Source organism: Spea bombifrons, chromosome 4 (assembly GCF_027358695.1).
Source record: "Spea bombifrons isolate aSpeBom1 chromosome 4, aSpeBom1.2.pri, whole genome shotgun sequence".
Taxonomy (NCBI): Eukaryota; Metazoa; Chordata; class Amphibia; order Anura; family Pelobatidae; genus Spea; species Spea bombifrons.
In genome coordinates, this window is record NC_071090.1 from 43728750 (window position 1) to 43872928 (window position 144179).

The window sequence follows — 144179 nt, forward strand, 5'->3', positions numbered from 1 at the left end:
AGAAACAGAATAAGGAAGTCTGTTAATGCTGTTTTGGATACTAAACGCAAAAACAGATGTTTCGCATCTGATAGGAGCTTCCAAAAAATTTTCCTTTTACCATAAATCTGATCAATGTTCAAGATTAAAAAACTGTACAAAAGTCAGTAGTGAACACATTTTTTTCATAAACTGTCCTTGGTTATCAAAAATAACCGAGCAGCCACGGGGCATTTTGGTAGAGAATAGTGCTACAATTAAAGTTTTTTTCCCCCCAATAGTTTTGTGGTTAAAACATTGACCAGAAACAGCATTGGAAGTGATAATAATTCAGTATATCCATTCTCCCAATAATAACAATAACACCCTACCCGAGGTGAATGTATAAACGCCGATCCCGGCACAATGTTTAGAAGTGGTCCTGTCTGCTGATTGGACCATTTCAATGGTTGCTATGTTGATAAACCACTTTTCAAACTTTAAAGCACATTTTATACATATCTCCATAAATGTAAAGTCCAATCTGTGCCTCTGTTGGCCTCGTATCCAGGTATAAAAGCTCAGGTATTGATGCTCTCGTCTTTATTACTGCAGGGTCTCCAAGGCTGCTAAGGCTTTCTTTATTCCTTATAATATAATCCACTCTAATATTTTATTTGTAAATTTGCTATAGCTTACAAGAAGAATCGATACGCAGTGCAGATGAAAGTGCACTCAGACGCAGGATTAGTAATTCAGAAAGCTTAAATCTGCAACTTCACTTTCTTACATGGTCTCATTCAACAAGCAAAACTTGTCCCACCAGCTAGCACTGCTATCTTCATCTAATGACATTTTATGTTAACCTCAGGTTTTAACCATTGTGACACTTCTTCAAGAATAAGCACAACATTACACAAGACCTCTAACACAATAAAAACAATGTTTACAGGCATTTCTATGGAATTTCTTTTAAAAAAAGTATTTAATTAACAACAAGAATCAAAGAAGTTCCTGAGCCCAAATCCCTGGCTGGACATGATGGGAGTCGTAGTTGAACAACTGGCCTCTTGCAGTTGACTGTGTTCTGAAATAACGTCCCTCTCCTTTTTAATTATACTGAAAACTAAAGCAATAAAAGTATGATAGTTTAAAATAAGAATTATTTTATTAATGAAACCTGGAAACATTTGTACTTCAAAACGTCTCTACAAATGTAAATTACAAAAAAGGAAAGAACATGTAAAAATGTATACATCCAAATTAAAGCTTCACTCTGCTCTCGAAATCTGCAATGCAATTTTCTGTTGATTTTCCAGACATTCTTTGAGTTTATCTTCTGTTAATGTCAGCCGGTGTTCCAGAATTGAAACAGTCTGCAAATGCAAAACAGTAATCATGATTTGTATTTAATCAAGATTCTTAAAATCTAGTTCAAATGTAACTGGTAAATAAATCTGTCCCATTTTGAGACTACTTAAAACGGACACTACAGTCATCATATGCATATGATACACAAAATAAAGCAAGAAATAATTAAAAACAAACAAAAAAAAAAACATAAGGCATAACCATTGGGGATCCCATCACACTATATGACCATATATTGCTTAGCCTGCCACTATGTCAAAGCTATATATATTACCGAAGTGCTGAATCCGTGGGACTGCTTTACATTTTAACCCAAAAAAAGACTCTCAAGCTATTTAAAGTCGTGTCTGGATCCCCAATGGTTATGCCTTATGTTTTTTTTTTTGTGTGTGGCAGGAGGGACTGTTCCCCGTCAGAGCCTGCAAATATGCATAATATACAAAAACAGGAGAGCGCAGAAGCTAAAGCATAAAATGCTAAACATTCAGATTCCCAGGTTGCTGCTAGAATAATAAAGACCAACAAGTACACAAAACAAGTACTCTATATGACCATATTTTGCATTGGCCGCCACTATGTCAAAGTACCCCATATTTGGAAAGACCTATCTAATTTTCTATGGCATTATTGCTTACCCAAAACCTGGATAAGTGGGACCGCACTGCCTTTTAACCCACTGAAATTCTCAAGCGATTTCAATTGACGGTGTGGCAGGCTAAGCAATATATGGCCATATAATAAGACGGAATCCACAATTTTTATGCCTTAGGTGTTTTATGAATGGTATTTGCTGGGTATGCCCTGATTTCTTGTTTTGTGTTGTCAACATATTGGCTATTACTTTAGCAGCAACCCCCGAAATCTGAATGTGCCTTTTATTGTCTTTTGGTTGTGCTCCTGTTTCTATATATTTTTTTCTTTAATGCATATGATAGCTGAGAGTTCACCTTAAGAGTCAAAGTTATGGTGACTAAATATAAAGTTGGTGGCACTGCATGAAGGCAAATTGTGAATAATGGCTGCCTGGGTATGAAATATAAGAAGTGGTACAATACAAATTGCCCTGCAATAATATATATCTAATACAGCAGAACCTTATGCCAAGTATCATACAATTAGAATAAGATGTATACATTATATCTACACCTGTATCCTAATGTGGGCTGTATTGCATATGGGAGCTTATTGGCGACCGTACCATACCCTAAATAACTCAATAAAACTCATAATAAAAAAAAATGAGTGTCACTCAGAAAGCAAGGACTACACCTTCTTTGAAAATAAGCCCTGTGGCACTCTTTAATGATGTGAGTTTGCTATGCTAAGAGTAGCCTGCACCCCTACTTTCACTGTCCAGATTACATGCTATTCACAAGTTTTTCATCTCAACATTACTAAAATATACTACCTTTTCAGTAACTTTTATTTATTTTTTTACTAAAAACTAAACTAAAAAAAACCTTCAGCTACAAATGCAACAACATTGCCATTTGGCATTGCAAAAAGTTCCTACCAAATCCCATCAAGGTGTTCATATATCAACTTTACACCCACCGTTCCCCTGCCATATCTGTCATCTGCTTCTCCTCCCTCATCACATTTTCTCTCTCTGAATAAAAGACATAGGATCCGAGGAATTCCAAACTTCTCCCCATCACATAACAGCTCCTGATTGCACTTAGCGGCAACGCAGCTTAAATACATAAATCTCCGGCTCAGTGCTCGTGAACACACGTGTGTGTTGTGTAGGGTTTGGATTTTCCTTCAATTCTGAATATTCTTTTTGCTCACTAAAAGTGTTTGGTATTGTTCTATGTAACACAGCACAGAACCGTTCCATAAGTTCCATGATACTAGGGTGACCGTGTTTGATACTAACCAGCAGAAGTGAAGTATGTGGGATGTATATCTGATGGGTTTACACATCCCACATGGAAGCGTGTTCTACAAAGAATCCTTGATCAGGTCAACCTACATGCTGCCCAACAGCGGTTTAATGTTATACCACATAATCCATAGCCCAGCAGAATAAACTTTGCCAGAAACCCAAACCACCTGTTAATAATATGTTTAAAAAAATAAAATCCTTTAAGATTAAAGAAGATATGAGTGCCAGTTATGTGTGCCTATAGCCACAAAAACAAAATGTTCCATTTAGCAGTGTAAATATTTTTATAAATACATTTAAATAACAGATGGTAGCAAAATAAAAAAAATACATCTATTTTCAAATAAAACCCCAGAAATATATTTTAAACTCAAATGAAACATTATGAAGGTGGTAGTTGCATGTAGGAATATCTGTATGCATTACAATTACACCTTATTTTGTGAAGTTATAAAAACCTAAATATTTGCCTGTTTATTTTCTAGACTAAAGGGAGTATGGGAACTACAAGGATGCTTTCTAAGGAAAAAGAAACAATTCTCACCTGTGTCAACACACTTAGCTGATCCACAATGTGTTCCAAGGTACTGCTCACTAAGGGGGGGAGGTGTGCTTCACCATTTCCCAAAGGATTTTCTTCCTGCCCTTTTCTCTTTGTGCTGGCGGGCAGGGGAGGTGAAGAGTAATAAGGCACTTTATCATATTCTCGTACATCCTCGCACCAGTTGTGTGATGGCTTTAGCTATAGGAAGGAACAGAATATAACATAAACAAGTAATACAAGTCACACACAGCATAGAAAGGTGAATGTAAACCAACTACTCGAGTAGTTCACATTACTAATTGGAATATGTCGAATCAGCTAGAGAAGCTGCTTCAGATCCTTCTTGGTTTAGGGCAGACATGGGAACTTGCTAGGTTTCACCCAGAGTCTCAGGACAAGGTAGCAGTGTTTGGCTTGGCCCAGGCTTTGCCCACTTGCATCTATTACTTTGCCCACTCCCCACCACTTTTCATTGTAATTGGTGCTACCCTGTCCCCTATTACAGCCACATGCCTGGGAGATTGCAACCATCTGGCAGCCAACCCTGGGAGGCTACCAGATATGCCTACCCATACCCGCCTTCGTGACGGATGATAAATGTTCCCAGCAAAAATGATGCATGCTTCTTACATGATTAAATCGTTAATTCTAGGAAGGGTTGGGCATTCAACAATAAAATTCAGCTGAAGTATTCTGACAGAAGGTAGAACAGCACCTTGAAACAATATGTGAACAATGTGAAAAAAAGCTGTGACTTCAGCTCCCTGACTTACTATCCATTATGAAGGGCTGACCCTATTGAGCTTCTGCTGCAGGAAGAGCTTGGCTGGCCCTCTATCATATTTTTGCAGGGCCAGCTCAGTCCTTCCTGCATGGTAAGGTGAGGGAGTTGAAATCACAAATATCCTGTAACTTCTCCTTTTAAGGGATAAACCCGACTCTTCATAATCGACACTCAAACTTTTATTTTCCGTGTAGTGTGTACATAGCCAAACACCTGGAATTTACATTTGTCACGTTTTGGGTCAGTAATTACAAAACTTAAGGGAACCCAAGGTGATAATTCTGCAGGATATAGTTTGGAAACAGATGAAAGAGGGACATTCCCCTACTGACTACAGGGAACTTAGGCTGAGGGTTCCTTAAAGCCAATTAAATAACATAGGGATGTATTGGAACCACATGTATTTATAGAACAAGGAAACATGATGTGATACCATTGCTTTAAATATATTTATGAACATGCATATTTAACACTCACATAGCTTACACTGGAGGACTGAGAAGATGTGACACTTCATTTATTAACATGCTCACAGTAGAAGATGCTTTTTCCCCCACCAAAATTGGAAACGTTGTTAATTCAGTAAAACGCAAAAATAAAAACAACAAAAACTCAAAATAAAATATAAATAATCTCAATCACTATGGAGCCTTAACCGAGACAACAGACCTTTCCAATTTACACTGAACAGAGACAACAGACCAGCCGATACTTGCAAACACGTTGAGGGTCAGTTTACAGAGATCTCAGACGGCCTCAGGGCTAATGTTTTCTTCATGGTATTAAATTGGTATAGCTGCTGATTAAAGAACCTGGTAGCCATTAAACAGGATACGCAATTAACATATCGTTTTTGTGGCCATAAGGCAAACATTTAATGTAAATACCTCTAAGGTAATCTGTGTCTCCGCACTAACTAGGGAGAGACAGATAAAGTAACTATGGAGGCACCATAGTCTTGGCTTTATTTAAAAAGTACCAAAACACACTTTGATTAGATTGTTTATCACGTCTTTATGATTGCTGACAGAGGCCACATTTGGTACATGATGCTATCCTACTCAACAACCATCTTTTGTATGTAAAAGAATACTTGCCGCTTAATCCAACACTAACTGCACTATGAACCTATATGATCGCCCCTTCCGAAAAATGCATAATAAAACTAAAAAAAAATTGGTCATTCGTACACTTAATGATATTCCCCAAAACAGTTATAATAATAACCTTGAATATTGGTAAATGGTGCATCTTTTGTACGCAACTGAGAAATGCAGCCCTGATACCATTTGCCAACCAAACGGTTGGCAAATGTATAGGTGAAAAGTCATTAAACAGATTCGATTAACTTCATTTTTTTCTATGCGGTCAAGTTCCAATTACTCTGTATGCTTAGATTACAAAACTTTAACCTAAATAATAAAAAAAAAAACACTATTGCCAACATAGACGTGTGTGTTCCTGAAGTGCACGGTATGCCAAGTTTGACTCCTACATGTGGATTACACATGTAAAAATGTACTCCGTAGGGCCCAGAGTATAAAACAGAACCTGGACAAGGTCGAGTCTGTAATTATAAAATGTGAGTTGTACAGCATACCAAATAGATACAAGTCATTTAAGGATATTTTCATTAGTTATTTTCCGACCGCAATACATTGTGTTGTTGAACAGGAAACGCATCAATAACATTGCAAAAAACGGATGAAAACATCTCAGATCAGCACGAGACAAGAGATCTCATTAAAGACGGCATTCGCAAGAACTTTCAAGAGCGCCACATGTACGAAACAGAATTACCACACTATTTGTGGTGTCATCTTCATCCTTTTTACTGTCATTTTGACATAAACGATATAGATAAAAAAGCAAAACAAGTTAAAGCTACCTCCTTTGTGGCCGCTTTGTCTACTATAAAGAACAGTTCAGAGAGTACAAAGCGAGCAGTTCATGAGTGTCTGTCGCAGCAGCAACTCCTACACCAGAGAACGACAAGTTGCATATTTGAAAGCCAGCCACAAACGTGGGGGCATGGAATTACCCCACTACTACTGCGATGTTTCATCACACAACCTAGATGAGCAGCCACCTCCGGGCGGTACACAGAAATCAGCTCGCTCTGTATAGAGACAACCAGTGGACCAATGAACCGACGCTGTGAAGAGCCAATTAGCAACCAGCCGATGAACCCAAAAGGGAATCGAATAAATTCTAGTCACCGTAGTAAGAGTTTGTCAAAGCCTATCCTGCGCTAACATCAGTCCATCACAAATACGCATAGCATTTTAAATGTAGCAAATGTCTGCTTTGAAGATAAAAGGTATTACCACTGAACAAAATACAATACTGTGTAGTGTATTTCGGATATGGTGGCAACAAAGAAGCTATTTGTAAGTTCACATGGGAACAGCATTACACAACACCACATCCTGGATGTGGAGCAGTGTCATCCCCAACCACATCCTCATAGTTTAACCGCAGCGATAACACCATGCTTCCTCTGTGCAGAATGGAAACCCTGCACTACCGTTATTTAAAATGAATGATAAAATAAAATAACCCAATCACTATAAACCGATTCAAAAGAAAGGTTTCTGACGGACAAAGCAATGAAAGCCGCTGCTCTCGCAGGTATCCAACGATAAGGTGAACAGAAAAAACAGCCTAGAAACATTTACAGAGTTTTTATGGAATGACAGAATAAAAGACCTTCAGAATAACACCTGTGTATGACATGACCATGGGCCCCAATCTGGCCCCGAAGAAAAGCAGGGCAAAATCGGACATGCTTATAGATATGTATAAGTAAATATTTAACAAGGTATGCGCATAACAACACATGACAGTGGGGGTGATTAAATGCAAAGGACCATGAGACAGCATTGCTTTTTTCAGTTGACGAAAATAACTAATAACAGGAGGGCAAGAGCGTATGAAGGACCAACCCCACTGAGATTTTGAGGAGTATTATGCCGTAAAATAACTAGTGAAAAGATCACTTTTGTTTCTTAACCTGTTTGTTGCAAACTTTTCCCCCCCAATAACACAATCTGTAAGCAATTGCTACCCTAACCAACATCCTGCCCGTCTGTCTCACACCGAAAGGTAAATGACTTGTATGCTTTACATGCTGTATAACTCACATTTTAGAACTGGAACTTGACCTTGTCCAGGTTCTATGTTATACTCTGGGCCCTACGCACCACAGTTTATGAATGAATAAAAGGAAAGATTTCTGTCACAGATGACAGTGGCAGGAACGCGCTCTCATTGAAATCACAGGAGTCTAAAAACACGCAGCGTTCAGCAGCAGCACTGGATCCGCTGGAGGTGAATACATCACGTGCAGGGAGATGCATTCGGCCGAATGCATCTCCGGCAGGGCATTTAGCGGGGGGTGGGGAAAAAGCAAATACATTCGGGGGATTCCCCTATGATTTTGCAAAACGGACCACGCATCTACCATATGATGACTGGAGTGTCCTTTTAAGTTACTGTTGTGCGTCTTTATGCTTGAAAATATTTATCCACTGCATTAAAACAAAGTCTCATTTCACTACTCACATCCTAAACACATTTCTGTCTAGGACTCTAAAGCGGAAATCACAGTGGCCTTCAGGATATCAGACAGTAGGACTGCTTCATGATTCACAAACCTGTCTGAACACATTAATAACAACCTATTAAAAAGTACAGACAAACCTTAATGTGTACTACGCAACACAGCATATCTGTGGGACTGGTTTGCTTTTAATTGTTCTGCTGTAACCATTATGAATTAGTTTATTATACCACATCATATTTTATAGAGCTGTACTATGGATAGACATAAACACACGATAATTTTCAAGTACATAAAATACACAATAAATAAAATTAAAGGGCCATCACAGAGCACATGCACAGGCTGCAAACTGAAATGTTTATAACATGTACAGGCACGTGATGGTGATCGTCTCTGGTTTAGTGTGGACTCAAGAAAAGGGCTCTGTTTCTTTCAATCTATCCACATACACAGCACATCCTTTAATGCTCATTTATTAAAGATCCGTCGAGCTAAGATGATCCCTTTACTTAATGCACGTTTGGGAACATTGTAGGGCATAACAAAGGGGGGTGTTTGTGTGTACTTTTTCTCTTATGTTCAGACTCACAGTTAAAATAATAAAGGGTCAGATGGATATATGAGCCACAGAGGGGAATTTAAGCAAATACTTAAAGATGAGGTAAAGTGCATAGTTACGCATAGTAATGCTGAAAAAAGCTACAAGTGCATTAAGCTTATCCATTGAAAGTTCAATTCCATGTCTCCATTAATCCTTTCAGTGTCAACCATGTGCATGATAAGTGGTTAGCAAAGTACGTGTCCCTATCATGTAATCAGGGTTGCGAACAGAAATCTTGAGGCCCAGTACATGCCTTATGCCTGGGCCCCCATGCCCATCCCATCAACCTCTTATATCCATCCCATCCATTGCTCTACACATCACTCTGCCTTAAGACCCTCCTATAAGGACACCTTATGAGAACAGATGCAAGCCTGTGTTAGCGGCGCCAGGGCGTAATATTTCTTCTAGGTCACCTTAAAACTAACACTAATACAGGTTAACACTTAAACTCGCTTTAACACTCACTCTACCACCATACACAATGTTTTCCCCTGCCCTTCTTCTTCTCATCCCAGGCACCATTAACATAAAGGCTCACCCCTGACAATCATACACTGACAACCACACACACATGCTTACACCAAATACTAAACACACAATTGGGGGGAGAATTTAGCAGGACATGTGACTGTGGATCTAGGTGAGGTTTGGGGTGGGTGGGGCTTTAGCAAGACATGTGGTTGTGGATATAGGTGAGCCTTGCGGTGGGGCTTTAGCAAGACATGTGACTTCTTGGAGCTCTTCGGAGGAAGTGGCTTAGGGGCGAGGCTAGCTGTCCTTAGGGCTATCCTCAGACAGCCTTTAGTTGGTGGTGAATGGGAGGGTATAGGCAGGTAGTGAATGTGGCAAAACACCATCCACCTGAAGAAACTGGCCTGGGGAAGTGTGGCTTCATCTGGAGAATACCGGTCTTTCAGGTACACTTGTGTGTTTTACAGGGTAGTAAACTAATTTGTGACATAGTTGCAAAATAATGTTCCAAATAGTCAGCTAAAACTGTAATTTTGTAGACATTAAACTAAAGAAAATCAGATATGTTCCTAAAGAAGATGCAAACATTGTCTTTCTCACTGGTACATTTCCTGAAAGGGACACCCCAGTGTCCCGGGCAGCCCCCCCCTCCGATGATATATTAAATCACTGATGATATATTAAATCACTGTGTACTTTAATATAGGGCAAATAGCTGGGGAAAGGGATTAAATGGACATCAGGGGATTATGAGAGGGGGGCCACATGAATTTTTAAAGAGAAAATTCTGGTGTTTCTTTCCAATCTTTTTTTCTTTCCTTTGCCAGCTGATGCTGTGCACCTCCCAGGTCAAGAGCACCGCCAGGTGCACCATATGCATTTAGGGGCACTGAGAATACAGGTTTAGAATTGGACCCTTCAATCACCTATAGTGGGACTTAATATTTTAAATTAACTGCTTCTTTAGACCATGGAAAATATGCCTATGAAACCAATGATTTTAGGACAGTGACAATTTTTGAACAACAAAAAAGGGTGCTTGGAAATACACAGCATTCCAAAAAGAAGACATGAAAAACACAGACATTCATTCATGAAAGATAATCTTTTACTAATGCCACACAATGTGTTAGATTTTTATATCCAGATTTTCTTTCATCCGTGTATTACTATGAAGTAAATCCATCTCAACTGGAAGAGGCAGCTGAATTCAGCTCTCTAAAAGGTGAGAAATTCCCTAACAGGCCGCCAAGTCTAAAATTAACAAGCTCAGGAAGGATAACATATATTACAGAAACACTGAAGCACAGACTGGGTGCTAAAAATAACAATGTGAGGTGTGTGTGGAAAAAAAAGTAGCACTGGAACGCAATGTAGACTAGTCTTTGAATTATCTGCAAATAGAGGGATCAGAAAGCTCTTAAAGAGGGCAAATAACACAGGGAATATGTGTTTAATGGGATTTGTCCTTCTATCCTGCACCCACAGATGACTGTATAGTGATATACAGTATACTTGCCTTACTAGGCCAGCAGTTCCAAGTAGGTAGTAGCCCCTCTGCTACACAACCTGGGGACAGATCAGGTGGATCTGGCTCCCCAGCACACCACCGCCTTGTAACCTAGTAAGGCTTATATACACTATTGGGCACCATGAACAGGCTCCATGATGATCTTACTGCGCGCTTTAGATGTTTAAAATGCAGCACATCAGGATCTGGCACCACAGAGGTAAGAGGTCAGCGATGGCTAGGACTCTACCATGGATCAGGCCTAGGGCAGCATCCTGCCAAGATACGTCACTGCTTGGAAGTCATTCTGATGACTTAGGAGGCAGTTCATGGATTTAACCCCTTTGCTTCTCTAGCATTCCAAAAGGCTCAGGATAGTCTTTTTAAGTAGGTACATGTACTCATCTTACTTTGTCTAGCCTTTGGTATTAATTATTTTTTAATAATGTACACAATCCTTCAGTTTGTCTTTGGAATTAATAACCTCCTTGGAGTATAATTTTATATTCTAGGATCCTGACAAAAGTACTATGTCGGTACAGAAAAAAAAAAGAAGAACTGGACCACGGAGCAATGGAAGAAGGTGGCTTGGTCCGATGAATCACATTTTCTTTTACATCACATGGAGACCTCACCTCACAATTTATAGGACCTAAAGTATCTACTGCTAACGACGCCAGATAACAAGATATTGCCCTCTTGGTGCCAGAGACACATTTCAGGCAGGTGGTCATAATGTTCAGTGTACATTATTATGAAGCTTCTTTGGAAAATGTATCTGCATGAATGAAATATAATTCCTAATAATCTTAAAAATGACCATTAAAGATAAGTTAAAAAGAGGTTTTAGTGTTGGTTCAAATTACATGACCATCATATGCACTTTAACGCCCCCTACTTTACCACTCCTTAGGTCCTTGGCTTGCAGGACATGCGTTCAGAATGCATGCTATACATACTGCCAGCCAGCTCCAGCTCCTGTGAGAGTTCCAAGGTGGTCTGAGACCCCCATGCACATGCACAGAAGGAGCACCCAGTGATTTTGGTAGGAGCATTTTGCAGATAGCGATTGACTACTTTGAGCCGCAAGAACCGACACAAAAATGTTTCAAGCAAAAATGCATATTAAATCACTTAGAAATTACTATGCACTCTTTATTGGTGAGACTACATGGGGTACTGGAATGTCCCTTTGAACATAGTATTGTACACTTACTGGTTTTGCAAGATTCTGAAACACTTGTGTACACCAAGTGTTTTAGCAAACAGATAAACTGTTTATTTTCCTGTTAAAAAAATATATATAAAAAAATCTGTAAAATAGATCACAGAATCGCCACCATGACAAAAGTATCATAAGGTTCAAAAGAAGATCCCTGAGGTCTGTAAAAACAACAAGAGGTTGAAATATAAAAAAAAAAATGTGGACTAAATATATAAAATTTTTATAAAGGGAAAGCTGCATCACTAAAAAAAAATATATAGCTTGTGTTGGTACTTTAAACATAAAATGAGAATTGTGACTGAACAAACTTATAGTAACAATGTCAAAAAGTTCCAGTCATTAGGTCACAAATTGGTTAAAGCAAATGGGATTGTGGTAGTCAGTGTATAAAACAAGTACCACAAATATTGACATGCATATCTTGTTAAGAGATGTTTAATATAATTCCAAACCTACCATGTATCTTTCATCTTCAAATAGTCTCTGGAAGTTAAAAAGCATCTGTTAAAAAAAGGTGGCAATAAAAAGAGAACCCTTTCTCCAATTACCACAACCATAGGCGTTAACGTGTTAAAAACAACCAGATCTCTTTTAGTCCTTGTAGAAAGCAGTTCACAATGAGAGTCTGGCAAGTATCACCGGAGTGATTTTCATATAACTAAGGAGATGGAACATTGCTTTTTGATCTCTGTAAATGGGCTGGATAACACCTAACCACAATCAATAGGTAGCAAAAGGAGTCTTTTCACATCGCAACTATTGACTGCATATAGCACAAGTGTTTCAGAGTATGATTATTGATTTACAGCGAACAAAACACCTCCCCACCTTGCTTTGGCTTCCAAGATGGAAGCCGCCTGTTAGATTTTAGGTTGCAGGCTGTAGTCACCGATGCTCCCAGTCAATAGCAGATAATAATAAAATAAAAATAAAAAATGTAAAAAAAAAACAAAAAAATCACAGCATATCACTCCACGCCAACAATAAAACAATGGGTAACGAGAAGCTTGTGCAAAAAAATACATTTATTTTCAACACTTACAGGTGCTCTTGTCCTGGTGGAATAAAAACAATGACTTAAATGTTTCACGCTCTCATAGGTCAGCCTATGAAGGCCTTGAAGAAGCTGGTACAGTGAAACGTGTAGTGTGCATGCGCTTCCTGAATATTGCTCCCTGTAGCTGGCAGAAGTTCGGGGAAGTTTTAGTCCATATGAACGAACTTTCATGGACATATACCTATATACCGTATGTAGATATTGCATATTTTCAAGCTCTATTATTAAAATTAATTTTATATCATTTGTATCATTTATTTCTTCTGTGTACCACCCTCTCATGTGTTTTCCTCCCACACCTGTGGACCAACTGAAGGAAAAAGACAAACTAAGGAAGGCACAGAGAGCTACAATACATAGAGGCAGTTTATTGCTCCCCCAAAAGAGTTCATCTAATGTACTGTAAAGTTACTGTGCTTTATAAACAGTCACACTGTTTCTTTCCTATATTTTTTTATATGTTTAAGCTGGTTGAAGATAATAATTCAGTTGAAGATTTCCCTATTATGCTTAAGAATTGAGCATAAGGGAAGTATAATTTGTCTGAGTGATTTTACTTACCAATTTATATATCATTTTTCCTAATCACCCTGCGTGTATTTTTCAAACACCACTGTGTTTGGAGACTTCTGCCTTCTCAGTAGAATGCTTCACATGCCTGCTCCAGAACAGATATAACTCAAGCAAGTGTTACATTTTCCTATCGACGTTATGGTGTCAAAAGGCATTGGAAGCATTCTGGAGTCAGAAGAGAAATACGAGTCTCATCTATGAAACTGACACCAGCAAACTAGAGCATCATCCAAAGCAAGGTCCAGTTGGCACGGCGCCTCGGTTTACTACCCATACACAATTATCCTCCCACAGGTTTTAAAATATAAAAGCTATAACAGTAAATTTGTTCTGTACTTCACAGGCAGAACTATGAATCATCATATATTAAAAACTTAACAGAATTATTTCCCAGCCTGGTACAAGACCCCCCCCCCATGCCATAGCATTGTGAAAATACCACACTGAAATTTGGGGTTAAGGATGGACATGGTTGACAGGAAGTTTTAAGATGATACAGAATGTCCAGAATATGCACAGTACACAATTAAGGACATGTATGCTGGTCAGACCCCGGCACTAATCAGAAGTCAAAGTGACTGGAAGCACAGGCCTTTGGGAAAGCTGGTCATACTGCTCTACATTCTTGGCACATCCAGAAGACTCAAAACCTACATATCTATCAGCATCTAAAGGTAACTTGATGTTACTCGCACCTGTATTCCCCTCTCCAAGTCAGCCCCCCCCCCCCGGAAAAGGTACTCCAATATGGAGCTGGAGGGAGATCACTCTAGGTGAACCCGGTTGGAAAGTTTCCAGAGATGGCCCCACATTGCTAACAATAAAGCTGAAACTAGCTGCGAAGCCTATGTGGCCATTCTTCAAGGTTATGGCCCACTGAAACACTTTGCCTTGCTGCAACAGGCAAATACATAATTATAAATACAATTATGTATACTTATTACACATATAGATTCTCTCAAGCAAATTTAGCCAATTGGCAATAAAAGGCTTTCTAAAAATTTAAGGATTCATAAACAAAAAAGCTGGAAACACTACATACAAAACTATGGGTTTAGTTTAGACAAAATAGGAGCGCCCAGTTAAAGTTATTACCAGGGGTTATATTATCTCAACACACGTCTGCCGTATGCCATACATGTGTAATCTTGCACAATTACTCATACACCTGTGCAGGGTAATAGTTCTACTCACTAATCTTTCCGGATTTGTAAAAACATATCAGTTTCCATTTCAAGGCCAGAATAAACAAAAGAAGAAGCAGCATACCATGCAATGTCTGCAGGGCCCCTATAGACTATTATATTGGGTTGCCTGTCAATATGCAAGAACAGGGCAATATGTGATAAAAACAAAAATATCTTCTACACTGAATGACAACTCATTGCAGACAGAAGTCAACAGAAGGTATCTTGCATTTCCAACTTTGAACGGTATACATTTGGGTGTAAGAGTCAGGAATATTATCTAATACTTTTTATCCAGACATCAGATTGGCTCATTGGCCAAGTACTAACTCATGGAATAGCTAGTGAGGAGGTGATGATGACATAAGTAGTGTCAACAGGAATAGCAATGGTATAACCAATGCCACAACACTGGGAGTGATGAAAACCAGTGTAAAAGGGTGTCTAGGGAATAAAAATATGTATGTGTATATATATATATATATATATATATATATATATATATATATATATATATATACACATACACACACACACACACTTTCCTTTTTACCGGATACTCAGCTGCTGCCCGTAACAACACTCTCCTGGTGTTTTAGAAATATAGATATGATCCACTAGGGGGCGCTCGTGTAAACCGGTTTCAATAAACAAAAATAAAAATAAAAGAGAAAAAGAACTATGATGGTGTAGTAGTCAAAAACAGGTGGTCTTGTTATGGGTATATTTATGCACTCACAATATCTAAGAGTCGGTCAAGGTCCATGTAAGTAAACACCTCAGGGTCCGTGTGTAGGGAACAGCTAGTGAGGAGGTGATGATGACATAAGTAGTGTCAACAGGAATACCAATGGTATAACCAATGATACAACTGGGGTTTTCGTAAACAAACCAGAGCAGAAATACTGCCATTCACAAATCTAAGCCAAACCAAATCTAAGCCATATTAAGTAATAAGTAGAAGGGAAAGGAATAATAAAGCCAAATCAGGTGACACGAATCATTTACTTTTACCAGCACAATTAAGTAAAGTTGCACAACACTGGTTACATATTTATAAAAGTGCTGAAAACAAACTCTGGCATTGTCTATGGGACCTTCGCTGCCACAAGGCGGATGCCTCTGTTTTCTAGGTCAGCAGGATGCTCATTAGGAGCTGACAGTTCAAGCTACAGAAGCACTTTTCTCCAAGTGACACATGAATAATTTCCGGTGTGAAAGCCCTCCAGTTAGAGACGCATTCCTCAGGGTATATTTCTTTCTAAGAGGATGTTACTCTTCCACAGGAAGAGAGGAAGGAACCAGTTGTTGCTGAATGTGTGGGTTGATAGCTGTCGGGCATATTTTGCATGCCTCGGTATCAGCTGTGAGAAAGATGGCTTGGGCTCAAGTTCCCAGCTTAGTGAAGGGGGAAAAAAAATAAAATAAAACGTAGGGCTTGTAAAACCAGGGTCATGCTTTACAAGTACAGTGATCCCAGGAAGCTAGCAGACAGAAATAACACCTGGAACATCTAAACCTTCCCACTGCCAGGAAATTGCTCATTTAATCCAAGACTTAGCAAAGTCAGATAAATCATGCTGACACAAACATTACTTAATCCTTTTTACCTACGTGTAACGCTTTGTTGCACTCCTGACCATGTTCAGTAAGAAAAATAACGGCTTTTTAATCGGAGTGGAGGGAGGCCGTATAAGTAGCTAGCAATTTACACATCCCTAACCTGTTGCCAAGATTATATAATACTTAATGGTTATGTCCCTTGACGTTTATTTGCTGAAAGATGTTAATTCCTTGGGTGCCGAAATGCGACTTTAATGAGCAGCTGTTAGTCAAGAATAATTATGGCTGCATGTTGAAGATTGATAATTCATTTCGGCGCACTACCTGAGCCAAAATGAGACTAAACGGATGTTGTTTTTTTTTTAAACAAACTTTTGTCATAAACACGATGTATAGAGCGCAACAGTCCTACAATCTGGGCTACATATACAGCTCAACACTGGAGTAATGCGTACGCTTGTGCACCCACCCAGACACCCTTTTGCCAGAATCCCAGAATGCTATATGAGCAACGGGCATGAGCATTGGGTGTGCACAGCCCATCCTATAGCCATGTGTGTATTTGTGGCTAGCAGAATGTATAGGACAAGAAGTTGCCCTCTTTAAAGTGGCAGATGCACTTCAAACATGAATAAGGGCCGGAATTTGGCATGGTTAGTATTTTAGCATGTAAATAATCTTAGGACGGCATAGTTAGTCCAATTTAATTTACCGTCAAAAGGGAGTATATGTTCTCCTATGAATTGTAGTATGTAGCTTTAATTAAGCAATAGCGATTATTCCAATAATGGAGTAATGCTCAATTACCACATTTGCAAGCCGAGACTTATTTGTAATTGAAATTATCATCACTGCACTTACTGGCCTAAGGTTAATCATTCTCCATAGTTGCGCGATGAAAACCGCTTCTGTAAAAATAAACTTCATTTTTTTTGCACAGCTTGCTCCAGCTTCTTTATAATATAGCATGTCATTGGACCTGTGCAGATTTAACACTTGCAATGCAATGAATATGCGATGATGGCCTCTACTATTTAAATAAAGGTTTTCTTAAATATGAACTATTAGCAAAACCAGTTGCTTTGGATATATTTGACCCAAAACAAAGGGAATTTTACTTTAGGAAGCGAAGACCTATGGCAAAAGTTGGCAAAAGCATCAAGTGTATTCAATTTTCTGTCAGTCTTCCTTCTCATCCCCACCCCTACAATAGCAGATCATAGAAATTCTGAGACTAGGAAGCTAAAGTCATATTGTTGCCTTCATATCTACTTTAATACATCATAACAGTGTTATCTGAGAACTGCATTCTTTGTTGTAAATGCATAGACTGGTTCATTGGAATCCTCTCTATTCACTGTGAATGAGTCTCCCCAGCCCTTGGCTCTTGCGGGAGGTGCAATCAGCCATAAACACTTTCTGCTAGGACCATGCACATGCTGGGAACTTACCTCCAGCCAGCTCCTATGTTTCCAAGTCAAACCAAAATCTGTGTGCACTTGTGTGTTTTCAAGATGGTAAGTTAGTTATTTCATATTCTTATATTATGTTTTTTTGTCCACAAAGTAAAGAACGCATATTAAAGTACGTACTAAATACTTTTATATCCAGTCATATTTGGAGAGGCTGTTACACCTTGCTCTTTGAGTTTAGCAAGAAGGCCACTAATAGAAAGATTGTCTACTCTCCCAAACCTTCAGCGTGGCTCTGACAGTGGTTTGGTGTCACTTCAGAGCCTGAAGAATGGTTGTGTAACCATTTCCAGACTGATATAAACATATTTTTCTCCCCAGAGGTGTTCAGGAATCTCTTAGGAATATTATATGCTGTGGCTTTGTAACCATGTGTGCTGACATTGGCGCTTCAATTTCCCACTGACAGATCCAGTGCAACAGCGCTCAGAGCAAGTGCTGGTGCACTGTTAATGTTTCAATGCCTATTCATGTGATCAGGCATTCCCTTGCAGAAGGAGTCTGTAGGAAAGAAGATCCTTCTGGGATCTGATTACTCCACATCCTGGCTGATCACATACGTTGTGACTAGCAATTTAGGATTATATAGATTCCTAAATCAGAAATAGAAGGAAAATTTCTCCTTCCAAGAAATGAAGACAAAAGCATGTATTTAGGGTATAAAAAGCCCCATAGTATTAAAGGGGTTACGTTCGCATGAGGGGGCAAATATGTATTCACACAATTAAGTGCGTGTGTGTGTGTATATAGTTAAACAAACAATAATGGACTGTGGTATAAATGTAAGAAAAAGTATGTTATTGTTCTGTAATAACATTCCATCCACCAGACACAAATTCTGATTATTTTATATAGCACCATTATATTATGTATCGCTGTAGAATGGGAATGTAAGCAGAGGGAATTTGTCTGGTATTTTGAATCTGGGCAGCCTATTATTCTTAGGTCAGTCTAATATTAACTCTGATATGCACAAAAGCCCCTTGGGCTTTAATAATGTTGATTTGCTTGTGTCCTCAGCTTACTCTGGCATGTAGCCAGAACACCATAAAAGCCAATAACTCATAGGTTAAATAATACATCCCCATTCAATGAAGATAAATCATTAGCCCAAGAAGAATCAAAATGACGATACTTCGATATGACACTATTTTGTAAGGGAGGGGATACCAGAACAGGATAGAATCTGAGGTACAATAGTTCCTTACTTTTAAACTAAATATTTGCATACAAATTACTCTTACAATAAAAGGCACGTTACAGATAGTTTTAATAAAGGTACATTTTCTGGAAGCTATGGATTTAACATCATGAAAACTAAAAATAATCATTTTGTGATAATTGATGCATAACCTCCATAATGTCTGAACACAAAGTAATGTAAGAGCTTACGATGGAGTTATTGGTGTTTAGTAGAACAAAATTAAAAAACAAACTAGCATTTCAATGCTTTTCATAGAGTTATATGCTCGCAGAGCTGATCATTCGCTTTGTGTTTGTTGACCTTACATGGAGCCATTTCTGCGTAAGATATGTTTACACAAGGCAGGTCAGCAGATGGCGTGTTGCCGACGCTTGTAGTGATTCTATGTTGCTGTCACAAAGCAGCTAACAAGATTTAACATCCACTGCCCTAGATCCCACATAGCCTAGCAAGCGGATAGAACAGTAAAAGAGAGACACTCTGTTAAAAAGCACAGGGGAAGCCGAGCCTGCAAATTAAGCTACAACAATTTTACAGTACCTGGGAAAACAGATACCATACTTGTACAGTTCAGGTTGTAAGGTCTTTCTTTGGCTTGGCAGGTAGAGACTGTGGTACATTTCCAGGACTAAAAGATTCCTGGAATGAAAATGTCTGAAAGAGCCCATCCACACACACTAAAAGGAGAAACATACTGAGGAAAAACACACAAGAGTTCTGGTAATTTTTCTTTAAACACAACTGTATAAACATACTGCAAATGTATAAATAGGTGGTGAACAAGACACTCCAAGACGGGTTTGGCAGTACTACATCCCTGCTTTATGCAGTAGTATAGTAGGAGTTCATGCAGTATTGCGCTTACCAGCATTCATGCGACTAGTCTCCTGCATTGCTGCAGCTTTCCTCTTGCATACTATTAAGGTTTTCTGTTAGAAACCAATAAGATGCTCTGCTGTACTAATGAGCTTCTTGGTGATTGATGCTTTAGTCCAATGATATAGATGCCTATAGGGTATATAGGCTCCTCAAGCATCTATTTTAACCTGTTTGTGACATTGGGTCACACTATTTCATCCTCCAAAAAAGTAGGAAAAAGAAAATAAGTAAGAAAAGAAAATATATAGTAAAAATAATTACATGGACCCCAGGGTGTCAACATGACATAAGTACCAACCTATTAGAAGGAGAGAGAGTATAAAGAGGGGGTGTTTATGTCCTTAAGCATTGGGTAGGTGCCTAGGTATGTGCATCCAAGCAAAATACATATTCTCGGCTGTTCAGATTGTGTTGGTTTGAGATGAAGGTATTTATTGCATTAACTATTTGAGTGTCAGGAGATTGAACCCCCCTCCCGAAGGCCAGGCCAATTTTTGCAGTTCTGCAAGTTACATTTACTTACACGTTATCTAGGGAAACCCATGCAGCATTACATAGTATCATTAAACACTTGTGATCCATTCACACTTACTCATACTGACACCCTATGCAAGGGTCAAAGAGAGGCTGGGGGGGATCATGTTGTAGAGTAGCTGCATTTTGAGATGGAGATAGAAGCATGCTGCTGATGCGCCTCTCTTCCTTCAGCCATGATGTAAAATGTCGAAGGAACAGAAGCTTTAAATCAACCATGTAAAAGCAAATCTAATATGACTCTTTATAACATGTATGTAGATACAAATAAGATGAAGTTAAATATTATAATTATACAAAAGAAACCATCTGGATAAAATATACACTTCCACAATTATGACACCCTTTTCCCCAACGGTTATGTCAATGGGTGATCCCTGCATGCCAGCAGGCATCACACGATTGGTTGTGTGCCAACAAGCTGACCATATGATAGCCCAGCTGCCAGCATGTTTCTTACTAAAACTGTCACCATGTTAGTAGGCAGCTTTTCAATGTAAGATAAGCCACATTTTGGTCACTGACAAGTTATTCCTCCCAATTTGCTGGAAGTCCCCAACTGGAGGACAGCACACTTAAAAAAAATATGGGAACTTTTAAGAAGTTACAAAGTTACAACCTCAAGGCTCACCTTTTTTCCAATCATGTCATATCAAAGCAGCTATTACTGTGGCAAATGCCTTAACATACAGAGTACTATACATAATATTACAGGAAAGAATCAGTCTGATATTTTTCATTAAAAGTCCCTGCTTGTTTTACGTTTTTTTCCCTTATATGAACTACATTATTATGTAACATTCAATTTGCAAAGAGAGTACAGACAAGGATTATTGTATCACTACAACAGGTTGTTATACGCATTTGGGATTTGATGGTCGTACTGTGTTGTAGAAATGCACTCTCTAAATTAATCTGTAAAAGACAAGTCTTTACTTTGACAGATCCCCTTAAGAGAAGTATCTTGTTTCTGATGACAGTAGCGATATCACTTTGAACAGTGCTATTTTAAGCTGGAGATAACTAGTGGGGAATAACTGTAAGAAAACCAATACTATCGTTGCTGCTATTAATATCAGTACCTCGGAAGTGGAAGGTTTCGTGCCTCGCTTGTTCATGCCAGAGTGATAGCCACACAGGCACATATCAAGTCTCTCCATCATGTCCAGTGTTTGGTGGGTACACAAAAACTTGCCAAAAATCAGTATATTTAAAATAAAAATGGATTGTGTGGATTAGAGCAGATAATGTGTTTTGAGGTTGGTAGCGAAGTACTTTTAAGTCGGTCCTTCCTGATATGAGATTTTCTAAACAGCAGGGATTGTTCACAGATGTCCTGGGGATGTCAAACAGACCCTCTGCTACTGCTGTCTGCATCGTATAAACATATTAACACAGAAAAACCGTCAAGCACCGCTCCTGTAACAACATTAAATTGTCAGGCCAGACTCCAGCGAGACTTGTGCAAATTGTGAAGGTGCACTTGGACCCTGCAATTATCACCCAAAATTTGAGATCAAATTTAAACAGGGGGAATCAAATGGAACCACGATTTATATCAGTAAATTAGGCCATGAAAAATCATCTGTTTACGGTTGGATAGATCCAGGTGGCTCTTCGGATATTACGCTAGACTGTATAGACATAAAATCGCTCATGGACTGCATAATATCTATATGCATTTCAGCTTTTGCATGTTTGTTTTATCTTGACATGAAAGTGTTTTTAAATGACTTGGACAGAGGCTCAATTAAGTAATGTCTTGACATCCGTCTCTCTTTTCATAGTCTTTCATACCGCTGTTGTTTATATAATGGGCTCGATTCAATGACCCTGTACAAAATTCTGATTAACGAAGAAAGCAATTGAACTCCACGTGCATACGTTTAGCGCGTGCAACTCTGAAGCTCCTTGCAATGAACACTATTACATTTTAAAAAATCACTGCTTGTCCAAGCTGATCAAAGACATCCAAACAAATGAAATCAAAGTAATTGGACAATTGGGTTCAAGTAACCTAAACTAGCCTTAAAAAGCCCAGATAGCCTCAATCCAAATGCAGCCTTTACATGTACATTTCAAATCCTACACATCATATTCATGTTACATCATATAACATGTATAAATGATATAAAAAATCTGATGCAATTATATAAAATATAAATTAATAAGAACTGCAAAAAGGGACCTCTGGATAATTTAAAAAGGGACATTAAGTCAAATAGCGAATAGATTCGTTTAATATCATCATCTACAATACAGGTACAGGTACAGTACAGGTGACAATTCAGATCAGTGTTATCTCTTCATAAACCTTTATTTCGTTAGAATGATTTGGTTGCAATTGGTAAATCACTACATACAGTCGGTGTGATGGACTATTAAAAGGTTAAATGGCTCAGGGCTAGTTCGTTTGAGGTGAAAGGCAAGTCATTGACTGACTAGTAGGAAACGTGGTACATTCTACCAACACAAATCCTTGATTGAGTCAAACAGAAAGTGCCAAACCAATAAGATCATGTATCGATATTGGCACGGAGCAGAATCGCAATCAGTTTGTGACCTGCACAGTCCCGCTTCGCAAACACCAATTAAACAGAATGCCACATCAATCCGCACTCCGATCTGTTCAATCGCACCCGCAGATTACTCCACAAACCAGCCTGACTCACGCATCAAGCTAAATGATTGCACAATATGTCACACTATCTGACTTTTATACATTGTGGCCCAGTTATGTCAATCCTTTTAGACTTATTAATTTTTTAAATAGGGGGCTTTTCATAAGAGCGTTAGAAGTTTCCCCATTTTCAAAACCTCCAGTTCACATTCTAGATGTTCCTATTGTTTACATGACATTTATCACTGGCAGGTAGAGCGGCAATTTAGTGAATAATTTACACAAGCGATCAATGCTATTGATGACTTGGGAATTTGCTGCACATAAAACAGTAGTAGTTAACGGTGCACGTGCGAGGACAGAGGTTAAAACCAGGAGACGGGCAATATCCATTGGCATACACCACTTCTGAAGGGCAGGTTTAAGGTGCTGTTCCATCAAAGATTGTATATTAGCGATAATTTTACTTTAAGTGGATGTGGACAGTCATTAAAAACAACGACCTTGTTTTTTCCAATTGCAAATCTAACATTAAGTAAAATGATTGAGACATATGCGACGATCGTAAGATATTTTATGACATATACACACCGATCAGCCATAAGATTATGACCACTGACAGGTGAAGTGTATAACACTGATAATCTTGTTATCATGGCATCTGTCAGTGATATGTTAGGCAGAAAGCAAGCATTTTGTCTTCAAAATTGATGTTAGAAGCAGGAGAAATTGGCAAGTGTAAGGATCTGGGCCAAATCGCGGTGGCTAGACGAATGGGTTAGAGCATCTCCAAAACTGCAGCTCTTGTGGGGTGTCCACGGCCTGCAGCGGTCAGTACCTATCAAAAGTGGTCCAAGGAAGGGAAAACAGTGAACTGGTGACAGGGTCATGGGCGGTCAAGGCTCACTGATACACGTGGGGGGTGAAGGCTGGCCCCTGTGGTCAAAACCAACAGACGAGCTACTGTAGCTCAAATTGCTGAAAAAACTAATGCTGGTTCTGATAGAAAGGTTTCAGAACATCACAATCTGTTGTGCATGGTGCTGCGTAGCCGCAGACCGGTCAGGGTGCCCATGCTGACCCTTGTCCGCTGTCGAAAGCGCCTACAATGGGCACGTGAGCATAAGAACTGGACCATGGAGCAATGGCCTGGTCTGATGAATCACGTTTTCTTTTACATCATGTGGATGACCAGTTGCGTGTGCGTTGCTTCCCTGCAGAACACATGGCACCAGGATGCATCCATGGAGGCCCCACCTCACAACTTACAGGACTCAAAGGATCTACTGCCAACGTCTTCGAGGTCTAGTGGAGTCCATGCCTGGACAGGTCAGGGCTGTTTTGGTGGCAGAAGAGGGACCTATGTAATTTTAGGCAGGTGGTCATAATGTTATGGCCGATCAGTGTATACATACACAAAAGAGTGTGCATTTATTCAAGCGATTTAAACAGATATCAGTATGTATAGACATGAAAACAGCCCATTTAGAAAAGCTGAAACACATAAAACATTATTGAAATATTATCCATTTCTGCAACATTCCTCATATGCATTTGCCCCTTTTCCCACCCACCAGCTAAACACCGCGCCGAACATATCTGCCTGCACGTGACATTCTCACCTCCAGTGAGCGACAAGAATAGATGGAGGAGGGCAGCTGCTGTAACAGCACTGTCTTTTCTGTGTGCTTTCACCCCAGTTTTGGAAGAATGGACGTTAAAGTATTCACAGAGTATTTATTTGGATTCATCTTTAGTGGAGGTTCCAGGGTCAATACACTGTCCCTTTAAAGGCTCGATAATGCCATTGCATTATTTAATGCAAAGTCATTATGGAGCCTTTAGCACAGGTAGGGGTTGAGCTGTAATACCTAGGTAAAGCAAACATAAAAGTGACTAAAGCAGAATGTTTAGCAACTATTAATGAGATTTCACTACAATCCCAATTGCATTCGGATAGCCGGAGGCAACGAGCTTTCCAGTCTAATAACAAATGCAAGAAAACGGAACGGCAGTACCAACTAAAGAAGGAAATAGATATAGCTGTATTAGTCCATGAGAAGCTTTATTTAAAGTGGATAGCTTTTATTGAGCCAATACTGAAAATATTAAATGTATAAAACATAAATAGAAAGACAATTGAGAGGATTAGTGATAATCCATAGGAGGAGTATTTATTTCTATTCATGCTGTATTTATTTAATACTCCCTGCTCCTTATTCTGCCATTCCATATGAAGAAAGGACATCTGAGGTGCTAAAGGTTTGTTTTTTTTCTTTTCTCCTATGAATGTCAGTTACAGTAATCCAAATGCATTTGAAAAATAGTTTTAGCAATGTTTATGTATTAATGGAAATTAAGCAATTATCTGGTTTGGCAAAATCAATAATTACAACATGAATCGTAATCAGAAAATGTTTTATTTACCGGTTTGCTGGAAGGGAAGTTGGCTCCGACTTCTATAACAGGTGGATCAAAGGTTTGTGTGTCTGCTAATTCAAACATAGGATTAATCTGCAGGACAGAAGATAACAGTCGCTGTAACACTAATGGACAAACGCATTCAACAGAAAGCACTGTGTCCCTCCATCTGTTCACTTAATAATTAAAAACACTTTAAGTACTAAGTAATTAATTGTTTACATTATAGTTAAGAATTGCTGTTTTTATTACTAACCACGTAGCATACAAATGTCTCTAAAATCGTTGAGGATTTAGCTTTCGGGGTAATTTCTCTCTCTTTCACAATTTCTTCAGATCATTTTGATTCTGTACTGTACTGCCCCTTTTTATTCCTCTGTGTCAGGGAATCACCAGAAGCTTATCTTGTTTTTTCACACAGCCTTTTTATGTAAAAAGAGAGCTGATCTACAGATAAAGTATCTTAATTAAATATGACATACAAGAACCATTATATGTCTCTGTCACGAGCATCAGTTTCTTTTTTAGTGGGGCACGTGGTAGCAAATGTGTGTTGAAAGTATAAACTCCTACTGGTTTAATAACCATTTCCTGTTTTTTTTAACCCATAACCCACAATACCTGGCAAGATCTGTAAGTGAAGCATTATGTTTTACTATTCACTAATATTCACATTTTAAAATGGTATGTGTAGAATATCGTTTCGGCTTCTACTCCTTGTCTTTATTGTATTTTGATTTCTTGGCAGCTGAATTCAGAAACGTAGACAACGCAGCTGTCTTTAGTTGCACCAGCAAACTATAAAAGGTCATTCACTACCTAGAGATATGGGGCAGGTTGGTGTCTGTTAGGGATCAGCATTTAGCCAGTATATCTTACAGATTGGTTATTACTTACGTTATTATTATGCTTTTATATTAGACCCCATCATACTTTTTTTCTAATAAAATTATGCATTATTTAACACTGCCACACTTACATTGAGCAGTGATAGCATCTCAACTCTGAGATTGCTGTCTCTGAAAATTTCCTACATATGCACTTAATGCTATGACAAGCAGTAGAGTTGTTGGCATTTTAATTTAGTGGTTTTTTTTAATAATTGTGACACATGGTGTTTATGCCTTATTACTTTAGCACCTTACCAAAAGCATATGCCTTTTATTAAGAGTTATATTTCAATTTTTTTTCTTTTTAAATCTTGTTTCCTAACATAGGAGTTGTCCCCGAACCATGTTATCATTGAAGTGTGTTTTGAATTAATTTATTTTGTTTTCAATAAAATGATGTATGTCAGATGCTGAAGTAACAAAGCGTGAGCATTTTAGAAATTCCAACTACAGAAAAGATGTTAATTACTGTTTTCAACCTCGTATATCCCAAAATATTTTAAGCTGATAATTATATATTGCATGGCAAAGGTCAGCCAGCAGCAGAAGCGAAACATTGCCATCTAGTGTTCAATTATTAACATTACCAGTGGAGGATAAAGTTCAGTTACCAGATACATTTTAATGTGAATTTACAAAATGGTTAGTCAAGAGACTTCCTAAACACCTAACACAGAAGGATTCATTCACTAAAGTGGGAATCTGTAGGCAAGCTAGCAGCAAATTGCATTTTCAGGGCACCAATGTTACTTCCTTCTATAATTGTAAGCTTGCGAGCAGGGCTCTCTCCACATAATGTATCGGTTTGTCTCAGTCTGTCAATTCTCGTCTTGTCATACCCCATGAATTTATGTATTGTATTAAGCGCTACGTAGATTGTTGGCGCTATATAAATAAAAGATAATAATAACAGTGTGAGCTTGTTCCAGCAGGGCCCTCCTAATCTTTTGTTTCTGTAAGTGGAAATCGTGTTATGTACCATTTGGTATGGTTTGTTTACCTACACAACACAGCGCTGAATTGTTTTCTGCTCGAAAGTTCTGACTTTTAGGCACTGTCCTGGGATATTACGTCATCCATTTCACTACCTTTCGCAACAAGGAGTCCCTAAACAAGCATTACCCTGGACCACTCTTCAAAAATATAGTTTTCTTCCCCTTTACGTTATGCTGAAATTACATGCTTTTTGAAAAGAACTTAACGTAAACGACTGCAAATTCCTGCACTTAACTATACCTATACAGGGATCAAACTATTGTTAAAGTGAGAAAATAATTGATTATTGATGAAATGCATTTGGTAGTTTAGCTTTAGATTTCTATGCTGCCAACACTATGTAGAGATCACTAGTAAAAATAAAATAAATAAAAACACATGTAAAAAGTATTCACATAAAACATGTTTTGTGCTTGCAGTTGAACAGTACCTCTATGGAATGGCCCGTGCTTGTGTGGAGGTGAGGAGACCGGGGATAGATGTCGTTTAAATGAGGTGGCATGTCAGGATGCGTCCTCTTTAGCTGCAACTTCACAATTTCTGTGCTAGTAAACCTGTCAAAATTTGTCTTCCATACTAAAACCTAAAAGTGGGAGAGAAAAATGAGTCACAAAACATGCATAATACGCTGTTAAAGGACATGAGACAAATGTGTATTACTGTGGGTTTTAAATTCCTATATTCTGTAAACAAGAGACAAAGGAATGGAGACAAATTTGTGAATATGGTATATGTCTTGTCTCCTTTACTGCATTTAGTCCATTCAGATTAACACCTAGTTCAGGGATAATGTACAGGCTGCACTTCAGTTAAATATCAACTCTCATGATGTCGCACAACTCTTACCAGTCTTTACTTTTAATTATTGGCTGGCCGCCATAGGAGATATAGTTCAACAACATTTGGGAGCCACATGTATGCCAAACATAAGCTAGTTATCAACATGTAAATAAACCAAGCTAATTTGGATTGTGTTGAGAGTCGTGCAGAATCTTTGAAGCTTATTTGGGGTTTTATTTGGCTCTTCTTGGTTTTCAGTGAGAATAATGATCTGTCAAACTTTATGCAAGTGCTTCCAGTAAAAACATTACCTATTTACTTGCTAACACGGAACAAACCTGAGCATCTGCTCCCCCTGTTGCAAACTTTTCGCCGCCTCTTGAAAAAGCCACCGAAAGAACCGGACCCTGCGGTGAGACAAACCCCTGCCATGAATGTCTGCTGGTTGTGGCAAACAGGAATATTAAGGTCTGAAATTTACCAAGTTAAAAAAGAGCCGACCTAGCTATACACGTGTTTATTCACCAGATACAAATGATTGTATGTAAGAAGCAGCGGAGCTGGCCTGTGATGATCCGTTTCATCACTGGGTATAAATTAAGATAACTCAGATGCTGTGTTACACCCTGGGAAGTGTTAGGGGAGTTCAATGACCACCTTCAATGAGTCGTCCAGTTGGAAGTATTCCCCAGAGTTCAATTCCTACACTAAGCCACCATCAATGTAAAAAAAAACACCAGTTTAGGGATTCTCATTCTAATTAGGGCATGTGAAATATATAGCTAAAGAATCAAACATACACATAAATAGTTATCTTTTGTTCTATATAAGAGCTATCTGTAGGAAGACTGCTACTTTAAAGTGGTCTCAATGTCAACTCTTAAGTTGAATCTTTCAGTCCCAATGGCAAGGCTGTAATTTTTCTAATTAAACAAAGGTCGGACGATCCTTATTAAAGTGCAAGTAACCTTTGCAAATAACATTGGCTTCTCTGATAGCGGCTGTTTTTTTAGGGCACTGAAAAACATTTCTAAGGTGTGCTTGCATTTTAAGGTCACATGGCTTAACTTTAGAGACAAGCTTGTACCTGGTGGCCATGAAGAGTATAGAGAAGTCTTCCCTCCAGAAGATCCAGAACCTTCACTGTACCATCACTCGATGCAGTAGTAAGATAGTTACCAGATGGGTGGAATGACAAACAGTTGACCTCTGCACTGTGAACTAGTGTGAAAATAAGTAAATGTGTAAATTTACAGTATATGAACCTTCTGTGTTAAAAACAAAACCAAAGAACAGGAACAAAAGTGAAAAATTGAAAAAGCATGGAATAATTAGATTTGCGAGGTAGCTTTTCTTTTGACTTAATGTCCATGCTCAGTTGAGTTATATACGGAGGAATGATATTTAGGATAAAACGTTGACAATAAAAAAAAAAATATATCTTTTATTTATATAGCGCCAACAGTTTACGCAGCGCTTAATACAATACATATATTCAAGGGGTATGACACGACAAAAAAATCGGGTAAAAAGAACCATAGGGTAACAGCTAAAGGCTAAAAGAAATCATTGGAGCTGGTTAACATCTCTGTTCACGAGTCTAATATATGCAAAGCAGTGAACAAGCATGGAGTCCATGGCAGGACAAACGAAGCCGCTGCTCTCCAAAAAAAAAAAAAAAAAACCATTGCTGCATGCCTGACGTTTGTCAGAGAGCACCTTGACACTACACAATGCTGCTGGGAAAATGTTTTGTGGACTGATGAAACTAAGGTTGAATTGTTTGGGAAGAACCCACACCAACATCATCCAGATAGCGAAGTACTAGGAGGGGCATCAAGATTTGGAGCTGCCGTGCTACCGCGGGGCTTGGACAGCTTGCGATTATCAAAGGGTCAATAAATTCCCAAGTTTACCATGGTATTATACAGGAGAATGTCAAGATAATGCCTACTGAAGCTCAGTAGAAGTTGGGAGATACAGCAAGACAATCTGACTTTTGGAATGGCCCAGTCAGAGCTCAGACCTTAACCCATTAGAAATGCTGTGGAAAAACCTAGCGAGCAGTTCACATCCTAGGAATATGGCTGAGCTTAAGCAGTTCTATAAGGAAGAGTGATCTACAATTCCTCCTAAATGTTGTGCAGGCCTGATCCGTAGCTACTGGAAGCGCTTGTTTGAGGTTATTGCTGCCAAAGGAGGTTCGACCAGTTATTAAATCCAAGGGTTCACATACTTTTTCCCCCAGCACTGTGAATGCTTAATGGGTGTGTTCAATAAAGACATGAAAGATTATCATTTTGTGTGTTATTAGCTTAAGCACACTGTTTGTCTATACTTATGACTTAGATGTAGATCAGAATTAATGCAAAAAACCATAGGGTTTATTTACTTTTCCTTGCCACTGTATAGTCTGCATAAGCACATAATACCTATCCGGTAAGTTATAAGGCCTATAGTAGGAGCACGAATGCATTACATGTAATGGGCATAAAATGCTGCTTTTAGACGTTTGCATTAATCATCTTCATTGTGCTGGAAAGCTCCTTCGCCGATGCAAGAAGTCTCATTTCCACTGATAAACAGGCTCCCATGACTAACAAATAAACACCACTGAAATTCCTAAGTGGGGCAGCAACTCCCAGATTTCTTTAAGGCATCAATGTTTTCCTCATTCAGACAAATGAGAAAAGGTTTCATTCAGAATCACCCCTTGCTCATGCAGGCAGTTCCGCCAGTTGTACTGTATGTGTGCACAATGTTGTCTGCACATGCATTTGCGCATGTCCAATGCTTATAGTAGCAGAATTCATGACTGAAGCTCAATAGCACCCATCTAATAAGATGGCACTCTAGCCTACTATAAAGCACACCAGACCATGAACATAAATGGGATGGAGAGTTGGCTCTTTCTAAAATCTTTCATAGAGATACTCTGCAGTAAAGGGGAATAAATGTTGACTGTTCAACATGTATTTAATACATATTGATTAAATAAAGCTAAAACCTTTATATGTAACACTGGCACAAGCCGACGGTTTTACCTTGATAGTGTTGAAGTAATTTATTCATGCGAATATCCCAGACTTTCACTGTACTGTCAGAGCCAGCAGATGCCACACATGTCCCTGTAGGATTAAAGTCTACATAACTGGAATGCCTGAAAGATAAGTACATTTTGATTTTTTAGCTACAATATATTATGAATATTTGCAAATACAATTATAGGCTATTTGGAAATAAACTGGTAATATTAAACTATTGGCAATGTATAAATTGCAAGAATAGTATCAGGTAACATGTTTTATCACTTTATACACATATATAATGGTATATAGAACGGTAAATATAATGGTACTGTCATGGTGCGTTAACAGTAATGAGTGCAAAAATGTGACATTTTAATCCAGCATCGATGATATTTGCCTTAATTTATGCCAACAAAAAAGGGACTGTGTTCTCCTTGGATGCAATGAAAAATTACCCCTTGTAATCCATGAATGTGTTAATGCAAAGTCTGTTGGTTGTGTCCCAGATTCGAACTGTCTTATCATCGCTGCATGAGGTAATTAATCGTCCATCTGGGGAAAATCTGTAAATGACAAAAGATTGGACTGTGGAGGAGAAAGAGGTAAAACTAATTACATTAAGCACATGGGAAACAAGAAAAAGGGGAATCGCATGCGCGTCACAGAGCCAAAAGGAGGCCAGTAGTGAAAAGCTGGAATGAAAATACAATTTTTAATCTATGGAGAAAACCCAGCAACTCGTAAGTAAAGCTCCACAGATAAACCAAAATTAGAGACCTCCTTTGTTTATCTGTAATCTGGGAATTATGCATTGAAGAAAAGAAAATAGCAGCTACAGAAAGTGTTGGACTTTCATGTTCAAAGTCAAGAGAATTTTAAAAATGTATTCAAGGTAAACAGTAAAACATCTCTCTCACAGTTTACTGCTCAGAAGAATATAAAGTAGGTATTTGGCACACACTGTGCTTTTTTAGATTCTGCATGAAGGGCATACACATCAAACCTTGGAGTGAAGGACTACAGTTGACTACATGACTTGTTGCACAGCGCAGGTTATGTCAGCGTGTGTTCCGATTCCTGCAGGGCTTTGTGCAACATTGAAGGCAGGCACAAGGACCGCTGAGTGGGGAACAGAGTCAATGGAAACAAGGGTATTGCGTAAGAGAAGGGTATCTTGAAAGCCCTCAACTCGATGTAAAGGAACACAGAAAATGTAAATATTTTAATTATTTTATTTAAATATATTATCACTTTTGCTTTCCTAATTATTTTCTATATAAACTGATGCATCCTACGTTGTTGGCAACCCGATGAAATACAAAGTCATTACTTTGGTGCTCTGTTCTCTTGATACATGAAGTGTAGATCTAGTGGGCCGAAAATGCAAGTTTCGTGTTTATTTAAAATCATTAAATGAACAAACTGGGTGCTAAAAACAAACTACCACCGCCTTCTTATTTTACCACATAATAATGTTATATTTTAAAAGGTACAAACCCCCAAACACAATATTTCTCAAACAAGGTTTTAATGCCTAAAAATGTTTTACTAGTAAATATTAAACAATTTTTTCATATTAAATAAAATATTTATTTCCTCTTATTTGCCAACCTGCCCCACCCCAGTTATGCACATCTGACCCTAAGCTTGCCACTCTGCCCCAGATATTCCTGTTGCCCCCCCCTGCAGATATGCCCCCATGCTCCAGACTCCCTGGTGTCTAATGAACGTCTGCGGGATGCACATAGACAACCTCTTCTATCACGAAGCACCTGAAGGTCACGTCACGCCTGGCGGAAGTCGCGGGCAGCAGCGGAGGTTGTTTGTGCGCATCGCACAGACGCCCACCCAGCTGCCAGAGAGGAGGATCCAGGTCCCCTGCAGCGCTGCGGGGATCTGGATCTTAGTCTTATAATCCGACATTTATTTATCTTCAAACAAATTGATTCAACTAATCAATAATCAAAATCATTGACGATTTTCATTATAGATTTTTATCGATTAGTTACAGCCCTATGTAGATCTACCCAAATTAAACCATATTGTGTTCTTTCTGATTCACTTTTCATCCAGATTTCCCTTACACGGAGAGGACATCTGCCACTTTAAGCAATTAAAAAACAGGGAAGGTAGTAAATTACTAGGTAACGATTGTACTTGCGTGTGTGATATTGAGGTGCCCAAGCTCTTATTTGATTTGAATACAGCCCAGTCGTGTTTGAAGCGTCCACTCACTTGGCACATCTTACCCAGTTTGTATGCTGGGTAAGGGAGAAGAGGAAACGCTGGCGGTGCACACTCCAGGCTTTGATTGATTTATCATCAGATGCAGTAAGAAGGCACTGACCATCACTTGAGAAGTCAACACTACGCACTGCAGCAGTGTGGGCTTTAAATACCGTGGATTCTCCTTTACTAAAGAGAAAGAAAAAAGTAGTTAAATATACAGTTTATCCAGAACAGGATAAAGAACTAAACTATGAGATTTTTTACATACATTTATATATTATATATAGTTAGTATTAAAGTCCTGTGTGTACAGACTGGTGTAAAAGCTTGTGATTCAAGTAGGGCTGCAACTAACGATTATTTTAATAATCGATTAGTTGGCCGATTATTTTTTCGATTAATCGATTAATCGGATAAAAAAAATGAATGTAAATTTTTCATTTATTTAAAATAATTTAATAAACAAATGATGTTAAATACAAACAGCAGAATAACTTTGATAATACATTTCTTGTCTTTATTTCCCAACCAGCCCCCCAATATATGCACATTTGAGCCCAGGCTTGCTACGCTGCCTCCCAGACATGCCATGCTGCCCCCCCACATATGCCACGCTGCCTACCACAGCACTCCACGCTGCCTCCCACATATACCACACCACGCTGCCTCCCACATCTGCCACTCCACGCTGCCTCCCACATCTGCCACTCCACGCTGCCTCCCACATATACCACTCCACGCTGCCTCCCACATCTGCCACGCCACGCTGCCTCCCACATCTGCCACTCCACTCTACCCCCCACATGCCACTGTGCCTGATACGCCTTATACCCCCTGAAACACCACTCCATCCTCCCCAGACATGCCACCCTGCCTCCCACATCTGCCACTCCACAATGCCTCCCACATATGCCACGCTGCCTCCCACATCTGCCACTCCACGCTGCCTCCCACATCTGCCACTCCACGCTGCCTCCCACATCTGCCTGATGCGCCTTATATCCCCTGATACCCCACTCCATCCTCCCCAGACATGCCACCCTGCCTCCCAGACATGCCACTTCTCTACCCCCAGATATGCCACTCTACCCCCAGATATGCCTTATACACCCTGATACACCACTCCGTCCTCCCCAGACATGCCACACTGCCCTCCCCACATATGCCTTATATACTGTATATGCCTTATACCCCCAGATATGTCACTTCACTGCCCCCAGGATTTAGATTCCCCTAAATTAACCCTAAACTCCCCATTAACCATAACTGCCCCTAAATTAACCCTTAACACCCCCTTAACCACAGCATCCCCTAAATTAACCCTAAAGACCCCATCAACCACAGCATCCCCTAAATTAACCCTAAACACACCATTAACCACAACTGCCTCAAATTAACCCCAAACACCCCATTAACCACAGCTGCTCCTAAACTAACCCTAAACACCCTATTAACATAACTGCCCCTAAATTAACCCTTAACACCCAATTAACCATAACTGCCCCTAAATTAACCCTAAACACCCCACTAACCATAACTGCCCCTAAATTAACCCCCACCTCCCCTAACTTTCAGTAGCCCAAATATATATATATATATATATATATATATATATATATATATATATATATATATATATATATATATATATATATATATATACACATATACTTACAGTTAGATGAGTGTCACAGCCATGTGGTTCTGGCCTGGAGAAGGAAGGGGCGGGGCCAGTTGTCACAGTGATTACAGGGAGGGGGAGTAAGTAGGAGCTGCTGCTGTGAGACGGTGAGTCAGACTAAACGGATTATATAATGAGGGGGATTTTTCAGAGCGTTTGCTCTGAAAAAACCCTCATTTTATAATCGATAATAATCGATTCAACTAATCGATAATGAAATTCGTTGCCAACGAATTTCATTATCGATTATTATCGATTAGTTGTTGCAGCCCTAGATTCAAGTAGTTGAAGTGAAATATATAGAAGTACTCACATACTGGGCGCCCAGAGTCTAACGGTCCTGTCTCTAGAAGATGATGCCACCAACTGTCCATTAGAGGAAAACTGCACACTAGTCACAGCCTCCTTGAGTCCCAGAAACTTGTAGGCGCGGGACTGAGGTTTGAAGTTCCATATCATGACAAATCCATCTGCAGACGATGAGGCTACAAGCCAAAAATATACAAAAAAAAAAGTACTGAATTTATCATACAAATGTTTATCTAATGCATTAATGAGCTGCACAAACAGCTAGTGAAAGATATTGGGCATGCAGCAAAATAAACAGAAATGATACTTATTTGCAGTTATTTTTTTCTCAAATTAATTGAATAAACATTTGATATCACATGCCAAGTGGAGGAAATTACATTTCTGAAACATTAAGCTGGTGTTGCTTAAGCAAGGAAACTACAAAAGCCCCAAAACAGCCTTTTCAGTTACCACGGACAAAGCAAACAAGGAACGTTGGGATGACAAAGCACCAAAACGTACTTTGATTACCCAAGGTTGTATTAAGTGAAATAGTCCTTAAGCGGTTGCTTCAAGGGACACTACAGCCATTGCATGCACTTTAACGCACATGATTGCCAAACGGTACCTTTGAATTTACATAGTGTCCATTTGGAAAAGGCTTTGGGATTCTGCAAAATCCCCTCGTGTACATTTACATCTTTGCCCACTCCGTCCCAGCTATATTCCATACACGAAATGTTTTCAGGCATCTCCTTGCACAATATACTTAATGCCAGTCGGCTCCAGTGCTAGCTAGATGAAAGCTGCGGGTGGGTGTCTCTTTAGACCCCTGTGTGCTTATACATGGAAATTGGTCCCATTGATTTCAATATCAAGAATTGTCAGATCATGGAGGTGGAGGACAGCTGCAGCTTCTACCTCATACCTTATTTGCTAAAGAAATTTAGGTAACTTTGTAAAAAGTTTTCGCCCTCAGACTGAGAATACGATTTAGGCTGTAATTATTAATCCGTGTTTAGAAGGGTGAAATCTCTTTCACCTCCATCTTTTCAAGAACACAATGCCTACAGCACTCAAGCTCCACTGTATGTATGCTATTTTGGTCTAACAAATAAACCTTTATAAAATACATAGAAGCTGTGATTTCATCTTAACTTCACAGAGACATTTAGATATTTTCATCTGACTCCTCCATGAAGAACAGCTTTAACTAAGTGACATATGTAGATTTTATTATATTTTTAAATCACAAACTGCATGTTTCAGGTCCTGTCACAGCTCAATGGAATGAAGGTGGAAGGGCGGATTGCAGAAAACCCTCCTACAGAAGTCCGTGACATAAAGCAGAATTCATGGTTCCCTAACATTCACAAACAAAAAACAAATCCATGACACTTCCACCACGACGCTAACCTAAGCGGAGGTGAGATTCCTGGATATTGTTCTAAAGTCATTTAGAGATTTCATGCATGGTTCTTTGAGAGATTTTGGCAGGAAAACCATTCCTGGGCAGATTCAGTAAGTCTCCATAGGCTGAGGCTGAGGGGGGGGGGGGTTAGGTCTTTTGAACGTGGCACGATCTGGTTTTGGAACCTTGAGTGGTGATACCTTTAATCTCATCGCAAAAGCCAGCGTCAGTCATATTTATATTGGACAGGGCCGATTCAAATAAGGCTTGGTTGTATACAAAGGTTTTCCCACCTTAACATGATTACCCCTTCAGGTAATAATGAGCAGGAAGGGGGGCAAAAACATTTTCGCACCTGAAGATTGCATGTATAATCGCATCAAACAAATGTAACGAGTGCCTAACTTCAGTGTCACACGTTCTCTCAGATCTGACCAAAATCAGTGGGAAAAACATGCACCAATACATAAAACCAGACATGAGGTTGATCCGTTCTGAGAACATAAACCGGAAATTGCTTAATTCCAGTCTGGGTGTATAGCTTATACAACAGTAAATAGTAATAATAATAATTAGTTTGACGTAAGGCATGGCCCCTCCATCCCAGCTTGGGTAAGAATCTGCTATGCGTACGATGGACGTGTTGACTGCGTTTTTCCTGTGCTCATATCTCTCCTTAGACTCATTCTCATTTCAAGCATTCAGCTACTTTTAAAGTGTTTAAAATCCACATTGAAGCTGTCAAGCTGGATGAGAAGATTTGTGCATTATGTCACTTTATTTTTCTTTATTGCATTTTATAAAATAAAAAGATGTCTTAGTAAACTGTGTCATTAAAATAAGACAGATCTTCTCTCAAAAAACGCCAGCCAAATCATTATCTGCTATGACGGCAATGGAATATACCGCATTGCGTAAATGCAGAAATTACAGTAACGCACATTTTAATGGGGTACCTTCATGAAATGTGTGTCATGGGCTTAGTAAACGGGACAATTTCACAGGTATCAAAGTATCAGGTGAAACGTCACGAGGAGACTCGAGAGTCTATTGGGGAGGATTTTAAACAGATACATGAAATATACGAATAAGAAAACTAATGATTATAGAGAGATACGATGTTTGAATGCCAATGGTTGGTAAACTTCCAAGAGGACGGCACACAGCTAACAGGCTTCTAGTTCAAAACGCTGGTCTAGATCAGTAGCCCTCGAGGAGGATATGAAAGCCTCTCTTCTCCAGAGTGACGGCTGCTTGAGGGAAGTATGGTCATGTTGGAAAGCATCAAAATTAGTTTATCTAAGGTTTCAAAAACCCCTGGAACCTTTCATCTCATCATATGAACAAAGGTACTTACTTTTTGTGCTCATGGGGAGATCTTTACAAAACTGCACTGCATAAGTGAACAAACCATTAGGTGGAAAACAACAATGACACCTGATGTTTGGTTCTCTTATGTTACATATAACTTTTGGAGTACTTAAGGGGCTGGGACACCTAATTAACTTTACTAAAAGTTACACATTAGCAAAAATGTTACTTATGTTAACTTACGTCTAATAACACTATTTGAGGTACCCTTATCGCATTGCATATCTAAAACCCTCACCAAATCACGTATGGTAAATTTGTATATAAGCAATACAACAGATTATTTATAGATAAATGTTCAAATATACCAAGCTGTTTGCTGTCTGGGCTGAAATCAACAGAAGAAACAGCATCTTTATGTCCTTTAAAGTGGCGCTGCAAAGCTGGATCTTCCTGTCAAAAAAAAATAACAATAAGGCATTAATTCATATACCAACAGCCTTAGAAACAATAACACAATAATACACACGTGCGCTGTTCCAGATTAGATCAAAGTTGGTACTTTCCTTGTCCCCAGTGGTTATAGTGTTCTGCTTTTTTCTGCTTGCAAGGTGTGGGTTATTCTAATATTGTGCTGATCTCTATTACCAAATGGAGAGTTTGCAGAAGAGTCATATTTCAACTCTTTTGACTTCACCTTATATTATAAAAGCCCTACCCCAATGACCTTCTGCAGCAGGAAGAACTCCTGTTCTTGAGGGCCACCATTATTGGGTATCCCAGCTTCAGCTCAGGCATCTCAATTAAGCATTTTATTTGCTTACATTATTTTACTCAAATACACAAATCCACACAATTCTATTTCACTACACATGGTGGAAATGTGAATCTACACACGGAAAACCTGTTTTCTTTTGCTTATTTTACACACACGTATTTGTTATTATATTTTGTTTATAGAGCACCCATAATTCACACAGCATTTCTTACGGTACAAGCATTCAAGGGGTATTGACAAAACTAGAATTAACATACTAAGACATATTATTTCATTAAAGAGGGCCCTGCTGGTGAGCATTGTACCCATACAACCATTCTCGTATACGCACACACATATCACATGCATATACATGTAATATATGTAATTCTGACTCAGGAGGGGGTCTCGTTGCCGGTGATCCAGCAATCAATAACAGGTCAGTTCTGGTGCTTCCTTGTGGTGCTCATGAGCAGTCTTAGCAAATGATCCTGGCGCTGACACAAAGCCAGCATGCCGGGACTGAGTGAGCGCTGATGGAGGAGGGCTTTGATAGCAGCCATGCTCATCTTTCAGTCAGTCCCTCCATGCACTTACTGTGCGCCAAGGGAGTAATCAATGGAGTGTGGCAGCGGCCCACTAGCCTAGCAATATGCGCAGGCCGGTCCACCCCTGGGAGTTATGCAGCTCTGATATAGTTTGCTTTCCCAAACAATATGTCTAAGATTAACTCTTTGTAAAGTGCTCCCTTGCTGTATCCACAGAAAATAATTCATAAAACTAAGCGAGTGAGCAATTTAAGCAGGGGGGGTTATTCACTAAAAGAGAGAGATAACATTAGGCCTTGCAGGAGGGTCTTGGTTTCAGCTCCCTCACCTTACTACTCTTTATGAATGGCCAACACTGGCAAGTTTCTCCTGCAGGAAGGACTCATTAGGTTGTGAAAAAATATACAACTCAGTGGGTGAAAATACCTTGGAAAAAAAATAATTAATTTACAATACATGACACATGTCCAGCAAAGCTCTTCCTGCTGCAGAAGGTCAAAAGAGTTGAAATATGACTCTTCTGCAAACTCTCCCTTTGGTGAATAGAGATCAGCACAATGTTTGAATAACCAACCTTGCAAGCAGGAAAAAAAAAAAAAAGAAAAAAAAGGAACACCATAACCACTGTGGACAAGGAAAGTACCAACCTTGATCTAACCCGGAAAAGCGCACGTGTGAATGTATGAATCAAACCAGGCCTCGGTTTCATAGCTCTCTAGGTGGACAAAGGCTTCGGTGCCCCTTCCTCAGCATCTCCCCATCTTAGCTCATGGATAGACAGATATACTGTCACAAGGTAAGAGGATTGCCTAGTGGCTAAGTTTACCTCCTGGCAATTATCTTATCAACAGGATGGCTCAATTTGTTTTACTTGTATGCCAAATAGGTGGGCTGGCAATATTCAGGCCAGGAGCCAGCCAAGAGGCCAAGTAATAACTAAACTACCTGGCAGACAACGCACCCAATGTACCCCGTCTATTCATAAGAAACCTATCAATAAAGCACAGACAGGATCCAGCCATCAAGTAACAGCCGCCAAAAGACCTTGTTTAACCAAACACCCTGAACACTATATGCGGAACTACTGGCCCAAAGCCTACAAATCATTGCCCCCCCCCCTTGTGAGGATGGACATAGCAAGGAGATAGGAGAATGCTGGGGATCTTTATACCTGCAATGTAAACCCAGGCCTTCCCAAAAGCAGTAGATTATAGCGAAACCTTCTGGAAGCCATAACTTGCCACCTATGCAATCACACTGGCTGCTACAACGAGGTGTATTTACTAAAGCAGCAGTTGTCAAGAGACTTATGGTTTCAACACACAATCATCACTACACATTATGAAGGTCCAGTCCAACCACACTTCTCCTGCAAGACAAGCTTGTCATTGATGTATAATCCATCGATAAAGGTGCTGTTCCACCTACTCTGCAAAACAAAGTACTATTCTAACTAAATGCAGCATCTGCGACAACACCCCTCGTCCGGTTCAGTGCCCAAACCCTTACCAGAAACGATTCTTTACTTCATTCCTCATGCCTGTTTTTGATGGGCACTCTTGTCATGTGACACAAAAAGGCAGGTTTGATTGGCCGTTGACAAAAGCTTTTATGTTAATAAACTTTCAGTTCTGCTCGGTTTAATTGTGTAAAATAACAGAGAGCACAATAGTTTTATCCAAGTGGAACAGCGAGATTGACAGAAAGTCATCTGACATATTGAAACGCACCGGTCACTGAGAACGACAACGTGTCACTTTGTAGACTTTTATTCACCAAAGCATTGCGATAGCCAAACGGGCTAGCAAATGTACGGGTGAAATGTTATGTTCGACTTAAATTTCCCTTTCCTATAAACGTGGCACACAGTGCACCCACAATCACCATTTTGCTATCACAGCGTGAGATTTACCTACAGATGACCCCACGCGCTTTAAACTACGCATTATGCAGGGCAATATAAACCGTCCTTTCCTTTTAAATGTCGGATGCAGATTAAATGTTGTCCTCCTGCTGCGGCAATCCTAACCTCCCATGACTACAGGGAGCAGGCAGGAGAGTTGCAGTTTCATCTCAATGACATGGATTGACATTATGAAGAGGACACCTCAACTTCCTTCAAAATGACCTCTGCGGTTGAGCTGTGAATTATTGGGGGCCAGCTCAGCCCTTCTTGCAGAGGAATTTAACAGAGAATGGCCCTTCATAACGCATTATGAAGCCTAGGAGGTGAAACCACAACTCTCCCGCCAATTGCGGCTTTGTGAATTCACAGGCCAGGAGAACAAAATGACTGAAGGCAATAAGGAGAGACCCGTGAATGCCATGTTATAGTTAATGTTTACTGACTAAGGTGGAACCGCCAAATAACAAAGGTAAATAATACGGTTCCCCTCATACTCTCCATTGGCGCGGAGGTGTAGTAGATTTACCACAGAATACGCGGCCCATGTAACTACTAGAGATTCCAACCAATTCCACAGCAAATCAATCAGAATAATTGCAGCGAGTCAGCTCTATGGAAACACGGTCTCACCAACACAGACGCCATGAACCGGCTGACGTCACCGAGATTACTGACAAGGAAGGAATGCCCGCAGCTGGTACGATATGTACTTCCTTATCGCGGCCGCACGGGGCGGAGCGGGAATTTAAAACATTGCAACCAATCCGCATTCAACTCCAACAGAGTTCTAAAAACGAGATGTAATGACGAGCTTTCTTCCGTGTCTCTAATGCGTGCGGCATTTTGACAGTGACCTTCTATTCGAAATAAATAGCAACTAACTATGTAACCGGAGACCGTTTGCATGAGTTTCGGTACCCGTCTTCTTGTGGCGTGTTTAGAACTCGAAAATCGTCATCACATTGCGCGCAAATAACATACTAATGTCGCGAGTTAAATCTGTTCGCTATATGTTTTACAGTTGTTGGGAAGTTTTTCGTGTCGCCCACTTTCTCTTTATACCTTCTCTTCTTTACCCCTTTTCTATATTCCTACTCTTTTTGCTCTCTTTATCTCTGCACCATTTATCTTACTCTCGTATTTACCTCACCATCTATCCCTATCCTCTCTGTTTATCTCCCCTCCTGTTTCTTTATATCTCTCACTTTGATCCTTCCCTTTCTTTTTTATCTATCCTCTTCCTTATCTCACCCCTTTCTCATTATCATCCCCTACTCTCTCCCCCTTTTCTCCATATCCTTTTTTCTTATTATCTGCCCTGTATCTTTCCACCTTATCTCTGCCCTATATCTCGTTATGTGTCAATTTCTTACTATCTGTTCTATCACGTATCTCCTTCTGACTGGCCCAAAATAAAGGGAACACACCTCATGATTCATGTCTCCCTTCTGATGCTTCAAATTACCCAACAGCAAACTAATTTAGAACTTTACTTTTCAAATGAATCCCTAAAAATGTTGTGATGCAACTGCAGTCGCATGAAAAAGAAAATACACCCTCCTTGAATTCTTTGATTTCACATAGGACATATAACCTCAGATGAACAAAGCATAACATATTAAACTATGTCATAATTTTTTCAACAAAAATAAAGCCAAAATGGAGAAGCTATGTGTGAAAAACTCAGTACACCTTATGATTCAATAGCACGTAGAACCACCTTTAGCAGCAATAACTTAGAAGTTATCATTTTCTGTTTGAATTTATCACTCTCACACACGGTTCTTTACAATGTTGCTTCGGTTCAGTGAGGTTTCTGGGCATTTGTTTATGCACCATGTTTATGAATTCTATAGTACCATCCGATTCACTTACCATTTGGTTTACCCGCAGATTTAAGTTTGAAGGCATAATCTTCCATAGTTTTCAACACCAAAGGATTGTGCACATCATTAATAATAAAGGTTTGCCACTTCTATTAATATCAGCGTGAAGTGCAACATGAAAAATCCTTTACAAACCCAGGGGACAAGGTTGTCTATAAATTGAAGCACAAAGGTTTATTGATTAACATAGCAATACGACCATACACCTCTTTGTCGACCATTGTTTTGTTGAAATAGATTCTACGAGACACACACACACTCCATTCATTCATTCACTCCCCCACCTTACCTGAACTGCAGATCTTCTGGTGCCGCTCGCAGACTTCCGTGGGGGGCGCTGTTTCCCCTCTGCCTTGCTCGAGCAGGAACTGAGCGGAGTCATGTGATGTGATGTGCATTCACGTGACTCCACTGGGTTCCTGTGTCGCTGCAACGGATCAAGAGACACTGTTGAGCAAAACAGGTAAGCAGCAGGTCCCCTTTCCGGTCCCCTTTTTAGTAAATTAAAATGTTTTAAAAAAATCTACCACCACTGTATAAGACACACCCAATTTTTAGACCCCAATTATTTCTAAAAAAGATACGTCTTATACACGGGGAAATACGGTACATACAATTTTCCTTTTCCACCTGTTGCTAAAACCAAGCATTGGTATATAAACTTCTTGCACATGCTCCGTGTCGAAGTCACTGAAACAGCAGGCAATCATATGCTATCTAAAAATAGAGTAATCAACCTAGATAAGGTTATATCATATGCAAGTTATCATAAATCTGCACACTAATTAAATTATTAACCATACATGTGTGTGAACCAGCAAATAATTACAAATCCACAGTTGCAATTTGCGTCTTGTTTACAGATGTACTAATAATTAGTGTGCACATTTATGATTACAGTAATTAAAGAATGCCTATGATAATATACATGCTGTAAAAGTCATGCGTTGAAAATAGACTTACAATATGCATTTAACACAAAATAAAGGTTGTCATGCTTCTAAGTAAATCATAGACATTAAAATGCATTTACATAAAAGTATATAATTGCTTTATCAGCACCAGTAAAATGTATTGAACCTCATCCTGTGGGACACCATTGATTTTTTATTCTCTCACCCGATAATATACACCTGATGCTATGTTTTCTGAGCATCCTGTTCTCTGTGAAAAGTTACAAAAATGTCACCCATTGTCTGTGAGACAAGATCAAGTGCCATTCGATGAAAAGTTGCTGAGAATTATGAATGTAAGATCTGTTATCACCGTAATGGCAATCACCAATTGTGTCCCCTCTCCGAAACCACCCCTTAAGTTGACCCCTAATTTGGATATTTTTACAAGGAACTGAGATATTTAAAAATGGTGTCAATGTTGAAAAGCATAGGTAGCAAAAACATACTGTGTTTATGGTCACTTACTAAAACAACAATGTCTCAGTTTAAGTTCAGCTGATATGGGAAGGCAATAGACAGATATTTACACATTTAAGGATGAAGAAATTATAGACTCATTTAACAGAGGATTAGAAGGAACAAGGAGTCAGAAAAAAAATCCAAATGTTGTTCACTCTGGAATTCACTAAATGCAACCTTAACTACAACTCTGGGGCAGGATCCCTCGGCTTCACAAACAGTTGTCGTAATATGAAGAAGAAAACAGGAAGATTCCTCGTGTGTACTATGTAGAAAATCATTTAGTCTGCTATATTTGATGACCAGTTTTGCATTTTGGAGAAATGTGAGCAGAGCTTGATTCCTATAGTTCAATTACACTGAGTAGTGCTGCACAATAGGTAAATATACAAATTCAGACTTACTGATACAAAAGGTGGGGTGCTTACAATGAAAAACCAATCGTGCAATTGTTTGAAGTAACCATCCACCAAGTATATCTCAGTATAAACATTGATTAAATAAATATCATGGAACATATGTACAGACTGACAGCAGGAATAAGCCAGAGGTAGGTGGCAAATGTTGACTTCCGGTTGAGAAGCTTCCTTGATGAAGGGGGGTGTTTTGTAGTACCAGTCTGCAGCTATCTGTACTGGATTGGAATTATGTAGGAATCAGAGGTTTACAATACAAGCTTTAATACCCCTTGTCTAATAGTGTTTTAGTAATTTATGGAGATTTCACTTTAAGAAAATAAAAGGAAATATCAAGGAAACAGACTGTACATTAATCACAGTGGTAAGGGCTTTAGAAGGCTCAAGAAGCTATTATGCCGAATTAGGTGAGCATGCCTTTAAATAACTTCTTTCAGGTTTGCAGGTCTCCAGGGCGTTGAGGCCCCTGGCAGCAGAAGGAAAATACCCAGACAAGGTTACTGAATCTCAAGAGGGAGAGTAGTAGGTGGCATCTTAAACAGTGAGGAATCCAAGAGTCAGCAATGATACATGCAGAATTGGTAACACAGGTCCACTACGGCCAGGTTCAGACAGAACAGCCTGTAACTGTAATTTGTGATTTTTAAACAAGAGCTTTAGTGAAAGTGAAGCTTGGTTGTAGCTTCTACAGTACAGTAATGAGTAAGGAAGATACGTTTGACAGCAACATTAAAGATGGATAGCCAGGGAGACCAGCTAAGATTAAGTTGCAGTACTCAAGATGGGATATAGTGAGTGAATGAACAAGAACTTTAAATGCATGTTAGGTTTGAAAGGCACAAATGCAGGCATTTTCTTTTAAGATGTAGGCAGCAGTTTTTGGAAATAGAACGTACGGGGTAAATGAGAGATCAGAGTCAATGGCATTGGAAGGAGTAGGGGCAGAATGTGAGCAGGAGAAAAGGTGGAGGGCAGAGAGGGGGAGAGGGGGTTTTGTAAAGTTAGAAACCGAGCAGAGAAGTTAAGGTCTAGGTTATCACAATCATTCTGAGTAGGGGAGCTAGTATACTGTGTGAAGATAATAGAAAGAAATATAAAGGTCACAGAGCTCAAATGGGCGTCAACGGGGATGTTCAAGTCATTAAGGATGACAGCAGGAACATCAGAGGAGAGCCAGTGCAGAAGGTTATGTTGAGAAATTATCAGACATCTGCAGAACAGGCAGGTATGTAAAACAGTGAGTGCATAATGATAAAGGATTGTATATCTGGATAGCATGAACCTCATAGGAGGGGAAGAGAGAACAATGGGGCACAAGGAATAGGTTGAACATTGCACCCTAAACCACCCTTTGTATAATCAGATCTGGGAGTTTGAGATGAATGCCACCGCAGGAGTGAGCAGTGTCAAAGGAGGAGGGCTTGGTTAGAGCAAGGAAATACTAATATGGCTTTTAGTTTAGCACACATAAAGGCATTGCAACGGGCAACGTTTAACGTCGAGCAGGAAGAGTGGCAGGGTTTTGAGATATGATTATCAAGGTGTCTGAAAGGATGAATGGCAGAAGGAAAAGGGAAGCCAAGGATCGGAAGAGATATCACCAGTTGTTAAGAAAAGAAGGAGAGACAACAAAAGAAAGTGGGAATGGGATATTTAGGGGCAGAGAGATTCATGCAAGCAGGAGGAGTTGAAGGAGATAAATCTGGTGAAAGTGTCTGTGGTAATGCTGGTGGGTGGGGAGAGAAATTATTCTCATAATAATGAAGGAGACAGAGCATCAAAACAGATGAACAAGCATGGTAGTATGAAATATGTCATAATAGAATGGAATATAGGAATAGAGGTTCATAAACATGACAAACTGCTATAGCAACAGTGGGTTCACAATGAGTAGAGCTGTGATTGAAGGAGTCCCTTCAATCTCTTTCCTTGTTGAACTTGCTGATGAACTTTTGGCAAATAGTTTTTATTTTGTGCCAGTGTTACTCCATATGCCATAATAATCAGGCGAGTTATTTTAAACCATATGGTGTTAATTGGATTTCAATCTACAACCAGTCTAACTGGTTATTCAATTAAGCAACCAATTAGACTTAAAATATTGCTTCCTGTGGGGCTTCAATCATTTGGAAGCCCTACCCTCCCAGTGACCTGCATTGTATGTGAAACGGTGTGCAGGGATTCTACGAAATTCTAAGAATTTCCCACTGGCCAACATTGAGAGTGCATGTGAAGGATGGCTAGTGAAAGCCTACTGCTTATGGACAGTATTTAAAATCATGACGACTATGACACCACCATCATCTCTTCCTTGTGTCATAACCCTAAAGTTATCAATTCTCTTCCACTAACCATACTGCCTCTGACTTTGCCACAAACTTCAATAAAACAAACTATAAGTTGAAGATGTGAAATATCTGCTTTCCTTGCCCTCCCTCAACTCTGCACCCTCCCATACAATGAACTCTCCTTACTCTTCTACATTAAATTAGTTTGTGCTCTTTTTCTTTCCTTTTGTCCAACCATGTCCCCTCAAACCCGTCATTTAAATGACTTGGAATGGCCCAGTCAATCCAATTGAGAACCTGCAGTATAACAAAGATTGCTGTACACCAGCGGAGCCCATCCAACTTGAAGGAGCTAGAGGAGTTTTGCCTTGAAGAGTGGGCAAAAATCATAGTGGCTAGATGTGTCTACCTTACAGAGACATACCCCAAGAGACTTGCAGCTGTAATTGCTGCGAAAGGTGCAGGCTCAAGTTCCCTGTCTTATTTCTTGTTTGTTTCACCACCAAAAATATTTTGCATCTTCAAAGTGGTAGGCATGTTGCGTAAATCAAATAGTACAATCCCCCAACAAATTCATTACAAATGCCAAGGGGGTGAATACTTCTGCAAGGCACTGTAGAGCATCAAGGCCATTTTTGGCACCTATGGTTGAGAGGACATTAAGTAAACCCATATAGCAGTGGGGTATTATACAAGAACAATGGAATTTTAGCTTCTCTTCTAGGGTCTCACAACAGGAATCCTTTTTACACAAGTATCATTGCTATGGTGAAAGGTAAATCAGGCTATATAAGACACTGGCCACTAAACAGTTAAGCTGCAATTACTAAATTCTGAAAATGAAATGCTTCTTAATTCAAACTGGTAGGACTCAAATTGGCTTCATAAATCCCAATTGTATAAGAATTCCAATGACACAAGTTGAGGAAGCTTGGTGATTAGTTAGAAAAGACCAATATTTCCATGTGCAATAAATGTTGTATTGCGTGGCTCACCATAAATCGGGTTTAGTTAAGGCTGGTTAACAATAGTTGCTGGAATATTCTCTATTGTTTTTTCCTGTTTTTGAAAAGAAGCAGCAGAAAAAAATAAATACAGGATGACTACTTAACCCCTTCAATCCCAGGGGTTTTTGGTACCTCAAAGCCCAGAGCAATTTTGCCATTTTTGGGGTATGTCGGTTTAACGATTATTCTCTGTTCCTGTGAATAGTGTACGCATGTAAACTATATATTGTTTTTTCAAGGAGAGATAGAGCTTTCGTTTGATACCATAGTTGGATGATTAGCAGAAAATTTAGAATGAGAAATTTAGTAAAAACTAGCGAAGATTAGAAAAATAAGCTAATTTTTTTTTACATTTTCCCTCTGAATCCTCACAAAATTAGGTAAAGTGATGGAAAATCCCCTCCAAGTTTATCAATTCAGGTTTCCTGATTTCAGAAATACCTAATTTATATAGATTTTCCAGACTTTCCCAGCACCAGGGAGCATACTATAAGGTGTACAATTTTGTATAATTTTTATGCCTATGGCTTAACGGGTTTGGGGGATGTGAACGGGGGCAGGAGGGTTATAATGGCTAGATGTTATGCTAGGGCAATGGGATGTAAGGTTTTTTTAAGAATTTTTTTATTATCTTTTTTTATATATTTTTTTTAATTTTTTTTTTAATTTAATTGTTTTAAATTTTTTTTTTTTACACAGTAATGGTAGGAGGTCCTCCTAGGGACCTCCTTAACATGCCAGTGATGTCACAGTGACATCACAGCTCACATTATATTTTTTTTGTATTATTTATATTATTTTAATGATTTTTTTAATATTATTTTTTAAATGAATTAACTTTTTTTTTTTTTTTTCCAGCTTTTCTCTTACAGGACGGGAGGGGGAGTGAGAGAGATGGTTTCTCACTCCCCTCCCCGCGATCCCCCTGCACCGATCACAGACCTGCATAGAGATCGTAGCGTCTCTGTGCCTCATCGGAGGGCAGGATATCCTGTCCTCCGATGACCTTCCGGGTTACGTCAGCAGTGACGCAACCTGGAAGGGAATGCCCGATCGCGCGTTTGCAACTGCGCGATCGGGCAGTTTACCGGTAACAGCTTACCGGCTTTCATGCCGGAAGCTGTTACAGGCGATCGGACAGCAGATGGCCAGCAAAGCCGGCTTCTGCTGTCAGTGGGGAGTCCAGGCTGTCAAACGACAGCCTGGTCTACCGTGCAGCGGCAGGGATGTGTCCCTGACGCTGCACGAAGGGCTGGACGTACCGGGACGTCCATAGGGGTTTCTTTGTGGGCGTTTTTTGGACGTCCCGGTACGTCTATAGGGGAACGAAGGGGTTAATTATTTAAAACTAGTGATCTTTCTACTCATTTCCACTGATTAAAAAACAGATAAGCATTTGTGTATGTACCGTTACTACTTTAAAAAAAAATTTTTTTACATTTAATGTATGGTAGGAGGCTCCCACCCGCCTTCCCTAAGCTTTAGTTTTGCAACGTTGATATAGACGTGGCATATGTGACCTCCACTTCCTGCACCAGTCTGCCTCATCTACATCAACATTGAGAATCAAGAACTAACGTTTTTGTCCGTGTTGCCGGGGGGCCACATTTTCGCCGGACTGCACTACAGAAGACGCTCTGCAGTCTTCTGATCCGGTCTTCCAGACACCCTGGAGAAGCTAAAAATGCTAAACCCCAATTATAGGCCGCACCCCCACTTTAAAGATTTAAATTATGGGAAAAAAGTGAGGCCTATAATTGGGCCAATACTGTATATCAAAAACTATAATTAATGTCGTAAAAAGGCTACACTGATGAGCAGTAAATAGTATATTATTCAAGGAGACTGTAGCCGACAAGTGACTGTACAGAAAACTTATTATTTTCTCCCATCCAAATTTCCTGTGATGTTCTACATGCTGGTATCCTCATGGAAGAAAGAAGCTTTGTATTTCTATAGAGCAAGCATTCCTCAGTAGCGAGGCAATGGAAAGAGAAGCCATTTTTGTGAAGTTCATATTGTGTTCATCAATTCAATGCTAAACTGCACACACTCTATACCTTTGCACAAAAGAAATATATTCCAATAAAGAAATATATAACATGTGTTGTAAGCTTCCAAGCTTAACTCCATCAGCCATTTTTATCGGTCTTCCCACATCATATTGACATTTAATAAAGCTGAAGCGCATGTCTCCATGACTTGGATAGTTCAGGGATTCAACCACACTAGACACCCCTCCCCACAATGGTACCACAATTAAGTCAATATAGGAGGACATAAATGGACACCATTGGCCTATCCGGTTTCACAAATAAGTAATACTATAAGAATTCACACATTAGGTATAGACATAGCAGTTTAATACAGCTATAAGATGGTATGACTAACCCTTTCCAATGATAAATTTCAGGGAGGGTTAGAGGTACACTTGATATAGTAAAATGTGGCCGCCATACTTCAACATGTAGATTTCACCGGGCTGTTACCATCTTGAAATACATACCATATGCATGCAGTTAGATATTAAGAGTGGATCATTGTCTGGCAAAGAAACATTGCTGCGCTTGGTTTTTAATAAAAGGGCATGTTTATTGTGTTTACAAACAAGTTTCAAAAACAAAAAAGGAAAACATGTAGTAGTACTACTTCCTAGTAGTAACCTTTTTCAAAATGCCAACAGCCCTCGTGCTGTATGAAGGTCATCTAAAGATTTATTTGAAAAATCAACACTGTTCCACTCACAGTTCACCAAGACAATTCTAAAACTAACATGTTTAGACAAACAAAAAAAAGGAAAGACTAATTTTTTGATGTATTTTGATTTTATATATTTCGACGGAGATAGCAAAAGAATTTCAAGCAAGATCCGTCACACATTGATGTCCTGCATTACACAATATTCCTTCGAGCTTTGGAACAAAGTTCTTTAACATCTCTTTAAATATGAGAACGAATAAAATGGAAAGCCATTTCTTTTGAGAAACTAAGGAGATCGGCCATCATAATTCAGAACACTGCTGCTTGGGTTTTTACAAAGCATTAGTGTTTTCTATTTGGCTATTAGTCTTAGCAATTTATCTACAATATTAAACAAGTAAATTGCAGGCAAAATTTAGAACAGGTTCAACAGAAACACTCCTTGTTATGAAAATACAGCAGTGTTCAAAGGACTTTTCTTCATATATAAGGAAGCTTCCCTTCTATTAACAGGAACAAAAATATCTATAAACCTTGTAAACAGATCTGTTTCATTTATAACATAAATAATCAAAATCAAGACCCAGGGCACAAAAAAAAAAAATGGAGGATCAATATAATCTAGAGCATTGCTAACACGCTGTCCAGGCCAATTATTTAGTATAACAGATGTTCTGCAGGTCACTTTTTGACGAGTTACTGTTCTGTCAGGAGTTCATTTCACAAAGCCCATCCCTTTTCCTCCCCAAGAAAAGCACCCTCAGGCTGGCAGAAAGCTTTTGTTTTTTTAAAAAAATAAATCTACATTCATACAAGTGTGTCTTCATTTGAAGTCCAAAAGGCAGGGAAATTTCTCCTGCTCGCCACAATGTGTGAAAGGACCCAGTTTCATTTTGTTTCATTGCAAATCAGCTAGTGCGGTAACATTCATCTTACAATCAGAGAGATGTCTCCAGACTATGTAGTGGACTGCCTGGGGATGAAGAGGTAGCTGACTTCGCTTCTATTGTAAGATGGATTCCGCTGTCAACGGCATTGTTATTTTTGTTGGGAGAGGGTGGTGGAGTAGAATGACGTTTTGTTGGAGCATCATCTTCAGCATCTGTGTCATCGATAAGAGGAATATGAGGTTCAGAGTCTTCTATTCTAAAATCTGGGTGCGTCATGAAATTGTGTATTGAACTTCTGGACTCTGGCTTTTCAAGACCTTCGTATAGCGAGCTACGAAATGCATTCACCACTCGGATCTGTGTAGGTCAAAAATCAAGAGGCAAGGTGGGGGGGGGGGGAGACAACAGAAAAAGTTTGAGTAAGCAGAAAAACAAAATACATGAAAAAATGGTTTATGATTCTGAAGTTGACAGATACTATAACAATGAGTTAAAATTGTGCAATATGCAGTGGAATTGCAATACAACTGTAAATAAAGAAAAAACAAAACATTTTAGTCACACCATTGACAGATAAGTGTTGCTATTTTAATAGAGTAACATCTACGATCGCATTTTGGGCTACAGTTAGTTACTGCGTAATGCTAAGAGAAACACGATACTGCAATTGGTTGGTAACAAAATATTGACACTAGCCACTTTTAGGATAAAATAAGTCCAATTAAACAAAATGGGTAAACCAATTCACATGCCAGGAATTAGGAATCCCATTTACTATGAAGCCAAGCATATTTAAGCTGAATGACACAATGGAACTGGTAGCTGCAGAAGCCATGCACAAAACAAAAAACACCCCATCGTGAAATTAAAGAACTCACAACTGTAACTATTCGAGTATATGCCAAAATAAAGACGGGGTACCATTCTGCATTTTATACAGCGAGAGCTCGTATATAACGTTACTTTCTAAAGAAAATGACTGACACACGAGTCATTAACCAATATAGGATTGGTTAATTTTGTTGTACGTGCCTGTAAGCAAGCCTTAACCACATGCTTAAGAGTATGTACTGAAATGTTACCGTGCCGCAAAGTAACGGGATGCATCAGCTGCCTTGACAAGACTAAGTTTACTTTTCCATTCAGCAACTAATGCACCCAACACAAATCAATGTTATTACACATTTGACAGAGAATTCATTTTTGGGGCAATCAGAGGAAAAAAAAGAAGGCGACGGTATTTAGAAAACACATTATGCGGCAGCCCAAGGCACTGTGGCTGACACTTATTAGCAATTGTATTAGAATTTAAAGTAATAAATGAAAATAAACAAAATGTGGCAAGCGTCTGGAAGAGAGAGTTCTCTTTTGATACTATATTTAAACATTTAGTACAAGTAATTTATTAGAAATTTGAGAAAAATATAAAAAAAATCCACATATTTTCTTATGCAAATCCTCACTAAATTGGTCAAATAGACAGAACTACCCCTAAAATTCAACAATTCAGGTGTCCTGGTTTCTGAAATACCTCAGTTGTATAATTTCCATACAGAGTTATAGGGCACATATGTCTGCATTGCTCATTGAAAACAGTTGCTTTCTTACATTTAGTATGCTGGGTATATAACAGGAGTTTTGAACAAAGAAACAAAAGAAATAAATACCCACAAATGTACACATTTCTGTAGAGCAGACAGCCCAGGGTATGTGGCTAGGGCTTCTGGACACCTATTATGCAGCCAGCTCGCCATCAATCATTGCCAAATTTAGCTGTTTTATGGCAGAATAATCCAGCCAAAATTGTTCAGCTGCATCTCCAGAGGAAATACCAACCATGCATAGGTGGGGGCACAAACTAATTGACCGTTTTAGGATTTTAATGCATCTTTTGAGCATGTAGTTAGACACTAGTGAGGAGATTGTGCAAGAATGCGAGTAAGACATCGGACATTTCCATCTTGCGAAAGAGGATGTCTCAACTGGAAGAATGTGTAGTTTTTCCAGTTTTGTTTTTTTTTGGTACAGCACATACATGTCGAGCATGTGAATCTGTTTTAATATAAAAATTTTAATAATTCTGGGCTGGTATAACAATTTACCCAAACGTGGTAAGCTTTATTTTACGACTTGTGCCAACTGAGTCTGGGCAGCCAGGGGGATCTAGGCGACTGTCCTTCTGCTCATATATCCTGAAGAATGCAGTATATCCCACACTGCTTTCACAAAGTTTGTATAACTTTACTCCATACCTTAACGGCTTTCATTGGAAATAATGCCTGAAATGCAGACTGCCATTGAAAAACGAACAAGGGACTCCTCAAAGCAGACATTCAGCTAGGGTGTACATTTCTGAAAATTAATTAGATAATGGGCCTTAATTTATATAATCCATCAAATTGTGGGTCACCTCTAGGGGGGCACTGGGCATTGCCGCTGAAATGCAGGAATCTGAGCAAGTACAAATATCTGGCCCTGGACATAATTAATCATAATATGGGAGAAGAGGGGGGGTTATAAAATCAGTTCTGGTTCTCCAATTGGAGCGTATAGTGTGTTTTTTTTTCTTGCAATACCCATCAGGGCCAAGGATCAGTTTTTTTTTTTATTCCATACGGGTCAGTGGGGTGACAGGTGTGACATCTACTCCCTCCAGCTCGGTTTGAGCCATTAACAGCTTAAAGATTGGTGGGGGAGAAAACAAAACCCTACACAACCCCCACCCCACCAAGCTACCCAAAACACAAAAAAAACCCACACACATATGGATTGGGGTGATAGAGCAGTTAATTAAAACTTGGTCAACAGGGAACTGATAAGGTAAGGTTATTATAAATCACATATGTGTTTTTACAATGCAGTTATGCGATTGGTCATCATGATTGATGACGATACCGGCCCTGAAGGGTCAATTGGACAGCATTTGAGTGTGCTGCTGTATTTTCTATTGGAATGTCCAACAGGGGCATCTTGCCATTACCTTTCATGGATGAATCAGTACATCCATATGGTTGCGAAGGGGTTAACATGCGATATGATTTGCAGTTATCATTAACACAAGCAGACATTAAGCTCCCAGCCGTTTCAATAAAAAGTAAATTGCCAATTTGTGCACGCTGTCTGCTCCAGTAAAAGCCAGGAGGGCAGGGGGAAAATGAGACGGAAGTTTCCATTCAAAATGAAGACATGAAATTACATGCATTAAAATCGACATTAGATCATGACTTTAAAAATGCAAAAGCAAGAGGCTGCAGAGCTACTTACAAGTTAACAATACATTTGAAAGTATTTGTTTTTGGTGCACCAAGAATATCATATGAACATCAGATCTACAAAAGTCTTTGAGCCACCAATCTGACAGTGCAGCTAATGGGATTACTGTCACCTGCTATAAGAATATAAACCATGGGGTTAATGTAGAAAGAGCTATACTATTGTAAAGGGAATTCTAAATGCACCCAAGGCACAGTTATTTCCAATTCATTGTAAAGCCATGAGAAACACCAGTACTGGTCAAATCTAGAAAAACAGTACAGCCTGTAAACCTTAAACAAGTGTAAGGTATTTATGAAATATCATTCAAAGCCAAAGTAGAATGTTTCTTTTAACATGTAAACATGAGGAACAAAGAATTTGTCCACAAAATGATTTTAGTGTACTCATGTGAACCCTTATGTGGTAATGAATACCATTCAGAGTCACTTCCAGTGAAGCAGGACTTTAAATTTAAACTAATAAATAAAAAAATCCTTGCCATTCTTATATCATTGATCTGAAAATGCTACAAAGAAGATCATCCATAAAACATGAGGTGTACACCTTTGCCTGCAGCTACTTTCCATTTAAATTAGCATTAGGAGACAGGTTAAAATGAATGAAATTGGTCTATTATTGCACGTGTGCAAAGCTGCATTTTCCACGGCAGAGTTCAGGACTAGGTATACAAGTCTAACAAGCAGGAAAACAAAAACGAGGAGGGACGTGGCCGAGCAGGTCTGGCGAGTTTCACATATAAGGCTTGGACACACTAAGTGGTATCTCCCGTAAATCAAGCTTAGGTCTTAATGAAATCTAAAAGCAATGGCAGTTTTAAGGACGCTGATCACAAACACTAAGTAAAATTCTTAACTACTGAAGCCGTAGTTTATATGAAAACTTAACTCACTGTAAACGCTTATATAGAACACTACAAAGCTTCCATAGCACATCCAGTGCATGTGATAACAGGCATATACTCGAAAATTTACAATTTTCAGTTTCAATGATACAGGACTACACTTAATACGTCAACAAAACGTGCAGGGCTGCAGCCTGTGATTTTTCTTTAAACTTGCAATAGCCATCATTCCAACAAGTTCAACAGACCTCTAAAAAAAATATTAAAACTGACACACGGGTGTATTATCCTTGTGAAGGGAAAGCTTTATGAACAGCCTGAACAATGAGACTGATTACTGAGGAGAAAATGAGAAACGTTAGGTGTGTGAATTAGGATGTGTTAATTCATGCACTTAGGAACACACACTCACACCCCACAGTAGTAGAAGCAGTAGAGGAGGAAAACACTACATGTGTAGGGGTAGAAATATTTGTTACATCATGATGCTGGCTGGCGATGGAGGGTTGCCGCCTTAAAGCCCCCTGAATGGAACTTCCACTTTGGAAAGCATTCACTACATCCATCTGCAAGGAATCAGAGATTGTGACAGCTTGCTCAGCAAGAGAGAGAGAGAACAAGAGAAAGGACCATCCCATCTACAACAAATAAAAAAAAAAGCAAAGAGAAAAGGCACTTTTATAGAGCAGCTAACAAAAGTGAATTGAAGAAAGCTAAGGAAAATTGTGTGGAACTAAAAAAAAAATCTTTCAAGCTTCTTCTGGATAATACAAACAAGGTAGAATCTTCACACACACCAGTCACATCTTCCCCTAAGTAGAGCTAAAAGCCTTAAATTGCACCCGTGCCCTCTCATAGGTCAAGTGCCACTCAAGACCATACCTGAGTCTGTATTCGGTTGAGGCCCCTAAACCATAAGATCTGACCACGACGCAACTCCCTTTCGGCATGATCTATCTCCTCTGCATCTTCAGCAAGTTCTTCCTCTGGAATCTCATCTTTGTGTGTCCCATGACCTGCTTCTTTCAGGAACTTTAAACGACTGGTTGGTATTGTGGTTACCAGCTAGAAACAAAGAACGTATATAAAATATATGTAAATGTAAATAAAATAAATACGTTTATATAAAATATGTATATAAAATAAATGCCCCCTGAAGCTGTCACGGTTCTGTCATTTGCAATCAATTTAAATTGGGGGAAAACGCATACTTAATTACTAGTTTTTTGTTAAAACATTACATGAATGTATTGATAGTAAGCATTCCAAAGTGTGGGTGTATACCTTTGTGGCATGGCAACAATAAATTTAGGATATTAAATCTATATGCATTACAAATTGTCATACCAGACACATTGTTAGAAATTATATATATTTTTTTTTTATACATACCACAATTTGGTATTTCCCTTTTAGGAAGCAAGTAGTTCATGTGAAGGCCTTAATGTTTCTAAAAGTACAGTACTAATTATACATGGGTAGATAAACTCCAAATGCAACCACCTCTCAACCTAATAGTTTGTGTACAATATTACATACATACACACACAGATAATGGCAGAAGAATAATAAATTACCTGCCCCCATAGTAATGTTCCCATACCAAGGAAAACAGACCACAGCCACTGATCTATAGTTAGTTCAGTACAACTAAATGGCTTTCCGCCAAACTGCACAATAACAATCTAGGGAAGAAAATAAAAAAGGACAAGATTTAGAATTCAGCAATAGATACTTCTATGAAACAACAACATAGGCATTTTTAGCATCCAGCTAGAGCTTCCAAGAAATGGAACATCCATAAACTTTGCTTTGCAAAAGGAACACCCTCTTATTTAATAAAAATTATGGAGAGAGATTACACACCATAAAACAATCATTAAGTACATCATGTATATAACGAAAGCGTGAACTGGAAAAGGAAACAGAGGTGGAGATGAGAAAACTTGGATAGGATCACAAGTACAGGAGAGACAAGTACACTTGCAGAACATAAGGGAAGCTTAGATATAAAGGGTAGACAGACAGAATATTTCAGACTAGTTTCATAAACCAGGTCACAATTACCGTTTCAGCAATGCAAAGCTTCATCATAACATGAAATGTATTCTACTGCCAAGATCTGAGTTCTGCCTCGATAGAGTGACTTTAAATGTATAAAATTGATTTAGAAAAGACTAAAATAGAAATAGTCTCTCAATAACGGCACTGACAAACGTTGATTTTATCCAGAAGACTGCATAATGCAACCTAAGTGTTATGGATATCGGCACTGCATAAAATTCCAAGTTGTTGAAAGCTCGTCTTAAAAGTAAGCGTTAAAAACGGGGTTTAGCTGGCTAGCCAAGACTGGTATAGGAATAGGAAAGAGTTAAGTCTATCAAGTTCATACAAAATGTGGTCTCAGCCTTATTTCAGAACACAATGCACTGCGGGCTCAGAACACAATAGGGAAGACCGACAGACCTAATCCATGTATTATGTTTTGTTGTCAACAGTATGGATAAGAGAGGTTGGAAAAAGACATTAAGTTTACGAGTGAGCAGCATTATAGTATTCTTTCCATTATATAATTCTTAGGGTTTAAAGGATTCATTGTTGGTACAGAACTTGTTATTCAAAGGTTTTCACTGGATAATTAAAGCATGAAACCCAAGTATCTACTTTCCCTTTCCAAGAAACTTAAAAAATGTTAAAAAAAAGTGCTTACCTGTATAACAAAAGTACCCAAGACAATGCTACAGAAGATCATATTATTAAATATCCCTTCAAAAACATTCCTTTCACCATGAATCTTCCTTGCATTTATTTCATTAAAAAGCTGCATCATGACAAATGTATTAAACACAATAGTGTAATGCTGCGACGGAGGGGCATGAAGAGGCGCGTTCCGTCCACTGTCGATATTAAAAAGTTCTTCACCTGTGGGGGGAAAATGTGTAGATTATATTTAGCTACAGAAAAAAATGAAGGGGGGGATACTTAGATCTTGTGAAATTCATAACCTAAGCTGCTACATAAAACTAGTACTCTCCTTCTATCCATTAGGGGATTACAAGGCATATTAAGATTAATGAGTCCAGTTGTATGACTCCCTTCGAGGATTTGATGAATTTATTAGATTATATGAGGGAATATAAGAATGCCTAAAAGCACACACTCACACTCATCAATACTTGGGTTCCTCAAGAGAAGAAGAGGGGGACACACACAAAAAGTACATATGTCTACTTGAATTACAAATGAATTTGATCTTTTGGAATCAATAACCCTAACTGGTTTAAACTTTTCTAGGGTGGGGGTTTGGGATAACCAACATTACCGTTTGGAGTAAGAGTGGGCCCCACAAGCCTTTATCAGCTACAATTTAGTGCGTACAGCGCCATAAAGCAAGGCTGATAATATTTGGTGTCCAAGTGTTAAGTCAACATCCAACCCACGTTTAATGTTAAACCCATATGAAATTCCATTTAACCGTCCCCTCTCGCTACCTAATAAAGGCAGCATACTGCAGGAGTAGCAGCAGCCAATCACACGTACGCACATGATCATTGTTTTGATAGCATACATGTGATTGGCTCTTGCTGCTTTAGCGACTTCTATGGGAGTACCAATGAACATGTGTAGAGGTTTGACTTCTTAATGCTTCCTGGTTTCAGTAGACACAAAGGGGAGGACTACAGTAGTTATTTTCTAAATCCAACAACTAAAGAAAGCATGCAAAATAGAGACATGCATTAAAAAAAAAAAATCCAGTTAACATTAGGACTAATTATTACATCAGTGAGAGTGATGGTTATGCTGGAAAAAACATGGAGGTTGCCCAAACATCTGTTAATGCTGAATATATAAAAAAAAAAAAAAGTTCCCAAGGCCAGGCAACCAGCACTTTCTGCGCATGCACATAGGGTTCTGAATAGACCTCCACTAGCCACGTTCAGTGAGCTGGAGCAGACTGGAGGCAAGTATATCATGTACATGAAGATGTGACCGGCGAAAACATCTCCCGCACAGGAGAGGAGCAAATGCGTATGAGAGACTGTACAGAATCCCAGATGAATTTGCAGGTAGTGTTTTTACCCCACATGGTCCATTTTTAAACATATTGTGTACTTCTAGGTTGGGTAGACATGCAGCAGTTAACTGGCTTTAGAGATATAGTACATCATCATCATATAACCAGAGCACTGCAAAAAAACAAAGCCATGAATAAAATGTATATAAAATTACTTACCAGCAAACAAAAGAGTGAAAACTACAACGAGCTGGTAGACTGCGTGACCTAAAATATTCTTCATCATTGTGCGCGATATGAGGGGTTTATTTCTACCATATGGTTTCCTTAATAAAAGCGACTCCGTTGGTGGCTCGGTTGCCAGAGCAAGTGATGCAAATGTGTCCATAATAAGGTTTACCCACAACATCTGAACAGCTTTAAGTGGAGAGTCCTGTTAAATTGGACAATAAAGAAAAACAAAACACCTATTTAGTTTTTATTCAAAAGTTTGCTTATATATCATGAACAAAGATAACTGAAGGCCCCATAGATACAAGAGCTCCTCAAAGCGTTCCTATGTGTCCTATATTAGAGATGCAGTTTAAGAGGTCAACCGAGTCTGCTTTCAAGTCCAGGCTGTTAAACAGTGGTGGATATGTTCTCATGTTATACGTACAAGTACGTGCAGAGGAGCCTGACTGTATAGGTATAGCTTGGGGGAAAGGAGAGAGGGTGGAGATGTCATAAAAAAGTATCTGAAGAAATTATAGAACAGGAAGACAGTCTAAAACCAGAGGGTCAGAAGTTCTACTTGATAGAGAGGGTGGTAGATAAATGAAACCGTCTCCCTGCAGAAGTTGTGGAGGGATAGACAAAGTTATGCTGAAGTTCTTATATGCCATCAAGTTCTAGGTCTATGTTTCTAAGTTAAAATTTTCAAATTCAAAATGGCATTTAACACAAGCAAAAACAACATCAAGGGCATAATATATTTTTAATGCATTTAGAACATTTATATTGAACTTATCTTATGGCTACAGCAGTCATTTCTAAAGCACAGGGACTTAACTAACATGCACCCTGCCTCACCATGACTGTCTCATCAAAATATATATTTGCAGAATCATACTAACACATGATGTATAAAGCTATGTAAAAACGGCAAGATTATCTTTTATATAGCGCCAACAATCTACGCAGCGCTTAATACAATACATATGTTCAAGGGGTATGACAAGACGAGAATTCACAGACTAAGACAAACCGATACATTAGGTGGGGAGAGCCCTGCTCACAAGCTTACAATCTACATCAAGGCATAACGGTGAAGAGCCGACAACCCTTCACAGAAGACAAGAGCATGGGGGCAATAATAGTTATGTAAAAGGGAAAAAAAAATGTGGCACAACTAGAGTTTACATTTTTCTCCCCTTTTAAACCCAACTTTTCATACAAGCTGCTTAGACGACATGCTCTCTAGAAAACAATGTAGTGTCAGGACACGCAGGTATTCTAATTAGGATATTTGGTGGTAAAATTAAAACTTTTTTCTTACATGGAAAGGTGCATTTGTCCCATTTAGAGACAGCTCTATTTCCACAGCAAAATGCCAGTGCCACACAGAGCAAAGTTTCCAGCGTTCATCTTTCGACCATTAAGAGACTTTAAGAGTATTAAATATATTTACACTGAAAATTAGGACCAACAAATGCATGTCAAATAAAACCAATACATCAGGAAAACTATGCAAAGCGGATAGCATGTATTTTAGCGTCTGTGGGCACCTGTAGCATATAATAGCGTGGTAAACAGAAGCGATACATTCAGAAAACTAAGAACGGGCAGAAAGTAACTCATCACTTGCTTTGCGAAATATATAACGCGTGACAACTTACTTGCGTGATACATGCTCCTGTAAAGGCTACGATGACAGCGACGACATTGACAGTAAGCTGAAACTGCAGAAACTTGGAGATGCTGTCATACACGTTTCTTCCCCACATCACTGCTTTAACAATGCTAGAGAAGTTGTCATCAGTCAGGATAATATCGGAAGCTTCTTTTGCTACATCAGTACCAGCGATTCCCTGTGGGGAAATAACCAGGAAGAAAGTGAACAAAACCCAAGTGACACGGCTGATAAAATGTTCATTATCATTAAACAAAGGACATCCATTTGGGTTACCTGGAAGAGCCTGCTCTAAACCGTATTCTCACTTCTATTCTTTTAGTGAGATGCGTACAAAAAAAGGCTGTTGTTATTTTCAGAGGGATAAATGCTCTTTCCGCAGAATTAAGGACCCTATTAAACTGGGATTTCCTCGGGTGCGTGGAGGGGGCAATAAATTGCCATTGTGGCCTCAGACCTCTTAATTAATAATAGGCGCGATTTGGAATAGAGTATGAATAAATAGTTTAGCTAGACCACAATCAATGCATTAAAACCGATTTCAATGGAAGCACTTTCCTGCTATTGATTTAAAAAAATAAAAAACACTAGGAGTATAATATGTAATTTATAGCGTGAAGGAGCTACCATCTTACTCCCTTGATTATTTACATTTTGTTACATTTTAGAAGTTACATTTTTATAACATCCAATGAAAAGGGCTACAGCTTGATAAACCAACACTAGGTGGCAGACTTTCCTATCTTTAGATAATATACAGTGCTTACCTATGACAGAAGGTTAACTATGCATGATAACGATTTGAGGAAGCTAATAAAAATCCAACTATTTATTTAATAAAAACATTTAACCCCCATGGATACGAATCCATTCCCTTGTGATAGGCTGTCTTAATTATTTGAGTTCCCTACTAAGCGGTCACCTCTTTCATCATCCTGAACACTGCTGCCAGCTCCTACTGCGTCAGTCACTCCACTAGCCCCCTATATCCTCCAGAATGCAATTTAAATTCCTGATCCTTAAGTGTGCACAGCCTATACCTCTGCTCATATCCAAATACGATAACCATCCGCGGAAATCTTTGCAGCTGCCACAAATTATGCAAAAACTGGAATTGTCAGAAAACATATATATATATATATATATATATATATATATATATATATAGATATAGATAAAACGTTTGGATGTTCTTTAATGATGTATGCCCTTTATTGTTCTTTTAAACCACGTAACAAGGGTAAAGCAGCGGTGTGTATCGGGGAGTGAGGCGCTCTGGAAATTGATTCAAAATCATTTCTGCTAAACCAGCTCCACAATAGCCACCTACTACGATATATACAATAAATTACAAGCTCAAGTATGTGCCACTAAGACATATTACAGACAGGACAAGAGAAAACAAACCTGCGTAAGAGAAGGGTTAAAGTCAGGATACCCATGACACAATTACTTTGGTACACAGATGACTTTGAAAGTGATACCGTGCAACACAATTCTGAGGCTGAAATGACATCTCTTGTGTGATAACGGCACACTGGGAAGGCCAACGCGAAATGCATGTAAGTTTAAAGTGCCTGACTACTGTATACACTGCATATAAAGGAACGTAAACCTTGTACTTTTCCAATTCAAGAAATAAAAAAATAAGGACAGAATTGGAAGAAAAAAAATCAAAGGAGTTGAAAATAAATATTGGTATAGATATGTAAGCTGTGTTTAGCTTTAACAGCTTCCTTGCATCTCCTGGAAAAGATTACTGCCTTGCAAAAGCTGTAAATGCAGAACAGGTGATAACACAGGGCTGGACAAACCCCAGGTCCCATGCCAACTAGAAACTACTTCATGGCAAACAGGGTTTTGCAGGGCTGCCATCATGAATCTTGTGTGGCTAATGCATGCCACGTGACCCGTTGGGTGCTTCACGGCACCTAGTTCACTGTACGCCCGTATAAAAGCATAGTGTGCCAGATTCAAAATGACAGAGGACAGGCAGCAGCGTGGAGTAGTGTATATGAGTGTATGTATAGGTATAGTGCCGGAGTCAGTCTGAGTGTGCACATGTATACTGCAGTCTCAGAGTCAGAGTGTCTGTGCACAAGTATAGTGCTGGAGTCAGTATGAGTGTGTGTACTGTGGTATCAGTGTGTATATGTATAGTGCTGTGTGTGTGCGCGCAAATGTACAGTACCAGAGGTATTATGTCTACTGTATTGTAGTGCCAGATTCAGTGTGTGTCTCCATAGTGTTAGAGTGTGCATGTTTATGTTACAGTATGGCATTAGCATGAGTGTCCTAGATCCAAACCAAATTTGTCAACCCCTGATACAATATAATACAAAGAACTACAATAGGCAGCTCAGAGTACCAGACAGTTTACATTAGAGCAAAGGCAAAGATAAAACTTACCTACCCCACAAACAGACAGAAAAAGAAGCATCACTGATGTATGCAAAACGTGTATTGAATTACTTACCATAGCAAAGCCCACATCTGCTTTCTTCAGAGCAGGTCCGTCATTTGTCCCATCACCTGTCACGGCAACAACTTGCCTCTGCTCACACACTGTGCTGTCAATTATACCTGAAGTTGGAAATAACTCACATTAGCCTGGTAGATATTTTAAGATAGGAAGGCGTTTCTCCAACAAATTATCCACTTTCGCTCTAAGCACTCGAAGAAAACGGCATCATTTAGATACAAATGCCACACAGCTGCTTTATGCCCTTTTGTGACAGAACTATAGGGCTGAATGTGCAACACTTGAAATTATTACAGATCTACAAGCTGTAGCCTGTAGACCAGCAATGTAAATATCACACTGTGGGTCGGTGTTACCAATTACACTTACCTTTAACTAATGTATGTTTGTCAGTTGGCGACGATCTTGCAAGTACACGTAGTTTAGGCCAAAGTTTGTCTATCCTTTCCTGTTCAATCTGTAACCAACGAATCAGCAGGTAAGAGGTGTGATTTCATACATAAAAGCAGCACCTAAGTAAGAGTACATACCTCTCCTTTCTCGTTTCGTATGCGCCTGTTAAACTCTTTGCCTTCTACACAAAGGAAGTCTTCCCCGGGGTGAAGGATACCACACTTTGTGGCGATAGCACGTGCTGTGTTTATGTTATCACCAGTCACCATCCGTACAGTAATACCTGCACGCTGACATTTCCTAATTGCATCTGGGACCTTGGAACGGTGCGAGAAAGGAGAGAAAGGTTTACATTTCAGCCAAACTAGAGAAACTAGGTGAACTAACAAGGCAAATCAAAGAAATGGCCTGCAGTCTTGCATTGCTTTCTAAACAATGACATTTAATATAGGGTATGTTGAAAACCCTTGACACCATTTTTTTAGCATACACACAAGTGCAACCAATCTGCATTTCATTAAAAAAAGAAAAAAAAAAACTACAGTGCAAAACTATTTTTAGCTTAAGAGCAGCACTTTTCCTACATATAGGAAACAATACAAATACAATGTGCAAATCACTTGATTAACAATCAGTCTCACAGGAGAATAGCCTGCAATAATGCAACAAAACAAGAACAACTTTTATATATTCAGCTTCAAAATTAAAGACCCACATACTAATTTTGAAAATTCTTAGTTGTATTGCCTATAAGATTGCTATATGTCCAGTAGCAATGCAATACAGTGGTGCCCGGATACATTTCTATATTGTAAAAATGACTTGCTGACCTCTGGCCTGACTGGATCTTCAATTCCTACGACCGCAATGCAGGTTAGCCTACTAAGAATCTCATTTTCATTTTCCCAGTCTGGTTCTTCTCCAGCTGGAAAATCACGGTACGCCAAGCATATTGTACGCAGTCCTTCAGAAGCCATTGGTTCAATCACACGTTTAATCATGTCTTCCCTATCGTTTGGTCGGAACACTTGGGCTTCACCATCCACACGGATAATTTTGTAGCACCTGAATGGAAAACAACATCTTTATTTATAAAGTATTTTACCGCAAAGGACACATTTTGATGTCTCTCATTTTCAAGTATCTCCTGATCATAACCTTCTGTAACACACATATCTCTGCACCAGACATCTCATGTAGGAATCAAGAAGTAGGTTTATATGCATGTCCATTGTGGCCACATTGTAATAAGTTCCCTGTCAATAGGGTGAACAAATGTGAAAATTTCTCCCCCCCACTTAATTTACCCAAAGGCCACAAGTATCCCAAGTTAGATTCAACTCTAGGGTAGCCTGCAGCGAGTGATCAACGCCAACCTAATGAATGGCCAACTTCGGTTTCAAACCACTGATTTGTACACAAGTTATGCATTATACACAGATGCATTGATCCATGGGCCTAGGAACCGGGGGCGCAGGAAGAAAGGAAGAGAGGCACTCGCCTCGGGTACAGCTGTGAGGGGGTGGGCACAGCCGCCCGATCAGCAGTTGCAGCCTGCAGTACTGGTTGTGGAGATCATGGATCTCCATAACCAGCCAAAAACTGACGTAGCACATGTGAGTGTGCTCCCTGTGTGGCATTGGCAGGGGGGCCATGGCAGCCCCAGATGATGCTGCCCCACCCCCAATCGAAATGCTGTGTACAGCAACCAATGAGAGAGAATGAATCCATGTGTGAATGAGTGACAGTGAATGAATAAATGTGTGGATGAATTGCTTGAATGATTTGTGAGAATGCATTAATGGATATGTGCATCATGGATGTGATGTGGATGTGGATGCCTTTAGGGAAAGGCAAAGATGGTACAGACAGAGTGTTTATGGGACAAAGATGGCACAGGGCAGGCTGTTTGGGGACAAAAATGGCTCATGCTGGACTATAACCTGTTTGTGTATCTAGGTGCTGGTCAGGTTCTATGTGGGCAGTATGGAAGCCAGGGCTGGCCTTTGGGGTGTGCCACCTTTGGTCTATGCCTGTAATATAGGGGGTTTTATCTACACCTTTAATGCTGAGTTTACATGTGATTTCCAGTTGATTTATACCTGCAAAGCTGTGTTTTTGTGTTATTCTTTTGATCAATACCTGCAATGCTATGGTTCCATACATTATTATTGTATACCTGCAAATATAGGATTTGTATGTCTGATTCTGTTTATTTGATCTATACCGAATTCACATGTGATCTATACATGCAAAGCTGGGTTTGTGTGTTAATGTATTGATCTATACCTGCTATTTTATGTTTCCATACTTGCAGTCAGGGTGGCAAATATTTTTCCTAGGGTCCAATTTTTCAATATTTAAAAATGTTTTTGTTACAAAGATTTATTAAACGTACATTATTTTTAACAGTGTTTCAAGTTATATATTATTGTACTTCGTGAGGAAGGAGGTATCTGATGGGGAAAAATGGGGTTCCTATGCCCATGCCTTGATCCCAACTACAGAAAATTCACTGGGGCTTTAAGCAGAGTTAAATTAGTTGCTAAATAGGTATTTCCACCCTCTTTTCTTATACATAAACCAGTTTACCCTTTATTTAACTTGTGTTTGCCTGTATCTAAAAACACTGGCCCTTTGCAGCTACGTGTAAAAATGTGACTGGAAAACCAAGTGTATTTTTCATCTCTTGTAAGTCTACAGCAGTGACAAGGCTCCGCTAATTTGCTTGTGTACTTTTTCTGGAAAATAACTCTAGATTTGCTTTCACGGCTGTTATCGGACTGGTTTCTTGATTTGCTGAGCTGACAGAAATGAAACTTGAAGTCCTTAGTTGCTGAATGAAGGCCAGGGAAAAGCACCGGACAGGTCCGTGGGCCAGACAGCAGATCAATTTTGTTTTATAGCACTTTTCATTTTTGACAATTTTTTCCTGTGATCCAACTGCAGGAAATCCTTTAGAAGATTTGAATCAGATCCCCACAGCTCTCCTTCATTGCAGAAAGGAAGTTTAAAAAAATTTAACACAATGGCCTCACTTTTTGCATTGCTCATACTTAAGCAGCCACTGTAGGACCATACATTTTGGTGGCAGGAATAAAGCTTGCCATCGAGCCTCCTTTTATCCACACACAAGGCACCAAGAAAAATCAGCGTCAGAAATTTGCAGTAAACAACAAAACCTACAAATTACATTAACCCCTTCACAACAAGGCTCACAATGCATTGTTTTTAATGGGTTGAAGGACAACCCTTTGTCCTTAAGGGGTAAAAATAAGAAAACCATTTTATAAAGCCATACATTTTTGTTTTGTTTTTTAAACAAAACAAAAAACCATGATATTGGAACTGCATAAATGTCAGTTTTTTGGCATTGCCTGGTGACCGGTTATACACACAGTCCCTTTTCCCCAGCTTCTGGTTAATACTGTAGACTACAAAGCATCCAGATGCCAAATACTGGAATCTGCATTCAGTGTAGTGAATAAAACAAGCAGGAAAAAAGTCTGCAGCAGCCAGGTGGGAAAACATGCTACAAAGTGAAGGAGATGTACACAGCATCCAAGATATCACAAGATGGCAGCTTTGTTTATATTTGCCACAGCGGGGAGGAGGAGAAGTGTATACAGTATTTGGGAGACGTGTAACATTTAATCTTCAGACACATTCTAAAACGGATGAATCCTTAAACAGAAAGTGCCTGTTTTCAGCCAGACAATTCATCAGAATACCCTTTGCTGTTGAAACAAAGACCTAATCTGTCCTCGTTACAGAAGGTATGTGCAGTTGGATGCTTGAACCCTCTGGCACGTCCATGGTGAAAGGGAGAGATATGCGCAGGCTGCATAAACTTCAGGATACGTTCTGAACACAATCTGGGCCTTGTACATTCGCTTATGAATATAGTATATTTATAGCCTGTGTCCCGTAATAACATCCATAATGACATTACTAAATGTAAAACTCAATATGGGACATGGGGTGTTGGTGTCAAGCAGGTGTGCACCAAAAACACTGACAGTGTAACATTACATTGCATCCTCATAATAAGGATCTAGCCTGGTCTGCATTTTTGCCCTCTGAAGAACTGCAGTATATCATTTCTGTATCATTATCAATGTGCAAAAAATCCTCATCCTACATTTAACAACGGCATGTGTTTAAACTGTTATCCCATTTGTTTCCTCTGTGGATAAAACAAATGAACCTGAAATGAATTATGAAGAAAAAAAAGAATGTTGTGACACGTTTAAGATATGGTTTCCAAGAAAGTTTCAAAATCCCACAATTCCAGATCTGCATACTTGATAAAAACGATTTATACATATATTAGAAACCCATCAATATATATAAAATTATATATCTATATATAGATATATCTATATATATGAGTAGGAGAAGCTGTACTCAGCATCCTGGTCTTGTGATTTGCATGGTTTATTCCTTCCTATAAAGTTAGCTCTATGTCCATTGAACCAAACATAATTATCGGAGTCTTAGCCAATTTCAACTCTATGTTTCACAAGGGTAGAGAAATAAAACGTATATGTTTGTTGCATAAAACAACAAACCAAGAGAGAAGTGGTGTTCTAGCCAAAAATTCAAAAGAATTCCATTTAATTAACAAAAATTCTCACATGCTTGCGTCACACAGGCAAACGTACAGATTGAGGTTACATTTGACTTCTGCTTCTTTCACCAATGTCGAGTATTAATGTTAATGATGTAAATGAACGCACCGTAAATATACCACCCCCCTATTCTATCTGTTACAATAAGTGACAATACACAGGGTATATGCTTATTAGCAGCCTTACAAACCTCCGTACTGGTTGGAAAGAAAATGAAAGAACAAAAGGCCCATCATATTGCACAGGTGAAGAACACACAAAGATAAAATAAGCCAACGTTTCCTTGAGACAAACGTTACTTGCCAACTTGTTTATTGGTAGGCTTACAGGAAGAAGTCGTCAGAAACGCAAAAAAAATGATGGCTGTGACCAATCATAATGTATTTAGAACTCATTTAAATTTGCTTTACTTCCACTAACAAAGTTTAGCAGTGAACTGGAATATAGCACTTAAGATTCCTTCTGCAGTTACAACTTAATTTTTACTGCTTAAATATAAATTCAACTATGCATTGAAAGAAAAAAAACAAAAACGTTTTGTTACTTACTTTTTAAGGACAATTTCAGAGGCACCCTTACTGAACATTCGATAACTGCCATCAGGCTTCTTCAACACTGTGCTCATAGATTTTCTTACAGAATTAAAGGTGTACACTTTGAAGAAGGTTTCTTCGGGGATCTCGTTTCTTACGTCTTGGTAGTCTCGTTTTAGATCCAAAAGAAATCCCAGCAAGGCACATTCAGTTTTGTTACCAACATGGCGTGGTAGGCCACCTTCCTTTTCAGGAGGCTGAAAGTCAGTCACAAAAGGAAAGTCAAATACCATGAAAAGAACTTCATTTATGCAACTTCCAAAAACAACAATCTGTCACTCGAGAGATTATTAAACTAGATTCATGAAAACCGCATGTTGTCATAAAGCAAGGGCCAGAAAATGCGTATACCAAGCTTACCAAAATTTTTGATGTATAAGCACAGTTCACAGAAATCCCAGACACAAGGAGGTCCAAAACATTCTCTGGTAAAGACTCAGCTTCGGGAATTTTTCGATAGTGCTTATCATTTAGGAAAGCCTGGACGACAGTCATTCTGTTCATAGTCAACGTCCCAGTTTTATCTGAACAGATTGCAGTGGCATTACCCATGGTTTCACAAGCATCCAAATGCCGGACCAAATTGTTATCCTTCATCATTTTCTGGAGAAAATTCAAATAATTTGGTGAGCAGTTAGTAACAGGGAAGTCGTTTCCACATCCTTTACAAAAATGAGCAAATTACACATTTTTTATTTTGTTTCAAGTTAACAAAGTCTTATATTTATATTTTATGGTATATTTATATGAGAAAACTGCACAGGACCACTAATTCTCCCATTCTTAACTCGTACTGGCACCCGAGATTGACTTGCGCTGAGCTAGTCATTCATCCAGCAGCTGTCATTCTGGCATAAAGATTTAGTGCTTTTTTTGTTTTAACAAGTGAAATCAGTGCCTAATCTGTGATTAGAGACTACATTAATGCCTACCTTTACAGAGTATGCCAAAGAAATAGTGACGGCAAGCGGAAGACCTTCTGGTACAGCTACCACCAAAACTGTAACTCCAATGATGAAAAACTTCACAAAGTATTGGACGTAAATTGGTGTACATTCAGCAAGCCAGGGTCGCTTCTGAATCCAGAAAGTCTTGACCACGAAGTACAGTACAAGGATTATGACCGTAATTGCAGACATCACCAAACCTATAAATGAACAAAAACTGATGAATGCATTATCTGGAAATGTATGTACCAACCTGGCATATGAATTCACACTGTCTATAGTAACTCATACATGCAGTACATAAACATTTGACAGGAGTATTGAATTGCTTTGTACCAGGATTTAACCTCAAAACATCCTTGTGCAAGTCAAGCATGTCATTCATAAAAATTGCATCTATGCGAGTGTGAATGAATGTTCATTAGGTATGTTCATTCTCACATACACACATCTCGCAAGTTCTAGATGCCCCAAATAAAAAAAAAAAAAAAACAAGAACAGAACAAAAGATCAGCTGACAGCAAGGTAAACCTAGCATGAGCTTGCTTTCAAAAACAAATGGCAGGAATCCTTGGAAAAGATTAAAGCACAGCATACCACGGACTAAGCTACGATCTGTCAGCACAGATATATTCGTCATTTTCTAGCACAATTTAATAAACTAATGTCAAAAGGTTTCAACAAGGAATAATTTAGAAGACAAAAAGGCTATTCTCGGCTGCAAAGTGACTGGATCAAGACGGCAGACAAAAGGTTTACAAGGGCAAACGAGCTGCAAAACGTTAGCCTATTTTTCAATTAGCACTTCCCAAAATTCAGAAAAGAGCTAAAAATTCAAAGGGAAAAAAGGTAAGCCTATATGCGTCTAAACGGCAAGCTTTTTTCCACCACTGAAGGGTATTCTTTCTTAGATACTACTTTATGACATCCTCTACAGCTGTATTTTTAATGCAGTGACCTGTGAAACAGTATCAGACACACAGGTAGCACTAGGATGGTAGCGGCTCGAAAGAAGAGAACAATTCTCGGCTCAAGATAAAGTGTTGCTCGCTCTTTCAGCACTGGAAGATGGAAGATAAGAGACCAAACCGTAGCTTATATTTCAACACAGGTGAGGTCATTGGTAACATCATCCCCTAATCAATATTATTTGCTAAACACTGACCTGGATATTAAACGATTTATCACTTAATGTAGTCACAGCAGTGAAAAAGTTTATTGATGAGTTCTGAAATTCCATTGGGCATTTCAGTCACATTGTAATACTAAATCATAACAATATAACCTATTAAAAACAGCTGCTTTTGGACAAAGCAACCTAGCATGAATCAAGAACCTGTGGTTTCAATGTCTGACAAACTTCTATCCAACGGAAAGCTGGAATCTATGTGTGGTGAGAAGAGTGCTTAATTTAACACACAAAAATAAAATGGGTAAGTGTCTGAAACTTTTCACACTAACTCTAGCCATTTATCTTTGCAACCCTTACAAAGGTTTTAGAAAAGGTCCTGTTTGTAAGGTGGTGGTGCGTGCACAACACCAAAACAATTTCTAGCGATTGGCTTGAAATGGCTGCAAGACCTTTCTGACAGAACCCCAAGAGTAACAATAAATGAATACACAGTGCCAATAACCCTTCACCAGCTGTTAACACGTACCTGCTTTTCCAATCTGAACAGCCAATTTAGTGAGCTTTCCTTGCAGAACAGATTTTTCTTTCTTTGGCAAATTTGATTTTTTTTTGTCTTCCCCATCAGTGCCATCTTCACTCTTCAAGGGCTGCATTTCCATGGCTGCACCATCTTGAGCTTTAGCTGTATTAGAGAAAAAAGAAACCGCTTAAGTCAGTGTTTATGAACAGCTTTTCTTCCCTCAAAATAGGCACTTTGTTCTAACAAAAGGTATTTAAGCCAAAAAGGTTGGGCCATACAAGTTGAGATATATAACCTGAACTGCTGTGATCTTTGCTATGGCCTGTAGTCTCCCTGCACTGCATCTATGTTAATTACTACTCAGACCACGCCGCTTGCTGTTCTTATACTGCTGTTCCACTGAGCACTGCTGTTCCTTAAAAATCCATCTTTTATTTATATAGCACCAACAATTTAAAGTTGTAAATTCCCAAATGATGATTTAAACACACACAAATGTATATGAAATACCATCAGACCAGGTAGTGGGGTTCCGCTACACGTTCCCTATCAGATGCAGGTGTAGTAATGGGTATTACATGCCCATGAACACAACAGGAAGACGATTGGACATTAAGCACAAAATCGACAATCTAAACATTAGCTTTTCAACATATCAAAAGACATTAGGAGATACTTTCGTAGCCAGCTTGAATTTATAATACAATGTAGTTTTATACATTTAGTAATACCTTTGTTCCTATTTTCAATTGCACCATCCTGTTTTTTGCCTAAAGGAGGGAGAGAAAGAAAATACACTGTAAAAACTATTAATTTGTTATGGAAGACCAACAATTAACCATTGCCATACCATGTTCTCAAGGAACCTTCCCAGGAAATAGATAATTTCAGCTATTTCTACTGCCAACAAGTGTTACTTGATTGTGGACATCGCAACATTAAAGAGTTCATTAGAATATTTCAAGCAGCACATAGGCTGTTTCATGTAGTATTAAAACCACAGCACTATATGATCAAGGACGACCTTCTCTAAGGCCAGACATTCATATACCTTGATACGCAAAGAAAAAAATACACATTTGAGATTGCTGAGCAGAAAAGGAAAAGAAAATGCCACAAGGGCAGTTCAGATTAGATTACAGCAATGTTTGTCCCAAACCAACATTTTAGTGTTAAAAATAAAGTACACGATGAGACTACTACGTATCACAGTTGCTTGTGGTGGATAAATTGGAGGTATTCTAGCAGATAACTAGTCATTCCTAATGTGATCTGAAGACTGAAGAATCTAATGCAGAGCAAGCAGCTGTCATCCGGTGCTCTCAATTTAAGTCACTTATCACCATAGCAACATTTCACTGCCAAAGGGACACACTGTATGACTTAAAATGAAATGTCAAACTTCCTTGTATGATGTTGACAGGAGACCTTTCATGGGAAAATTGCTCCCAAAACAGGCAATCCATGTAGATGAGCCTGCCGCTTGCAGAGCGCTGCCTCTCTTGACATTTGCAGGGGATGGAATATTAGCTTTCTTGCTTTGTCCACATTACCAATACTAAGAAGCCATTCAGCATAACCCCCAGGTGACATTTGTATTATGTGTGATTCTCCCCATTCAGAATCAGGAATATGCAGGGACAACGACAATGCCCCTGAATGTTGTGAGGATATATAGAACACATTCTCTTCGAAGCTCTCACAAAATTACATAAAATCAAAAAGTGATTTATTTCACAATATACTTAAACGCAGGGCATGTAAATACGGAAGGAGGGGTATACTCAATATTCTGATGTGGGATTTTTCATTTTTGTTCAACTCAGCATCCATCTTGCTTCTTGAACACAATCAACCTACTGCCCATCAGAAGAGTACTCCACTTTTCTGCTTAGCCTAACACAAGGGACAGGCCAAATGAACCACAGTGGTTACTTCATTGAACAGGATAAAAACCTACAGAGAATCTGGGCAAAAAAATGTTATGTTTTAACGCAGAAGTCTCCAACAGGCAGCTTGTAAGCTGCCAATCGCTTTCTGGTTACTAATGAATCGTTGACATCCATATACACTACATGTCTAACACAAATGGAGTTAGAAACATCAGTCACATTATTTATATTGTTAATCCTCCAAAAAAAAATATTTTTTTTAAATATTACATAGCAGCCCCAGAAGCTGATCTTATTAACCATAGATGATTCTCATTAAATGAAGGGCCACGGGGCCCAGTTTTAAAATAATAGTCATGAATTGTGCTAATTAAAACACGGCTTTACTTATTGTGTGTCTATGTGAATTGTTTCTCCTGGAAATGTTATTCAAGAGACACTAAAGTTGTCCGACAGCCCATGCGCTGACCTAGTCGACACATTCCTTTGAATTGCCAAAAACAGCCTCTAGGGAAACATGATCAGAACCTGTGGCACATATACGTAGATCAATGGTATTTGTGAATGACTGTACGCTGGCTGTTAGTTCTTCAAGGACATAGTGATCAAAATGAATCCATTAGGCATAATGGTGTGTTAAGCGAACGGGGGGGGGTGGTGGTAACAAATGTGACAACTACCGCTAAGATACTGCAAATACAGATTGTAGACATACTAAAATCGATTCTATGCAATATAGCACGAGGAGATACCGGTATAGTGGAGTTGCCACCTACATTATTTTTGACTTTATTACATGTTAAAACTAGCTGTAGTATTTGCTTTTCATTTTTCCATCAGCGTAATGGTGTGAGAAGGGCCTGTCTCCACACTATTGGCCGCTTTATCTCCAAAGCAAAGCTGGGTGGCACATGGTGGAAAAACCTGCGTGGCTACTTCACTGTCCTGATCTAACCTCTTCTTAACAATCCTCCTAAGGCTCCCACAAGCTACTAGCACACAAAAATAAGGGTATATATTAAATAATGAATATATAACATATAAATGAAAAATAAAAGCAGAATATATCGCACAATGAGTAATCTCCTCCTGTTGCTAAAGCACTTGAAGAAAAATCAAATGTTCTAGAACTCCTCAAAGCCAAATTTTAGGGAGAAAACGGTTTTATCTTATATTACGACAGCTATACAGGTATTCCCTGCTTTTCATTCCGGTTTAAGAAAGGTTTCCCGGGAACACTCTACTTCCATACAGTAGTGTAAACCTGTATTAAAGTAAATATAGCAACAGTCAGAACTGTCTATATCACCAGCATTACATCTACCTGACCAGTGTTCAGAATGTAATCAGCCAGGTATCTGTGACAATGGAGTTGTCACAGAATTTATACAGAGCTAAGGAGCACATCACATGCTTCAGAAGTAAATTCATTTTATTTTTCATGTTAATGTTCTAAAGAAATTTGGAAGATTGTGTGTCACATTATCTTACCGCTTAGCCTGTACATGTATATAACCGTACTTACTTTTTTTGTCCTTTTTTTCTTTTTCCTCTTCGTTTTCTCCAGCTCCGAGCAAAGTGAATATTATTCCAGTTTGGGAATTTACACCTATAGCAGTGACCACCATTTTACCAGACCCCTCCATGACATGAGTGCCTAAAAATCAAACATTCATTTAGTAAGTCCAATAAGGCAAGATGTCAAATTTGTTCTACATTCTAGAGTGAACAGAAATAAATCCAGCTAAAGCCAGGCTGCAATAAATACACTGGGAAATATATTTTTTATTGGGGGGGGGCGGCAAAGTACTTAATAGGAACTTTAAGTATTATAAAGTTATACTTAAGTGAATAACTTAATAGGATCTACTCCTACAAGTACGGTAGGAGTCACACTGCACATTTCATATAGGACAGCTTATATATTCCAGGACGCTAACATGATGCGGCATGACAGGACTACAGACCTGAAAGCAGCAGAGGATCTTTCGCCAGTGTTTTCTTAACATGATCAGATTCTCCAGTTAACGAGCTTTCGTCAATTTTAAGATCATTTCCTTGTATAAGCACTCCATCAGCAGGCAGCAAGTCACCTGTTTTAATAAATAAATAAAAAATATATAAAATATATTTAGATATGGGACACACAAAAACAAAACAAAAACAAAAGAAACCGTAGACTTACCATATTTAATTTGTGCAATGTCCCCAACAACTATGTCAGCCACTGGTATCTGAATAACTTGGCCTCCACGAACAACTGTGAATTTCTGTTCTTGTTCAATACGGTTCTGCAAACCTCTAAACTGCTTCTCCTTACTCCAGTCATTGAAAGCCGTCACTAACACCACACACACAACCGACAAAAGGATAGCAGCTCCTTCAATCCATCCCGCTTCCCCTTCTTCCTCTTCAATACCACCGGAGACTTCACCACACACTAAAAAGCAGAGGAAAAACAAAAACACGTATGACAAAAGCATTTGTGCCTTCGAACCCGTAGTCATTCTGAAAGGCCATCAACCTTTCATGCAATACGTAAAGTGTACCGCAGCTAAAAGCCTAATTGCATACCTAGTAAGTACCTTAATATGAATTGTTTACTCTCAATGGGAAAAAAAAAAAACAGTAACTAGTAGGAAAGCCTTGTTAGACCCCCTAGAAATCCCACACGATCCCACTCTGGATCTGGCTAGTAGAGAGTATCAGTGCATGCACACTGCTGAGCCGGAGATCCATTCAATGCAACGCATCTCCTGCAATGCAAAGTGCTATAGGTCAGGGAAAGAGCAAGATTCCGATGAATCCCTGTATGCCAGGGGTGTCCAACCTGCGGCCCTCCAGCTGCTGCAGGACTATATCTCCCATAATGCTCTTTCAGCTAAGGGGCTGGCTGAGTAGTATGGGAGATGTAGCCCTGCAGCAGCTGGAGGGCCACAGGTTGGACACCCCTGCTCTATGCACTTGCATACAAACTAAAGGAAAGATATAAAGTGACGCTCTGCTCTCTGCTGTCACATGAATTCAAGTGCATAATATGATAGCTTTAAGTTCTATATGTGGCGTTAGCAATACAGTCCCCTAGATGAGTTATTTTGCGCAAAAGCGAGACTCTCCAAAACCTTTTATGGTTGCTCAGCCCAACATGCGAAAAACTTTTGACCAACTTGGAGCACATCAGCACATATGAAACGTTTGAGTGTGCCTTGGAATATTAGTTTAACGGAAACTGATATACTTCCCTGCTAGAACACACAAAAACAGTGTTGGCTTTTATTCGGAAAGCGTAGAGACTTTAAGTAGCTCACTGAACACGGCCACGCTATAATGCATTTTCCACATGAAGAACCCAGCATCGTACCAGAAAAATATTCCAATGTGTTTTAAGCTTGCAAGAGCAGGGCTCACTACCTCCAGTTCTAGAAAGTATTATGTTTACATCATTGTTAATTTGAATGTCCACATTAAGTTTGCGTTATCGTGATGTTAGGAATGATGCACATATGCCTCCCTCATACTGCATTTTCTTTTGACAGTTAATGGCTGAAAGCGTGAAAAGCCTTTGTTGACCAACATTTTCCTAAACTGCATTGCTTTTTTAATAGTCACATTCAATCCCCAATACCCATACAATTTAAAAAAAAAGTGCACATCTGAATAATAATAAATACCGTATTGGCTCGGATATAGGCCGCCCCCGTATATAGGCCGCACCCTAAAAGTTTGGTGCTTTTTTAAAGAAAAAGTTTTTTTTCTTTAAAAAAGCACCAAAAAAAACATGCTGCCACTCTGTCCCCCCCCGCCCCCCCCGAGATACGCTGCCGCTGTCCTCCCTCCCCGAGATACGCTGCCGCTGTCCTCCCTCCCCGCGATACGCTGCCGCTGTCCTCCCTCCCCGCGATACGCTGCCGCTGTCCTCCCTCCCCGCGATACGCTGCCGCTGTCCTCCCTCCCCGCGATACGCTGCCGCTGTCCTCCTCTGCCCCCCCTCCTCGACTTACCGGAGCAGACTCCCGGGTGTCTTGCGGGGCCGGCGAGGGACATCTAGTATCTACGCAATACGCGTATGCAACTTCCGGTACCGGTACCGGAAGTTGCAAACGCGTATTGCGTAGATGTCTCCCGCCGGCCCCGCAAGACACCCGGGAGTCTGCTCCGGTAAGTCGGGGGTGGGCAGAGGTAAAACGCTTAGATAACCTCCCGTGCCGGCACCCCCCCCCCCGTGGGAAGTGCTGGCAGGGGAGGCTGTATCGGGGAGTAGGATGCAGGTCCCCTGCACCGCTGCGGGGGATCTGTATCTTAACCCCGCTGCCTGCCCGGCGCCCGGGACTGCATGTCCCGGGCGTCGGGCGCTAGACCCCGAATATAGGCCACACCCCCACTTTAAAAACTTAAAGTGGGGGGAAAAAGTGCGGCCTATATTCGAGCCAATACGGTAATATAAAAGCACACAGATTTAATGAATGAAGAACAGGCAATACTTACATTCATTTTCACCACTTGGAGATGGATAAAAAGAAAGGCCTAAAGATATTATGGCTGCTACTTCTAATATAATTAATGTTACATCTTGTAGTGCTTCCCATACTAATTGAAGAAACGTTTTTGGCTTTTTAGGAGGTATAAGATTCTTCCCGAATACTTCTTGCCTCCTATCAAGATCCGCAGGATTTCCACTTAGACCTGTGATATAAAAGAAAGTACTTTCGTAAGTCAATAGATGGTGGTCATGAAATACCAAAAGAAATTGCAAGAAAGACTTCTAAGACATTCTCTATATTGAGTGCATACAAAATACAGCATATTGTTTTAATGATATTAGGAAGAGAAGGCTATTACACTGTTGAAACCAGAACTTAACAAGCAGCTTTAGAAAACTTGCATTTAAAAGGAGAGAAGATCAAGGTTCTCTCTCTCTCTCTTCTTCATGGAGATGACATGGGTCACATATCGGTTTGGACCCAGAAGCCAGCATTTGTTCTTCCACAATCATATTTTATTTCCCTGGATATCTGGGGGTTTGTAGAGCCTTATCTCACATTAACAGACATTTACACACATGCTAACACCATACAGTAATAGACTCACGCTAACCTCTTATGCTCACTAACATAATAGCTCGCACACACACACCAACACCGTACATTTATACACACACTGAAACACACATGCTAATACCATACTATAACAAAACACCATACATGCTAGCACCACACACACACACTGACTAACACTATAAATAGAGTTACACACTAACACATAATATGGACACATACACACTGAATCTGGCACTACAATACAGTAAGACTCTAGCACTATACATTTACACACACACACACACACTACCACTATAGACATAGCACACACACACACCCCGACACCAGCACTATACATATACAAACTGCTGACGCTATAATAAACACACTCACATACACTAGTTCCCCTCCCTCATCTCATAGAGACCAGCCGTGCCGCTACTCATCTTCTGCCATAACGATCCCGGCACGTTGTTTCCTGCCGGGGCGAGGTAAGGGGAGCATTACGTGACTCTGCTGGGAGCCTTGCGGCACCCGCTACACCACACTCCCACAGGAAAGCATAGGGTGCCAGACTCACGACAGCAATTCTGCAAAACCCTGGGTGACAGAAGTGGTTTTAAGTTGCCATGGCGACCCGGTACCCGAGGTTTGTCGAGCCCTGATGTAAAAGCTTCCGCTTTCACTACATAAATGATACAGGTCAAATTTCTACGGAATCAACACAATGCAGCCGAATGTATGCAATTCCCAATTTGAGCGCTACAGTGCATGGGCATGAGGTGCACTACAATAAATAACACTCAAGACCAAATGGAAACAAAGCTGCCAACCCATGCAGTAAAGCACATTGGCTTCCATGCAAATAGATTGAACATGAAACTAGGGATGAAAGAATCCTTCACCTATAAAGCAGGGTCCCCGCAACCTCTAGGTCCTCAGGAAAATGACATCATATCCCCGTGCTGAGGCCAGCCAGCGTGTGGGGACCGAGTGAGCCTGGCTTTGGCTTGGCATGGATTTGGTGGCGCCGACACTCGGGGCCTCTGTTACAACCAAGCTGGTGATCTCGCTCCTAAAACCCTAGGCGCCAATAAGGGATTTTTGGTTGCCATGGGAACCTTGGGTTTGATGAAGCCTGCCCATAAAGCTGCTTTTATTTTGATATTTTCAAACTTTGTCACACAGACGGTGGAAAGCGAATGATACATTCTAGTGCAGGCAACGAAGAAGCCAGGCAAACATTTAGCAGCCCACGTGATTATTTTCCTGGGTATCTGAAGTCACATCTACAGCCTTCTAACGTAAAACCAAAACGAGCAGGCACCAGCGGTAACAATTAGGTTTAGTGAAAAACCTCTTGCAGCGTTTTAAAAGCACATAACCAGATTCCTCAATTCTTTTTATAAAAGATCACTAAAATGGGGGATGGCCGCAGAATAAATCTCATTTCACGACCACACTATGTCATTACAGACGAATGGCGAAATAACTGCATTTCACGGGGAAGACTCGGCCTTCATATTGTATAGTTTTATTCACAACCCAGTTACCATCACCTCAAAAGACTAGAATCTTGTGTGAAGAACAGCACCACTTAAAACAAAGCTACAGCAAAACAAAATGCATTTGACAATCCCAGTGAGCGAAAAAAACAACAGGTTCTAGTTTTACATGATTCAACTATTTTTTGCTGCTGTAAATATCACTAATTTCGTGATTTGTGAAGCAGCAAAGCATTGTTATAGAAAGTTAATGTTTTAGGTCACATAACAGCGTCGACACATCTAGAATTTTCTAGATTTCTTCTGCTAAGACTGGTTGACCAACACTTGTCAAATTGAAACCCCGTAAGAGTGTACAGAACCCACAAATACAGACTATATCCCAGAGGTCTATGTAAAATAACGCACTGCCACATCCTAATGCGAAGCCCTGTTTTATGGACGGATGCTAAAATGTGTCTGTCAGTAAACTCAAGATCGCTATTGCTTGTGCTTCTTGTTTGTCAATCAATTCAATTGTTATCGAGTCTGAATGCGGAAGCCAAAACGTAGCGCCAACATTGTTTAATCAATGCAACGTCATGAAGTTCTCTCCCTTAGTATCCCGCTACTTTCTCAAACGATGAACAAATCATTTAATTGGGAAAAACAAAAGGTGCTGTTCCCGGCTCAGCTAAATATAACATTTCATAACGAAACATTAGAAATGTATTACTGCACCGGCCAAGGATACGCAACGCTAGAGATAAACTGTACAAAGCACTTTGTAAATGACAAGTAACGAAGCGGCATTATCTAAAAAGCCACATCTATCCAACGTACACGAACACGTCAGGCACTCAGCAACTACGTGGCTTACAACGCAGGCGGCACGCGTGGCCAAGATTAACCTAGCTATACAAAGTGGAGCCGCAGTCAAAGGATTTTCAGCAAGATGCATTCTTAGAGTTTTAAAAGACAGGCATGAAGGTGTCGCTCTGACAAAAAGCAAAAATCCTCTCTGCAACAGAAAAAATTCTAATTTTTTATTGCTTAATATTGCGACATATTCTGCAACACTGAAAAAATGGGAAAACTGCACTATATTGCACTATATGGATTTGCATCAATTTACATCTGCCGCCATAACACTTTAATACACGCGATAGAGTGATCCCTTAACATTTTTGCTTGGGTTCCCTTATAAATGCATGGGGGGGTCCCCTTTCATTTATGTAAGGAAAATGCTATCAGTTAAAATAATGTAAGCAATGAAGATTTTGCATTAGCTCTAAAGAAAAATATCTCCATAAGTTCCGCCACTTAGTACTACATCTTTTTTGATTTCACACCATCAAAAATTGAAAGGTAGAGGTGGACAGTCAGGGAAAGTGACCCGGCTACTCCAATCCCCAGCCATATCTAAGGGAGAAAAATACTCATTTCACTCATTGTGAATGACACTAAAACCCTAAACCGTTAAAGCTCAAGGGCACTGTCTTCTATATCACAAGAAAATGTACATTGGAGTCTAGTTATCTATACTGTAGAGCTATCTATACATAAACGTTTGTGATATCATTGGTCAGGAAAACTGCAAGAAAAGTCAAACTACGGAGGAGGAAGAGAAGGGCAGATGCAGCATCAATACTGCAGCTTCTACACCAGGTAAGTGGTTTATTGTATAAACGTTAAATCCCTTTAATGTTTAAATTGTGTCATATGGAGCATTGAACATACTCTTAAAAGAACACAAAATACAAGTTCCAATTTTAACTGAGGCAACATTGCTGCTGTTCAAAATTACGTTCCAGGGGCGGTCTGCAATCCGCCCAGGAGGGGAATACTGCCTGGCAATTTGACTTGTGCACAATGGTGAGGTTTTCAAGTGTTACAACAATTCTAGATAGATGCGCAGACAGCTGTCACCTTTCATCGCCATACAAATGAAACCTTTCCAGGATTAGGGAAATTACACAGTCCTAATTACTTAAATGGTAAAGGATAAGAGTGGCATAAGCAATCAAATTCATAGTCTGATGAAATACACTTTCCATCGCAGGACTGTCTTATGGCACGTTTACTAAGCAAAACACTACATTTCTCCTTAAACACACGTTCCGTATTTAAATGGAGTGGGATTTAGCAAGTGGGCGCTTTGAAGAAAGCAGCTGGTCACAGTGGTTGACCTCATAAATCTTTTATAAGCCCCTGGGAGCAAAGCACCATACAATGGCAAATGCTCATGACGTAGGTAGCGATGTCAAAGCAGGGAAGTCTGTCGAACCAAAAGAAGAACATATGTCCAACAGAAGCTCCTTTGGTACACTAGATGGTGGGCTTGGTTTAGTCTTGTTTTTGTTACAATCATTGAACTAGTAACAGACAGCAATTGATAGTCAAAAGGCAAATCTGAATGTTTACTATTAAAATATCCAGCCCGACAACCTATACACACACCACAGGTCAGTTCCGATCGGTTTCTCTGATAAGAAGGTGTGAAAATGTTGAATAAATATATAGATCTCTAGGTAACTTTGTAGAAAATCATTATGAATTATCTACGCATTAAACAGAACACCCCAAGCTTCTGTAAGCACCCCTTTTTAAATATTTATACCCCAAATTTCCGAAGCTCTGTGTTTTAGAGGATTGGCACCGTCAGAAATTAACCATATGGGAAGACTGTGGTGAAGGAAGCCAGAGCTGTCCTGATTAACAGTTGCTTAAACCCAATAAAACCAGGTAAGAAACTTATTCTACTAGGAAAAGTTAAACCTTAAAGCCCTTCCTAGAGATGGGAAGGGGGGGCATTTTTTGGGGTTTTTTCTTTTCTTTTTTAAAAGCTCTTTTGGAGGGGGGTGGAAAAATACAAACAAAATGGAGTGTGAAATATGTTTTTACAATAATAATTTGTTTATAACATGGCATACAAACTATATTACATGAACATCTTTATGAAAGATGCACAAACAATGCCAATTACTTCACTTTTTCATTTGCAATTGGTGCTAAGGTGCAAATCTGATTGGACGATTGGGATCGCTCTCCCCGTCCAATCCACGGAGGAGGATTAGAGGAGATATTTTTTTGTGTTGATGGTTTCTTTGTTTATTTTGTTGCATTTGAGGAAAAGGGGGGGTACCTGTTCTCATGTGTAGCTGAAATTTTCTTAAATACAGAACTTGTTCCATTTGCAACAAAATATAGAGTATTAAAAAGGAAATTTAGTTCACTATTCATTGGATAAGCTGTACTTTTATTTCAAGTGTGATACTTTTACATACAGCGGGAACGTACGTAATGGCTTCAAAAGTCAAGTACATTCCAGTCATCATATGTGCATAACTGGAGAGGTTATATCTATACCTAGCAAACGCATGGAGGATTCTACCAAATCCCCCCCAAAAAAGGAGCATTCAGCAGAATCCCAACCAAGCTGGTCTCATTGACACTGTGTAGAATAGTTTCTTTATATGTTGCTACTATAAGCGTTACATTTTATATACACCGTTACCAGTATGTTCCCAATTGCTCTTTATAGATTATTTTGTCCGATTTTGGTTAGCACTGTAACACTTGATTCAAAACGCTGTCCCTCTAAACTTTCAATTTCAATTTTATCTTTTTTTTTTGTGCCTCCAAAGACATTCCTATATACTTCAGAAAACACCAGCACTATGAAGGTCTCTTATGGACGTTTGGCATTTTGTTTATTCCTCCTCAAAAACATCTGCAAAGTAAGAAATCGCTAAATGGAAGTTGAACATACAGTAACACTGTGCTCCATATTCTCTATACCTACTAAATAAACCTCTCGCTTTATCAGCAAAACAAATTAAATGAAATAAAATGCTTAGGCGTTTCCTATTCTAGCACAGTGACAAAGGTGATGCAGCTTCGTCAAGCACCCCACATTAGCTGTAATTAAATGAAACTATTACCCTGAATCTAAAGGGTTATGCGCAGAAACCTGTGACCTAGGAATTAAACCGCTGATAATTTATTTCTACTACATGCGCTCCTAAATGAGCTGCAAAAAAACACATCTGTAGTAACAAATGGGCAGCCTTTAAATCTGTTGTACAGACAAACAAAGACGGATTATACGAGCTACAAAGAGCAAAGCACCATTTAAGTTTCTTACCTTCGTGTGGCGAAGTTTTCAACCTACTACAAATTCCATAAACATCTCCATAGCATTCCTGTATTTTTTGTAGCGCATCAGTTGATCGGAGTTCCATAAGTGCGCGAAGCTCCTCGACTGTGATTCCAAAATCACCCCCATGATTTGCTTCATTTATTGAGTTTTTTACACCACTGTATGCAACTGAATTGTTAGCCATCTTCAGCACAATCTCTTTCACACGGTGAAATAAACAGAGTCGTCAAGAATTCCAGTTGAGAGTAAACCAATTCTCCCAAAAGCAAAAAAAATCAGCCTTCTGAGACAAGTCAATTTCTATATCAAGTTCATGTTAAGAGATTACTCGCTCAATGCGGACTTCCAGAGACGCTTCTTGAATACTGTTCCATGTTGTACTTCAGCATTGTTCTTTTAGGAAAATGCAGCTGGAATAGTCTGTAAAATGAAAATAAATACAATTAGATCAAAAAAGCTGTAAAATATATATATATAGCTCCTCACCAAAATTAGTATCTTGAGCGACCAAGGGTTGATAATGGTAGACATTGAACATAGCAGTGGCTGTTTATTTTGACCCCCTAATCTCTAGTCCCCTTACCAATATCTGCAGCTCAGGGTGCACAGACGCAGGTACAGGAGATATATATATACCGTATTGGCTCGGATATAGGCCGCCCCCGTATATAGGCCGCACCCTAAAAGTTTGGTGCTTTTTTAAAGAAAAAGTTTTTTTTCTTTAAAAAAGCACCAAAAAAAACATGCTGCCACTCTGTCCCCCCCCGAGATACGCTGCCACTGTCCTCCCTCCCCGAGATCCGCTGCCGCTGTCCTCCCTCCCCGAGATCCGCTGCCGCTGTCCTCCCTCCCCGAGATCCGCTGCCGCTGTCCTCCCTCCCCGAGATCCGCTGCCGCTGTCCTCCCTCCCCGAGATCCGCTGCCGCTGTCCTCCCTCCCCGAGATCCGCTGCCGCTGTCCTCCCTCCCCGCGATACGCTGCCGCTGTCGCTGTCCTCCTCTGCCCCCCCCTCCTCGACTTACCGGAGCAGACTCCCGGGTGTCTTGCGGGGCCGGCGAGGGACATCTACGCAATACGCGTATGCAACTTCCGGTACCGGAAGTTGCATGCGCGTATTGCGTAAATGTCTCCCGCCGGCCCCGCAAGACACCCGGGAGTCTGCTCCGGTAAGTCGGGGGTGGGCAGAGGTAAAACGCTTAGATAACCTCCCGTGCCGGCACCCCCCCCCCGTGGGAAGTGCTGGCAGGGGAGGCTGTCTGAGCGTATCGGGGAGAAGGATGCAGGTCCCCTGCACCGCTGCGGGGGATCTGTATCTTAACCCCGCTGCCTGCCCGGCGCCCGGGACTGCATGTCCCGGGCGTCGGGCGCTAGAGCCCGAATATAGGCCGCACCCCCACTTTAAAAACTTAAAGTGGGGGAAAAAAGTGCGGCCTATATTCGAGCCAATACGGTATATATAATGAAAACCACAACTTAATAGATCATTGATTGTCAATTCTACATTTGCATACTTTTACGTAAGAGTAGTGTTTTTCTTGTTGGTTTTTTTGTTTTTTTTTTGTTTTTTTTTTTAAACTAGAAACACATACATATTATGTTCAAGCCTTGAGAATCAATTCTATGCTCAATAATAGAAGCCATTCATTAAAAACCAAATATGCACCGAGAGTACGCTAGTTAGAATACGTCACATATGATTTGCATGCACCACAAAGAGCTGGTAAACATGTAACGGCTCTTCTAGAAACACTCTCATAACTGTTCAGGATTAAAACTGCCCTCGAGGTATTTAAAAAACTATCCTCTGCCACCTAACGCATGTTAGTTCCCAAACATAAACCACAGACACAACCCAACCAAGTGTCCCCCGGGATCTTGAGATCTCCGCAATGAACTATAAAACGCAGAGGATTGCTAAACGAGGGCTCCCAATTCATTCCACGTAACGGCTTGCGTAGAACCGCGGCATAACATTTCACTGCGACTTCTATCAGTTCTAACCCAGCCACACAAAGCATTTCAATACGAAACTGCTGCATGCACAGGGTTGCCAATACCGAATCCAAAAAGGGCTCGGGTTCAAGCAGATCTTTTAAAAGCCAATGGTTAAGTAATTTTAAACCACTGCCTGTCTGAGATTAAGCCGTTGCTGCTGCTATTCTCTGCTAAGCATTTGACCTTCAACTGCACATTAGCAGCAGCCGAGCTGTAGCATGAGAAACGGCTCCCTAAATGATTATCTAAGGAAAGCTTCTTGGTTAATCTAATTAGTTCATCTGAGGCCTTACAAACCCATGCACAGTAGTGTTACACGAATATCAATGAACCAATTCTGCTTATAAATTTACTAATATAATATATATATATATATATATATATATACACACACACACACACACATACACACACACACATACATATACATACATACACACACACACTAAACCGTGTAGTGTAGCAAACTGCACAAATAGCTTAATATGGAAGCTTTATCCCACACCAAAGAATCCTATGTGAAAATCTAAATCTAGTTCTAACAAATATCCGGGTATAAATCCGTTGTACCCTCCTTTTTTGCTATGGATGGAGATTATCCAAGGTTTTAAAAGAAGCAAAAAAACCAACTACACTGTACACAGAACAAAAAGCACAAGTAGTTTTAGTAAGTATATCTACGCTTAAAGCCACGAAGAAGCGTCAGCTTTTAAAGCAAGACAGAAAAAGAGCTTACAATATTACTGGAACATTTAATGCAGAATTCATATTGTATTACATGTGTGCTATGATGCAGAATTCATGAATCATCCCGCTGCCCATTCAAGCAGGCAACTTCTATTCCATCAACACTTAAGGTAAGCAGACCTACTGATCGCTCAAGTTGCCCCTAATTTATTATTTTGTGCCTGTGTTTGAGTTAAGTTATTTTACACATTACATGCTTGGTTATTTAACATGAGATCATGCAAGGAGAAAATAGTTTATGGTCCCATAATGTGCTGCTTATTATATAATATACTATAATATACTGGCTGCATGTGGTCCAAACAGTTTGTATGAGGTCTTGTGGTAAGAAATACACGTTGAACCTGGTGTTCATCGTTCTGACAAAACGCACCTGCATCATTTGCAGGTAATACGTTAGTCCTGCACTGAAACCAGCAACCATGACATGCTGCAGTATTTGCTAGGCAGTCCAGAGCTATGCATTGTTCCAGAAAGACACAACCAAACATATCTAGAGTACCACAACACAACTGGCTGAACAGACAACACTGTAAAGTAATAAATACACCTAAAAATACGGACCAGCGCTGTCCATAATTCTCAACGGTGCACTGGCTTTAGACTAGACCAATCTGCGGTACAGACTTTTTTAGACTATCTACCACCTTTTGCTTAATCTGTCATTTTCATAAATTGGTTTGTGGTGTTTTATTGGTAGGCGTTGCAGCTGTTGGCAAATAAGCATCTATTCTCTCAATTCCATACGTCCAAAATATTTATTTTTATTTTGGGCACACTTGATTCTCAAACTGGAGTTCTGGGAAAAATATCTTTCACCTGTATGCTGCGCCAGACTGCTTAAAAAAGGGGAACCAGGCTCAAAACCTGCTGAAAATAAGTAGCGAGTGGAGCTTAATAACACTTGTAGAGCCGGAAGGTGAGTTTTTGCATTTCAGCCCTTTGAAAGCCAACCACATTTACAAATCTACTGACTCTGCAGTGCAGTAATAAACCAGTCAGTTGAACTTCTGTTCACTCTTGGAGGAAGCCTTGTTTTGTTAGCTACAATGTACATGTTATTTATTATATTATAATATACTTTAAAGGTCATACAACAGCATCTTAATGGGATTTAAGTCAGGACATTGATCAGGCAACTCCAGAATCTTAATTGTGTCTATTTTGAGACATTCAGGTGTATTTTCTTGTGTGCTTTGTATCATTGCCATGCTCCGTAATCTTGCAGGGCTTGAGCTTCAGGTCACGAACGTATGGCATTCTCCTTCAGGAGTTTTTGGTAGAGAGCAGAATTCATGGTTCCATCAATTAGGACAAGCTGTCCATGTCCTGAAGCAGAAAAGCAGCCCCAAACATCACATATCCCACACCATGTTTGACTGCTGAAATTAGTTCCTTATTGTGGAAACCTGTATTAGCTTTGTCAGATGCAACAGCACCCATTTCTTCCAAAAAGTACTGCATCTGACTCATCATTCCACAGATTATCAACCCAAAAAGTCTTGGGGTCATCAAGATGGTTTTTTTTTTTGGCTTGACTGTTTTTTGGTCAGCAGTGGGTTTTCGCCTTGCAATTCTCCCATAGGTGCAATCTCTTTGTTATTGTGGAATTGTAAACACTGACCTTAACGGAGACAGGATGATAAGATGTCAATGACTTGGTTTCTCATTTGTTCTCGAATTTCTTTAGATCATGGCATCATGTGCTGCTTTTTTGAGAGCTTTAAGCCGACTTCACTTTGCAAGACAGGTTCTATTTGATTGTTTACATTCAAACAGGATTGGTGGTAATCATGCCTGGGTGTGTCATGAAATAGACCCTAATTATCAATTAAAACTTGCTTAATTGGATTTAGTAACTAAGAAGGCAATTGCTAACCCCCCCCAAAAGGTCCAGATGGGGTTGTATAGCTTTGTTCCTACTATACATGAAAATTTAAAAACTGCATTCTGTTGACACTCAGATTATCATCGTCCAATATTAAAAACAGCTTGATGATCCGCATGTTACAAATATGCAGAAACAGAAGAAATGGAAGCCTCGAGTGTACAAACACTAGGCAACCACTCGTCAAGTGACAGATCGCCAGCTTCTCTTTGGGGGAAAATGCCTGCAGCTATGGTAACGGTAGGGAAGAATCACCTGCATTATTGCAGCTGATCCATTGTTAGATCAGATTACAAGCATGCAGGAACAGCCGGATCCCTGCATTTCCACCATTAGGCGATACATGCCAATTTATAAGCAAATGTGCATGTATAAAAACTACTAAGGGAATGATGCGTCTAGACTTGCTGGGACACAATTGCAGTTGTGGCCAAAAGTTTGGAGGATGACAAGCATTGTTCTTCTTAATGCTTGGAGTTTGTCAGAATTTGTGGGTTTTTGTTTGTCCACCAACCTCGTGGATGTTTTTTGGGGATTAAGTTCATTTTCATGGCAAAGAAGGACATTGTAATTGATTGCAATTCATCTGATCACTCTTCATGACATTCTGGAGTAAATGCAAATTGCCATCTAAACTGAGGTAGCAAACTTTGTGAAAATCAATATTTGTGTCATTCTCAAAATGTTTTGCCACGACTGTAGGTTCAAATTTGTATCATTTTAAATAGGAGCCAGCTTTTAGCAATTTTTTTTGCCACCACCTAATAACTACCTGGAACTGTTACGGGGAGACTTGGTTTACAATTTCACCTTAACGAAGCTGAAATAAGAAGGCCGTTTACATGGTATACACAAGCTAGTGTTCCAATACATCTACTCTACTGCTTATCTTTCAATAATACATTTATTTTGTGACTATAACCATAAAATATATCTAGTTACGTTTTTCTTTTTACATAAACTCTGCTGAATTGCAATATCATAAACATTACAATACATTATATATATAATAAGATATACCGTATTGGCTCAGATATAGGCCGCCCCCGTATTTAGGCCGCACCCTTTCTTTAAAAAAAGCACCAAAAAAACATGCTGCCACTCTGTCTACCCCCACCCCGCCAGAAGTTGCATACGCGTATTGCATAGATGTCCCCCGCCGGCCCCGCAAGACACCCGGGAGTCTGCTCCGGTAAGTCTTGGGGGCAGAGGTAAAACGCATCATGCGGACGGTCACCGGCTGCGGCGATGCGGGTAAACAACCCGGAGGCTGTTCACCCGCATCGCCGCAGCCGGTGACCGTCCGGACGATGCGCTTAGACAACCTCCCGTGCCTGCAACCCCCCCCCCCCCGTGGAAAGTGCTGGCAGGGGAGGCTGTCTGAGCATATTGGAGAGTAGGATACAGGTCCCCTGCACTGCTGCAGGGGATCTATATCCTAACCCCGCTGCCTGCCAGGCGCCAGACCCTGAATATAGGCCGCACCTCCACTTTAAAGACTTAAAGTGGGGGGAAAAAGCGCGGCCTATATTCGAGCCAATACGGTAATTCCTAGTACAACACAATGCCTAAAATCTTTATCAGTACCATATTTACCAGTTGAATCACTGTAGGCCGATACATTTTGATACCTTCTAGTGAATCTTTCTGCAACATCTCCATCTCTCTGCACATCCTGCGACCAATCTTTATTTCATTCAATAAAGACATCTGTCCCATCTTGATATAACCTTACATCCCTGTTACTGCACTGTTTGTACCTTCTACTGTATAGATACATTTTTCATGGCTTAACACTGTTTTGAAGTATACATTTCCTGTTTTAGTCCACTTAATCAGCCCATTTTAGAGCTGTGCTAGGTCACTTCTCTCCATGCTTACATCACTCTCAATCTTCATCACCTCTTTACTTCCTTGCCAGAGCTTGCCACGCTTCTGTTACATTTTTTAATGTGTTTTGTGCATTGTTTTAATCTCCAGTTCTTTCTTTAATGACCAGTCCTAAAGTCTTTATTGTGATCTGACACCTCACTAACCTCTCTATTAAAAGCCTTAATTAAAAGTTCTGTCTTGCAGTGCTGCGGTTCAGTTGAATGAACTGCTTACGCGTACATAGCCTCGGACTGGTGATCTCTTATTACACTCCATATCTCGAGTTAGCGTTCTGTTTACTAGATTATGTTGCTATACAATAAAAGCTCTAATTCTCAACCAAAACTGTAAAACCCACTTTATGCCTGTGCAGATGCAAATATCACACAACATTCTGCGTCAGCTCATCACAATCTCAGCAGGTTTGCCTTTTGAAAAGAACATTCTTCCTGGCTCTGTAGGAGCTATTTTTTATTTCCTCTCAGAGCAAAGCTCAGGCCCGCTAGCAAGGTTAAGTTTGTCTCCTTGCGTTTACTGTATCCCTCTACAAGCCTCCTCAGTTTGTCAACCTGTCTCTCAAATGCACATAGACACATCTTTCTAGGTTCTTCAGCATCATGTAATGCTTCCAATTTGATAACCTAATCTAATGCTTCTCTAATCATCTCATGCTCTAAAATGTTTTCTCTGATGCTACTCAACAATGCCTATTTTTCAGCTGCCCCCCTCCAAAGAGACAACTGACTGGATACCATTTACTATGAGATCAAATTGCCCCCCCATCCCTCTAAAATTCTTCCAAAAGACCCAATACAGTAGATCTTCCTCCAGAACGATAGTTTCTTCATATGATCCAGAAAAGTGTTGAGTAACATCAGCATGCCCAGTGATTTTGAGACTGTAGTTTCCAACAGTTTCTGATGTTTTATGGAATAGTATCTTGTCAAAAGGTCTGTTGCTTTGATGTGACAGGATGAATATTTTGGCAAAAAGTTTTCTACGTGGTGTCAGTGGTTCCACATCTTTGTCAATAAGTTACTGGAATGCACCAAGGTTTCTATAGATTTCTAACCAGGAGTGATGCTGTTGAGTTTGAGTGTGGGAAACCAGCAGATAGGAGAAGAGATCTCCTCCCACTTCTGCCTTCCCAATACAGCAAAAGCTACAATGCTGAAAAAACGTGGGATATATAGTTAAACGCTGCCCTGTGTTCAAATTCTAGTCCCCCAGCCCTGAACCACTAATTGGGCTGTTTGTCTCACATCTGAGCTCCGCTCTTACACTTAAAGAAATGCTAAAAAGTATCTTAAAAAGTTGTGGAAGACTGTTTAGCTGTGTATGTGGTATTATAACTTGCAGAAATAGAACTCCACCCAGTATGAAGAGAAGTGACAGACTGTCCTAATAATACAGCACCTTATCACTAACAGGGAGCCATCACTAGGGTTACTTAAGCAAAACAGTATGTTGGAAAACACATTGCGTATAACCATGCAACTTAAAATATAATTTGAGAACCTGTATAATTAAAAATCACAAGGGTTTAATTTGCTAAAACTATTTGCTCTGAGCAAGCTGGTAAACATATACACATACCTTACCAGCACTTAGTACCAGGATGTGGGCTTTGCCATATTGAGACACAGCTGGTGCTACTTGTTTCACATAAAACTAAAAAAAAAAAGTCATATCCCCCCCCCCAAACATAGTTTTCATGTTACTGCAGTAGGTACGCTATAGCCAAAATGTGTAAAAAATATAAATACAGTGGCAATGCATAGTAAAAAACGAAACATTAAAAAAAATATTCAGCTCAGGTTTCAGATAAAAAGGCAGCAATTTTTTTATTCCAAAAGCAAGATTTGGTAAAGCTAACAAATTTTCAACCCATCTGCTGCACTAGTATGTGCAATGATGACTCAAATGGTGTTCACTGCTGGCAGAAGTATGAATTTTCTGCCATCTGTCTGGATAATACTGTTCATTCTCTACGTGTTATTGCTTTGTCCTCGGAGCAGCTACAGGAAGAACGAACACGGGGTTATCATTAACATTACGGTAAAGGTGATGCTTTTTAGCCATTAGGAGTTGCATTTTTAATCAATAGCAATTAACAATAATTGAAAAGGTCATATTATAAACTAAGAGGATGAGGGTGAATGAATAAATACATGGCAACAAAAGCTGACCAAAAAAGTTTACATTTCGTTTTAACTTCAATGCTGTCCTTTCCAGTGGTTTGTTTCTAATCTGACGCTTCAATCTGGCAATATGAGCCGTTAACCAATTAAGACACTGTTGAATGCCTTTCCAGAGTCCTGTATAGTATAAGGTTACCATGACTGAACTAAAAAAGCACTTTTAGAATATAAGGGAGTAGGACTCCGCAGACAAAACTGTCACAAGCAGTCCGTGGAAGACACTCTGCGATTCTCAAGCACAGGAGCTAGTTCTGATCTCAAACATTTCTGATTAATTTATATTCTGTGAAGGTGACGGCAGCCTCTTAGGGAAATATATTCACAAAATTCCCACTTGTATTCACTATATGCATTGCCAGGCTTAGTAAATGATTAAAATAATGCATACGCTAACATAGCTACCCGTGTGCATTTGCATCTTGCAACGTATGCTGCAGATACGATCTTGAGCTTTAACATTACGATATTTTATCTATTATACAGAGTTCTTGCTCCGATAATATACCGGTCTTTACCAACGGCATTCATGGAATTGTCCTTCATGTCCCGTGATCCCTTAGCAAATGCTATTTAAACCCTATTGTCGATACGATGCAAGTAGGAAGTTGTAGAAAATTCCTTATATACTACCAGCATTATGGAGTTCCTGTGCAAAACCACTACTAGTCATAGTGCACACAACTTAAAGGCTATTGGTTTGTTTTCTTGATCAGCGTGAGATATACGGTTTGGTCCCTCTGCTGCCATCATGACATTGCACACCATGACTTTCAAACTATATTAACCCTGTGGTGATTGCGTGCAGCTTTACGATTCGTTTGCACAACCTCCTCGTACCGAGGGACCCATTAGCTTATAAGAGCGACGACACAGGGGTGATACGAGAGGGTGGCCGAAGCATGGAGTAGCCTTCCAGCAGAAGTGGTAGAGGTAAATATGGTGAAGGAGTTTAAAACATGCATGGGATAAGCATAAGCCCATCCTAGATATAAGACTAAGGAAAGTATTAATACATTGGGTAGACTGGATGGGCCGAATCTACCGACACACACCATGTTTCTATTAATGATGACAGCGACAATGCAATTTGTGAATGACAGAGCTCCATTGTCACATGACAGCTGATGTTTTGTAGCAATTGGTATATGGATGACTGGTTATGGGCTAGCAGGGGTTGATAAGATAGTTGATGTAAAAATAAATCTGATCTGTTTTGATCATGCATATAACTTTTTTGCATTTTCTTCATAATAGCTAGAAACCAGTTTTATTTTAGCGAGGGGAATGTATTTTGTTCAATTTATGATAGATAAAAGCAAGGCCTCTGTGCAGGCTACTGAAGAAGTTACTCTCCACCAAACCCATCAAAGCATGTCATTGAGGACCTTACTCTCTGAAAGGAAAGGGCCTTCTGCAAACCAGTGACACAAATTTAGAAGTTGTCTCAAATGTCTTTGTATGCTGTAATTTCCCTGGTAAGGGGGCTTAGCCAAAACCTTGAAAATCAGGCTTCCAGATAGTAACACTTCAGAGAGCACATTTCCACTGCTGCGGAGTTCAGTGGTGATGTGCTTTACGCCAGTCCAGCCAACATTTGACATTCTGGATAGTGATCCTCGACTTGTGTAGAGATGCTCGGCCATGGAAACCCATTTCATGGAGCTCCTGGTGCACAGTGCTTGCGCTGATGTTGCTTCCAGAGGAAGTTTGTAACTCTGTAGTGAGTGATGCTACAGGGAATTTTTCTGAGCTTCAGCACTATGGCCCTGCTTTGCAAGTCTACCACTTCATGGCTGAGCTGTTACTCCTAAATTCTTCCACTTGACAATAAATAGCACTTACAGTGGACCAAGGTAGAAATTTCACAAACTGACTTGTGGCAAAGGTAGCAGCCTATGACAGTGCCACATTTAACTCCTAAACATAGGATCTACTATTACACCCTCACAAAACAAGCATTAGGTGACTCCTTTTACAGCAGCTGGGACATTCTCCTGAGAGAATGCGGGAGATGTCATTGCGAGCTTGCTGCCCATCTGATGTAATGCCACTCAGCGCAGCCACACATTTCATCAGAATAGAGGAGAATGCCCGAACAGAAGTGAATGAATGAAAAAGTTTAAGAAAATAAAATGAAAGTTGAAAAAATAAGACTCTCGTGATGTCACCATGACATCTATCAAACAAAATACCATATTTGCTCGATTATAAGATGACCCAGCCCAAATTTTGTATCTAGTGGGGGCAGCTGGTGAACATCTGCACGATGGGCATGACAACTTCTGCTGCTGCCAGGCAATTTGACTGGGGCTTATACGACAGAGCACCAGAAGGTCATGTCACATAGGCGCTCCGTCATAGAAGACCCAGCGAAAGTGCCAGGCAAGAGAAGAGGTTGTTTTCTCACATCGCACAGAAGTCCGCCGGCTGCCAGAAAGGAGCATCCAGATCCCCTGCAGTGCTGCGGGGATCTGGATCTTAGTCTTATAGTCAGACCTCTATTTGAGGTCGGATTAGAAGACAATTTAGAATTCAAAATGAGGGGTATTTTTCAGAGCATTTGAGAAAAACTTTTCAAGCAAATACGTTACATAATTTGCGTGGGTACACAAAACAAAGTATGGGGAATCATGGTTGAACAAACATACGCTAAAAATGGCAAGAAAGCTCCAGTCACTTAGGGGCGTAAAACCCCTGGTCACCAAGGTGTTAGTCACTGAGCTCTTCGGTAGACCAATTTCCTGCCAGTGTTTGTCTATGGAGATAGCATAGTTATGTGCTGGATTTTATACACCTGTTAGCAAAGGGTGTGGCTGAAACTCCTAAATTCAATAATTACGAGGGATGTCCACAGTGTATGCATAATATACATACATACATAAAGAAACACTGCAAAGACGATCAAAAGTTTGGGAGAAGAAATTGATACAATAATCATGCAAACTAATCATGCAAACCCTCACAAGAGGTTTCAGATGGCTGCTTCCCGACTATACATATAGACCGAGTTTCTAATTATACTTTTTTTTTTCTTTTATTAAACAAGCAAACACCATTACATGTGATTATTTTGTTTGCTAGCGTGTACAATCACTACAATGGCATAAGGAAAGGCTTTCCTTGCAGGCCGACAGATAAGGTAGATAAGGATCATCTCTACATAGATATATATATATATATATATATATATATATATATATATATAAAAACATACATATATACAAAAACTCAACATACATGCTTTCACATTAACATATATGAAATACGGTTGGTTAATATAGCAACACAAAAAATATTTACTGCAGGATGCCATTTATTCAATAGCAAAACAAACTGTTTTATGTAACCATGGTGATGTCTATGCCCCATACATGGCCACCATAGACACACAGCAAACCTACAGTACCTGCCGTTTCCAGAAACACGATACTCTTAATTGATACATTTAGGGAACAAAAGGGAAGGGGGGAAAAAACTGCAAAGCAAAAACAATGCATATACATAATTTAGACAGATACATGAACACACAATCCTGAACAAAAGTTCAAAACCAGGAGCCCAATTACCATTGAAAATGACTAATATCCAATCATCCTCTGACAATACTCCCACCATCACTCCTCTATTCCCCCAATCTACCCCGAATCCCGCCACAAGGTGCGCACCCACACACACCTAAAAGACAATTCTCAGACCACTTCATCCCTAGCTCCTAAATTAGTGACTCAGTGTGAGGAACGTCTCCCTGTAATTTAGACTTCTAATCTGGGACAGAACATACCAGATCTCCACATTGTCAAACAGCATGTGAACCACAAGAAGGGTGCCAGGAGGCACACATTGTACTCCATTTCCACAAAACACGAAGCTGAACTCTCTAGTAAGCACAGCAAATTGAAGCATAAAATAACATGCATGCTAAGGTTTATTTGCTGTGCTTAAAAGAGAGTTCAACTTCATGTGTTGTGGACATGTAATTCTATGCTTTAATCATATAAAAGCATTTGTATGGAAACCACTTATAATTGCCTACTTTTGTGTCACATGACAGTCTTCCAAGAAAAAAAAAACAGGTAATTTACATAATTGATTTTGGACATTCAGTATCAAGAATTATGTTTCTAATTCTGTATTGAGTTAAAGTGCTAAATGCCGCAGAAGACCTTTAACCCCTTCCACTCTTTATGACATTCTATACCATCATGAATAGTTGTGCATTAACACCTAGCAGGGCCCTCTCTACCTAATGTATCGGTTTACCTCTTAGTCTTGTCGTACCCTTTGAATACATGTATTGTAAGACGCACTGCATAAATTATTGGCACTATGTAACAAAGATAATACAGGAACAGCTTAGAACATCATGTCTTCAGCAGTGGTGTACTCACCTATGTATATTGCTACCCTCTATGGTTCTTAGTGCAAGGGACTGCTTCCACCCAACGTTCAAAGGAACCATGACTGAGCCACCTGCAGTGACTGACCAGCAGCCTTATAAAATATTAGAAAGTGACAAAAAAAAAAAAGACTGCCTGCGTGTGGATAACTGTAAGCGAAATATGGTTGGACTGTCACATGCACACAAAAAATGTCCAACTCTGGCAGACTGGTGAATGCCTAACAAATGATGAAGTGTGCCAAATTAAATTTCCTGACTGTCCAGAAATATAACTTTTGTCCTTCTGGATTCTGTCCTAGGTCCGCTGTTATTTAATGCAATAATGAGGAGAAAATGTCATAGTAACTAAGGAAATTATGAAGGAGTAGAGGCATTCACAAAACGGACTTCAACGTGAGCTCAGGTACTGTTGGATGTTTAACTGCACACCCTCGTGCTAATGAAATATATATCATTAATTACTTGTGTGCCCTCATTCTCCAATTTAAGATAAATGTGTTGAAAATAATAATTTCTATCTTATTTCCCTCACTCATTAAGTTGTTCTGTAGGAAAGTATAGAAAATAGTTTAGAATGTTTTAGAGCCTCAATAATCAAACTACACAAAAGAAGCAGATGATGGTCTCACTTCCTATTTAGTCTGATAATTCCAAGTAATCTTGCATGAGGGGTAATCTTGCATGACCAATAAGGACCTGCGTGAGATCCTTGACATTTGATACGATGCCTTGACGAAGGCATTGCGCCAAAACATTGGTGGATTTCGCACTAGTAGTCAGCCTGCAATAGTTTTTCTTTTTTGTATATATTTTCTGCATAATCTACATTCTGTATTTCAAGAAGGCTTTAACACAGTAAAAAAATAAATAAACAAGCATATTTTTGGGTCGATATTCTTTATTGGCATGCTTACCACTTCGTATCTATTTGGTGCTTAGAGGCATAGCATCCTATCTTATCGTTTTAGGCTATTTTTGGTGTGCAGGTCTAATCTTTATATTTCTATGGTTTTTTTGAGCACGTTACAATTTGAGCATTTGCTGAACAGAAATTGAAACAAAAAAAACTTGCAAAAGCAAGAAAACCACTATCAAATTCATATATTGCTTCTAGCACCGGACTGATCTTTGGTTTTCTTTGTTGCTCTTTAATCTCAGCCATTAGGATGCATGTATTTTACATATTCAGTTGCATTCGTTATACGCTTTCTTGCAATTAAAGCACAGATTTGTTTCTGAACACACACACACACAACAGGTATAACAAGCTTCTATTTTAGGTAATGTGACCTTGTATGACCTGCTGCAATACCATTCAATGCCTGCCAAGTGAAATACCTTACTCCAAAACTCCATGTTGTGTGGCATTACCATAGAAGGATAGGAGTTACAAATATAACGATGGGGTGTTTAAGGGTGAGAGGTGGCACTTCTTTTTTTTTTTGCTTCGAGTCATTTACAAGGAATGCACCAGTCAGAGCATTCATTCTATTACAGGGGGTCTTAAGGAATTGAATGCGAGTTATCTCTAGATGTGCGTAAGTGCTTGTCTGTGCACTAGGGGTCAGCACAAAAGTAGCGATGGGCTAAGATTATCCACTGTCAAGTAGATGTTAAAATAAAGGAAAACAGTAGCAGAATAATTACGCACTTTAAGGGATAAGCCAAGGTAGCACAAGGGATTACGCACTTTAAGGGGAAGCCAGTTCACATGGAACCGTGACAGTGGGAAATATTCATCATTTGGCCAGGGGCCCCAGTGACTGCATCATGAAATAATGTACAAAAAAAAAAAAAAAACACCTGAAATTCACACGCTCCTTGTATTTGCTTATAAACACCAAAGATAGATGAAAACCCTAGACATCTGTTCATAAATTAGTCAGAAAAAAATAACTAAAATTTGTTCATGTGCATTAGCTGCATAATAAAATGTGTGTCATTAATATATATGTTTTTTCGCCAAGAGAAGAGAAGGCGACAACTTTAAGGAATATGTGTCAATTTACACAGCACTTCACATAGTAGATACATTCAAAGGGTACAACAAAATAAGCACTGAGTAATACAAACAGATACGCAAGCTTACAATTATGACAAGATACACAAAATGTACAGAGCATAGGATTTACAGTATTGCTTCTCAATTTCTACCATGTCACCCAACGACAAATGCTCTTAGCAAGTAATAGGATACAAACAACTGTTCTGAGGCAAAGAATAAGATGATAAAAATAAGAAACCGCACAGCAGCACTTCCTCAAAACTCCTTTTGTATGTATGTATGCATTGACAAGAAAACGCTACCCCCACCCCCAAACAAAAACTATCGTTGGAGAAGAAAAAAAATGCTAACTAGACCATATTAAAGGGGTAGTAAACCCATCTGAAATTTGGTAGTAAAGAGATGGATGAATTTATAGTCAGCATAGAATTTCATGTAGAGCGCACCCCAAATGCATTGCATATTACCCTGGAATCCGCACAACGTGGCCAGCTTCTAAAGGAAAGTAAATGGCAGGGACACAAATTAAAACATCCAGTAACTTTACTTCCGGTACCTGGACCATAATTCACACAGAATTTAACACCGTTGAACATCTTTTGCAAGGAGAGGCTTGAGAATATAGAGATGCGTTGCACGCATTTTATTTCTACACAAAACTAAGAAAATGGATAAGCTGCTAAAGAGGACGTGCCTGCCATGACACTGCACTTCGACAAGGTTGCACCGTAGCGGAACTTTACAGTTCACGTAACGTTAGAAATAACAGAATAAGACCACATAGGGTACACCTCATGAATATAGTTGGACACTTTCACTAAAGTGCGTTGAGGCAGAAAATATGAATTTCATGGGTCTGTTAGGTGGAGTAGCAACTTTCCTCTTATGACTAGTAATTTGCTTGACTGATCAGCACCAGCCCACAAGCAGTTACCTCTGTGAATCCGAACATCTCTAAATTTTCTTTTATTTGCGTGTAGTAAGTTAGATAAATGACAAATGTAAGTCTAATGACTTACATGTTTTCTTACACTCACCGATGTCAATAAATGGTGGCAATACAACGCAAAAAACTGCAGCGATGAGGACAACTTTTCTGAAGCCTCCATATTTCTAGATTATCTATAAAACCAGCCTTTTCACACTATTAAGCTGACATTCATCAAATCTTGGAAGAAGAAAAAAAAACAGAATTCATTTGGCATCTCTAAGAAGCCCATACAATATGGTGTACAGATTAATAAAATAATTGATTTTTATGGATCATAAAAAGGTATTACTATAGGCCACTTACAACTTAATAAAAATTGACCATGAAAATGGCTTTTTTGCAGTAAAGACACTCTGAACAGCATAGTGAAGGCAAACCCAAGGAACCTTGGAGAGAAACCCGAGTACCGCGAGCAAGGCTAGAATCAAAGGAAAGATCAGAGCTCAGGGAAACACCTGATCACCTGAGGAATTCGTGGCGTGCAGAGAAGGGCTGGGATATAAATGCATTCACTCGGGAATTCTTCGGAGGGATACATATTGAAAACCAGTAGACACCTTCAACTAGTCACTTGCTGGCACCTGACCCCGTGATTGGAGCGCCTAATTTGTAGTAAATCCTCTTGCATCATTACCGGACTACTAAAAAGCCTGGGGTTCCACTATGCAGTTAAAATATTAAATATCTGCAGCAAGTGGGACATTACTAATAAATGTGCATCCGTCAACTGATGAAATTCCTGGTCATTCATACACGCAATAGCACCGTTACGACACTTTAAATCATATTGGTATGAGGCAGAAAGGGTATTTCAACAAGCAAACCGGAGAATTACCTGCCCGTCATTCTGTCCGCACGCATTCATACTGCGTACTGTTCATGATGTGTGTGCGGCACGGCAGTCACGACCAGAAGCCATCTAAAAATACTACCCTCTTTTCATGCATAGTATATAGCAAATACAAACAGCACTGTTCCTGTTCATCAACAACAACAAAAAATCACTTTCATAGGGATCATGGTGAAAATGATTGGTAACGGCCTACCAATGCAGTAATTATTACATATTTACATTGGTGGGATATGGACGGACGGTAAAGGAGCCATAAACCTGTAGCTGGCAAGTGCCAGATTACTGCAGTGTCCCCTGCATAAAGCATTCAGGAAGGCTAACCAACTGAAATAGTAAGCAGGCAGAAGACTAATCCCAGCTATTTAATCCGACCAGCACACGCAAACGGGTTCAGAAGCAAATTCATCTAGCTGTACATTACATTATGTACACCGCATGCACACGCTCTTTCATATTACTAAACACGGTAGGTTATAAGGGGCACTGATCTCTGGACAAAAAAAAAATTCTACAACTGAAATAGCAGATCTTGACATATGTAAGAAGCAGGACTCATTTGATGCTTTCTCAAGCAGCTTTCTGAGCTCATACCAGCCCTCCATCGTCATTCAAACAGCAGATGAGGACCTCAGTGGTCCATTTACTACCCCGCTAATCCATTTCATTGAAATACCCTATGTCATAAATCAAATACTCATGTATGGCTAATCCAAGGTCAAAGAAACAGCCTGTGCATTTTTTTTGGTCGCCACATAATTATAAAAGAAAAAATCAACTTGTGCGTTCCACGCCTCACTACACTGCATAAAAATAATCGTGCCAGCAGTGATCATGGTGCCTGGACTGCTGTCATTACACCAGGACAATACAGATCCCTGTAATCCTCACATCCTCCTCCTCATCATCATCACCAGATGACTGGGACTCCAGCAGTGGCCTGCACCAGTGAAGGCATCTGGCCAGCAATACCTCTGACAAAACAAGGAGAAACAGAGGGTGCCCAGAAAACGAAGACACGCAAAAAAAAATGACTGATCTAAAAATACATTGTACGAGAATAAGCCCCAAGCTAGCAGAAGCTAAACCTTAAGTACAAAGGGCGCAGACAGCAGCTCATCAATAGCCAGTCAGCACCTGTCAATGACATGAGAAGACAAGGACAGAGCAATATGGCTGGGGGAGGAGGGCTGGAGACCGAGCACACACAGCCGGTGAATTGCCCGGAGGTGGGGGGGATTCAGATCGGGTAACACTGAATGCCACCTCCTTCCCGTTAGGTCCGAGCCGTCGGAGGTCCCTTACCTGCCGGAGGTGAGGCTGCAGGTGGAGCGGCTCCCAGTCGGTGTGGCCCTCGCCCGGCCAGCTGAGATCCCAAGGAGCGGAAGGGTGGGGGGGTCTCCTTACGGGGTGGGCGACAGATCGCAGCACGCTGGAAAGCGGCAGCTTGGGGATCCTCCAGCCGTGAACCGGCGAGGCAGCCACCGGAGTGATGATATCGGAGAGGGAGGAGGAGGAGATGGCACTGAGGGGGGAGGGGAATTGATCGCAGGACTAGGGAGGGGGAGCCCCAGTGACAAGAAACCTGACTGAAATGACACACGGAACAGCCGACGCTCCGACCTCAGCTCGCCATCCGCAGCCTGCTGAAGACCGCACGGAGCTGTCACTCAGAGCGAACAGGGGGATCTCTCCCTCACGCACGGCAGTCCCGGCATGCCCCGAGCAGCTGCTTTCTCCCACTCATGCCTCCTCACACTGACTCACAAATGGGAACTACGGGGACAGGCAATAAATCGGGCTTTTTTAATTGCACATTGGGAGGAGCGCGACAAGAAAGCCCAGGACCTGCAGAGCACAACCCCGCAGAGGAAAACATCCCCTCCAACCCCGGCGTTTTATTTTAATACCCCCACTTCTCCTCGCAGCTCCCCTTTAGCCCCCTTCTCCCGCCTCACCCGCCAGCCCCGTCACGTGGTACTCGCTCACCGGGGTTGTGACGTCTCCGTCCTCAGCGCCTCTGCTCGGACATTGGTCCGCACCCTGGAGCAGGCATTGGAAGTGTGAGTCCTCCCAGTGCTCCTCCCTTGCCTCTTCGTTAGCCACGCCTTTCTGTACCATTCCTGTTGGTTAATTGGTTCTGACGTACTTCTTTCCATGACGTTGCCCTGTACATTGTGGACATACATAGGAGCGGGTGAATGTGTGTGTGAGAGAGCGTCTGTTCTGCTGCCGGAATCGCGCTGGAGTCATCGTCGTTGTGCAAGTTGTGCTGGTTATGGCTGGTGCACCAGTGTCGTGTTGCGATAAGGAAACTCCTGAATGCCTCCACAGTGCTGGTAACCAGCCAAAGGGAGCCATGCAGCTAACCTGCTGCCGATTCACCCACCGCACATGATACCCACTCACTGATCTGTCATACCCCCCCCCCCACACACACACACACGATGTCTTTTTCCTGGTACCCTTGTGATTAGTCACATATCTTACAGCTTTGCTGGTTTCCATATTCCTCCCGAGTGCTCCTAGTATGTGAATGATTTATTTGGTTTGGTTTTTTACTAAAGGGAGAGTTGTACTTTTAGATACTTTGTTAAAATGGTATGTACATTTAAATGACAGAAAAAGAAAGAATTTAATTCAAATGACATGTCTGGTAAGGGCAGGCCTTGTCAGCCCACTGGCCAACAGGCCCCCATAGTCAACCGATCTGCCACTCCATGGCACAGACCAGCTGCATATGCCCGACCGCGCTTATCCAGATGTACTTACATTATATATACACACATATATGTATATATATATATATATATATATATATACACAAACATATTTAGGTGAATGAACAATCAGTCGTACCACTTTGCATCTATCGCGAGTATCCTGAGTTAATTATAACATACCGGTAATTACACTGTGAAATATGCAAGGAGAGCTAAGGTTGCTAATGATAAATATTCGCTGTCCCGTAGTTTGCGCGTTACTCCTTACACTGCATCTTGCAAGGAATGATTTGAAATCTCCCATGGGAGAACATTCATGCATTAGCATTTTCTTCTGTACTCAATGCATTCACTAGCAAACAAGCTGTTCAGATACAATACTCTTTATTAAATATAGTGTTAACTTTCCAAATGAAAGGTTTTTGGTAGAGACTTTATTTATATGGCTTTATTATTTATCCTTAGCTTAATATCCTGTACAATTAAGTTGTGGAAATTAATATTCTAGGGACTGCCAAAGCTAGCAATTTCAACGACGTAATCCCATCAGTAAATAATATATTATGCTCTGAGTAAATATAAGGGGATGTTCAAGTCTATCATTATTATTTAAATAAAGGACACCAAACCTTCTGGTATGTAATCTTTTTAAATTAAAAAGAAACAAGTAAAAGTGGCATTGTAAATATAATGCTCAGTACTGAATACCTATGTCTTACAGAAAATGTAAAATATTGTCATTCATATTTTTTTCTGGGAACACTTGATTCATATGACAAAAGCAGGCACAGATATGTTGTCATAGAAACTGAAACAAGCTTTTATGTGACTAACTCTTCAGAGGTTACAGTAATCAGAAGGAGTATTTGTTTAACAAACTAAAGAGTGCAGTTAATGTATTGTTCAAGTAGAAGACAATATTTAACCCCTTTAACGACCAGCGACGTAGGGGATACGTCACGAAAAACTGCTCCTTGAGAACCAAGGATATACCCAACGTCATGGGGTTTTGGCACCAGAGGGGTTAAATCCCTGCTGGGGAACAGGAGAGCAGCCTGGTCTCCCCTCTGACAGCTGGGGCCCCCGAACTGTCAGATTGATTTGGACAGCGCTCTAATTGCGTTCCGTTACATTCTACGGAGATTTCCTTCTGGTGACGTAATCACTGAAGTTGAGGAATCTCGTTGCTTGCTTGGTCTGTAGAGAGCTCGATGGGATCTCCTGCCGCAGTAACTCAATGACTGCACATTGCCATAGGGCTGCACACAGCGATCAGAGGGGTCCCTGAAGGATTCCACTGCTGTAGAGGGGAAACCCCACAGGAGAACCCTCTGCTGTACATGGGAACCACCTCTGCTTAAAGAATTCCCTGGGGTCATAAAAAACCCCAAAGTGGATCTCTATACATTATGGACTGCTCTTATAGAGAGGTAAAATAAATGTAAGAAGAGTTTAGAAGAGATTGAGATAAAATGGCTGTTAAGTGTCCAAATGTATTCTTTTCTTTGTTTATTGGGTGGTTTTGATATCTGTGACCACTATTAAAATAATGTAAAACTTGTAATATTTGCCCTATAATAGACAAAATAGGTAAACAATCTGTGGTTCCAAATCAGGGTAATTTAATTAATATATTTGGGGTATTTTTTCCCATTTGCTCTAGCTATTTACATCTAAGGTATAGTTACATGTTATATGGGTGCATAAGAGGGACACTGTGGGTGAATAAAGATGTAGTAAAAACATGAACATTGCTCCAGTCCTGTAGTGTAAAAGAGCCCTGGTCCTTAAAGGTTATAGAAGACTAGATTTGATACTGGAGCCTCATATAGGACCGTATTTCAGCATGTGAAGTTATATTGTACACTAATGCACATAACTGGGACCTCTCCGTGTTTGGCCTGGAGAACCTGGGTTCTCCGGGTCAACACCTACATCCTCCGGGTCACGGGGTCCTGACATGCCTTTCTCCCTGCTCATTTCCCCTTTAAATGTAGGTGTTTCCCGCGGTGTCAGCGGGAACGCCCTGGGCAGTCCTGGCCACGTCCCACAAGGGTAGGCTCCGGGTAGACGGAGCCTACAAGTCCCCAGGTATGCTAATGCAACTGCAACTAAAAGCCACTCTCCTGTCTTTAGAAAGAAGAAAGAGACCCCAAGACTCCAGGTCAAACCTGCATAATTCCCAGGTATTCTGCAGGTTTGAACCAAACTCTTCTGGCAGGGTTGTCTTTAAAACAAGGCAAAAGAGGCAGCTGCCCAGGGCCCACACATTCCCAAGGGCCCGTACGCTGCTAGCAATTTCCCCACTGATTAGTTAACAGGTCCAGGTCTTTCAATTACCTGGTAGACCCCAGTATATAAAGTCCTGAATAGAGGCAAATTAACAAAGGTAAAACCTGAGGCCAGTTAGATTCCCCTCTCACCTCCAGTGAGAAGGGTTGCGGGCACTAGAAAGACTTTATATTTTTAATTTGCTTGATACATTCCTTAGTTGGTATTTTCAGCGATGATAATATCTTTTCTGTTTTGGGATGGTCACAGCAAACAGAAATGCTTAATTAGATTAATTTGAAAATGGATAACATATTTCTAAATACAGTTGGCGCTGGGAGTTTTTTGTCTTCTTAGAAGATGTTATTCGAAAAAAATTGGTTGGTGGGAATCAAGGCGGTTTAAAATTTAAGCCCGCATTTATTGAAGGGGTTAAATATGAACCAATATAGACACTTCATTAACAGACACAACCACAGTAATAACTGCAACCAGGTCGGCCTCCACTTCACCCGGAGGGACCACTCCATTGAGGACCAATGTGATCCCTGTCACGATTTTATTTGAATGTCTACATTCTCCTCATTTAACAGGCCTCCCTTTGTTTCTTTATGTAAAGGTATACGGTATGTATGAGTTTCTTTTTAACAATACCATTATTACCCACACTCCCAGTACCCCTCCAAATTCTTCTCACATAGAATAACCTAATTTACAGCCACCATAAACTGCTGTGACCTATACCTTATCAGCCCCATGCCTCACTTATATGTTTTGTGTTTAGTATTGGTTTTAAGGAGGTTTATACTTTCAAAAGCTCCTCCTTAAAATGGAATGTTAGATCAATAAAAGGGTATCATTCTATATTGCATTATATATACATATATATATATATACAGCTCAGGATAGCCGTGTTAGTCCAGTATCAGTTTATATACCGTATACATATATATATATATATATATATATATATATATATATATATATATTATATATATATATATATATATAAATAAAGTTTTTTGCTGTATTGTGTAACAATGTTCTTTAATGCTGTTCCATGTTAATATCTAGTATTCAGAGACTCCTGCTGTGCTATTCTGTTTAATAATAAATGTGTTTGATTCCGCAAACACTATTCCGGTTTGGTGGTAACTGCATTCCTAATTCACTTTACCTCTGTGAAAGGAAGTAGTTATTATGTGCTGTAGACATCAATTAAAACGAACAGTCCCGAGATATACATGGACTTTGATAAATGGAAGCCACACTGTTTTGCAGACAGTAACCTGAAAACAAGACCATAGATTTACATATCAATTCCAACATGGGAGACAGTACAATAAAGCCAGATAAGGTATTATTCTGCATGCCAGGCTATTTCTACACACTTAAGTCAACACATATTTCATTTATTATGTACCGTAATTGTATTGAGCATTGTAGAGAAAGTAATGATATTTGTTTTATTGAGATTAGAGAGGAGCCTCCTAAGACTCCTAAGTAAAATGTTGTTTTTCACAGAAACAAGCTAATTAAACATGTAGATATTTCGCATTTATCAAGACAAGAGTGATCCTTCCCCCGTCATATGGACAGTATCAGTATTTCAGTATATATGTATATATTGTGGCAGAGCGTGTATCCAACCACTGCAGATTGTGTAGTGAGCTAGTTACCACTGCAAGATACAGAGCAGATTGATGTGAAGGTGAAAGCACTGGATGTGTTTTTTGGAGGAGATCCATCAGTACAGCCAGGGGTATCAGGTGCTATAATGCCAGAACACAAATATGTTCCACATTTTGCATATATAAAATTCACCCTCCACTAAGATGTGCTTTTGTTTTAGTGGATCTGGGAATTTACCCTGGATTTTTTGTGGCTTTCTGACCTATGTATAAAGCTCTGGTTTATAGCTTTATGCAACTCGGTAACATTTTTAGAAAAAAATGTATTTTCTTTCACAACTAAACATGCCTCACAGGTGTCCAGTTTCCATGGGACAGTCTGTATTTCCAAGCACTGGCTCACTACACTGTGTAGCTGCCCCATTGTCTTGCTATTATGGGCAGTGGGGCTCAAGGGGAGATGTAAAACCAACAGAGCTCTGTGCTATTGCTGCACAGACCTCAATGGTAGGTCCCACATGGCCACCTTGTGATGCTCTGAATCTGAGCACTTCAAGGTGGTTGTTTGGGTATGGTGGTCCCAGTATAAAGCTATCTTTTTCACTTTTAATCCTTATTTAGAAGGGGAGATTAACAATGAAGCGATGATTCCCCACTTGCTGCTTCCAATACCACCATATCTCCAGTCTTTTACCCACTGTGACAGGTGCACAAACCTAGGGGTTGTAAACAAGGGGTATAGTAAGGCATGTATACAGAGTGTCTACCTAGAGACCAATGGTTATGATAGAATGTTTTCTAATACTCATCCTTGTGTATAAGTTTGTACTTCCATGCATTATTGTGATGCAATCATCCACTGTTGTTACTCAGTTTTGTGCTGCAATATCTAGCATTACTATAAGTGTGTGTACATTTTTTCTTGAAACTCTCTGTATCAGAGAAGTCAGCTTGCTAAAGTCCATTTGCTGAAGCATGACTTGGACTTGATAAGACTCAGCTCCTGATATGGCTCAACTTTAAAGGGTGGTCCTTCACAAGATATCTTGATAAGAAGGGGCTGTGAACTCTTGTCTTTGAGTCAGCAAATGCTTCTAAAACCAAGAAATCTAAACAATGTGGAAATAATGACTAATGGTCCACAAATTAGCCTCCATTGGTTATCGCTGAAAAATCTTGGGTGTAAATTGGGAAAATAGCTTGAGATTGGGATCTGGAGAAAAGCAAATAAGTGGAAAGTGTGTATAATTTTACCAGTACCTTACTTCCGGTTCTGCTGCTCCTGTTGTGTGACCTGTCACCTATTGCTAAAGAGCATCTAAAGTGTGACAGGCAGTAGGCTGTGCCATCAATATATGTTTTAGAGTTTAGAGTCAGGTTTCTTTTACTTGATGTATTTAGGTTCTCCTAAAGTTAAAAAAAACTTTTTAAGGTTCTTAATTTTGTCCAAACAGGTTTCTGTGTCACTTAAATTTGTTTAAATATCCTCTTACAACACACATCAGCACCTTATACATAATGCGTCCTCTTTAGAATAGACTTCAATATCACATAAAAATAAGCCATTTTTAGTAAATAATAGCATGCCTGAAAAAACAGCCTTCATTGTGTGAAATGCCTAGGTGTTTTACACAATGTCTAACGCTACCAAGGCACACTATTTTTCCTCGTTTTTCATTCATATAAAGATTTGAAATCCAAATGAACCAGAAACCATTAAACCCAATAAGACTATTTTTAGTCTTTAATAATAGCTTACTCAAACTATAGCTTTTTAAAGTTTTTTTTTTATTTTTTCGTATAATTCCTGAGCCTGGTAAGGCAAAAGTAATTAACTAGGCAAAGTAATAAAGAATGTTTAGATACTGTGTAAAACTAGCTTAGAGTTATTATTGTTGATGAGTGATTAAATAGAAGAATCCCCAGATTTTGTTCTGCTATCTGTACTCAACTGAGCTATATATATATAGTGTGATAGGTAGCTTCAAGGCAGAATCATCATTCGACGATTCCAGATGAAGGATGAGAGTTACTTAGAGTATGCTGATCCAGGTAACATAATACACATTAAATGGGCACATGAAGAATTAAACCATTCTAACATTTTAGCTAGTTATTGCTTGAGATTATTCAGCCTATTTCAAATGCAGGACTGGTTTTGTGGATAGAATGGTGTATTATAATTCCTGTAATCCCAATCAGGTATACACAGGCAGAGTATTACTGTTTCCATCATGCTATTAAACACACAGTCGAAGAGTTACAGTTGGCTTTGCAGTTGTAGCCCAGACATTTGTTTAGATGTTCTGGATGTATGCAGGCCCAGACTGGCCATCTGGGAAACAGGGCAAATGGCATTGATCACCTACAGTACCTCGTGCTGAAAATGTTGTCCTTTAATATTGTGGATTGGCAAACTACATGCGGCTGCATGCAATTGTAAAAGCATAGCACAAGTAATTTATCAGCCAATGGCCATACATTGCCTGACGCCGATTTAAATCCCCAGTCCGGTCCAGGCCGTATGTTCTTGTGTTGGTGTCCCAATTGTATGTCCATTATTGAACATGGTTTGCCTTAATGGTTAAGATAATGTACATTCTTTTTAACCAAAAAAACTTTGTTCATACCCAAAAATCCTAGGGCCCCAATCCCTACGAAATGAGAATAAACGTTATTTTAGTGACCTGATGCTGTTGCTCCGCACCTCTGCACATTTCTTGCATTTCTTGTAGCTGCATCATTCAAACACATCATTCTTTAGTTACTGGTCACCCCACATCCAATTTATGTAAAAATCTATTTTGCATGGTTTCATTTTCTAATTCCTATAAAAGTCGAAGTAAATCACATGCAAAATGAATCCCAATATACAACATATTTAAAAAAATAAATACAAATAATAGATTAGATGGCTAGAGTGTGTCTTTTAAAGGAACCTTAAGCATACTCTTAAACATAAGAGTTATTATTTAAATGTTTTCTCCTGGACGAGGGCAAATATTGGTCACCATCAGCTGTCCTACCTTAAAACTGGGCTCACCTTTTTATTCTTAAATACTTTATCTTAAATTTGATTGAAATCATTTATTGAATGTCTGGTAACAGATCAGAAGCTTGATAACCCACTGATCCCAGACTGATGCTAAAGATCAAGGTAGCAATCTTAAAACCACATAAATACTTAAAAGAGTAAACACTGGTTAGAAAACAATTTAATTAACATCTGAAAATGGTAATTATAATGCACCTCAACTCCAAGACTCTGAGGTAGCTAAAAAACATTAAAAAAAACTTGACAATTAAATGATAGCACAGTTTTTATTTGTATGTTATTTCTTTTTAGAATGCAACATTAAGCCTTCCAATGAATGTGCAAGATTGTGATTGTTTGTACTTGTGTACCTCTTAAAGGGTAAAGAGGACCCTTAATTAAGGTATATTTCTTAATAAAAAAGATATAATTGTAATTACATTATAATTAATCATATAAAAATCAAAGATTGATAGTGTCATCCAGAAGACACAGATGGCTGTACTGACACATAAGAAGTGGGTGTACATGCATCTCTATCAGTGGAATGTCCAACAGTTGTTCAATTTTTGTTCTCTGTGTTTCTCCCTTTAGATTTAGCATTACTCGATAGACTTTAAATTACATTCTGCATCCCCCTGAATATAAATAAGCTCATCTCTTATATCTTATTATAATATAATATATGCTTTTAGTTAGTATAGTAAATATACACAGACCAATACATGGAGGAGCATAACAAAATCTAGTTGTAATCAAATTAAAGTATCCGAACATTGTCTTTAATTTTTATTATTTCTGCAAATGTATTATTTTAATCTTACATTTAATTAAAGCTTGTAAAGGGGAACTAGTGTCTGTTAGTATAGAACTGATCAAAGGAGCCCTTCCCCCGGAGAAGTTCCTATACTGGCTTAGTTTATAAATAATTTACAATAGCAAGCATTCATGCTGATCGAGGTAAACTTTGTGTGTTATTGTATACATGTTTGTTTTAGGAAGCCCACCCTTTGTTTTGTTAACCCAAATATATAGAGTACGATTTAGAGATAGCCCTGCTCTTTGTTGCAAGCCAAAATAGGGCATTTTAATCTCTTTTATTATTTGTCCAAAGTAAGTACACTATTGTTGCATTTCCTGTGCAGGTTTCAAAGTATTTGTAGGGAAATTTCTTACAGAGAATGTGGGCTTGTCTTTTGTTTAAATGTATCTTATGGGTATAGGATTAACTTAATCTTTAAATGTTTTGCATTACAGTCAGGTTCTAGAGCTAGCTTGTATGTTTTTTCTATCTTTGTTTTTGTTTCATTCTCTTCGGTTTGCCATGCCTACCTTGCCATTTGGATCTGCCTAGGCACCTGTATCATCAGACCAGGCCTGACCATGGACCCTGTAGATGTAGCTTGCACTTATTTTTGGTTTTATACTGGATTCCCTCTACTGCGTACTGGACTCCCTCTTTCAACATCAGACCACCTATGGGTCATAACAAGCCACTAGGCCTAAAGTATACTCTTTGTAAATCAAAATTTTATTAATTTTTAGAACATTTTACACACAAAGTGAGAAGGGGAGACAAAAAACAGAATGGGGAAGGGCAGGAAGACAAAAACAAAAACAAAATCAAAATCAAACATCGACAGCGCATGACCACAGGAGCATATCCCGACACCCTGACGCAGCAGGGCTAAACACAGTGACATATCCCAAGCAGCAAAAACATAACAGGAAACAGAGACCCCAGCAAAGGAATCTCAAGACCCCAGCCTAATTACGGCAGCAGAAGTTGGGTGGAGGGGTCCAAAAAGAACTGGGACCAGTAGAACCAGGTCTGTCTATGGCGCTCACCCTGTCTAACAGAGCGGGCCACCAGCTCCTCCAAGGCGCGCACCCTCTCCACCCTAAGAATCCATTCCCTAAACGAGGGCGGGGTGACAGAAGCCCAATGTAAGGGAATCAAGGCTTTAGCCTCGTCTAGCAAGTGTCGGAGCACGGACTTCTTATACACCGCAACAGGCGTGGTGGTATGATGGAGCAAATAACTGGCAGGATGAAAGGGGGGCGGAGAGTCAGTGAAACGCGGGAGGACAGCCTCGATAGCCTTCCAGAAAGGAACAATAAGGGGGCACTCCCACCAGATATGAAGGAGCGACCCCACTGACAGGCCACATCTCCAGCACAACTCCGAGTGGTCAGGGAACATGCTATGCAGGCGAGAGGGCGTACGGTACCAGCGCGTAAGTAACTTATAGGAGAGCTCCTGAGACCTGGTACTAAGGGAGCAACCATGCGTTAAGGAGAAAATCTTCCCCCACTGCGGTGCCGAGAGGGACACCTCGAGATCCGATTCCCATTTCCCCACATAGGCCGGCAAATCCCCCTCCCCCCCGCTCAAGAGCAGCCGATAAAGCAGGGAGATCCCATGAGGAGGAAGAACCTCTCTCAAGTGCAGTGATTCAAAAGGCATGGGGTCCCTGATAAGGTGGTGTTTCTGAGGGATAGACATAACATAAGCCCTGAGTTGCAAATATTGCAGAGTCTGCAGCGCAGTCGGGGCAGCGTCCCCAACAATGGTAGACAGGGAGCGGAGTCGCGTCCCGTCCATATAGGACCCCAATGTCGGCGCATCGCCCGGACCCGACACCAGGAACGAGCCTCCCGACACACCCGGGGGAAAATCAGGATTAAACTTCAACGGCGTCTGCGGCGACGGATAGGTAAGCAACCGGGATTTACGGGAAACAGAATGGAGAACCGCCAGAGTAGCCAAAAGGAAGGGGTGACCCCCCGCCCGCCTCCTAGCCACAGACGGCTCAAGCCACAAAAGCACCTGTATCGGCACGGAAGCAGCGTCGGCCTCCAGAGCCACCCACAACTTATGGGCAGGGCGGTGGGTCCACTCCAGGGAACGCAACAGATGGCAAGCAAAGTAATAATTGCGAACACAGGGAAGGCCCAGACCTCCCGCGGCTTTAGGTTTCTGCAACAAGGCCAGAGCCAACCGCGGAGCCCGCCCCCCCCAAATGAAGGAGAGAAACAGCGCCCGCAAGGAGGAAAAGAAAGCACGCGGCAAAGCAATCGGTAAGGCTTGGAGCACATACAGCACCCTGGGGAGGATGTTCATTTTAAGAGCGTTCACCCTACCCACCCAGGAAACAAACAGAGAACCCCAAGACCGAAGATCCTTCCGGATCGCATCAAGCAAAGGGGGAAAGTTAAATTTATATAAGAGGGAGACATCATCCGCCAACCAGATCCCTAAGTGCCTCAATTTACCCACACACCACCGGAAAGGGAAGGAGGAAGCCAACGCCTCCACGTCAGTCACAGGAAGGGAGACATTCAAAATTTCCGATTTGGAAAAGTTAATCTTCAAATTAGAAAGACAGCCGTACTTCCTGAACTCGTCCATCAGCACAGGTAAGGACACACGCGGGTTAACAAGGGTGAACAACATATCATCCGCAAAAGCCACCACCTTATGATGCACACCCCCACTCACCACACCAGTAACGTCCGGATTAACTCGAACAGCCTCCAAAAGAGGCTCCAGAGAGAGGACAAAGAGCATAGGGGACAACGGGCAACCCTGTCTAGTGCCATTAGAGATAGGGAACCGGTCCGAGAGGGCCCCATTAATACGCAGCCTAGCCGACGGGTAAGTGTAGAGCGCAGAGACCCAGCCCAGCATATGCGGACCAAGGCCCACAGCCCCCAACACCTCAAGCATAAAAGTCCAATCAAGCCGATCGAAGGCCTTCTCGGCATCCGTAGATAATAAAATAGCCCTGGCGTCCGACCGCTTAATTAAGTCGATCAAGTTCACCGCCCTCAAGGTCCCGTCCCTACACTCCCTGCCCGGCACAAACCCCGACTGGTCAGGATGTATCAAACCAGGGAGGAAGCGCCCAAGACGCATAGCGAGAACCTTGGAGAACAGCTTCAAATCCACATTGAGAAGGGAAATAGGCCTATAACTCCCACAAAGCTCCGGGTCCCGACCGTCTTTCGGGATCACAGAGATCGTAGCGGCCAGAGTGTGGGGGTGGAAGCCCGCACCGTCCAAGATGGAGTTAAACACAGCTACCAACCGGGGACCAAGAACATCAAAAAAAACCTTATAATAACGCAAAGACAAACCATCCGGGCCCGGGCACTTCCCCGGCTTAGAGGACTTGAGCGCGTAAGCCAATTCCTCACTGGAGATCGGGGCCTCCAGGAGCTCAGAGTCGACAGGGGACAAACGGCGCGGCAAATAACGCGATAGATACTGGCGGATAGCCAGTCTATGGCTCTCAAGCGCCTCAGGGGCGTCGTGCGTGGGGGAACGATTGTACAGGGAGGAATAGAAAGCAACAAATTCCTTCGCTATAGCGGACGGGAGATAGCTCATGCGGTCACCCGGGGAGCGAATCCGGGGTATATATGACAGTTGCCTCCTCCGACGCAGGGCGCGAGCTAAGTACTTCCCAGGCTTATCCCCATGTTCGTAAAAAATGGCCTTAAGCCTATCATAATGCCTCTGGAACTGACTATGAAGGATATCGGCGAGTTCCGCCCGAAGCACAAGCAAACGGTTAAAGTCGCTATCACGCAAAGAGTCCTTATGAACTGTCTCCAAGGCTGCTATCTGCCCAGTAAGATCACTAAGCTTCTGAGCATAGGCCCTCTTCCTCTCAGCACCCATCCGGACAAACTGGCCACGCACCACACATTTGTGAGCCTCCCAAACAGTGGGAAGGGGCACATCCGGGGTGACATTGGTCAAAAAATAGTCGCGGAGAGCCGTGGCAATCGAGTCCCGCACCCCCTCATCAGATAGCAAAGACTCATTTAACCGCCACGAAGTCTGAGTGGGACGGGTCAACGGGGAGGCAAGGGTCAGCGTCAAAGGGGCATGGTCCGACCATGTAATGGAACCATAGCTGGCCGCCTTCAAAAGGGACAAATGGTAGTGCGTGAGAAAAAGACAATCAATACGGGAGTAACGTTTATGAGGGACGGAGTAAAAGCTATAGTCTTTGTCCGTTGGGTGAAGGGCCCTCCAACAGTCAACCAACTGGTCAGCAGTGAGTAAAGCATGAATTCTCCGCAAAACCCCAGGGGGGGTCTGGGAGGCACCCGTGGAGGAGTCCAGTTTAGGGTGGAGAGCCACATTGAGGTCGCCGCCAAAAAGCAATAAACATTCCTGAAAGGTACGGAGCACCCGCAACGTCTTAGAGAGCCACGTATGTTGTTTCACATTAGGGACGTAAACATTAGCGAAGGTATAGGTCTGACCAGCCACCCGACCCTTGACAAAAATAAATCTACCGCCAGGATCAGCTAGATGCTCAACATCAGCGAGCGGAAAGTGTCTCGAAAACAAAATCGCCACCCCCTTCGACTTTGACTGAGGGTTATTACTGAGGAAAGACACAGGATAATCCCGTGACATCAAACTAGGGTGGGCCGAGCCCCGAAAATGAGTCTCCTGCACAAAGGCCACCGAGATACGGCGACGCTTCAAATCACGAAACAGGGCCGACCGTTTTTCCGGCACATTAAGGCCCTTAACATTAAGGGACAGGACGGCGAGGTCAGCAGGCCTATAAGCCATAACGGTGTCAACAAAATACAAGGGGGGAAGGGAAGAAACACTAGGAAAGGGAGACCGAACCACAAACGAACAAACAAACAGACAAGGGGAAGGGAAAAGAAGGGAGAAGAAAAACCTCCCTCCTAAAAAAAAAGTACCAAGGGCGTCAGCTGGAAAAGAAAACACGGTAGGTCCAAAAACAGCGGAACCACAGTGCACTACCAGCACGGCACGACGCCTACGGTTAGAGGCGAAGGAACGGCCGAAAAAGAAGAAGCCGGACAAAATCAAACAAAACAAAAACAACGAAAGGAACAACAAACATGAGACCACTCTCCGGTCCCCGGCCTGTAAAATAGCGTGATATAGCAACCGCCCCGCCAGGATAAAGAACCGAGATCAAGTGGAGCCACGAAGCAGAGATAAGGGGACCCCGCAGCACGCCGCCCTATACCAGGACTGCACAACAGAGGACCTCGAAAGTGTATCGCAAAGAAAATAAAAACGATAAACAAAACCCCCCCCCAAAAGTGCCGAACCCCTCCCCCCAGCAGCAAAGAACCACTCCCGTGCAGAAAAAGAAGTGTTGCCCGCAAGGAGCAAGGAGCGAGCAGCCGCGGCACGCGGCCGCCCCGCAGCGAACCGAGTATATGGCGAATGACAGTAGTGGTACATAAGCGCAACAAAAAAGAATAAGGAAAACAAACCCCCCACCCCCCAACCCCCACCCAAAAGAGCCAAACCCCCCAACCAATAGTCGGAAATGCAAGCGGGAGTGCCATCTAGAAGGTAAAGAAGAAGAAAGGAGCAAGCGCAGAACGCTGCACTCCCGCTAAGACGGCCTATCAAAGGCCTAGAGGTAGTATCAAATGATGAACGCAAAGGAAAACATAAAGGCAAAACATAACCCCCCCGGACCCAACCCCCACCCAAAAGAGCCGAACCCCATCCCCCGTCGCGAGAAACCACACCCAGAACCAGCATAGGAACACTCAAGGCATAAGCCCAGGGCCTCAAGCCTGGACAGACGTGAGAGCCTGACGGCAACGGGTGCAGCACAGAAAATAAAACATTCGAAACCCCCCCACCCCCCCACGACCGGCACAAAAAGTCAAAGAAAACAAACATAACCCCACAAAGCAGAAATACATTAAAAAAAAATAAAAAAATAAAAAATAAAAATAAAAAATAAACGGCGCGGCAATACACTTAGAAACTCTGCACAACGACAGAGGTGGCCAGGATCAGGATAGCATCCCCGAATGCGGCAGGAAGGCCCGGGAAGACCCGGCCAGAGCCACCACACAGGTCCCGAGATGGTAAGTCAGGGGCCCAAGGCCAACACAGACGTCCAGCAGCGGAGAAACAGCAGGGACGCACCACCCGAAGATCATTCCTCCGGGTCCGTAGCCTCCGGGAGCCGCACAGCCAGTCTGCCGCGACGGGCCGCGGGACCCGGCGACCGCTCCCGCCGACGAGAAGCTCCACCAGGGCGAGTCGCACGATCCGCCGGTATGGCGGGCAGGTTCCAATCCGGGATCTGGAGAGCAGGCAGGCGGAGGTCCCTCAAGAAAGCAGGCAAGTCCCGGTGACAGCGAAGCGAGAGAACAGATCCCCCCCATCGCACATTAAGGCTAAAGGGGTAGCCCCAATAATATGGGATTCCACGGCCTCGGAGCTCGGCCGTAAGGGGTCGCAGCACTCTCCGACTCTGCAAGGTGAGATCAGACAGATCCTGGAAGAAGGTGATCGTAGAACCCTCGAAAGTCCAGGAACCCACCTCTCTCGCACGGCGCATAAGCTGCTCCTTCAGCTGGTAGTCGGTCACGCAGCAAATAACATCTCTCGGGGGCGCCGACGAGGGACCCCGAGGCCGTAGAGCCCTGTGGGCCCGATCTAGGGAAAGCACAGTCTCAGGAGGCCGCCCCAAGAGGCCGTTGAATAAGCGGACCACCAGGCCCCGAACATCCTCAGGGGAGTCAGAAGTGACCTCTGGAAGGCCTCGGATCCTAACATTGTGCCGTCGGCCTCTGTTATCGAGGTCCTCCAGACGCCTCCTGTAGTCGGCCAGGTAATAGTCGTGTCGAGCGGAGGATAGCTCCAGGGCAGATGTCCTCTGGGCCTGCTGAGCCGAGTCGGACTCCCGGAGCGTGAGGCGACGGTCCACAGCATCCAAGTCCGCCCGAAGGCCCGCCACGGCATCGGTCACGGACTGTTTAAGCTCCGAAAGCAGCGTGCTGAAATCCTCCCGCCACGGAGCGGAGGAAAAGAGCTGGCGAACCTCCGCAGAACAGGTAGGTAAACCCGGCACTTCAGAAACAGCTTCCTCTCGCCTGTCCCCCGAATCGCGGGAACTTGCGGGCGATGCGACCTCGTGGTCTTCAGGCGCCTGTGAGGCCAGGGCCGCTGGTGTACGAAAGTACTCCCTGAGGGAAGGCGCAGACGACCCGGAACTCTCCCCAGGCACTGACGGGGCAGAGGACTGCCGTCTATTACGCACCATGGTGGCTATTGTTGGCTAATAAAAGCAAATTTCACCGGGGGACCGACGGAGCTCAGGTCTCAAGCAGCCATCTTCTCCAACGGTCGGCCACGCCCCCTAAAGTATACTCTAGGTATGACCAGTGTTTTACAGGGTTTTGAAACACAGAATTTAGTACAAACTATACCCTTCAGCACTATATCACAATTATTGCCACATTGTCACAGCCATGTTGTTCAATATTGCCACAGGCTCCAACCCCTTATCTTTTTGAATCCTTTCAATACTTTGATCCATACAGATGCTCACAAGTACTTTTCTTATTTGTCAGGTGAGTCTTCTTTGGCTTACATGGGCACAATCTGCTCAAGCCAAGCATTTGGCCAGATCATCCTCTAATCTCAGGGTATACACAACGTAATTTGAAACGTCTCACAGTAGTCTTTGGCATCCTCAACCATCAGCAAATTTCATATAGACTCTGAGGATTTTTTTCCTAATACAGAAAACTTTCAGAAACTCAGCCTCTGTGTGATAAATGTGTGTTTTGCCTCCAATGAGATCACTGAAATTGCCAAGCACTGCCACTGAAGGCAATGCAAGTCATTTACATCTGGCATGGTAAACTTTTCACATACTAAATTATAGAATGGTCAGTTGACTTCATAGTCTATCCGATTCTATTAGATCTGGTAAAATGCATGTTGCTGCAAGAGTACTCCTGGAAAATGCAAACAATATTTAGTCACTTATAATGTCATTGTGTCCAGACCATCATAAGGCTTAATTTTAGATGCAGCTGCATTGAGAAAGCGTAAACATCATTATATAAAAATACATTGAGGGTAGGCGACTGTCTACAAGAATATTTGTGGGATATCACAGCTCCATATGTAGAATTTTAATTCTCAGAATGATCAGTCGCTACTCGGTTGGGTTCCACATTATTCACGGTTAGTAATGTGATTTCACAGTTAGACACAATTCACTATAAAGGGGGGGGGCATGGCATCTTATTCTTACTTTATGGAAAAAGGAAACTAGGAATTCTCTGGAACATTGAGACAGAGAAAGATTGTGGTACTGGGCCTTCCCTGGCCTCTGTTTTTATATTGCCCTACAAAAAAAAAGGTCTCAGGCCTAGCTTTCCACGCACTCTACTCTTGTAATTAAACGCAGCATTAGAAAGATCTTTCCTTCTATTGCTGAGCGTCTCAACCAATCCCAAAAATAATTCTTTAATTATTTAACAATTTTGCCTCATTCCAAACATTTGCAGGAAACACTAAATTGTCAAATAAAACCTCTTTTTAAACAACTACTTGTTTATATATATATATATATATATATATATATATATATTATATATAGGTAAACTTCAGAGGGAAGGTTTTTTTTTAATGTGATTAAACCTTCAGATATTTTAAAGGATCCTCCGCAGCTAAAGGAATACAAACCAAAAATTATTCACTTTAAATGAATTCAAATTCACACCACAGATCACATGCAGCACTTTTTTTTTTTTTTTTAAAAGTACTACTTTTAATTTACACATAGACTCTTGCTCAAATTCTTGAAAGGTAATTAGACATAAAAAAAGGGATTTTTTGTTGTTAAATAATTCTGCAAGGAAAGGCATTTAAAGTGTCACCTTGTCCATACTATTTATAACCAGTTAATTACACCATCATTGTAGTTAAACCTGCTGGGTAAAACGTTTCCTTTAACTGGTTTTTTAACCTGTGCCTCCAATATAATGTGGTATATGAATAGTCTGGAGGAAAGTATCAACATTTTATTTAAACATCTGTGATTTCACAAGTTGTGAAACATTAAAATAGCTTTTGTAATCACAATGGAAAAAATGCGGACGTTTTAACATGGCAATAAATTATATTACTTTATAGAGTTATTTGCCTCATTATAACCTACAGTTTCCATGAATGTATGGAACTGTTTAAAATCACAGTTTAAACATCATTTATAATCGCCATGAACTTTTTTCCTCTCGGTAACTCAAAAGTTTATCAATAAAATATTGCATGACTTGTTTTTTTCCCAGCAAGTACTTGTTTCTCATGAATGAGTGGTATGATTTAGTGCAGCAAAGTGTTTGATGCAGACGTTCTCTGGTTTAGTTAATATGTCATGTTCATTATAGATATGTGCTTTAGTCATTGTATTTATTACTGACCAGCAAAAAGTCATGGCAGAGCTTACTTAGAAACTTGGATTTATAGCAATCTTCCAAAAAACAACTAATTTTCCACAGGATGTAATTTAGTGATGCTATAAACACACCATTTTACTCTAGCCGTAATAAAAAGTATGAATGAGAAACGAAGGTCAAGGACATCTGATTCTGGCGTGAATCAATCTGTCAATGAAATACATAATAGTTGTAAATGCTAGTTTGTGTTTCTTTTGTTGTTGTTTTTTTTTCAGAATAAAGTAAGCAAACAGCACAAAAGAAATTCTTGTATATATATAAATAATCTGACAATTTAAAGTTGGCCTTTGATGAGCAATGAGGCAACTGTTGCACCAAACTGTTGCACCTTTTTGAAACTAACCTTTTTGTTTAACGAAATTATGCCACTGTTGACATTTGTGCACAATAGTAAAATATAGCCTGTATATTCAGAAATATATTCTGTAAACATAATTACATAACTTGATTACGGTATATATATATATATATATATATATATTTATAATGTAACATTTGAAATAGTAGCACATCCTCTTTAAGCTTTACATAGAAACCTGAGCAAGAATATATTTTTATGCTGTCATGTGAATAGTGTAACAGATCTCATAGTGTAACAGACTAGATGCTTGAGGGTAAACTGTCTGCGTATCAGATCTTGGTGCAAATAGTGGCCATAGAGGTCTATGTCCTGTAAGTCCTGACCCGATGGAGAATAACACACCATCCAAATCTGTATCTGGGAGGAAGAAGAAGTCCCAATAGACCCCTTGTACTCACCTCCCCAAAACCAGAACACCTTCCAAGGCCAAGGTCCATAGTCTGTAGGGAGGTGGTTGGCCCTCAGGTCCCTCAAGGAGTCCAGGGCATGTAGGCTTCCGTGACAAATACATCTAGCAAGTCGCCAAGTTCAACATCAACTTACATTATAGCAATAATCGTTTGGCTCCCTGTGTCCTATATGTAAAACACTCTTCAGAGCTTTGGGACTTTGGGAGCTTTACGGTAGCAGCACACCGATGCCATAGACAAATCAAGCCTCACAGGAGGAGAAAGCGCTAGGCACTGTCTGGCTAAAGTCTCAAAGCATCAGACAGGACAATAAACAAGCAGCAATGCTAAGTCAAACACTTCTTATTTACCAGGAGGACAAGGATCAGTGAAGCAAACATAATTTGCTTTACTTTTCGATAAAAAGGCTTGGCTATTAGATCTGGTATGGTTTAAAAAATTAACCAATGGCAAGTTGTAAGTGGAGTCAGGGGCAGGCTAGCTGGGGGGCAATTGTCCTCCAGGCCAGTCCACATTTTTTCAAACAGGGCTGGTCTGACTTGAACAGGCCTGCTATGGGAGACTGAAACTTAGCGGTGTCACATAACGCAAGGTTACATGACTCAGTAGTAATAGCATGACAGCTCGCACCACGTGCAGGCAGGGCTCAAGTCAGGCTCCAGGTAACGATGTGTGAGTGTGGATGCACATGCGGGGGAACAGGGGCCACTTGACATGGTAATAGACCACTTCTGTCTCTGCACAATGTCAGTACAATATTGCACTTTATTAAATACCTTCTGCATGATACATATAAATATTGAAACAAGGTGCTACAATAAATGGGCACTAAGACACATTTTGCGTATATGTAACACACACTCATATGCAGAAATGTAAATATTAATGTGCTGTAGCAATTCCAGCTGTTTTTGGGGTTCAGAAAACCAGACAGTATGTTCCTACCAAAGGCAGATATATCTAACATATGTATGGTTCTCTTATTGGATGACTGCAGAATCCCAGCTCTACAGCTCAAATTCAAATGTGTTTTATATTCTCTGTGACTGACATTAAATAAACCACCTGTCCTTCTTGTGTCAGTATTCACAGTATGATATTAAATGATGCCAGTGACTTATCACGGCTCATTAAAGGAAACCTCAATCAATGGGACCCTGCAGGCATGTAATACAAAAATCTATAACTATGAACCTTTATTTCTGAAAGAAAGCATTCAGTATAAGGCATCTGTATTTGTTTTTTTTTTGCAAAATCAATTTTGCAGTTTCTACAATATGTTTTTGGCAAGTGTATTTAAAACCCAGTGTCACAAAGTTTTAAGGTACATATACAAGATCATAGCCACACTTATGAAGACAATTTAACTGGGCACTAAGGGGGTTATGTTTAGAACGTGCTTCTATTGCAAAAATTAAAAAGTGGTGCTATATCCATAGCAACGGGTTGCTGTGTAATAAAATCACTTTTTCAAACATAGCACCAGAATCACTTTTTATACATGACTCTCTGTGTGTCTCATGTACAGACAAAAATATTATAATTCCTGTAAATGATGATTAAAGAAACAGCAATACATCTGCAAGATATTATTATGTAATTACTTTCCAAAGCAAAGACCAGTACCTGCAAGATTGAGATCTGAGACCAGCTGCCAAGTACCAGATAGCAACTCATCGCTTAACAGGAAAAAAAGACACTAAAGTACGTTTTAACTTGACATCTGTGCAAGTTATACTGATGGGTTCACATTATCATGAAATATTCAGACTTCAGTGTCAGCTTTGTTTACTCTGTTCTTCTCGGATCCCATTGTTTGAGTGTTGTAGACAAAGTCTATAGAGTTATTGCATTAGGTTTTAGAGAATAGAATTTAGCTTCCTTGCATCTTTGGAAGATGTGTGCATGATAGTGACAAAGATAAATAAGGTGGGGAAAATGACATTGCATGTCAACCTTTTAAAGGTGAATGTTCAACCCTGTGGCACCCAAAACTGGAAATGCATTTATTCAGCATCCTCTTCTTTACTGTATGTAATGTAGAATTAATGGTATGCGGGCTTCTATTGCTTTATTACTCTTTTAATACAGTTACTCTTGTATCTAAAGAACAATGTTGAGCATTCAAGACCTAGAATACACAGAAACGGAATTTGTGTCGGCATGAGTCCTGTCTAGCAGGCATGATGAGTCACATAGGAGGCACACTGAGTACCAGGTATGAATCTGTGAGCAGATTATCACAGTCATGTTGCATTCTTGTTCAACACAAGGCACGCAGCACTGATACATGCTACAAACTAAAAGCACATTTCTATTCCTATATTGAGGAATGTGGAGTAACTTTATTGCTGAAACCAAGTCTTTGTAGACACGTGTATATAGTCAATGAAAGCATCATTAGCAGGTCACTTATGTTCAATGCCGCGCACGCAGCAGATCCAGTGCTTTAATGTTCTGTCGTGAGATGGATGCAAGCGGCCACTCACTGCATAGGTGGAAGAACCCACATATATCCAGCCTGCGAATACATGTATGTTGTTTAGTGGCCACTGGCCTTAAAGTGCCAGGGTGAAGAATGACTATACTGGTATTGTCACATTATGCCTGTCTTATCATTGACTCAGAACCATGATATACACCATTTTTTTCTTTTAATTACCCATAAAATATTTTTTCCATCATATCTTTTATGATCTTCTTTATCTATTTACACAAGTTCAAACAGTGTAATAAAGTGCAGTAACATTTTATGAATATGGTAAAAAAAAAAAGTACACAAGCAGCTTCCACGCATGTTCTCTGCTGACAAACAGGAAAAATCCTTAAAAGCGTGTATATCCTATCAGCAGAGATGCTGTGATAAGAAATTATAATCCTGCTTGTAGCCCTGTAACATGAGTTTAAAGACACTTGTGACACATTTTAGCAGACCAACAATCATTGAGTAAAATGAGATTTCAGAAGTTTCATATTCAGATGTAAGGTAATGTCTAAATTTACCACACACCTCCAAGTGTCTCTCTTTAGGAGAAGCTGTCTATCTTTGGAACCTAAATCCCTCTGCCCCTCTTTCGTCTCCTGATGTCTCTAATAATGTTTGCAGGGCATGAGTATATCAAAGCATCCTAAAACTTAGAAAGTCACAATAATGTTAATATTACTAGCATGAACTGTGTAAATACATTTGATTGTGTAAATAACATACATTCTTTTGGTACTAAATGCCTTTCTCAGTCACATACATAGCTGTTAACAAGTGAAAAATTCCCATAAAAAGTCTTGGTAATAGCCTGCCCCAAACCACGCTTTTAACCACATCCCCTGTTTAATCTGTCCCTTGTTAACCACTTCAGATGATGGGAAGCATGGTTGCCGAATGAACATTGATCCACCACAGGTATCACAGTCGTCTGTGGACTATTCCCCCTGGAACTGATATTACAATATTAATGGTTTAACCAAGGCAAACCCATAATAACTAATAGGACAGATTTGCTGAAATTATGTCCCTTCCCCTCACTCCTGCCCCTGAAGCTTCTAGCAAAGGGAAGGCATGCATATGTTAGCATACTGCCTTAGGTTACCCTCTACCATTTATAAATGTTTTAAATAGTTTAATACATTTATTAATACCACCGAGCACACCTTTGTGTTTAAACAATTTAAGATAATTTGTTAATATTTACAAATATCATATACTCGATATTATTTATGAACGTTTGTCCTCTCCAGTTTTGTGTTGCAGTGACAGGACACATTTCATGATGATGGGTTAACCTTTTTGAAGGGTATTCATGAATCAACAAGAACAGTAGAGAATTACATTTTGAGTGATAGCTCATTTTAGTCGCAGTTTCCCTTGGTAACAGCACCCGGAAAGCGACTGACCTCTTGATGACATTAGTAAGCCTCTGTTACTTGTTTGACAGCCCCAGCTGTTAGCAGATGATTTTGGACCTGTCAGACATGCTTTAGATTCCTGCACAGATAAGTGGTGCATTCACGGAGATATGGCCATGCTGAGAGTGACAGTCTAGGATCCATGCACCAAGGAAGCACTAGCTTCCCACGACAGAAGCTCAAAGTAAACTGAGGACATGCTTTACAGATACGTAATAGAATAAGTCAGGTCTGGCCTATTTACAAGTGTTTTCTGCAGCACGATATTGCAAGGTCATTCTGTGGATTTGGCTTGTGAGAGAACCCAGGAAGAAGAATGTGGGCTAATGTACCAAATAATAGGAATGACGGGCAACCAAAATTGCAAGCTTTTTACAGATCTGTCAATGGCTTAGAGGTGCTGTTCCACTTAGACAGAAACTTAGTTGCATGGTCTAGTATGTTGAGCAAGTATGTCTTATCAGATATGTCCTTCTATCCTTTTCTCTGAAGGTTTAATCACATGAACTAAGGCTTTCCTCCCCGCTTATCACCTCTTCCCTTCATGTGTGCTGTCCCATACCTCTGGAACTCAAACCTGAAGAGAAATCTCCAAACCCACTTCTACAGAGAAGCATACAAATTTGGCCTCCAGCACTTATCTGGCACTAATACAACCCCCACATCCACCTATTGCACTGCCTCATACCTTTCTCCATACATTGTGTTTCTCCATACCCAATTCTCTCTAGACCACATGTCCATCTTTATAGCAATCTAATGTATCAGTTTGTCTCTGTCTGTGAAATCTAGTTTTGTTATACCCTTTGAAAATATGTATTGTAAGAAGCGCTGCATAAATAGTTTGGGCTGTATAAATGAAAGCAAAATGTTACAGGATTAATAAACATAGTAACAGCATGCACATTGAACAGTACTTGGAATTTTAATGCTATTTTTAGCAATTTTTTTAATTGAGAAAAGTAGATGGAATAGCGCATTTAATATTGTTGTCATGCTCCCACTTTCCTCACTAATTTGTTGCTTCTGTAACAAATAGTTTTAAATACTTGCCTATAATTTTCTTTAAAATAACAGAATTACCTTTTACAGGATCTATCATTTCAACCATATCATTGATAGCTGTGTCAGTAATCCACCTAGAATGAAGACAGATATATCAGCTGCACCTCTAATTCACATTCCCTGTTAGCAACAAAAGACAAACTTCACTTAAGCACCACATTTTTAGGCATCTTTTAATTTGAAATCCTCATGCTCTCCATGTTGAGCCCTCTAACTTTACTTAGCATGTCAGGTCGCTAACTCACACCCCACCCCGATTATTTCCCATGTTAACTACTTACGACCCCCTCTTTTCTAACCATGTTAGCTTCATGATCTTTGTCATGTGCTCCTCCGAATATTTGCTTTTCCCTCTGTGCCAGCTCCCCCAGTCTCTACCCTGTTCCTTCGCATGTTAACTCCCAAACCCATCTTCCCCATATTGCCCGTGTTACTTCCTATGCCTAATGTGTGTTCTTTCTATTAGTGTTTTCCTCCACATTAAGTTAGTTCCCCAACCCTCTCCTCTCTCATGTGATCTACTACATCTCACATTAGAAGGGTTGTAAACTATTTTCTGTCCAGGTCAGATGAGACCATTGTTTTCTAGGACATTACCCATTATGACGACTCAAGTCATTTTATTGAAAATCAGGCAAGAGCTGCTCTTGAAGATTATTGAGTTTTACAATAAAATAGGTAGAAATTCAGTGAGCCGGTCCACAGATTTGAGTGATGACAAAACTGGTGATGTGGCATTATTTGTTTTATGAAATTAACCCATTTCAGGCGAAAATGTTAGACCATGAGAATCAATTGGACTAGCTTTCTATAGGTTACATTGACTGTTGCAAAAAAGCATTAGAATCAAAATGAGCGCAGAGAGCTTTGTTACCGTATATTCCCCATTAGTGGTATAGCTACTTGTGTTGCAGGGGATACTAACGGAGCACGCAGGCTGAACCCTCTGCTGCCCCGCTGGTAGTCTAGTCAGCAGGGGAGTATGTTTAATGCTTGTCTTTGGGGTATAATGTCACAAATCACTGAGCTAGGGGGTATTCCACTCTAATGGAGGGCCATAACATTGGTCAGACACAAGACCATTGACTTATGTGCTTATTAAGTTAAATAAAACAACATCGCCAATTCATATGACATAAAATGTATACCTTCTGCCGAAGAAAACCCCAATACAGATATAAACACATACAGACTATAAGAACAATCTTTATGGTGCATACTTAACTTTTCCTAGTAAACAAGAGCATGGAGCTAAAACATTTAAGTACAGATGAGGGTTCTTATGAAGCATGTATAGTGGTGATCAAAATCAGAAACATGGTTTGGATTGAATAGGTTCTGTGCAAAGACAATATTCTTTTTTGAACTGCCAAATCCAAATGTCAGTGTAATACAGCGAATATAGACATATCCGGCTATCCAAAAATAGAATGAATTGTGCTTTTATTTTTTGGCTTGCAATCTTCAGACCTCAGCACTCTGTTTAAAATGATTTCCTTATTTGCATCCAATCAGCCATCACAGAACCTAGAATTTCACGCTGATGCTGTAATTTTTCTTTCATGCTGTGACACTGGAACATTCCAGTTTTCGTGGCAATATAACATTTTTCTTGTTATTTTCTTAATTATTTGATATGGCTATTAAGAATTACATGTGGACACATAAACCAAGCAAGATGAAAGCATAAATAAATATGAATTACTCAGCAGTTATACATGTATACATGTATATCTTATCTCCAATGTTACAGGAATCTTCTCCACTATACTGCATTCTGTAGTGCAAACAAAAAATGCAGAAAGGTGGAGCGCACAACCTAAAAAGCATAAAAGGCATACACACTCCCGTGTTGCTGCTAGAATGATAATGACCAAAAATACACAAAACAGAACAAGAATTCAGCGCATACCCAACAAACACAAATCGAAGCCATAACGATTGGGGATTCCGTTACACTATATAGCCATATATTGCTTAGCCCGCCACTACGTCAAAGTACCCCAAGTTTGGCGAGTCCTATCTAGCTTTTCATGGCTATATTGCTTACCAAGGAGCTGAATCAGTGGCACGGCACTGCACTGTAATCCATAATGAGAGTTTCAAACATTTTAAAGGCTTCTCTGTAGAGCACCTTTGGAATGCTAGGAGAGCTCTAAGCCTATCACACAGTCAATCAAGGGCTGGCCAATTTTGAGACACCAAAATGTATGTAACGCAAGGGTAGGTCTGGGCTTTCAGGGACTGCATTTCTAACCAAAAGATATGATAATTCATTATTTGCAAACTATGAACACAGTAAATATGTAGATATTTTTTTGTTAAAAAATACTTTTTAGTAATTCAGTGTTTTGATAAATCTGTAGCATTTGCATAGATATCTCTACCGGAGACTCCAAAAGTTATTTGGGCCCTAGGCAATTATTTACAGTAATTTCAATATATATAGTAGTTCCACCACTGATCTAATTGGTGGGAAATAGGTGTTTTAAGGTTAAAAGAGGGATGAGTAGGGGTATGGGTGGGTGCAACTGCTTTAACTTTTGCTGGTGTTGTATCATCGCAGATCTTGGATTTGCAATAAAATCATTCCGCTTGTAATGCTAAAGTTAGAGCAATAAAAACTACTTTGATTTTATATAAACACAGAGCTGGATTTCATCCCTTTGATAGTTACAAATGTTTCCACTGTGATGTTTACAACACAAACACAACATATCAAATTCTGCAATCCAATGTGACCTCAGGCCATGCAGGTAAAATATTTGAGACATACGGCTATACTAGTTTTTCCACTGTGTATTGTGTGTTGGAACACAGGTTATATTGTTACATAACAGGGTAATAATTTGTGGCTTATGATGACACACAGAATACTAAAACATTATGAATCTTCATCAAATTAACATTTTACTTTATTACTTGTTCATTTACTTTTTGACATAATACCATTTCTAAATTTAATTTGGTAGAAAAAGATATAGTGTTTTGTGTCTTACCTATGACCATTGACTTTAATACCTTTGACACTTTGATGTTATTAATGTGATTCTTTATTACTCCAGAATAACATCCCAATAATTACAAAATTAGAGGAGTGAAAAAATGGTGAAATAAATGGTTATCTCAATTAGTCTGAGTTAACAAATTGCACTATTGCTTTATATATATATATATATATATATATATATATATATATATATATACTTACTGATATTTGAAGAATAATATGTAATTTAGCTAAATTCATTTGATCAGATTGGTTTTCAGATCAATTATGTATTTTTTTGCATTGTGAGCAGAGTACATTTTATTTTGTTCATATCCAGGTATCAAGCAATTACAGTGACGAGCATGTGTGGGAACAAGTGCAGAGGAACTAGGCATATCAAAACTGTTGCTCTAATAATAATCAGTATACCAAATCCATTATCCATCACTATCACATTTGATACCCCCATGGTATATGTGCCTTGTCACAAATACTGTTGCTCTCACATCAGAAAGCGTAATAAACAGACTAGTGTCTTATCTTGGAAAGGAGTGGTCATTCTGTGGTCTGTGGCTGGAAATAGAAATGCAATAAAGTACCTTTTATACTAGGGAGATAAATTGTAAATGAGCACAAACAACCCACCCAGGGCAGTCACATATAAGTATAATTCAGAGGTTAGCCTTATGAGAACATAGATCTTTAGATTATAACTGGGGTCCAAAGTAGATGGGAATCTCTTAAAAACAGTTAACTATTAATCTCTCCTAATGGGGAAAATATGACTAAGGAATATAAACCAACCACAGTAACATAAAACATAAGGAATGATCTCTCCACTCTTTCCCATTCCTGTTGACGTGATTGTAAGTAAATGGTCAAGGGTGTGGCAGCTGCAGTTTAATGTTGATAAATGTAAAATAATGCACTTGGGAAGTAAATATCCAAAGGCAAGATATAGTATTGGGTTAGTGTCTTGCCATGACCACTGAGATTGTCTTGCAATTTAAAGGCAAAAAGGTATCTATGTTGCAGGAGAGTCTCTGTGGGTTAAGAGGCAATGCAGTCCCATTAATTAAGCAATTCAGCTAATGCAAAACTAGATAGGACTCACTAAAATTGGGGTACTTTGATGACTACTTGGTCATTTCAGCAGCTCCTCAAAAAATGTATATGCTTTTTAGAGTGTGCTTCACTTTTTGTATTTTTTGTACGGTGCTGGTAACAAGAACAGAAGAGAGGGTCTTAGGAGTTATTATTTCTGATGTCTTAAAACAATGCAGCAAAGTGTTTGCAAAAGCAGTGTGCTTGGCTTCTGTAGTTGAAGGCATTAGTAGCCTTCATGAAGACCTTTGGGCCACTCCGGGGGACAATTGCCCCTCTGACCCTCAAGCCAGCCAATGCCTTCTCACCCCTTAGTAACCCTAGGGGTGAGCTGGCCAGTATTTTCCTAAATATTTTTAGTTCACCATGTTTCAGAGAATGTTGTCTGGGCCTGGGATGTTATTGGCTTTTATGACCTTAATAACTAAAACTATGTCTACTATAATCACAGCATTAATGTATCCCAATTTAACAGAGAAGTCAATATTTGTTTAGGTATGGAAAGGGTTATTGAGAAATAAACTCAGTAGAGGCTTTTTATGCATCCTCAGCGGAATTCTAGTTGTAATCCATTTGCTTGCATTGTTTTAGGTGGTAAATGAATTAAATGACCCTGCTAGTTTTAGGGCAGCTAACTGCCTTCCACTGTTATATAAATGTAATGGTTAATTAATTACACAATTATAAGGTCAGGTTCAGATCCACATAATAGAGTTTTGCTGTTTTGCCTGGTCGATTTCCACATCTATGACCGACCAAAGCAAGTCATTACTTTGAGCCCGATAAACTACTAACAAATAAGTAATGTGACTTTAATATGTACAGAAAAATCAATAACATTGAATGTAGGACAGTTTTACTCAAGACAGGAAGCACTGATGCATAACTTTGTAGTATTAAATTCCATTTTGCATATCTAGATGCAGAGATATAATTTAAAGGTTTATGAGTCGCAAGCAAAAAAGTAACCAGTCCAGCAGGTATTGTTTCTTGTCAACAGGATCCTAAATAGAAAAGCATTTCTTTTTTACTACTTTACTTCTTAGTATTTAGTTACTGGTCAAAGCATAGTATATGCTGCAAATACTCTGTTTATATGTATATATATATATATATATATATATATATATATATATATATATATATATATATATATATTATGGCATTTCAGAGTTCCACAGCTGACTGACGATCAGAGAAAACCATACTTTTTTCCATCTAAATGCCCTTGATCTAGTATATGAGAACACCACAGAAATTATGTATGAAGTCATTGTTTTGTTTTAATATAGTTTGTTTGCTTAATGACAATTTATGCAACTTGGAGCACAGATGTTTGAAAAACCCAACAGAACATCTGCTTTCATGAGCATGCGATCTAATGATTGGTTGCATTCTGTCCACTTTCATGAAATCTGACAATGAAGTTGAGACATGTTATTGCAGCGTTTTTTCTTTTTTTCTTTAGCCGCACAGTCAACACCAGATGCTGAGCAAAGAAAACGAAACATGTTAGGCCTCTAATTAATGTTTAAATGTCAGCAAATATTACTATATGGTTATTAAAGGTGCTGTTCCACTAAGACATGGCTAAAGCATTCAAGGTTTTCAACAGTTCGGAAGAGACGGTTAATGAAACATTTATTCCAATGTATGCATAATGAGTTTGATGAATAGTTTTTAGTAATTCTTTTGTCACTTTTGTTTTATTCCATAAAGACAATTTTTATGTCTCTATGGAAGCACTTGGGGTGGGGGTCTTTCATTGTTCATCTCCCACTCCAAAATAAGCATGTGGATGGGGACAACATAGACTGGGATACCTGTCGGTCAAGATGAGGAAAGGGGAGATCTGTGTCACTGTCCACGTGGATGTCTTCTCTGTTTCCACCTTTCTACAGTCATCAGATTACTATGTTAGAAACCGGTGCCCTGAATTATAAGAACAACCAAGGAACAGAGCCTCCTACTTTTTAATTAGGCCAGACGTTAAACAGGCCTCAAGGTTCAGAGTGGTAGTGGGTTGGAATGAGGAAAAGTTCTTTGTGACACAAGGCATCCTTCTGGGTCAGTGATTGAAATGTATTCCTTTCCCCACAATGGAGCTTTGCTGTATGTAGTCTGATTAAAAAAAAAAAAGAATTATAAAAAATATTTTTCTGACTTGGTCATTACCGTTTTAGACAAAAACAGTATTTTAATTTGAAACAATTTCAGAACTGCAGAATGATGACTGTACATCTGTATAAAGATAACACGTCTGTAGACATAAATCACTGTTAGTAACACCAGTTCTGATGTTCCTCTAGGCATGTGCCTACACAAAGAGCGAGGCCTGGTTAATTCAGTGGCCACAGCCAACCTATGTCTGAATTTCTGCTTTACCACAGTAGTCTACTGTTTGGATAGGGGCCCATAACTGGCTTTACTAATCTTGATTTCTGCTCATTACACTGGGGTTCTTTGTGGAATCAGAAATTTAGTGCCTGGCCCTTTCTTGGGAAAATACTCTGCTAAATAAAGCTTTTGTGGATGCTGCATCCAATTAATTGCCTCAGTTGGAATACATTTTAAAGATTAACAAAAGTCATTGCTTTGGACTGCAACATTAGAGCTTTGGAAACAGTTTCTTCCAACCACATTCTTCATTATATACAAGGTTGCTTTTAACATTGAATTGGTGTCTAGGTTATTTAAAGAACTGCATGCTTTTATCTCCATGAATATATTTATGCTAGTGAGTAACACAGTAAATGCGGAGGGTTAGTTCATCTCAAAATATTTACTGAAGAAAAGATAAAGCAATTTTGTTTTTTTGTAAATTGTTTTAAGAAACATTTTTTCCTTCCAGATCTCAAGGATGTTTTCCCCATTAGACTCCTAGCACACTACAATTTCATCAATTGTACTTCTTACTTTATGGGTCACAAAATCATCTTTAAAATGGGAATTCATCAGAAATATCTCTTCAGGTCCATACTGGCCATCTGGTACATTGGGGACATGCCTGGTGGGCCACTGGCGGACGGCTTTATCCTCTCCCGATCTGTCATTTCAGCTGGATATACAAAATGAAATGTGCGATGACACCTATCCAGCCAGCAGCAGCACTTATGCCATTTGCGGTCGTTGACTTTTAAGTGCCATGGTCGTCTAGTCATCCCTAGTCTGGCTCTACACCTTTTTGTAGTAATATAACATTCTTAAATCAAAATACCCACATCACTATGAGGTTAGTCATAAGCAGTACCATAATACTCGCTATTATGTCACATAACAAGAAGTCAGCATCAGCAGGTCGGTTAAAATCTTAAGGAAATTGTTGTGCGAATTTACATAGAAAACTTTTTAAATTTTCCAGGCTTTACTTTTCTTAGCATAAGGCAACATGTCCTGAGTGGCTATAACATTAAATGACACATATATACAGTATATATATATATACACACATATATATGTATATATGTATACACACACACATATATATATATATGTATATATATATATATATATATATATATATATATATATATACACCCACACATATATATATATATATTAGACACATGCAAAATGGTTTTTGTTCCCTTCCCATTAAGTTCGGCCAAATATTTGGGGGCATTTTTGATTTTACTCTTACTCAGTCCCTTACACTGTCGCTCACTCTCTCATACTCTGATTCTCTTTCTCTGCCGACCACTTCCACTTCTGCCGACCACTTCTTCATTTTCTTCTACATCTTCTTCTGCATCTTCTCCGTTCTCTTCTATCTTCAATCCTTAATCTTCTTTCATCATCCGCATCGCCACAGACATAACTCGTCAACTTCCGCCAAAATGGTGGAGCTGTGGTGACGCCATCTCACCGATCCCCCTACCGGAGGAGAGGATGTCACTGCAAGTGTCATCATTTTGCCTTCATGTCAACTGAGAGCAACACAGCGGTGCTTGCTGTGACATCCTTTGCCCACTTCTGAATAGGATTTGTTTGTGCTATTTTGAGCACAATATTAAAAAGGTTTATACTGCCCTTTACCTCCCTTAATATCCTAAACCTGTCTCACATATTACATGTCATTAAGAAGGCAGTTACTGCTGGGTTCCATTGCTAAGAACCTGGTCCTGCAGGGCATTGCAAAGTGGAAAGGAAGTGGATTACGTGATTACAAGGGTTTAGGGGATTAAATGAGTGGAGACATATTTAATAATTGAAGAGGGGCTGAAACTAAAGAATGAGTAAATGAGAGCTGTAGGAGGGAAATTCTGATGATAAAGTGAACATGGAAAATTATGATAGGCAAAATGAAGAAAGGGATTATTGTTTAGAGACAGGAAACTGTTAATATTTTGCTTTCCTTATGGCTGATAAAAATATTTGGATGGCAATATACAAGTGATATTTATGGTGCAATTTTACGAGGAAGAGGGGTTATGATCTCTACCCATTATCCTGCAATAACATGATTTAGTCTTTCACTTGGAAAACCAGGTCCTTGCTGTTATAAACGGACATTACAGAGTATCCGATATAAGCAAAAACTGTCGTCAAGGAGACAATACTGGACAGTGTACATTGAACATCAAATGTGTTTTTATGGTTTATTACCCTGGCCAAATGGCTAGATTAGGCCCTCTAATGCCAGATGTATAGTGGCAGCTCGCCCTGGGATGTAACCGGTTTGATATTCACTACTTTGGCCATAGAACTGTTTTCTTCAGTTTCACAAAGCTTTAGTTGATATTGGAAGGTTAAAAAATGAATTGTTGCTGTCAGTGATTTCAGCATAAATAAGTAAAGCTACCTATAGCTTGTGCTTTTTTTGCAAATATAATTATGCAGGTACTAAGAACAGTAAGGTAACGGTTGCTCCAATAGTATACACATAAAGGCGAGTTTTCATTACACACAAACACACACACACACATATATATATATATATATATATATATATATATATATATATATATATATAGTGTTTTTAATTTGTAAACACTATGATATAGTGCATTAAACTGTCAAATGTATTATTTGAGAAAAAGACAGATCTGCTTTAAACTCATTAAATCCCAAAGCAGAAGCTTATGGTGGAATCCATTCATTAGAATTTCACCAACTCTTCTTGATATCTCCTTATTTATATCTGCACACGCCAGTGACAAGTCTACCTTGATTTCTTATAAACTGGAACCAGCTCATATAACCCTGAAATCTTTATGTTATTCATATCCATCCTTGATTTTTGAACTTGACTTTTACATTTTGTGTACCTTTCTCCAACTGCCTTCAAATTTCTTGCCTTCATAACTTCTAAAACCTTTTCTGGTACTACACATTTTATGGAGCATTCTGATTCATATGAAACATGTAATTTGTTCTAATTGGCGTCTGCCAAGCCACTGCAATCTACTCTGTTCTAATCGTTCTTCACATTTTACAATCTGTGCATCAGTTCTGATTTTGTTCTTCAGCAAATAACTTGACTATGAACGTAAATGTCCAGATATTTGCATTAAAACATGTATTCAACTATTGTCTGACACCTCTAGTTTGAGATCTTATACTGACTAGGAGGGGACACCATGACCTGCTACTCCAGGGTGCCTTTTACAAAGGGTTCCTCAGAAGAACACCGTGAGTATTTGAAGATCTTGAAAAACTGGAACAGAACTTTATGGAAAAATAAAACATCTATCAATCATCAGGTATCATGATTTTACCTGTGATTTTACTTGTGGCTATTGATTTAATTCTTTCTGCATGTCAGTAAATGGATGGGAAGAGCAATACATACAATTGCTTCATGGAACAATCTTTCTCTAGTAGCTTTCTTGGCTTAGGAAATATCTGAAATGTCAGGGCCCAGCTCTACCAACAATGAAACATCTGCATTTAAAAGAATTAAGTTATTATAATGTAATATTTGAACCACGATTCACTAATTTAATAATTAAAAAATACAAGTGTATCTGTGTAAACCAGCAGGAAATTTCAACATTGGCTTCCAATTGTAACTTATTTACATCTTATATGCTTCCAGCGTTCTTATACACTAAGCTGAACTGTCCATTTAGGAAACCATATTAAAAAAAAGTCTCTGTTTAAAATTAATAGCCTTCAAATGTTCTGTATCTGATAAATTTCCAATTGGAAGTACAGACTGCCGATATCTTGATACATGCAGAATGAAATCCCCCTTTTAAACTCCTACTCCTATTACTCTTGACAAGCTACCCAATATCTGACATCAGGGGCCGTACGTTTCTCTGCCACCTTATTATTTTCTTGGGTTGTTGTACATTCGCTGGACAAACTCTGCTAATCATCCTGTCTGTTTTCTTGCTATGATTGTTATATATGATCATATTTAACGTACGAAAAGAAAAAAGGGTACACTAGTAAAGTACTGTATGAAGTTTTTTAATAAATCAGGAATAAACATACGTAATTAAAATACAAATTTCCTCAATCAATACATTGAATCCCATTGAAGGTAATGGCTCGCTAAATGGGAACGTTACCATGCGGTTAAAATGATGCTCTTCCTACCCTATGTATTTTGCCGATTGGCTTCAACAGGTGGATTCAATGTAGAGATTGGCTTGCCAGCATATTTCCATAATTGTATTATTTTTAATATAGTTTCAATATAATGTTATAATTGATACTGTTATGAATATTATATTTCCCTTTACAGGCTCCTAATTTTTCACTCTTGCTTTTGGTATTTTTTGCTACAGAAGAATGATTTAAATAGCTCTGGTCCCAACTGATAAATTGCCATCTCTCTTCAGTGCTAAGATAACATAAATGAATTCTGTTGAACACTTTCACCCAGCCTCCGGATCTACAGTCAGCTGTAAAAAGTCATTGGGACATGATATTCTTAACAGAGCTTAACTAAGCTTTATAGTACAAACATATTAAATATATTTTTGTCAGTTTGTATTGTATTGTATGACACCATTTATTTGGTAAGACATATTATGATATATTATGAATATAATAAGTAATATATTTATAACCAATAAATTTGAAACCATTAAATAACAGATACTACATTTATGTATCATCAGGTGGATCTGATATTTCATTATATTGTCCATAATGTAAAAAAAATGGTTCCAAATAGGGTCTGTCCCTCGTAAACAGAGACACATGGGGGAATATTAAAACCCACCTAAGTGCTTGAAGATCTTGCAAAATTAGCACATTTTAAACCAAATATCCCAAAATAATTACACTGATTGACAAAGAAAAACCACAAGCTATAGGCAGTTTTTTTTAAAAACATTTTTGATAAGCTGTGACTTAAAATAATGTCTCTTAAATAATTTGTATTCTACTGAAAAATATTACTTGACATCAAAGAGGCTTTATCTCACCCCATCTTTATGCTGACTGGGTAATATATATGGATTTTCAATTTCAGTTTTTGTTTATTTACCAAATTGCATGAAAAAGTAGAAGGTAAAAATCAAATCGATAGCATTTCTATATACTGCCCGAATATATGAGAACACATCATATACACAGAAGTGAAAGCGTTAACTTGTCAGACTTGTCTTATCAAGGTTGCAGACTTTGAGCAGCAGTTGCAAAACATAGCAATTACAGGTCTAGTAGCGTGGACTAGGAATTTTGGTCGGGGTTAAAGATCTGGAGGAGCAATGACAATATTAAGGTGCAGCAAAGCATGATTTAAGCATGGGGCACTAGCAACAATGTCACTATTGAGCTTGCAAGTGTTAGGCAAAGTGTCCATACAAGGACAAAGAAAATGTATGCCAGAAAGCCTGTTCCGGCCTGAATCCCAAAGAAACTGCACAAGTCAGCTTCAGATTTAGACACTACAAAGGCTATATGAGGAGAAGCACGTCCCTCACATGAAGACCTGCAGAACTACACAGTACATTTTCTAGCTGATATTTAACACTATGGTTAATATATCTCCACATGTCTTTGAACATATTCAGCTGGCACATTCCAGGTTGCTTATAATTCCTCTGCTACTTTTTTTTTAAGTTTGTAAGAATTGCCAACATATTAAAATGCCCCCTGCATAGGATCTTCATATTAACCATGGAACATATACTTGTAAGGTTAAATAAAGGAAGGTTTAAAAAGGTTTAGCACTTGTGTCGAGTTGGATACTCTCATACAGCAGCTTGCATTTTATTACTTGCTGAATTCCTCCCAAAGGTCTTTTGCAGGATACAGTTTTCAAAGCATGGGCAGGTTAGAGATCTCTTCTGATCTCACCCAACTTGCACAAGGTGGTAGAAAATTTATCGAGGTATGTGCTGTGGCCTTCTTGCCACAGTCTGAAGCTGAGCACCGCAAGATATCTGTACAGGTAAGATGGGCTGGCAGCCATGCCCCTCACCCTCTCTCAGTATGACCAGACCAACTTCTGGGGCCAGTCCCAATCCTTTTGTAACATTCCTCAACACAATTTGGACTTCCGAATTGACGGGGCAGGTGTCCAGCTCCCAGGTGTCCTAGCAACCAAAGCACTCAGCGGGGTCATCCAACAAGTGGGAAAAGATAAGAGGGAGGGAAGGAGAAAGAAAGGAAGAGCAATGTAAGCTGCACTGAAAATGTGAGAGGGAAAATATGTGTGTATATGTATGGTATATACATATAGTGTTTAGTGTTAGAGTGACTGTGCATGTGTATAGTATTGAGTGTATGTGAAAGTGTATGGTGTTAGAGTGTGTAAGAGTGTCAGTGGATGGTCTTAAAGTGTCAGTGGTTAGCCTAGGGTTAGTGGCACCTGGGAGAGGGAGAGAGTGAGTGTGTATATGTATGTATGTGTATGGTGTTGGAGTGAGTGTATAGGTGTTATTGTATGTTTTTAGAATGAACAGGTGTTAGAGCGAGTCTGTGTGTTACAATGTTCATTAAGTATGGGAAGAGAGGAATAGTACACCTGGGTGCCACTAACTCCACGCTCCTGTTTTGTGACTGTTCTCTCCTCCACGGAATATGTGAAATATAAAAAATATTTTTTTTATATTTTCAGATACTTTGCCCTCCAGGAACAAACATATGTCTCATGGAAACTATGCTTTCTTTTCCTTTTAATCTATTTGTATAGCAACAAGGTGTTATGGGACAATAGAGAATCACATTGTTGCAATTAAATTTTACATTTTTCATAAGTGCAGAAATTAATGGTTAAGGCTATTGAAACATGACCCCTCCATAGTGTAACCATAGAGACCAATTCAGTTACCCCTTAAGCAGGTGTCTTTAATAAAGAATCAATTGCATTAAATGTATGCATTCCTAGTAATGTGCTGCTTCCATATTCAGCAGCCTGCAGGTTCCTTGTCTAATAACATAGTTCCTAGATATATTTGTCTTTTGGGTCTCCTTGACCCATAGTGTGAGTGAAAGGTTTCATTTTCATCCAGTAGAAATCTCTAAAAACTGGCTGCTTAAATCGAATTATGGTAACTATATCGTTGAATTCATACACCACTTCCCTAGGCATATGTCAGATTTCAACCCGACACTTTTGTGTCAGAGCTTCAGCCTGCAATTAGGTTTGGTCCGACTTTCACATTTGTCAGGAATAATATAAACATGCTGTAATATACACTCTGTGACGATGGTAGAAAAAAATAAAATAAAAGTATTTATTGTATACTGTGAGGAATAACATAGTTTGCAAACATACAAATAACTTGCCATGAAACTGATATCCCCAGTCACATAAAAATAGTTCAATGATCTTTAGTTCCACAGTCCAAAACACATATCGTGCATTTAAAGTCCCAGAATGGTTAAACAGGGATTGTGGACATGGCTGGTGACAGGACCCATAAACAGTTTGCGTTTCACTGCCCCTTGATAGTTGTGTACTATAAACTGTATGCCGCTTGTGGATGCAACTGTAACACTATGGGTCTCATATACGCTCTGCCTGTATCAAAATTGTGACATTAAGTAATTAAAGGACAGAGTACCATGCCACCATGTTGTAGCCCAAACAGGAACTGTGATTGTTCTGCTATGTTGCTTCTGTTTATTCTGTTGCTATTAAATTTCTCAACAATTATGCTAATCTCTCTATTGTATATAATAAGGCTACTATGTATGAACAAGAAGCTCCATGACTTAAATAAGGTTGTAAGACTCAGAAACATTATGGTTCATTGCCTCATTATGGTTCATTGCCTCAAAAAGATGGCCCTAGACATCTGCTCATTTGCTAAATGTCTTGGCCTAGAGGATGCACCTGGGAATCTTCCTAGAGTTTCTCTCTTATGTTCCCTATAGGATGCGCAAAGTTTGGGCAGCCTTGGCATGACGCAAGGCTAGTCTTAATATCACTTTGAAATTGGGAAATTGATGTGGAGCAGGGACCTGGACAAAGAATGAGCATCACCAAGTAACACTCACTTTTAGGGATTGCAGACAGTAGCTTGGAGCCTCTGGGAAGCGGCTTTTAAGCTGCAGGGGCAGTCTGAGGAGAGAAAAAAGGGTATCAAAATAACATTTTGCCACCAAGGGCATAGGAAAATGCAAAAAGTCAGATGGAGTTAGTAGGTCATCAATTTATGATTACTATTACATTCTAATACCACTATCGTTGTTGCTTATACTATACCACTAAACACATATTACAGACACCACAACTACAGAAACATGTAAAAGTAAACATAATGAGAATTGTAAAAGATATTTGAAAACCTGAGCCTGAAATACTAAACCTGACTTTTCAGTGGAGTTTTAAATGGAATTTCCCACAGCAAGGAAGCTGGAGTCAGCATTCAGAAGTTATAATTTCAGAAGAGCATATGAACTGTGAACCCTTCTACTCAGTGGACAGTATTTTCTTTTTTTGAGCAGGGAGTAGATTTTGCAATTTTCCATTGCAAAGCAGTATTTATTTTCCATGCTGGAGAAAATTCAATAAGCTGGTTTATTTATGGACCATTCGCAATTTTCCTATGAGTGACCACTTCATAAAGAGACTCATTGTGTTTTGGGAATTTTATTCTAAATGCAAAGCTTGAAGAGGCCATAAATGGAAACTTTAAAATAAGCGTAAAAATAATGTGATCATAAGTCTACTAACAAAAATGCTTTCCAAGCACATAAGCAGAGGTTGCTTGTTAATTAATGAGCAATCATGTGACTGGCACTTAAGATCCTGTCCACTAACAATATCTTAGTTGTGTTTTTAAGATGCCACATAAGGTCTTCTGAATATCAAATTCTAACATATTAAAAGCAGCTTGAACTGAAATTCTTTGATATGACCCAAGCTCCCTGGTTACCTTATGTTTAGGTAATCTGGTGATTTCAATTTTTTGCACATGTTAGCACACTAGGTAAATAAGGACAAATACTGATACAGCCCTTCAGGAGAAGATTGGGTCCTGTAGTCTGCTGCTGTTGGCAAAGTGTGTCCTTTGGCCAGGGACGCTCATCCCCAGTCCTGCCCTGGCCACAAATGGAGAACATAATAACCGTGTACTTATGGTTCCTGCAATGTGATGAGGCTCACATTCAGGGTCATTTGGTGGCAAAACCCAGAAGTGTTAAGTCAGGGAGGCATTATATAGTAGCCTGATGGGTGCTGTTGCAGCATGAGAAATGTGGATGCTATATTGACAATGTGTAATATAAATGGTTAATGTACAGGTGATATTAAAACTGAAATTTATTATCATTTCTCAGCACAACAGGTGTTTTTTTCTAAACAAAAAATTACCAGAACACATGGTTTTGGGCAGCCAATTTGTGTCTCACAAATCTACGCGTAGCACATGTAAATGGTAAAGCTGGTAACAACACTAACGTTTTCCAATTGTAGATTATCCTGTAAGGAATCAGGTTATCAACCGAGCATGACCTTGAAGAAAAGCAGATCTGCTAGATGGCAACATCCATGGATCTCTGGATATCCAGTGTGGAGACAATAGCAAAGTTGAATTAAGGGTTTTGTTTGCTTCCCTTAATCATGTATGTAAGGGCTTGTAGAATCCTACCCTTTCTTTCACCCAAGAAACCTTTATTTGGAGCTTGACATAGTAGTGCTCATTAACTCCTCAAATTAAAGAATGTAATAGATATAACATAAGAAAATATATCATATACAAAACATACGTTAAAAGAAAAACACCATGGCAAACATACATATTATTATTTCGTTTTGAAGCTAACGCGTATTAAATCTCTCAAAATGCTATTCATCCCTGAATCACTATGATGTATATTGTAAATGTCAGAAACCTCACTTTACCTCCTTACGCTTCACTATAGCAATGAAATTCAGCC

General features: G+C 39.8%; 2 protein-coding genes across 10 annotated transcripts; both read right to left on the minus strand.

Moving 5' to 3' along the window:
* Positions 1-1098: 1098 nt before the first annotated feature.
* POC1B (POC1 centriolar protein B) lies at positions 1099-41990 on the minus strand. Of its 2 annotated transcripts, XM_053464527.1 has the most exons (12): positions 41890-41990; positions 38417-38501; positions 35349-35520; positions 33361-33540; positions 31581-31688; positions 31141-31256; positions 29184-29317; positions 28435-28503; positions 27747-27899; positions 25437-25523; positions 3762-3959; positions 1099-1334 (listed from the first exon to the last, which is right to left on the minus strand). In XM_053464527.1, the coding sequence occupies exons 1-12, from the start codon at positions 41902-41904 to the stop codon at positions 1230-1232; spliced, it is 1422 nt and encodes a 473-aa protein (XP_053320502.1). In that variant the 5' UTR covers positions 41905-41990; the 3' UTR covers positions 1099-1229. The 2 variants fall into 2 exon arrangements, with proteins under 2 accessions (XP_053320502.1, XP_053320503.1); XM_053464528.1 differs by lacking the exon at positions 41890-41990 and having other exon boundaries at positions 1100-1334; positions 33375-33540; positions 38417-38497.
* Positions 41991-50842: 8852 nt separating this feature from the next.
* ATP2B1 (ATPase plasma membrane Ca2+ transporting 1) lies at positions 50843-104169 on the minus strand. 8 transcript variants are annotated; one of them, XM_053464520.1, is made up of 22 exons: positions 104094-104169; positions 85142-85576; positions 78960-79157; positions 76660-76914; positions 76442-76567; positions 76000-76131; positions 73314-73352; positions 72589-72744; positions 70916-71130; positions 70344-70586; positions 69939-70180; positions 65590-65824; positions 64897-65076; positions 64736-64823; positions 64361-64467; positions 61871-62062; positions 60213-60426; positions 58689-58900; positions 57556-57663; positions 56861-57043; positions 56431-56616; positions 50843-52218 (listed from the first exon to the last, which is right to left on the minus strand). In XM_053464520.1, exons 2-22 carry the CDS (start codon positions 85338-85340, stop codon positions 51910-51912), a joined length of 3819 nt encoding a protein of 1272 aa, XP_053320495.1. In that variant the 5' UTR covers positions 85341-85576; positions 104094-104169; the 3' UTR covers positions 50843-51909. The 8 variants fall into 8 exon arrangements, with proteins under 8 accessions (XP_053320495.1, XP_053320494.1, XP_053320497.1 ...); XM_053464519.1 differs by lacking the exon at positions 104094-104169 and adding an exon at positions 103410-103593; XM_053464522.1 differs by lacking the exon at positions 104094-104169 and adding an exon at positions 103410-103592 and having other exon boundaries at positions 56431-56544.
* Positions 104170-144179: the final 40010 nt, after the last annotated feature.

Bases quoted from the DNA above. Each gene is read 5' to 3' on its own strand.
- POC1B (XM_053464527.1), bottom strand. The intron at 35,521-38,416 runs GTATATTTGAAC...TTTGGCTTGTAG, and splicing joins CCCAGACAGCAAACAGCTTG to CCTCATCGTCTGCAGATGGA. The intron at 31,689-33,360 runs GTGAGTGGACGC...TGTCATTTACAG, and splicing joins AACTGGGTAAGATGTGCCAA to ATTTTCCCCAGATGGACGAT.
- ATP2B1 (XM_053464520.1), bottom strand. From the start codon at position 85,340: ATGGCTAACAATTCAGTTGCATACAGTGGTGTAAAAAACTCAATAAAT. The intron at 70,587-70,915 runs GTAGGCATTAAT...AATTTTCTCCAG, and splicing joins CTTTGGCATACTCTGTAAAG to AAAATGATGAAGGATAACAA. The intron at 65,077-65,589 runs GTCAGCAAGTCA...CACCGTTCCAAG, and splicing joins AAGATCCAGTCAGGCCAGAG to GTCCCAGATGCAATTAGGAA.